Source organism: Diplotaxodon limnothrissa, linkage group LG16 (genome assembly GCF_057381915.1).
Source record: "Diplotaxodon limnothrissa isolate DT_005_m linkage group LG16, D_limnothrissa_male_GT1.1, whole genome shotgun sequence".
Classification (NCBI taxonomy): Eukaryota; Metazoa; Chordata; class Actinopteri; order Cichliformes; family Cichlidae; genus Diplotaxodon; species Diplotaxodon limnothrissa.
In genome coordinates this window covers 21274137-21418315 of record NC_140611.1, presented here as the reverse complement: position 1 = coordinate 21418315, position 144179 = coordinate 21274137, and the positions used below count along the sequence as shown (strand labels likewise).

Below are 144179 nucleotides of genomic sequence, written 5' to 3'. Positions count from 1 at the left end.
CACACACACACACACACACACACACACACACACGCACACACACACACCCGCACACGAAGAGAAAGAGAGAGAAGAGAGAGACAAACACACAGACAGATACAAACACACATAGACACACGCACACCTCTTTTATGAGCCTACAGGCCTCCTCTGCAAATTAATGGGTGGGTGAGGTGAAGTGAGTAAGTCTCCTTACTCTAGCTGCCATTTTGTGATTAAAATTGAAAAGTTACAGTGTGTTATGGTTACATTATAGTATGTCATGTTCATTTTATAGTTTGAAGAAAAACTGCCTAAGTCATAGGCATAATCTGCCTAAGTCACTTTTATTAGACAAAAGAAATGATGTTGGGTTTTGTTCTTTTTCCATACTTTTCCTCACATATACTTAAATGTTCTGTGAAAATATCAATTAAAAATATGCATGTGATATTTAGAAAATTAGTTTTTTCTTGTTTTCCGAAAACACAAAAAAATGACTTAGGCAATTATGCTATCAAGCTAACGCTATATTAAAAACACATCTTGATATTGGTCAGCACATTAATGTTTACTTATCCTATAGACACCTGTGTGAATGTCTCACTGTTTTCATTTTTATCTTGATTAGAGGTGGTAGAGCCATCGTCTCCGTCTCTGGCAGTGGAAATCTCAGCACAGCCAGCAGCACTGCAGGACGGGCAGGAGCTGATGCTGTCCTGTGACATAAACACAGAGGACGTGGAAAAAAGATTCTTCTCTGAAGCATGGCTGAATGAAAGTGTGGAGCTGGCTCTCATTGGTCCCACAGGTGTGTTCACTGTGGCGCCAGAGTACAATGTTCCTCAGAAAAATGTAGAGTTCAGAGCCGCCCGGACTGGGAACAAAGATTACCGTCTCATCTTAAAGCCTGTGAGAACTGAGGACCAGGGAGAGTATATCTGTACAGTCTGGCCTCAAGAGAGAGGCCAAGATGATACTTTTATTGAGGGAGAACCCAAAGACTCCAGCCCACAGCGGGTCAGAATTAACACATGCACATTGGGTTATTCAGGGTTTAATTCAGTGTACTTTTTACATTGTTAATTTTATCTGTTGTTATTAAGACTTACACAAAGCGTTACTTTGCTTATTTATTTTGTTTTCTGTTAGTAAAATTACTTTTTCACGAGTAACTTCTCAAACACAGCAGTACTATTTGTCTCTTGCCTCATCTCCTCACAGAAAACAGGATGACAGTCAAAATGCAGCAGGCTGTAAATGTCACCGAAGGGGGCGGGCTGCATCTCTCCTGTAAAGTGGATGGGGTTCAAGGTAAGCTCTCTGTCACCTGGCAACACAAACAAACACCAATGGCCTTGTTCACCAAGATCATCAGTATAAGTCGGGAGGGTGTTACAGAGATAGCAGAGGAGTTCATGAGTCGCAAAGTGAGGGTGATGCGTCCAGCAGCTGATCCTTGAGCTTGATGAGGTCAAAATGTCCTGTGTACCCGTGTCTGGGCAGAAACCCAATAGCAAGACTCACAGCCAGGCACAAACTACCACTGTAACAGTGATTTTTATAGGTACGATGTGTCTCTGGTAAAACAGATTCAGGCACATGAAGTTACCCATTTTGAGTTAAAACAGGATACATTTTTGCATTGTGAAGCATGCAAAGCTATTTTATAGAATCACTTAATAAACATGGAGCTGAAAATGAGCGTAAGAAGCTATAATTAATCTCATATCTTCTTGCTGCAGCTTTGTTTCAGTTGCATAGCATTGAGAGTGACTCTCAATGCTGATCATCTGATTTAACTCCTTGTAAAAAAGCATATTTCCCAAAACCCAGCAAAATATGCCACCTCTCCTGGTCATCTTCTGGGCAAAGCTGATGTCTGCACTATCTCTCTTTTTGATGTTGATGGAGTCATTTTTTATTCTGTCTCTATCCTGTGTGCAAGCTGCTTGTGTTCTGCCTATTGTTAAATTGTTTTTTTCCCTCAGTTTGGTTGTTTACAAGTCCTCCTGAATTCTCTTTTATCTCTTTTGTCTGCCAGTATAACCCAGAATAAGTCTCACTGACTGGTCTGTTATTAAAGGTCTGTTAAACTAAAGTTTTACCCTTGTGCTTATTCACAGAAAACAGTCTCTCTATTCCAAAGGAGAAAGCAGAGATAAAGCAGAGGAACAAGAAAGCAAAATTTCATCATCCCCTGCAACATCAACCAACAACCCAGCCATGAATCCAAGTTGAGGTCACATGGTTTTGGCAGAAAAAAATCAGAAACTAAACAGCGCCCCGTATTCACAGTTTACAGGAACACAACTCTACAAGACAGGTTTGGGGAGAATGTTCGCCTGAGATACGACCACCCTGACCCCAGATAATTCAGCCTCACGTTCTTGAACCTTGGTCCTGAAAATAGTGGTCTGTATTTCTGTGAGGTAGAGGAGTGGCTGCCTTTTCTGTCTCATGGGTGGAGTTGCAGTAGAAAAGTCAGTTAATTTAAATGTCAGTGTTCTCACAGAAGGTAGGCATGTCTTAAGGCAATTATCATTAATGTACCTTAATTCAATGTCATTTCTTTCAGAAAATATCAAAAGAAGATCAAGTGGAAATACCTTTCCTTGTCTTCTTCTTTGCAGGCAATGCTAATCACATCTCTGAATGCAACATGAGTACCTATAAAATAACTATTACAATTCTCATCGTCATAGTCATGGCCATATTGCTACTGATGCTCAAGATGTGCAGAAATAAAGGCTCAAAAGGAAAGAAGTCAACTCCATCTCGCTGGGGTGAATCGCTCCCTTTGAACACCAATCAAGGTGGAGACGACTGAACAGCAGAGACATTCTTTCTATGTGAAGCAATATATGCAAAAGAATTTAATAGCTTATCTTCTTTTAACTCATATTTTCCAATTAAATCACTCTTGTTTCAATTTATCTGTTCAGAGCATTTCATGGAATAGCTCTACCAGTTTACAGTGCAGCTGGGAATAATTTTAAAGAATAAAGTCATACCGTGGTAAACCAATGTGCCAAAATAAAAATGTGTTGCTCTGCAAATACTCACAGACTGCAATGTACTGTATATATTTGCCTATAAATGCTAGTGTGGATCCGAATCTCTGGACTTGCACAAAACTGAATAAATCCAATCAAAATTTTGATGCTTTTCCTCCATCTGTCTCACACTCTCCTTCTTTCTCTCCTCCCTTTTCCTGACTCTTTTTTTTTCCTTCATCAGCCCCATAAATCTTTAACACCCCATCTGTTTTAGAGACTGAAATAGAATCTACTTATTGCTTTCACTTTAGAAGAAACAACTGCAGACATCTGATTACTGTCATACTGAGGAAGGCTCTTGCGTGGTGATTGTGTACAAGTTGAGGTAAAACTTGCAGTGTTTCTCTGAAAGATGTGAGAGACTAAAAGAACACTCAGGAACTTTATGGTAGACTGTAGTTCTCTCAGCCCCAGAGAGATGATGATGTTGTGCTGCCTTTGGTCTTGAATTTTACCAGCACTTCACAGAGTGGTGGACTGGGCTCCTTGGTACAGCTTCCCTCTTAACTTTACTGTAATTTCACTCCCTTGTGTTTCCATGGCAATGCCTGTCAGTGCAAACAAAGAAACACTGGATTTGGGAGGCAAATCAATGCTTGTAACTATGCAGCAAAGACTAGCAGAGGCAAAATCACATCCAGAGCGGCAGCCATTAGAGCTCCCTCTTCATGCTCTTTGCCTTAATAAAGTCTCAAACATTTGCATATTAAACAGTCATTCCATCCATTTTTTTCTTTCATATTAGTGCTGCTGCATGCAGTGTAAAGTAAAAGCCCGGATTTACTAAAACAGTACAATCCTTCTCTTTTCTGAACTTGAACTTTTTGCCTGCATGTAGCTGAATACATTGAGCTGGTTATCGTTATTGCTGCAGTCTCGTTCCAGATCTAATTTGACATCAGATTGATGCTCTGGCCTTTGTGTGACATGAAAGCACTTGATTTATGACAATCGTGCAACCATTTTTCTATTACAACTAAATACAGGGAGAGGACCAAAGTTGCTTTGAAAGGTTTCCCACATAAATGTAAATTATAATAGCAATAGTAACAGTGATAGATAGTTATAGCAGACAGTAATAGAGATAAAACAGCAGCGGGCATACGGTGTCTGGTGCTGCGATAAATACGTCTTTTTGGGAAAAGAAATCAAAAGAGCACTACTCTTACAAAAACAACACCCCTGTGCTTACCTACATACATAAACAACGAAAAGCCAGTTGTGTACTGTGCCTGTGTAGTTTATCAATGCATGTGAATGGCACAGTGGCAAAATAAATGCTAATAAATCCCCCAAACTCTTATTTTCACTTTTACTTTGCTGATCCTTTGACCTCTTCTCTGGCGAAACATCTCCACAACGTTGTCATAAAATGTGCAACACATAATCATGATGTGCACAGAACACTAATTGCTGTGCTGAGCCCCTGACTTTTAATCTAGTGACAAAAACTGGATGCAAAATTGGATTTTTTCTTCTAGTGCCACCATCAGTTTCGAAATAATGACCTTACTAGCCTGCCTATCTGACAGATGAAGATTCCAGGTCAAAACCCCAAACCTGCAAGAAAAAACATTCACATTAATGCTAAATACAAGTGTCTTGCATTCTATTTCACTAACAGTCAGAAAGTGAAGTATTATATTCGTATTTTATCTGCTAAAACAACACAAATTTGAGTTGACATTAGATTTCCTCACCTTAACCAGGCTCCAAGTAGTTGTGTATGACGTGGTATTTCCGTAAGTGTATACACACACACACACACACACACACACACACACACACACACACAGAACAAATGATCAAAGTTAGACCTAAAACACCCTCCTGAATGAGAGGATAATGTGTCCTGGCAGAGGTAGGGATATAACATAGGGAGGAGAGAGAGACACTCAAACTGCCATCTGCACAAATTACGTAACGCCTCTCATCGACACTGAAAGTCTTCTCTGAAGCACTGCCTCCTTTCACCTCACCTCGCTGAATCTCTTTGCTTATACCCCCAACTCCACTCTACTCCCTCATGACTCCTGTCTTGCCTTTGATATTCCCTTTTCTCACAAGAAGAGGACACAGCCTGACAGCGCTGCCTTCTGTTCCCAGTCTGAACCAAAAGCTTTCTCTCTCTCTCACTTGCAGACACTTTTCCCTCCCTCTCTCTTTCTCTTTCGCTCACAGTCTTATTCGTCAGCACCAGAGGGAGCTATTGTCACCCAGAATGACAGAGATCCACAGCAGTCATCCCGTCACCATAGAAGTGAAGTGCTGGCCAGCTTGTCATTGTAGCACCCAATCTGAAAATGTAAGAATTTGAAAACTGTCAAGTACTTTCTCTCCTTTCACTTGTTGATTTGAGGTCTCTTGGTGCTGCGAGCTTTGTGTGCAAGTTTTCTGTCTGTGTATATGAGAGAATAGAAGAAAATTGTCTGCAAAGTGGCAAAAGAGCATGAAGCAGAGAGACGTATAGTCTCTATAGCTGTTTTCACACATGCACTTCAGCCCTGAACTTTTTTAGACCCTACCCAACGGACATGCATGAGTGAATGCAAAAGATTCCGTTAGAAATGGCATTGAGCAGTCTTTAACCTGTCAGCTCCCTGCTCCATTGTAAAAATTGTGAAGGTAATAGTTCTGTGTATTCATACAGACTGAGTGCTTTTTTTTTTTGCAAGCCTCCAGCATACTTTACCCTAGCAGCACCCTCGCCTAAGCCAAACGGTGAGAATGCATCTGAAGCAGAGTGTCTCACACTGTCAGCTACATGAGAAACAGGGATAGACATCTGAAAAATGACCTCTTTCTACTGACATGGTCTGGAGTTCATGTGTGAAAATCCCTTAAGAGTCTAAGGATGTAATGCCACTTCAAGCTGCACATTGTCTTCTGATACAGCATTTAGGAAAGTACTTGCTAACGGAGTGTGACTGACAGGTCTTTTCACACAAGCACACAGAGTATTATCTCATTTATCCAGGCCCACCGCTCAACACACAGATATGTGGGCACACAAACTATATACAACTCTCTAAACTGTTAAGAGCTGTCTGCTTTTTCTTGTTGAGGCCTGATTATTATCCCCAGAGACTGTGCCGGCTGGTAGAAGGAGCTGGAGAGTCCAAAATAAAAACAGCTTAAATGGTGCAATATGAAGTAATAGCCTGTTCTGCTCCCTGTCAAGGGAGCTCTCAACAAACCCAGAACTCACTTTTTTTTCTTTCTTTTTTTTTATTTCTCAGCTTTACTCTCACATACTGGAACTGCATGAATGAATACCCCAAAGCTGCTTTATCTGTGTGCCTCCTGTTATTATAGTATAACTTACCAGCGTGTGTCTGTCATGTTTGCCTGTCTACATGTATGTGCATGTGCTGTCACTAAAACCTTTAATCATGTTAGAAATAACTGAGCCTCCCCTGACAGTAGATATAAAAACAAGAACGAAAAAAAAAAAAAACACATCCAGCAAATTCAAAGTTCATTATAACTGCACCACGAAGCATTGATTCATGTGTCAAAATGAACTTGAGTTTGCTTTTTTTTTTCTTGGCAGAATTTTTATATATTTATTTTTGTTATTGCTTCCTTTGTCATGCTGTTGGTGCATGAATAAAACAATGAATCCTAACTGACCCTTGATAGAGCATTTTTGTTCTTTATCATTCCATCTCGCCTATTCTCTACAGACCACTTCACTTAATCAGACATTCCCTTCCCACTGACAAACAAGAAATAGATTTGCTTTTTGGGGGATTATATGCTACATACCCTCCAGAGCTGATAAAATGATAACGCTTGCCCTGTCGTTGTGCCTTTATAGGACTGCTGGGGCTTTCCCTCTGGTGCGAGCCTTGCAGCTACTCTTGGTTGTTATTGTGACTATCAGCATTCGTGCTAGAAAATGCACTGCTTAAAAAAACATTAAGGGACACGCAATCCTGAACACAAAGTCAGTTAAATTTCAGAGATATTCGTCTCTCCCATTAGGGAGCGTAAACCATTGTGAATCCATTTCAGCTGCTTAGGTGCAAATAAAAGTGGCGACAGGTTTACTGTAGAAGCAAGAACAAGACAACCCCTAAAAAAGGAAGTGGTTTTGCAGGTGGTAGCCACAGACCATTGTTCTCTTCCTATCCTAGCTGATTTTTCTCTTGTTTTTCTTTTTGCTGCTGTTTTTGTCGCAACTGGGAACATGAGATAGCACCTGCAGGTCACACAAGTTGCACAGGTAGACCAGTTCCTCCGGGGTGGCACATCCAGACCTGTTGTCTCAAGAGGGTTTGCTGTGTATCCTAGCACAGTCTTAGCAGGCACACCAGGACATATGCCACTACACGAGGAGAGCTGGACAAGGTCGACAATCCAGCGGCAGTATCTGCTCCTTTGTGTGAGGAGGAACAGGAGGAGCGCTGCGAAAGCCAAAAAACGTCCTCCAACAGGCTACTCATGTAGCGATACCATGGCATCTCCAGATGTTTACCACATCTGTCACATGTGTTCAATGTGAACCTGCTCTCATCTGTGAAAAGAACAAGGTGCCAGTGGCAGGCCAGCCAGTTCTGGTGTTCGCTGGCAAATGGCAATCAAGCTGCACAGTGCTGGACTGAGAGCACAGAAAGGACGTCGGGAACTCGTGCCACCATCATGGAGTCTGATTCTGATAGCTTGGCCAAAAGTATGCAAGAGAGTGATATATTTGAAGTTTTACTGGGTTAGTGAGGCTCGACTGTTCCCTTAATATTTTGGGCAGTGTACTAACAAAAGTCTGATTAAATAAGGAGACAGAAGGCCTTTACTGATGAGATGAGATGTCATCGACGGCAAAAGTTTTTTACATTTAAGATCATGGCTTAGAAAGCCAGAAGAAAAAAAAATGAATGCACAAGCAGATTTGTTACCACATTAAATTTGTCTCACCTATGATCGATCATTTAACCACGCACTATATACTGCATAGAGTCTGAGTATACATACATATATACTCCCTCAATTCTCTCCGTCACCTGCAAACTCATCATTCTGATTAATTGAGATTTTTGGCCAGATTTCTTCTTTATATTTCTTTTATTTTTTTCACAGTTCAGATTTTCTTGTGTATTTTTATTTCCTTGTGTTCTTAGTGGAGTTCTCCCGGTGTATGACCTTTTGTCTCGACGATGCACTTTGCCTGCTTCCTGCTGGAACTAGTTGTCCTACTGACTGCCTAATTTAGATCTAGGATTTTGCTCACCACTTCCTCGTCCTCCTACACTTGGGTCCTGTTCTCTACGAACCTTTACATCTTTAGAACATAGAAGCCAATCTAAAGCACCTCGAGATGACCGCTGCAAACACGTGATGCATAAATTCGACTGATTAAAAAAGTGTAAAAGGATCAGGGAAATTTAAAGAAAAGGCTCTTAGCAAATTCTAAACATTTAGCAAAAGCCAACATAATGGCACACAATTGGATTCTGACTGAAGTTATTAAATGAGAACTCTCTGTGGTGAGAAAATGGGAAAGCGGCTAAGCTGGTTCAACACTGTCTGTTTACAGTTTATCTGATTTCAATACTGACAGCAGTGCTACAGAGAAAAGGCCTCTTAGCTATAAGGGATGAGAGCCGAGAAAAATGTCAGCTGCCTCCAAAACATTCGTTCGCTGGTATCTCAGAGCGGGGCAACAAATGCAGCTATCAGGGAAGCCTATCAGCAGCGGCCTTCCAAGCTGGCACTCATCACCCTCTGGCACTCAGGCTTTCCTCATAACCACTGTCCAACAGGGTCTCGCATCCAAAATGTTTCCCTGAAAGGTAGCAAGGCGAGAAATGTCATGGTCAGTTTGACTTTGACTACATGCTCCAGCTTCAAATTTTCTTAGAGGAATGAGAATGAGATTGCTACCACCGTTTTAGGTGTTAGCTGCTAGGAAAATCTGGCACCTGTGGTGTCTGTTTGCCACCTTCTACCACAAATTATGTGTGAAACCTGTCTGCTGCTCTATGCAACTTAATATAGCTCCCTTTTACCGAATATATTTCTTTACGCCCTTCTTATTTATAATTTCAAACCCTATGTTTTTTCCTTCAGGAATACATAATTATTTTTTCACCATTATGTGAACCTACATCAAACTGAAACTCACACTTAAGAGATGCAAGAACTGTTTCCTGTACTCTCTAAATTGTCATAATAATTCAAAGAGATAAGCACAACGACAGCCACCTGAAACTTAAAAAAATAATAGAAACTTTCAGTTGCCCTTGCTGCTTATGAGCCACTCTATTCCAGTCTTTGTGGATTATTGTATTTGCCTGTGTATCCAAATTATGCAGCAAAGACTGAGATGACACAAATTGTCTCAAAGCTCAAATCAGACGGATCCATCGAGCAAACAGAGCCAATCTGATTGTATTTACTTTTTTCTTTACTTTAGTTTTGAACATTTGAGTAGCTGTGCATTGCCATCAGGACACCAACACCCCTACTGGAGTGGGATAATTGTGTGCACAAATGTCTCTGTTCTCCTCATTGGCATGTTGAATGTCTGACGATTCTGCGCTGTCTGAGCAATTTATTTACGCCATAATGACAGTTTTGACGGCTGCCTCGCCTGTGACTAAGATGGCTGTGCCAACAAGCTGATGTCTTCATTAGCAGTGGTTTAGAAGCATTACCCCCCCCACCCTCCTCCCAAGTCACCAGAAATGATGCTCTGCTGCGCCCATCAGCTCCCATCAGCCTTTCTCTGCATGTGAGGCACTCCCCCAACTGCTGTAGCACTAACTCGTGTTGCTAATTAGCTGACAAACAGTGCTGTTCCATGGAGGGGCTGGCATCTTACAACACATATTTGTATACATCAGCAACCGCATGCAAATATCCAAAATGTGCACTTACTTATGGAACTCAAGTATGCAGTGTCACATTCACATGGCAATAAAAGGTACGGCCATGTGCATTCATACATATGCACATAGATTTACTCAGTGTTTATAGGGTTTTTCCTTATTAAGTGTAAACACTATAGTTCTTTGATATTCAGTATATGCATGATCATCTCTTCTGTGATGGAGAATCTGATTACCATCCCCCATTTTAAATCACCCAGTGGCTACTATGGTAACCCACTCCTTGAGAATATTAAAGGTAAATGTGAAGAAAAAAATCATAAAGTAAATGAAACAGTTATTTATAACTGACATTTATCTTAGATTTATCTCATCTATGATTCCTGAGATTCCTTTGTTTATACCCTGGACTACTGGTCAAATAAATGGAGAAATATAAACCATTATATCTTTTAATATTTCTGTCACTGTCTCTTTCACTTGCACTGACATTTTGAGCAGCGGGTTGATGTGACAGTGAAGCATGCAGTCCTGTCAAACATTGTAAAAGTCTTAAAGAGCAGCACAGTAGAGCTTTGGGGCAGAGACATGATCTGGTCCAAGTCCACATGTCATATTTCCTAGTATATGGAACAGGATTACTCAAAGTCCTAATGGAGCTAAGAAAAGATCACATGATACCTTTATTACTTGTTTGTAATACATTCCTTCATTATCAGCTAGGTAAAAATGTGAATGTTATATTATCTCATCTATAAATTCTATAGATCTATATTTTCTCTCTTTATTGTCATTATAATCCTTCCTGATTCACACAGGGAGGAAGGTTGGCAGTGCAGGGAAAGTTTGAATCGCTTTACATCTGTAAGCAAACTGCAATTAGAGATGTAAATGTGGTTGATTTTCTTTTTGCTGCTAATTGAAAACATTACTGATTGGGATGTGGCCAAGAGTGTAGCAGCTTGACAGTTTAGCCCACAGAGAGCATTTCAGCAGCAGTTTCGACTCTCTCATTCAGGGTGAATTTCTAAACAAAGTTTAATTCCTTAGACACATGTCCTGAACAATTTAGACAAGAATAAATGTTCTCATCCTTTCTTTTCTCTTAATTGGAATTTAATATGGTGAATATGCAGACTAGTTAGTTATTTACAGCTTGCCTAAGAGGGTTTTTATTTTACCCCCCAACCTCAACGGCATGAGAGGAATGTAAAAAGAGAATGCAAGGGAATAAAAATAAGCAACTTCAAGAAGAAGCTGAGCTTTTAAAATGGGTAAACTACTCTGAATTTACTTGAAGTAAAGTAACCAAACCAGCCAATTCATACATTCTGATTCAAACCATTACTACAGCTATGAAGTGAACAACAAAGTTCTTTGGTACACTTCTGTCGGCTTTCATATTGTTTATACAAAATTCTAACACTATGAATGTCTAAATGTCACAGGAGACACTGAGACTCATCAGACCAGGCAATATTTTCCCAACTTTATGTTGTTCTATTTTACTGAGCCCGTGTGAATTTGGTTTCCAGTTCTTTACTGGGAGGAAAGACACCAGGTAGTGTCTTCCCATCTGCTTCAAGGTTAGACATATTGTTTGTTCAGAGAGGTTTTTCTGCTTTTTTCTACTGTAGAATTAACGAGTTGTTATTTGAGCTACTGTAACCTTCATTTTAGCTCAAAGCAGTCTGTCCATCATTCTCCATCAAAAATGCATTTTCACCCAGAGAACCATCGCTTACTGGATATTTTTTGTTTTTCTGACCATTCTTGGTAAACCCTAGAGAGGTTCGTGTGGGCAAATCCCAGTAGATCAGCAACTTCTGAAGCAATCAGATTAGCCTGTTTAGCACCAAAAACCATGTCATATTCAAAGTTGCTTTTGCTCAGTTTGAACTTCAGCAGGTCGTCTTGATCATGTCTACATGTCTGAATGCTCTGAGTTGCTGCCATGTGATTGGTTGATTAGATATTTACATTAATATTAATTTAAACAGGCATATCCAATGAAATGGCTAGCAATGTCAGCAGAATCAAACAAATAAATCTAAATTTAGCATACAGTTGCAACAGCAAAGAAAATTAATCTAAATGTGGTAAAGATGTGGGATAACCCAGGCACCTGAATTTATGATTTGTGTTGTTGACTGCAGGGAGAGTGCATGGATATGATCACATTTTTACTTTGCTTTAAAGCTGTGGATATATTTGATAACCTGTGTACAGTGGAAATAGCGAAATCTTGCACAGACACAGCTAACATAAACAGCTTACGCCTGGCAAATCTCAAACAGGAGATATGGCCCCATAGCATGTTTGTCATGCTTAGCCTCGCTTTTCTGGGTGAAAGTATTAAACCGACAAAGCTCATCCAAGTTTAAATCCTTGTCTAACAGCAAATGCTGTTGTTTAAATGAAGCATCTGTAGTATATTGGGGTTGTATTCGTGCTGAACAATGTGCTATAAATATACATATACAAATAAATCAACCCAGCATGAACATTAGGTTGTTCAAAACCATAATGCCAGTGGTCTTTAAACAACTTCATCCTGAGCATCTCTCCACCACAGCAGGCCCATTAGGCATCATGATGCAGTGTGCAGTAATTGGTATTTCTGTTGGTAAGCAGCTTCCTTATCCCAGAGCTCAGCCTCACGCTGTGCTGGAGACAGTCTGATATCAGAGCTGCAGAAAACACACGACTGAACCTGTACAGTGAGCAACATATCACTCCGATAAACACCTACCAGGATTTTTTTTTTAAGACTCCAATACTTTACTAACAAAATTCAATCATTCTGTCGGGAAAGAATTTGTTTATTTTCCAGCCACACTCTGCAATAATATCCATATTGAACATAACAGCAATCCCTCCCTAAAAGGTAATGGCTTTTGGATATTATGAGCATAGTTAATAAAATGACCCTAACGAAGCTAAAGGGAAGTTTAGAAATTACAATTTTTAAATGGTCCGTGTCATCAAAATTGGCTGCTCACTTTCCACGAATGGCACAAGGGTGGTCGCCCCTTTGATGTGGTAATAGGCTGTTTTGATTTCTGTGTGTCAAGCATGTTTTAAACGGTGAGAGGCATTCCCAACAGCTACTACTTCAAAATCAATTAAAACCTTTTTGCTAACAGCCCTGCCTGGTTCAAAAGGAGGAAAACTAATTCTCTCACTCTTCCCTCCCTCTCTCTCTGCCTCTTTCATACTCATACACTCAGTCATTTGAAGAATGTCGAAGAGACGAGATATACAGAGTCCTGAGGGTCCTGGATTCAGATACTTTCTTTGCTTCGTGTGTGCAGTATGCTTACAGTAAAGCATGCACGTATGAGCCATGAGCTGAACAATGCCCTGTTCTTGATTTTTTTTACATTTTATTTTTTCAGTTTTTACAAAGGTTGAGAGCCTGTTTGTAAGTTTGTTGTTGCCACAGGGATTAAGTAAATCTACGGTCATTACCTCAGACAAAAGCTGAAAGGGAAAGGGGATTTTAGTCTTAATCCACCATTGATTGTTGCAACTAATGCTTATCACTTGTGCAATCCAAGCCAAATTTTTTCAATGACAATCTGATTAATTACTCATCTGAACTTCCTGTAGCATTTGCAAGTCCTTGAACTAACATCCCCTGGAACATTTAATATGCTTACACTAATATCATGTTTTGCTCATGCTGATCTAGAATCATATTTGCTCATTTAATCCTAACCTATAATTACCTTTAACTAGTATAAACTGTCATTATTTTCTTTGAAATAACACATTTAGTGCAAAGGGCTAACAAATCGAGTTGCAAATAGAAAATGTCAAGGCGTGCAAAGTGTTTTACGTTATGTTTCATTGGATTAAGGGCCCTCGTTGCCCTTAGTGCTTACAGTAAGAAGGCTTTGAGTTTTGAGGTGTATTTGGGCAAGATCAGATTTTGAGCACAGTCAACACATTCTTGTATGAGCCTGTATGTAGCCATGCATGAGTGTTTGTGGGTCTGCACAAGATGGTTACATGTTCATATTTTTGCACCCTTTCCCTCCTCCCTGCAGAACACTATTTCACCGGGAGCAAAAATACAACATTGTGTGAATCTGTTTATGGCTGTGGAGGGACATGAAAAGCACATGTGAACGTGACTAATCGATGCTGGAGCGAGGAAAAAGGGGAGCAGGCTCAAAGGCATGATCGGGAAGGCATTTTTGCATGCAAGTGATAATATGAGATAATGCTTGCATCAAAGTTGTGTTGTGGTTTTTACAGCTGATGTACGTGTATCCCTAAACGTCTGCGCACCATGAGTCTCTCTGTGAATGTCCGTGCAGATAAATATGCAAGTGTGTTTGTTTAAGAGAGTGAAGTGCATGACTAAGCCTGAGGTAGGCAGACAGCTCATGTTTCTTCTGCTTGGCAGGCAGCACAGATAAGATCGAACTGAGCTGACCATTTAAGAAGCCCTGGGCTTTACCTCTGCCAAAAAAGAAAACACGGCCGACTCAGAAATCCTTATCTGCAAATGCTCAACTCCCGTGTGACTGGTTTGATTAAGTATCAGTTCACAGATTCAGATGAACTCAACCAAATATATATATATATATATATATATATATATATATATATATATATATATATATATATATATATATATATATATATATATATATATATATATATATATATATATATATATGGACAGATAGATACTACAGTGAGACCGTGGTACTGTCATCAGTCTACCAAGTCAGATTTCACCACTGATGATGATGTCACATTGTTTTCTGGCTGGCACAGCCATGCCCTTGCAAAATTTGTAACTTTTGTGGTTTTAGGTTCAAAGAAACTCAGGCAGAGGCTTTCCCGGATAAGTGAATGCATTACTGAAATCTGGTTACTATTAAGTTTCCCCCTGAAAAACCTGCTAGGTTAATGCTGCCATCTGGGCCCAGGGCACTCTTGCAAAATAGTTTTTGGATCTCAAGAGTTTCACTTACAAGTTAATGATTAATAAATTAGTGCTGTTTGAATTACTGCACAGTTTTGTTTTGGGCTTTCTTAAATAATATCACGACTGAATATTATTTGCCTTATCTATGGTACAAGAATGGCATAAGAATGGCCATAGTGCTAAAGGCAGGTGGTTCCAGCCTGTTGGCTGGCTGGGTGGAGTATATAGATACGTCAACTTATGATTCAAGTTGTGTGTCACCTCTTCCGTTTGTAGTCTTGTTGTCACTTACTCATTGTCCGTTGGTATGAGGGAGTGGATAATTGATGCAACCTAGTAGCTCAGTGATAAACACACTGTCACCTTAATAGCTTGACAATTTAAGTCAGTATTCATTTTGCTTTTTTGCAGAGATAATGGATTGATGCTGCTCTCATCTTTGCATGCTAAACATCAAGCTACAGGCAGCAAGCAGTTTGCGTTTCTTAATATTGCAACCAGAAGCAGGGAGAAACAGCTCAGAAAAAGTTCACTAATTAGCTAGCACATTATGGCTTGTTTGTTTGGAGGATTAAATCATCTGTTACTTACTCTGCTCAGCGTGCTGGTAGGTTGATTTTTATTACCTTTTGGATGGAGCCAGGCTTTTTTTTATTCAATGTTTATGCTAAGCTAAGCTAACTGCCTGCTGGCTTTAGTCCTCTTTCATTTCAGGAGAGAAGTGTTTGATCAAGAGCAACCTCCAGGGCTGGAAAAAAGAACCACCGCTGAAGTCCCAAAAAAACAGATTTCATCAAATGTGCACTTGAGGCTGACAAAAATCCCTATTCAGTCCATTTTATTGTAAACTGCCCAACTTTACAACAGAGATAATCATGACTAAAATCTGATATATATATATATATATATTATTTTGTATTTTTTTACAGTCTGCTATAAGATATAGCAAGCATGATTTTGTTTTATTTGTGTTGCTGGATCATTTTAATGCAATTATCAAATGCTGAAACAACAGTCCATCTGCAAAGTCTACTTCAGTAGTGAAACACTAGTATTTATACTAAGCACTAATTAGCGGGTATCTGTGTCTGAGCCACGCATCTCTCTAAAACACTTGCTAGCATTGGTTTTGATAACTTGAGCCACCTCAGGCTTAAAACGTTCATTGTTGACAAGGTTTATAGCTAGTCCTGGATTAGGTGGCCCTGAAGCGCCCTTTAATTTTGCTGCTATAGGCTTAGACTGCAGGTGGACCTCCCAGGAAGCACTGAACACTTCTCCTGTTTTCCACTCCTCAGTTATTATATGCCACTACTGAATGCCATTCAGTTTTGCTTTCTCTCTCACACAGTTTGCATTTTAACTTGTTTGTTGTCTCTCTGTGCTCCTCTGCCTTTTGTTTCTCTCCACCACCCAACCAGTTGCATTAAGGTACGGACACAGTAGAGAAAACAGTGTTTATAGACCAAAGCACAACCATATGCAATCCAATCACCTAGAAACCGAACATGGTTCAGTTGTTGTGCTGACCAGTCAGTCAACACATTTACTCCCTTACCACCAGTTTATCTTGATCACATGCAGGTTGCTGTTTTTAATTGGACATAGGTCTTTGGTGGCTGTTTCTACCGGGGAACCTCTTCCTCCACACCACAACCCCAGTGATCCAAACCTCATACTTGGATTGTTGGAGTTCCCTTTTTAATATTACCTTTCACATAGAATTAAAAAAATGTCTCGAGATTATATTGTCGCTAACTCACATTATAAAGAAAATAAAGAAATAAAGCTTAACTAATTAAAAAATTAATTAAATCACTCATCAAAATATTGTCCCTTATTGCACGTAACATACAGCATGGCAGTGGCAAATATGCTAATATGCTTTTCTCAGTGGCTACATGGGATCTTTTAAATGCAGTGGGTTTGATTCCCAGCCATTGGCCATTGTGTCTCTTAGTACTTTGATGGAGTGAAAATCTGACTGGAAAAAGAAATCACAGGCAATGATTGCCAGAATTGTTTGCACCGCCCTTATAATACAAACAGGTATTAAACATGTGGCAAAATAAAGATACTGACCTGAAAGCATGCTGTTTGAGACAGAAGTAATTGCCATTTCACACTCACCAATTATATGCCAGCTTGCTATGACATAATTAGTACTTAATGTTCCTGCTGTCAAATTAACCCCTTAAACCACTTTCATGCACAGACCCTTTATTTAACTCTGGATTATTTGAAACCAATTTGACCAATTTACCAGTTCCACTGGTAAATTGGAACGGAGATCATGGCTGACAGCGGACGAGAGTAGACGTGCATTCGTGAGCTCCCGGCGGTAGGCCCAGGAATCTACATTTATCCTAACTTGCCCTTATATAATTTTTGACCATAACAAGAGGCAAAGTAACAAAAGAAACTTCTGCATGGCAAATTATAATTTGCGACACTCAAAACGAAAGAAAACGACAAAAACTACGGGATACCAGCACGCATTGGCAGCAAGAAATATGGCGGATGGGGAGGAGGAATTGCCAATTAGCAAATTACTCAATGCTATCAAAGAAACTAAAGAGGAACTTACAAAACATATTGACAAAAAAACGGCTGATATACAAATAACCCTGACGAAAATTGAATCCTCTCTTAACACGCTTTCCGAGCAGGTTGAGGAGATGGAGGCACGAGTAAGTACAAACGAGGACGACATTAAGGAAATGCATAACCGCACCGATAAAGTGGAGAAATTGACAACTCAACTCAAGGACAAAATCGACGACTTGGAGAACCGCAGCAGAAGGTCCAACCTAAGGATACTGAACATTCCCGAGCAAGTAGAAGGCCATGACGCTGTGGGATTTTTGGAGAAATTTATACCACAAATCCTGGGGAATGACAACTTTACATCAAACATTACCCTTGAAAGAGCACACCGTGTCGGGAAGAAGTCTGATAGACCACGGCCCTTCATTGCTAAGTTTCTGAACCTCAGAGACAAAGAGAAAGTCCTTCGACTGGCTAGAAGTAAGGGAGAGACGACATATGAGAATAAGAAAATATCTTTTTCCCGGACTACAGCATAGACCTGCAACGCAGAAGAGACGAGTTCCGTGACGTGAAACAAAGGCTGCGAGAAAAGGAGATTGAATATGCTCTGATGTACCCAGCGCAACTTCGCGTCAGACATCAGGGATCGATTAAAAATTTCCCCACTCCTGCTGAAGCGCAACGCTATCTGAAAGATTTTCTGAGTGAGTAGACTAAAGTGATGTAATGTGATGTCAACAAAGCAATTTACATCCGTACTCGCAGACGAGACGTCCGCCACTGTTAAATCTGGGGATCGAGGTGAAATGAAGAAAAAAAAAAAAAGGGACTATAACATTAAGCATTGATACAGACTCTCGCCACCTCCCATCTGTCAGACGAATTGAAGATATGATTTATAGCAATCTAGTAGTTAATAGCTAACATAAATATTTGCTTATTACTCAGCTAAAATAAGTACACATTTATAAAACTATAGACTTTGTGTGCATTTATGATTTAGAAATGAATCCCTTACTGGATGAATGTGATTATATTGTGTTTAAATATTTTACTTTTTCCTTTACACAATTACGTTCTGTATCCGACTGCTAAAATTTAATACTTTGCTGTTTATATATTACCGAGAGTGGCTAGAACTTTAACTTTAACAACTGCCTGGGCCACCACCATTGTTTAGTTGAATTACCTACCTTATGTGGTTTTGTTATAGGGGTTTTATGAGGCAGGTTTTTATTTTAATGTTTTGGGGTTATGTATGGTCTCTTACAAAAAATTCTTCTTATACTTATATAATTGTTCAGATAGCTCATTGGCTTAGGTTATATCCTACCATTACACCCATGTACAGAATTTTACTATACCGAACTTAAATTAAGGGTCATATAACCTGTATATCTTGGAATATTAGAGGGATCAATTCACCTATTAAGAGAAAAAAAATGTTGACATATTTAAAGAGGCAAAATGTAGATGTCGCTTTTATCCAGGAAAGCCACCTTACAGACGCTGAACATTTAAAATTACGAAGAGATTGGGTAGGCAATGTTTTTTATTCATCATATACCTCCAAAGCAAGAGGAGTCACCCTGCTTATTAATAAACACTTGAACTTTCAACTAAACTCAGTTGAAAAGGATAAAAATGGCAGATTCCTACTTGTAAATGGTGAAATAAATAGAAATAAGATATCTTTGGTAAATATATACGGGCCCAACTATGATGACCCTTTATTCTTCAATAACTTAATAATGAAAGTGGCTACAATTGAGGGACAGTATATTGTGGGTGGAGATTTCAATATGGTCCTAAATCCCTCCTTGGACCGGTCCTCACCTAAAACAGTTTCTTTATCCAAAGCAGCAACTGCATTGAACCAAGGTATGAAGGATATAGGCGCAATTGATGTATGGCGAAACCTCCACCCAGGTCAAAGGGATTTTTCTTTTTTTTCTCCAGTACATAATACGCACTCAAGAATTGATATGTTTCTTATATCACAAAATATGATGGCAACAGTGATAGACTGCTCTTACTTAGCAGCTACTTTCTCAGACCATAATCCCATTAAACTTCTCTGGGCTACCAATATATCGCAAAATATAACCTACAGATGGAGGTTCAAGAATTATATGCTAGGAGACTCTGATTTTATTTCATACATGAACACTAATATTGAAATATTTCTAGATGCTAATTCAAATTCTTCCTCACATGCTAATATTTGGGAAGCGCTTAAAGCTTATATGAGAGGTATGGTTATGTCATATGGGGCTAATAAGGCTAAAAAGGTCAGAGAGAAGATATCTAAATTGGAGACCGACATTAAAAACTTGGAACAGGAATATATTGCCACCAAAAAGGAAGAATGTCTTAATACATTAACAAAAGCAAGGTTGCAGTATGATAATTTATGCACCAATAGAGCAGAAGCAGCTATGGCCAGAACAAGATATCACTACTATGAATTTGGAAACAAAACAAGTAAATTACTGGCCTGGCAAATTAAGAAAGAAACATCGGAGAAATTTATACGGACAATTCTAACGGAAGATGATAAACTTCTTGATGAATCAGTACTTATAAATGCAGAGTTTAAACGGTTTTATGAAGATCTGTATAAATCTGAGCAAGGGGTCGATGGTACTGTTGCAAAAAGATTCATAGATGGAATAACCCTTCCTAAATTATATAATGAGGACAAAGAACTGCTTGATGTAGATATAACGGAGATGGAGGTTCTTCGAGCCCTCAAGTGTTTACAAAATAATAAGACCCCTGGACCAGATGGATTCTCAGCTGATTACTATAAGGCCTTTTCTAACAAATTATTGACACCACTTACAAATATGATTAAAGAAGCCTTAGAAAATAAGAAATTACCGGAATCACTGGAAAATGCAACAATTACATTATTGCCAAAGCCGGGCAAGGACAAACAGAGATGTGACTCTTATAGACCACTTAGCCTTTTAAACGCAGATTATAAAATATTATCTAAAATAATTGCACATAGATTGGAAGACATTATGCCTAAGATAATAAATGCCGATCAAACAGGCTTCATTAAAAACAGACAGGGAGCAGATAATGTGCGGCGCCTGCTCCACATATTGAATGCCGCTCAAAAAAATCAAGAACCATTGCTAATAATTTCCATGGACGCTAATAAAGCATTTGACAGGATTGAACCAAACTTTCTATTTCAGACAATGGAAGCCATGGGCTTCGGAGAAAAGTTCACCCGCTATGTTAGGATACTTTTTAACGCCCCCAAAGCCAATATTATAACAAACAATGTGCTTTCTGACACCCTCTCCTTAACCAGAGGCTGTAGACAAGGCTGTCCAAGTTCTCCCTTGCTCTTTGCGATTGCGATCGAGCCACTAGCAGTGGCCATTCGTACTAATGTTGCTATATCTGGAATCAAATTCGGTACAAGTGAACATAAACTTTCTCTATATGCAGATGACCTCCTACTGTATATAACGGACCCTCTCAAGTCAATTCCCTCATTAATGAATTGTCTTAAAGAATATAGTGCAGCTTCAGGATACAAGTTAAATTATACTAAAAGTGAGATTATGTCATTAAATATACAAGATAATCGTGTTAGAGCTCTTACAGATCCACTACAGTGGTGTAACAATGGATTTAAATATTTGGGCATACAAATTGGTAAATCTGAGGATAAAATATTCAAACTAAATTATATTAAACTGTTGGAGCAAACTAAACTTAATATACAGAGATGGATGGATTTTCCATTATCCCTTATAGGGAGAATTAATGTTGTTAAAATGAACATTTTGCCTAAGTTTACCTATTTATTTCAATGTCTCCCTATAAATGTTCCAAAAAGTTTCTTCAAAGAATTAAATAAATTTATAACCTCCTTCATATGGCAAAAGAAAAACCCAAGAGTTAAACTCTCCTCATTACAGGCCCCTTATTCAAGGGGAGGACTCAACCTACCAAACTTTAGGAATTATTATCTGGCCTCCCAATATCGATCAATATTGATCTGGTTATATGCAGAGAGGAGTGAGGTTCGATGGGTTCCAATAGAACAATATGAGGTGAATCCCATATCATTAAAAGACGTCCCATTTCTAGGTACGAAAAAATGTTTATCTAAGCTCACAAATAATTCGATAATATTAAACACCTTCCGTGCCTGGCAGGAATCCCACTCACTTCTAAAAATAAATATTTCTTTTCTTAGAAGGACACCCCTATGGGGCAATCCTGATCTCTCCCATCATATTTCCGACTCCATATTGCGGGGATGGAAGGATAGAAATATTCGAACTGTTGCCGATCTATATAATAATGATACATTTATTGACTTCCAACAACTAAAGGAAAAATTTAAACTTCCAGACCAAAATTTTTTTAAATTTCTACAAATAAGAGACTGGATCAAAGAAAAAACTAAAGGAACATTCCCTGAGATTCCTAAAGAAAGTCCTTTTGAAACGCATCTTTGCACCAAACCATGGAAGTCAATAAAAGGAATAGTATCTTCAATATACACTATTATTAATGAAAAATTACCTGACTACAACAAAACGTCACTGAAAAGAAAATGGGAGGCAGATCTGGGCTATGTTTATGAAGAGGTAGAATGGAACAGGCACAGACCATGTTAATTTCTACAAATCATAGACAAATGCAATTTAATATATTCCACAGGACATATTATACACCTTACAGATTACATAAAATTGATATTAATTACTCTCCCAAATGTTTGAGATGTAAGGTGATAGATGGTGATCTTCTTCATATGCTGTGGAATTGCCCAGTAATAGAGGAGTTCTGGAGACGGACTACTGAAATAATTTCAAGGGTAATTGGGATCCAAGTCGAAATGGACCCAAAACTATGGATTTTAGGTGATATAGATTCTATAAATGTGGATTACCACAAGAAATATTTTATTTTACTTGCGAGTACTGCAGTTAAAAAATGTATTCTGACACATTGGAAATCTGAAAATTCTCCAACACTGAGATATTGGATTGAGTTAGCATCCTACTGTACACCTGAGAAGATATCGCATAGTGTAAAAGGGAAATACGGAACCTTCAAAAAAATTTGGGGACCATTTCTTTCAGTATTACCGTCTTTGGACTTGACAGAATATAGAGATGATGTAAATTCCTCTGGGTTTACCCTGAATTGATCCTTGGTTAGGCCCTTCTGATCAGAATTCTTGAATGTTGTGCTGATTCTTGTGTATAGACGGGTGTAAATATGGGCTGTTTGTATACACGAATGTGATGAAGTTGAGAGCCATACAGGGGTAAAGGGGTGGGGGGATGGTGGGAGGGGTTCACACGATATGTTTTTCTTTTTTTTCTTTTTTCTTTTTTTTTTTCTTTTTTTGTTTCCTTTGTTTTTTTTTTTGTTTTTTTTTTTTTTGTTTTAAATTTCTGTAATTACCAATACTGTTACTATTATAATTATTATTTTTTATTATTATTATTAATACGCCCGTATTTTCTGTGTTCGGTCCTCAGAGGGTGGAGGCTATGTTTGAAAGATAAAGATACTAGAGTGTGTTCCTGAGAATATATATTTTTTTTTTTTTTGGTCATAATGGCCAGTCAAGCTTTGGCTAGTTGATGATACCTACTCTGTCCCATAACTGTAAATGTCTTTTATTGTTTGTTTCTGTTTGTTTGTTGTTCGTTTTCAATTTAAAAAATGAAAATAAAAAGTAAAAAAAAAAAAAAATTAAAAAAAAAAAAATTTACCAGTGGAACTGCTGTCAAGGGTAGGCGACATAACTCTAATGCTCACCATTGTTCCATAGAGATAATTACACACAATTCCCATACCTATACCAAAGTGTTCAGCCAGTTAACACTGAGTGCTGCATCTTTATTTCTTAGATATTTTTAAGAATTATTTTATTCTTTTCATCTGTTAAAAAGGCCTCTAAAAACCTGTTAAAATATGCAACAGTAACAATTATGGTTTAGATGACCAGCAGCAGACTAATACCCTGAAGGTAGAAGTGCTGCTCTGTTAAGGCAAGGCAAGGCAAGTTTATTTGTATAGCACAATTCAACAACAAGGTGATTCAAAGTGCTTTACAGAGACATTAGAAACAAGAACAAATAAAAAGCATGATTTAAAATTGATTAAAACAAGCAAATAAACTAACTAATTAACAAACAAACAAACAAAACAGTATATAAAATCAAAACAGATAAAATCAGAACAGTAGATAAAATCAGTAGTTAAATGTAAGTTTTGAAATTTAAGCTTAAAGTGTGGATTTGGTGCTTTATTCAAATGCAGCTGAGAACAGGTGAGTCTTCAACCTGGATTTAAATAAACTGAGTGTTTCAGCTGATCTGAGGCTTTCTGGGAGTTTGTTCCAGATATAAGGAGCATAAAAGCTGAATGCAGCTTCTCCGTGTCTGGTTCTGACTCTGGGAACTGATAAAAGACCGGATCCAGATGACCTGAGGGATCTGGATGGTTCATACTGGGTCAGGAGGTCATTGATGTATTTTGGTCCTAAACCATTCAGAGCTTTATAGGCCAGCATCAGAACTTTAAAGTCTATCCTCTGACGGACAGGCAGCCAGTGTAAGGACCTCAGAGCTGGACTGATGTGGTCCACTTTTTTGGTCTTAGTGAGGACTCGAGCAGCAGAGTTCTGAATGAGCTGTAGTTGTCTGACTGATTTTTTTTAGGTAGACCTGTAAAGATGCTGTTACAGTAATCAAGCCTACTAAAGATGAATGCATGGACTAGTTTTTCCAGGTCCTGTTGAGACATCAGATCTTTTATCCTTGATATATTCTTGAGGTGATAGTAAGCTGACTTTGTTATTGTCTTAATGTGTTTTTCTAAGTTTAGGTCTGCATCCATCACTACACCCAAATTTCTCGCCTGGTTTGTGGTTTTTAGATGTATAGATTGAAGTTCTCTGGTGACCTGTAATCGTTTTTCTTTGGCGCCAAAGACTATTACCTCAGTTTTGTTTTTGTTTAGCTGGAGAAAATTGTGGCACAACCAGTCATTGATTTCCTCAATGCATTTACCAAGAGCCTGTACAGGGCCTTGGTCTCCTGGTGACACATATTAAGCACATATTAATCCCATAATTATTGTTTTAACATGTGTTAGCACCTTTTCATAAAAAGTAAAACAGTGTTAAATGCGTTCAATGCCCAATATGTTAATATTAGAATGAGTTGTTCATTGTGAGACATTCAGATATTATTAGAAATCCTAAATGTGACTGCTACTTCTCCAACAACTCTGAAGAATAACCTGCAGTGTACATACAATTTATTGCTTGGTTTATACTGAATGTAGGTAGTAAACACAATATAGAGTAAAGGTAAATGATACATGTGAATGCAGCTCTCAGGATGATCCTCAGTGTCTATAAAAATTAATAAAATTCTGCATGGAGTGCTGCTCCTTTGTTACCAGCTTGGATAATGATGTGATTCAGTAATCTGGTGCTGTATTAACTCTGCCTCCAAAAGCCTTTATTGCCCACATGCTTTCTCTTCCAGCCATGAGTCATGTCAGTTTTACATGGGTTGTGCGGTGTGAATGAGTTACCTTGCTCTGCAAAGCAAATGCTCCAGTAAATGTGACCATGACAAGCAAATAATGTTTTGTAGCCTGGAGTTGATAGATAACATCTGCCTTTGTTGCTGTTACCCAACAGCAAAAAAGAAAAAAGGAAAAGTCTGTACCTGCGAGGGATGATGATGAAACGCGTGTGTTGTTGTGTAATGTCATTGGTGTTTTGGGGCGCAAAGTCGAATGATTTCCCGAGCTCACCTTGATGCTCCTGCCTTCATGAGCTATTCCCTGAGAATATCTCGCCTGCGTGTGCGTCAGTTTGTGTGTGTGTGTGTGTGTGTATAAGAGAGAGATGGGCATGAACCAATGAATAATGCATGACATTCATCTGTGTTTGCATGTTGGGCAACACCCACATAATCAAGAAGAGAAAGAAAGACAAAGACAGACAGAGAGAAGAGAAGAGATGAATGCAACACAAATGCATGAAGCCTACTACAATTACTTTTAATGAAGATCCCAGAAAAAAAAAAAAGAGTTCTGCTGCCTGCATTGAAGAACGAGTGTGCACAGCTGTCCTTCACTGAGACACAGGAGGATTTTTTTTTTTTTATCCACACTGCTGCCAGAAACTACCGTAATTGTATTTGACTTGTTCTGCTGCTGACAATGTGTGTATGTGAACACCTGGTGTAACACTGTGTAATTTTACCTACAGACTAGTCTAACCAGGCTGGCTGAAAGCATCTACTGTGGTGTCCAAGGATTTGTTCATTTTATTCAAAAGGAACAATCATTATATATATATATATATATATATATATATATATATATATATATATATATATATATATATATATATATATGATAGATAGATAGATAGATAGATAGATAGATATATCTAGATAGATAGATAGATATATCTAGATAGATAGATAGATATATCTAGATAGATAGATAGATAGATAGATATATCTCGTCAACTAGCAGCTGGTCCATTTGTTCTGCCAGACGCTTGTGGAGTGCAGTCAGCCTCACTGGCTGCAGTATTCAGCCAGTAGGCATGAACCATGTCGAGGCCTGGTGCTGTCCAACTCTTCATACTGGAGACCCTTTCTTGGATGTCTGCCACTGTGATGGTTACTGGACCCTGTTCAGGGAGGTTGCTGTGGTCTGCCCCCAGATCCACCCGTTATGGGTTGCGTCCTTCTCCCATATGCTCTTCCAGTATTTTTCAGTATTGTTCCAGCCTTGGTGGTGCTGTTCTTATATTGTTCCCCTGCCACTGAGAGTACACCTTGGCTGGTTCTGTGGAGAACAGCTGGTTTGTTCTCTTGCCTTCTATCTGTCCGGTGTACCTCTTTAAGTGGCTGGCCAAGGCTGTGAGTCGTTGCTTGGCAGTTTCCAAGGCCTCAGGTATGGACAGCTTCCTGTATTTCTTAGGCACCTTCTTCTTCGCACCTTTCTGCAACTCCGATAGTTGGCTAACCTCCCTCTGTGCTACCTTGATCTTAGCCTCTAGCCTCCTTCTCCATGGAGGGTACTGCCCCTTGTGGCTGTTCAACTTGTAGCCAAGCATCTCACTGATCACTCATTCCAACACACGTATAAGCACCAGTACATATTATCAAGCAATCATGGCATCAAAGCAAGTGTAAAGAAGCGAGGACATAAAGTCCCACAAGTAGAATGCAGTAAGGGAGAGAAATAGTCTAAGAAAGCTGAGGGATGGAAAAGGAGACAGAGATAGCATGAGATAGAAGGCCCAAAAATTTGGTAGCTTGACAGTCATTTCATATTAATACTCTACATTAAGAGCCCCTATGATGAATAATTAATCTGCTGGAAAATGTAGTGATTTGTGCTCCTGGCAGGCTAATGCAATGTAAAATAAAGCCCCGTGAGTGAGTCTGTGGATGTACACAGAATAAATTTGATGAGTACTAAGTTTGAGCATAAGGCTGTATATTTGCAGACCTTAGCTTGGTTTAAAAAAATAAATAAGTCATGCATTACATTTGGTTTATAACACAAAGGTAAAATTACATCTTTAACTGCACCAATCACTGCGTGGTATAATAAGAGGTTATCTGACAAAGCAGTATGCAATCTTTCAAGCCAATGTGAAGTGTGGCATGAGAAATTGAGTAGTGCAGTGACTCAACCCACATTAAATCCAACATGGAAGAGTGGCACTTGAATCTAACTGTTTTGACCAAACTGGAGAGCTTATCCCCCTTTTTCCTCACTTGAACCTGGGAGCCAAATATTACAAAACACATTCTTTTTTTTCTTTTTTTTTGGCATACAAAATGCTAGAGAACACTTTCTCTGTTTATCTTCCCCTCGATCTTAACCCATCTGGATTATTTCCCCATTCCCCTCCTGCTTCGCTCATTGTCTCTGTCTCGTTCCTCTTAGGGAAGCCTCTCAAAATAATTATAAGCAGAAGTAGTTTCAAAAGTTTACTGCACATGCTTTCTGACTCCATCAGCACCCCCCCCCCCCCCCCCCCCCCCCAATTCCCATTTATGTCAAAGATCATTTAGGTAACCAGATTCAGTGTATCCTCTGTGTACCCCATATTACAGTCAGGATTCATCAGCACATCTGATTCCATGCTATAATGGGACTCCTCTTTTCATATGCAAGTTTATTATCTCAAAAAGCAGCTTTCTTCTGTAATTTAAAGCGACAACGACGTCTGCGCGCCTGCATTTCCATTTAAAGGATCCAAATGTTTGCGTGCACGTGTGTGAGCGAACTGCCTCTTTTACACTATCATCTGTGCAATACTGACGCATTCATATGTTGCAGTAGGAAAAAAATGCTCAGAGAAACCTAATAAATCATTCATATATTTTTGAGACGTTGTATGAAAATCTGAGTATGATGAAATAAGTGAACAAAACTCCCTCGTTCCCTACAATGTGCCTCTCAGCTATACAACGTAACCTTGCTGACACCACCTCAATGGATAATGCCACAGGGTACTGAAATAGTAAGTCCATATTAATAAAAGTAATAATAAGTGGGCCTGTACAAGTGTCACACAGTGCGGAACAACTGAAAGATACTAATGAGAAAGCTGTGGCTCTCAAGGCATCATCTATAAGGGCCCTGTTATGAAGTACACATAATGCAGACTTCTCTGTTTCCATGGAGACCTATTGTGATCCCTAGCACACACTATACTCAACATGCCCCTCAAGCTTTTATTCTTCTATAAGCACGTGTTCGACAGTTGTGAAAACAGGTGCAATTGGGCCAAAGGTGAACTTGTCTTTAGCGCTGACATAATGCTAGGCTCAAACAATGCTACTCTGGCTTTAGCTGCCTGTACAAAAACGTGGCCTCACTTGGCTGTGCAATAAGGGCTCTGCGGAGAACTGAGCTAATTTTAAGTGTGGAGCAAAAATGTAGATCAGGAGTAACACACATGCCCTACCTAGCCTGCTCTTTTTGGATGTGCATTAACTCAGCAGCACTAGACCTGGACAAACCTTTGGAAAAGCTGAGGCAGTAGTCCACATGCTTCATAGCGGTGTTTAATCCCATTCTCACTTACATTTTCTTGGCAGCAGCGTCTGCTAAAGCCTTTGTTTGCTCTATAAGCAGTCTAAAAGATGTATCTTTTTTCCCTCTTAATATCATGGCACACAGAGGGAGAGACAAACAGATGTATTCTTCCCATTAAACTCTTGTCTTTTAGATGTCATGTTGCGGTTTATTGACGCGCGTGTGCTCTGTAAACATCTCTCTGTCTCTGGCTGTTGTTCAGGGCCCACACCGTGTTCGTTAAGTTTCATTTGAGCTCAAATCCGAAGGCGAAAGAAGAAGAGAATCATTTTACTGCTTTCCAAAAAAACATTTTTTATGTTACATTCAGGCGGTTTCGGAACTTGCAATTCCCAGCTGATGAAGAAAATAACAGATGGGTCCACTGCAATTGCATTTTTTTTTGTACGCACATGCAAAAGGCCTACTCATTTATTTATGTGCTACACAGGAGGGAGCTTAGAGTTTTACTAAGTTAGAGCTTTTTGGGCTTTTCAATTCAATTTTTCAGAGAGCAGCTCTCTCACTTCACAGCTTCTCACCCGAGCAGTTTTATTTCACTTGTGCTATTTTCTGTCTCCCAGCAAACTCCCATTCACCCTGTCTATTTTAGATCCTGCTAATAATGGAGCAGCGTCACGAAAATCAATAAATCTGTGCTTATGTCAAAGCGATGCGTGGTTTATGTTCTCATAATCTGATTCAAAGAGGGATGGAGTTTCAACCCATGAAAGGTGAACTGCGTTTTTTTTCTCAGATATTTTTCTGCAGTTCCCAAACAGAGCGGCACCTCATTATGTTGATTGCCAGTTGTGTGTAACGCAGGTGGTGTATGGATTAGTGGGGGGGGAAGGAGAGGTACAAAATCTGTCTATAACACGCAGACTGCTTTGTAAATTATACATGAGAAGGCGACATTTGTGATCGGCGCAAAATAAACAAACACCATCAAAGAATAGCCTGATATTTTATTTTTCAAGTGATAATCATCGTGCGTTTATGCAGTAAACAGATGTTGCGCGAACAATTCGTGTCTACCTCAAAAAAGTGGTTGAACTCTACCCTGCAAATAAAAAGCTGGGAAAACTAGTAGCATAAGGGGCTTAATTGCCCTCCACTCCGATTAACCTATTCAATCTATCAACGGCCTGAACTAGAATTTCAACAAACAAATGCAAATGCGTCCTTGTCCCACTGCACCCCAGACCCACACGGCCGGGGCGTGGTTTTAGGGGTGGAGCAAGGCAACACGCTTTCAAGTTTTCAAACTGCCAAAGTGCTTGGTCAGGCAGAAAACAAGGAAATAACCTCCAGAGAGGAAAAGCAACGGGTTGGGTCGTTTCTTTCTGGGGATGAACTGCTTCATTTTTTTGAGCTCGTAAAATCTTTTAATAATCTTGTCAAGATTTAGACGCATAGTGTCTTAAATTAGCACACAATGCCCACTTGAATTGGCAGTAACAACTTCAAATCACTTATTTTGGGTTAGAGTATTGTGATCAATCTGATGTGATTTTTTTTTTATACAGAGTATAAAGCCTTGCTTGCCTCATCTGGAGCGCCCGCCCATTGGGCTTTCTGCGGAGCGATAGTGGAGAGATTGATTATAAGGTCTACGGGATTTGCCGTGGAAAAAAACAGAGCCTGCTTGGACTGCTTGCTCGTGATCCTGCGCTCCCATCAGTGAGGGGAAGGAAAATTATCCGGGACTTATTCCAGTCTGACTCCCAAAACCGTCAGCACTCCCCGCCTCCCTTCGTGTATCCAGATACGCAGGAGTCACGCCGGACTTTTAGTTTTTACTGAGGAGGCTGCGAGTGCGAATCACCTCCGCAGTCTCGGATGCGTAGTGAGCCGGTGCTGCGAGTGAGTGGGTTGGGTCGCCTAGGCGCTGGGCATACGCACACTTCATCGTCAGCGATAAAAGCAGATAGGTGAGGGTAAAGGCGAGAGGAAACGACATCGGAGGCTTTTTATTTATTTATTTTAAACAGAAGGACGTTGTAGAGAGGTGGGTCGCACATTTGGAAAGCCGCCAGCTGTGGATTTGGCTCTCAAGGAAGCTTTTTTATTCTTCTTCTTGCCTCCGGGGTTTTGTAGACCTCCTTATTTTCTGGTTCAGGACCAGCAGCTGATCACACTGTCAGACGCCACCGGCTTCTCATCTAAAAGGAGGGGATATTAAAAGTGGATCAGCGGAGCAACACACACACATACAATGGCAACCGGTGCGCTCTTTCTAGTCTGCGCGCTGCTTGGTAAGTCATCTGAAAAAAGAAGGTGAAAAAAGCTTTGAGACTGCGTTTGTTATCTGATTTTTATTTATTTATTTATTTATTTTTATCAGTGCTCAGATTTCCGAGATAAAATCGGCATCTGCTGTTTGTCTGTCACGGCACACCTGTATGAGACATGTCAATCAAACCGCTTTACAGGCAGGGGAACTGGGCTAGTAGTCATTCTGAGTCAGGTGGAAGTAGACTACTTCGGTTAAATCGCTGCAATAATAACAGATGCCCGTGAACAGCTGTGTGTGTGTGTGTGTGTGTACGCGGTGAACTAGGTTAATGTGATATTTGGTCTTTAGTTAGAGACTAAGCTTATACAGTCCTGCAGTGTTAAATGGATTGATCATATAGGCAACCAGCTGCTGTCGCCACACACACGTGTATCAATACATCCCCTATAGATGCACATAATATAGACACATCTGGATCTGTGCATAATAGATTCTGATGTCACCCAGTGCCTGCTCTGCTTTACAGTAAGTCATCATCATAAAACCCATTTGTCACTGTATGAGACCTTCCTGCAAATGCAAGTTTAGACACATTGATGACACACACACCACACACACACACTGATACAAACATTCATGCAGACATCACTGCTGACACACACATACATTTCATCCTGCCTGTGAACTGTCCCAAACAAACACCAGATGGCTTTTCTGTTCCTGGACTGGGTGGCCTGTCAGCACTGCTGAGGGGGGGCACAAAGGAGGGGGCGTGCGGGAGTGGGAGTGGAAGTCAGCCTGCTGGAGGCCCCCACTTGGCTTACCAGCCTGTGCCTTGCTTCTCATCCCCTTTCAGCACATCGTGAGTCACTTTCACTAGGATCAGACCTCTGTGCAGGTTTCCCAATTCGAATGTGAGATGCGCTGGCCTTCACACGGTCACAGTACAGATGAGATATCGGTGGTAAAAAGGGATAAGAGAGGGGTTTTCATGTTGCATAATCATGATTCAATTTGGAAGCCCTTTGAGGTGGCGAAGAAGCTTTTGGGTGCAAGGAGGGAGACAGTAAAATGTAACAACTGTCTGTGTGGCTCTTGTTGAAGTAACAGTGTTTAACATGATACTAATGCTATTATTGCCAACATTATCAGTAATGTGAACCTGACAACTGGGACGTAGTCCAAACCAAAGGCAGAAAATCACCACAACTGAAAAATTATAGACTCAGAGTAAATTATCTGGAACCAGTGTGTTAACAAAAGTGCAAATTCTCTGGCTCTGGCTCTTTAAATTGGAGTCTTTTCAGACTATTCTGATTGTTCTGTAAACAATGTCTGTGGGATTAGACTGCTAGTCAAACAAAAGCATGACATGTCTTTAGGCTTTGGTAACTTGTGATTGGTATTTTTCACTGTTAGCTGACATTATAAACCAATCCCCCTCGAGAAGACAGAAAAAAAATATTGGGGTGGCAATCAACTGGCAAGCAGTCAAGTTCAGTTATTCCAAAATAGAAGTAGTAATTTAAATCAGCATGATGGCATCAGGAACTTTTTAAATTTTTTTACTTGAATCATTTCTGTTCACAATGATTTCAAATTCTATACCTGTCCTCCAATTTTAGAGCCATCAGAGCCATGAACTAAATAACTAAATAACGTGTCTGAAGGAAAAATATGCTTATATTTCATATTAGCAGCACTGGTATTGCTATATTGATAATGCATCACTAGCATATGCACTGCCACATACTTTCATATCATTTGTCTATCTGTCATCTACTTGCATACACAAGCAGCTGTGGTAGGTTAGAGGTACTTGTCTGGCGGTGTGTGATCAGCTGTGTGATTCATTCGCAGTGTGTCAGCAAGCACATGTTTGAACTTACTTTTTTTATGTTTTAGTGCTTGTTTGTTTGTGTGTGTGTGTGTGTGTGTGTGTGTGTGTGTGTGTGTGTGTGTGTGTGTGAGTGATAAGGAAGAACATAATAAAGATGGCTGACAGCTGTGATAGATGAAGGCTGTATCAGTCATTATTAAAGACAGAGGTGCCACTTACACATTCTTTTGGCAGGCAAATCTTATATTGGCTTATTTATGCTGCTGAGTTTGCAACCAGGTACGTGTGTGTGTGTCTGTGTGTGTGTGTGTGTTTATTTGTGGCACCAGGGTATATGATATAAAGCTTATAAAAGGAGTCGCCTGAAGGAACGAATATTTATTAGCTTTACAAACAGAATGTCTTCCTTCTCTCCTTCAGCGAGCGAGAAAGATGTCATGCTTTTGGTGTAAAAGTGTGTGTGCTTTGTGCGGACATTCTTCTGTTTGTGTGAGTGTGTTTGAAACCGGGCAGCCAACTTGCTATCCAACATGTTCCAGTTTATGTAACTAAACTGGAAGTGTGATATGTGCGAGGCTGTCAAGTTTAACTGCGAAATGCCTCAGTGGTTTCCGTTTACTGGGTTGATAGAAGAGCGGCCAGTGGATGCTCAGGTTCTGATGAGCTGCCATTGGTTCTGTTGAGCTCGTCTAAGAGCAGCTTCACACTGTTTAGCGCAAAATCCTGACGCCTGTGTGTGTGTTTCACATTTTGTATCTCTGTATTTGTCGAATATCTCTTCCAACTTGCATAACAAGATCTGTTTTTACCTTGTTCTCATGACGCTTAAACGCGTTATGAATGAATTTGCATAAACCTGCATGAGACGGTTAGTTATGGGGATGGGAAGGGAGTAATACAGGTTTTTAACGTGTAGTATACCTAGTATAGCTATGTAACATCGATAAAATCAGGTCTCATATCAGGCACTACAAACTCTATACCAATGATTTATGTTTTAGCTCATCCCTTACAAACTATGAAGAAGTGGATCTATACTATAATGGTTTAAGCATTTGTGGTTTACACATTGGCCTATCAAGTGTGCTATATAGCTCAGATATGCTGGTCTAGCGGCTGCGGTGGGCCCTTAAGAGGGAGCACTTGAACGTAGCTTGCTACAAAAGATTAAACGTATAACCCTGCTGTAGCATCACAGTTTTGTGACTTTAGTGTTTTTCTATCTTTTTCTTCACCTTTTAATTTTTTTCCCCCTAACACATTGGCATGCTAATCATGTATTGTCTGCATTCATTTTTAAACACGGCCAAGTAGCTTTTCAGGTCTGACTACAGTAAATTGTCCTTACTGGAGTGTAATAATGGAGCTTCATTCACTCAACAGTCTCTTCCTTTTGGTATTAGGATTGTAAGGAAAACACATTAAAAAAAAAGCAGAAATGATATCCTTTGGGGAAAAAGGTCAGCAGAAATATGAAGTTTTAGTGGAGGAAGTAAAACTTTCAAAAGTGATGGTATGGTGGTGGTGTGTGTGGTGGCTGTTTTCTTTTTTCCTTTGAGCCATCTCCCTTCTTCTCTTATGAGGATTTTGATGCTATTTTTTGATCACTTGTTTCAAGCCTGTAGAGAAACTGAAACCATAGCCTGTTATCCAGGCTCATTACAGTGCTATTGATCGAAAAGAGAAAAGTTTTAAGTACTTGTTGTAGCATTTGATTGTCCATATGGTGCCGTGACAATTGTCGCAAATGCTTGAAAGTAGTTCTACTTTGATCTCATTTTTCATTCCAGACAAGCTCATTACAATGTTTGCATTTCTTAATGTGAACAAACTGTATAATTAACAGAGAAAGAAATTAGGAATCTTACATATGAAATTGACTCATCAAGACAATTGCACATAACTGTTATAAGTGATGTTATGATGCAGGTTTCAAGGGGACCCATTACTTTCTTTTCCAGAATCTTTGTGTCATTTTAAATCACACCTCTTCAGAGTCATCCTCCCTTTTAAGCCAACTTTATTCTTGCAAACAGAAGATTTGAACAGCAGATACACTACTGTGCAAAAGTCTCAAGACCTCAGTCATTTCTCTATATGGAGACATGAAGCCAGACTTTCGTGTAGATTTTTTAAGGTGTTCTTGAGCAATTGTTCACCAGACTTTCTGAAGGAATTTCAAAGTTTTTCTCTGGACATTGGCTGTGTTTTCACTAATTTCAGTCCAGTTATTGTGCCTGTGTTGACTTTCAAGCTTGTAAGAATTACACTCATTATTTGAAATCTTGGTCTTTTTTACTATAATAATGGGTTCCCTTTGAGGAGAAGTAAGATGCTACATCATTGCGTCATTAATATAATAATAATAATAAATAAAATTGTCAAAAACAAAAGTTGTCAGAGGAATACTTGATTTACTGGAAAAAAAGTTTCTTTTTAGTAGAAAAATTGATAAAACCACAAAATGTTTCATGTTTTTTTTTTTTCTGTTTTTAACCATCTCAACCATCTATATTAAGAGCAAAAAGAAAAGTCCTTGGATATTCATCTTTTATTCTTGATTCATTCAAATTATCCTTACAGAAGCAGTATTGTTACATTATTAATCATCATCATCAATTAATAACAATGCTTTTCATGAAAAATGGACACATTTGAAAGTAATCCTTGATCATATAAGTATATTTTCACAACACATCTTTTGCAAATGTAATCTTCTCTCATTAAACAGATTATACACATTGAATGTGATCCATTATACTCCCACGCTTTCAAGGACCATGCTAATGTCACTGATGCTGACTCAGGCATTTCAAATTTTGTTGGGATTCAAAGTTTGTCGTGCCACTCCCTGATGCACACCCCGCCTCTCCTCTGTCCCGAATAAGAACAACAGCTGAAAGCCCCCCACCCGAAAATTACGCGCATTACAGCTTGTTTGCGGTCAAACCAGTGCGTCCTCATGCTGAGCACCTTGAGTCAGCTGTTACAGCACGGGGGAATGCATTTCATGTGTGTTTAAGCCTCAGCTGACACAAGAGACAGTGCCGTCTAGACACTGAGGCAGAAAGCAATAACTCATCGGCTAGCTGTTTGCATAGCTGATCTATGTTTATGGTATGGGAATTTTTGGTGCGAGTCCCAAGATTTGTTCCTCATTATTATTATTTTTTTTCCTGCTGTTGTCGCCAGAGTCAGAGGACCAATTTCTCTCTGTTAGGGGGAATACGAGCTTGTACAGCTGTCTGATTGCAGCGCTGTTTGCTCCCCTTGTTATTTTCTGTGCCTGCTGTATTCTGTAGTTGCACGCACGCTTGTTTGCATCATAAACACCAGACCCATCTCTTTGTGTATACCCATGACAGGATGCCTTTTGTGCTATTGTTTTTTCATATCATAACATTGTTGACTCGACAGAGGGGGGGGGACTACCAAAGCAGAAACAAGACTGACAGCTTGGCTATCATCCACAAACTGTGTGATAAGTTCCCAGTAAATATTCATTAAAGTTGGGATGTATAATGACAACAGAAGCTATTCGTCGGTCAACATTATGACTGAGATGTCTCGTTAGGCATGGATCAATAGAGCTGCATGAGTGGTGTTTTGTGATTGTGCCAGTATGGAAATGTTTTGTCTTCTGGGAACTTCCTGTGTCATGTGTACCTAAAAGCAAGTCAGATACTGGCTGGTATGCATGTCCTCAGGCCAAGGAATTGTTGCCCTGTAGTAGACGCCAGTCTACTACCCATTTGCTCGCACCCAATTGTGACCAGAGTTTTCCTACAACACCATGACCTGGATGACTGAAAACCTTCACAGACCTACAACACCAGTGTTGTCTGTTGTCATTCGCCCTCCTGTCTGCATCGTCTGAGTGGTGAAAAGCTGCAATTAAACTCATGTTTCCTTCTAAGGGAACATCCAGAAAACATCAGGAAACTGAGCAAACTTCTAGTGCTCACAATACATTTAAAACAAAAGTTCCTTATATGTACCCCCACCTCCCCATGACCCACATCGGAGTTGTCTCTCTCCAACATGGGGAGATAAGTGACTGAAGACAACCAGAGTTCTTGTAGGAGACTTCCTGCCTGCCACGGCGAATGAGGAAAGTGGCTGGAGCTGGAGACAGAGAAGAGGCAGCGTCTGCTTTGTGTCTGATCTTAACTCTGCTGCGGTATCTCTGGTAAACTGTCAGGCCTTTCCTTACATCATAACTCTGCCACATTCTCATTCCCGGGCCTGTTCGCTTATTCACGCCTCAGATCCAATCTCGTGCTTTGCGATAACATCCCAACTACATCCCTTTAGCCATTGAGTTTGTAAACTGTTCTTTGGAGCTGATTTGCATACGTGCCCCTGCTTCTCCTCACTCACACGCTTAAAAGGTACTCCAGCATGCCTCCCCCTCCTTCTCCTCCTGCTTCTCCTCCTCCTCCAGTGAATAGCCCCTGACCTCCATCCCCCACTCATTTTAAACAATACTGTGCCCAGCCCACCCCTTCTTCAAAGAGCACTAATTAGAAACTGCCGTCAAGTGTGATCCAAACCAGATATTTATCTTTGGAGTTTCAGGGGAAGGTGCTAAGTTTAACAATCGCATTTAGTGGGTGTATTTACATGCACCATTCTTGCTTAGTTATAAGACCAACAAACCCCCACCCCAAATCCCTGGGGGTTTTGCCGACTCCTCCCGTTTTCTGTGTTAGGAGTCATGATGGCTGGTTGACAAGAGGATTCCACTTCACTCCTACACACACACACACACACACGTACCCACAGTACTGAGTTGCTGTCCTTCCACGCTGCTACACTCCCCTGCTCCCTGCTTGATCCTCCACCCAAGCAGATCCCACGCGGGTGGGATGCACACCAGGCGCTGTAACTATGGCGACCACTCCCCCCACCCCCATGTCCTCATCGTCTGACAGACACTCATCTCTATGCCCGCGTTTAAAGAAGCACGTGCGCATAATTAAATGTCTATATTAACGTTTCTTTGCCTTCAACATTCCCCTCGCAAAAAGCGCTTGACTCACTTTACCGCTATGTTCTGTTACGGCGCTCGCTTTTACACATAAAACCAAAGATGTGCTGGCGTGTGTATGTGTGTGTTTGTGTGTCTAATTGCTTATGCATAAATGCATGAATTTACAAGCGCATGTCTTTCATTGCCTGAGAGGCAAAATGACTGACAATGGCAGAAAAAGTCTGTTTGAAGTAGAGTAATTAATAGTTAATTAGTTTTCTTTCCAATCTGCGGCTTAATGCACAAACGTGGGAACTGATAGCAAGTTGCCAGTCATACAAAAAAACCCAAACCTAACCAGTGTACATAAAGTAGACGCAGCTGTCAGGCATAATTGTACACAAGTACAAGATGGATAATGGCCAGAGATAGCTGTGCGGTTTTTATAGCTACATTTTCTTTTGCGACAATTAACGTGAACATTCGACTCTTCTGTAAGAGTTAGTCACGACTGCATATATTGTGTACAGCTTTATTATTATTTATATATTTCCTTTAGTCTTATTTCTGGAGGAATAGCTTGGTTTGGGCGTAGCTCTGAGACCGCAATGCTTTGTCATTCAGACCGGGTGGGGGATGTGTGTGTGTGTGTGTGTGTGGGGTGGCAGGTGGGGGGTTGGGAGGAGGGAATCAGGTTGGTTATGACTGGGGGGTTGGGGAAGAGGAGGTTAGTGTGGTAGCAGGTGTCCACATAGAGTTAATGCATTTGGGGTGGGGTGTAGATGGAAGCACTAAGTGCACTGAAGGTGTGTTCGTGTGTGCACGTAGAAATGATTGGCCCAGACAGACTACCTCTGTCCTCTGTCCAGACGCCTTTGTCTTCCTCACAGTGACAAACAGTAGTTGGAATTATGGCTGTATTTGCCATGGAAAAATTGTCACTTTCAGCTATTAATGTAGACACCTCAATGTGGCACAGACGGTCCTCCTTCAAGTTCTGTTCATCAGTCTACAGTGACTGTAGCCATCTGTTACACTGTATGTGTTTACCCTGCCTTTCAGTAACCCAGATTCCATAATTCAGGAGTCGCACATTTCCAGAAAAGCATTTCAAACACCTGATGTGGACCTGTTATATTTATATAATTTCCAACGGCATATTTTTATTCTTAGACTCTGCTCGCATTATCTTTAATATTGTTGCAGCCCCTTTCCCCCTCCTTTTCAAGTTAACGGTCTTCTGATTGGCTTTCCCTTGGAACCAAGATGACCATATTAGGACGCTCTCTGTCATCATCTGTGAGCCAAGAGTAGGAAAAAATAAGGGGAACCAAACATTTAGGGAAGTTTGAAGCTTTTGGGTCACAGGGATTGCTTGTACATAGGCTGGTGTGAGTAACTGATACTTTGACCACATTAAACACCATCATCACCAGTAATTACATGTTACAGCAATTATGTCATGAGATGTGTTAAAAATCCAACTTTCTGCTCTTTTTTTTTTTTTTTTTTTTTTTGTGATATAAATCATAGAGTAAAGACACCTTGACTCATTAGCGATTCGGGAGTCACTGGTAAACAATGCTTTGGCGGGGAAAGAGTTTATGAGCATCCACTATTATACAGGTTTATGACAGAAATTAGGAAATGCCTGCATAATAGGTTCCTTTGAATTTGCTGTAGCCTTGGCTGGAGCGTGGAAGACAAAGCATTACTAGCCAGCTCTGTTTTTAATCATTATGCGCCGTTGTTAAGGAATGACCTTCACGCACACGTTTAAGGTTTTAATTAAATTTATATGTCAAGCTACTGCTCTAGCTGTGTATGTCACAGTAGTGACTGTGTGTTGATTATCCGTTCCGTATGATCTCTCCGGATAAAACAATAAAACTTAAAAGCTCTTTTTCCGACGTGGTCCAACAAGAAGGCGAAGCAGCTGAGGGTGTAGGAGGGAGGATGAAGAGGCAGCTGTTCTGTCGAGAAGGATAGATTATGATCTGCTCTGCGCTGTTGACACTACTGACGAATAATGCCAGCACCAGAAATGGAGAGGAGAAAATATGAATCAGCCCACACACTGAAAAATTACATTTCAGCTAAGCAGGCGTATCCTTAATGCTTGGTTCCATTTATAGTGTAGTGGCCACTCACACTTCGAGCATTCAGCACCATATTGACGCAGAAGTAGGAATTAGGAACCCCCCTCGGCTTCCATCCTGGTCTCACCAGCTGTTAGAGCAACAGCGCAGGTGAGGTCATGACTGCTACAGCCCAGGAGGCCCATAAATTTGAACTAGTTAGCATAGTGAGGCGCGAGGACAGCATGACCCAGGTGTGATTCAAAGCAGGAGTCCTAGTTTACACCGAGATTTGAGAATTGGATGGGAGTTACAGAAATGGAGACTATAGCATGATTGATTTGAATGCAGTGAGACTTGAATGGCATTTAAAAAAAAAAAGATCTATTGTCTTTGAATCCAGATAGAAGATTGGATCCAATGGCTATTTGTCTAGGCAATGCATAGCATAGATGTATATATATTTTTTAAATAAAGGATGTAACACATAACTTTCTGGAAAACTGCAACTTGGGCTTCTTTTATGACACGTCGGTTTGAAGGATATAACTTGTTTTTATTTGTGAGCTTTATTGGTTGTTATAACCGGACAGTCAGACTAACCTAACTGGCTGCTGCCTGCGATCTTGCTCACCACGTTTACCTCAGGTCTCCTGAAAGAGCAGGAAAGCAAATAAGTATTCATTCACACACGGACACATTTGTATTTCACGGAATGTCAAACAATCTCTCCCAAAAATTGGCTCAGTCTCACTTGTTCTCTCTCCCCCCACCCCCCGAAAAAATTTTTTATATATACGAAATAAAAATAGAACTAAATAACACTACACAAGGTACTTGCCTGTGAAGTCTTTGCGTGCAAAGTTTAGAGGGAGCATAAATGTGTACACAGAATTGAAGTGCACACTTATTCACTTACGTATATACGAAAATGTGCGAGTTAGTTTACTTCTGATCCTCTTCTTGCCCTCTGGCTTTGTTTTCTTCCATTTAACACATCTACCCCTTAGTGAATTCGGCCCTGTGTATCTGTTATTTATTATTAGTCTTTTTTAAGTCTTGCAATCATTTCCTATGTACTACTAACATCACCTCTGTCTCTTTACTTGACACATACAAAGACAAGATGGTGACATACAGTTGAACTGCTGTTCTACCAACCCCGTGGACATCCTGTACTCTGTCGTTGTCGCTGTGATTAGAAGTGTGTGGGTGTAATGGGCAGTTGTTGTAGCTGTTCGTCAGCAGTTGGATTGACCAGCCGGCCTATGTAACTGACCTCTCGTGGAAGACGTAACACTTGCTTTTTCTTTCTTCTTTTTTTTTTTTAGCCATCTCTCCCTATCACTCAGATGTTTGTTCTTTTTTTTTTTTTTTTTTTTTGCCTGTCCCGTTTGGCTCTTTTGCCATCAGAATTGTTGTCTAAAGGCAAAGAAAGATGCCCAACGGATTTACTTTACCAAACTGACCATCCCAGCCTTGCCGTAATGGTCCATTTGATTCACCTTTTATTGTTTATTTTATTTTCACTTACTGAATACAGGACAGACTTGACTGGGGGAAAGAAGGGGAGAAAGAAAGAGGGAAAGAGAAACAGCTGAGAAGAGGGACGGGGGAGAAGGGCAAAAGACAAAAACCAACAGAACGGGCAGAGAAAAAAAATGCATATATCAATCACCTGGGTCACCTGCTGAGAAAGAAAAAAGAAAGCAAGCAGAAGAGAACAAGAGTAATAGAATAAACAACATCACAATGATATATGGGAATATGACAGTAAATACTAAATGTTAAACATTATTGTGCAGCACATAAGATCAACAGAACACAGTGTGCTTTGAGGTAGGAGCCAAAAAGGGTGTAGTTTGTGGGTGTGAGCACCCGTGTGTACACCTGTGAGCATGGACGCGCTTGTTTTTTGTTTTTTAAAAGGTTCCTTCATGTAATAATCTGCTAGAGGGTGTGGGGGGGCCACAGCCCCGTCCTCCAGGGCGTGAAGCAGGTGTGGAGGAGATCAAAACTCCAGACATCCAGAGGCCCCCAGAACACAAGAGACCAAGGAAGACCAACAGAGGGGCAGCTGCGCCACTGTCCCGGAAAGAGCTGAGGAGAGTCCCAGATGAGGGCTCACTCAGCAGCCGCGGAGCAGAAGCCAGGGGGGGTTGCAGTGACGCGCCCGTGAGCTCCGCCGGCAGCCAGCTGTGCCAGAGTGACCGAGCCCCAGGCCGAGAGGCCGGGGGCACCCCACCTCCGAAGTGGCCGGAGCGAGCCCCAGGCTCCAGGCCCCGATAAGCGGCCACCAAGGAGTGAGCCGGTGTGTACCTGGACGCCCATCCCCGGACACAAAGAACCACCAACGCACCGATGTCTGAGGGGGTCCGCCACTGGCAGGGGAAGTGGTGGTAGGGGGAGATAGGCCTCCAAACCTTGGAGGGCCTGAGATGTCCCCAGAGAGGTGGCGCCTGACACCCAACCTGACATATAGACACAGACATACAGGCACACACAGATACAAACATCCATTCCCACCCTCATGCTCTCATATGCACTTACTCCACACTCAACCAACGTGGAGACAGACATAAAGAGACGTTGTACACATGATCACACTCCCCAAGCGTACTCTACAAACCGGGTCTAGGTGCCCCCGCCCCTGGAGGGGGGAACTGCACCCAGACCCAGGTGGTGTTTCCCTTTTCCCTGCGGTGGGGGGAGGCAGACCGCCCCGACTCCGCAGCAGCAGGAAGGCTCCACACTCCAGACCGCAGTCGGACGGCCAACTCCTCCTCCTAGTCCTAGCCCCCCTGCTCCAGCAGGTCGCAGAGAATGGGGGTGAGAGAAGACTCCAAACCTCCCTCCACCCGCTCATTGTAATGTTGATGCATGTGTGTTCTAAGGTGCATTTAAAACCCAGGAGGGCTTGGAGCTACCTGCCAGAGAGCAGCAGGTAAGCGCATGGTCCCTCCTGCTAGCCCTCAATGTCTACGTGTATTTAAAATTGAGAGGTGGGCAACGATGCCAGGGGTGGGGTGTACACCCTGATGGTACTTTGGACTCCGTGTATCGTGCCCACCCCCAAGATCCTATATGTATGTGTAATGAGAGTGTGAGTAATGTGAATGTCTAAGTTGTGGGATAAAATTGAGGCAGAGGCAGCCAGAAGGGGACTCAGATGTTTGTTCGACAGTGCCTTGAGGGAAAACATTTAGTTTTTCACTTAAGTACAAAAGATAAGATGCTCCCACTTAATAAATGAGGCTGTCAATATTAAAGATTCTGAAGCTGGAACAAGGGTCAGAGGTTTTTAAAAACAGCCCTGCTGCAGCGACTTCTACAATCTGACACACGCCATGATTATCGCTGCAGGAACGACACGGATGGCAAGAGGAGTAAGAGGACAAGGCCTGAATTGCAATATTCGATGCTGTCTAGAGTCTCTCCAATACGATGAGAAAACTATAGGAAATAAAGTCGGGTATTGTCATCAATCTATTGCTGGGTTTACATTTGGATGATTACATAGTGCCATGTGGAAAGCCTGACAAGCCGAATGTTAAATTTATTCTGCAGAGGCAACGTGAAGAATTTTAGTCTGTTAAATCACATTTCTTTTGCACAGACACTTTCACGTAAGAGGCATTACAAAAATACAATTCGTGCTCTTTGCGGCGCACGATATGATTTAGCATGTAAAGGTTTATTTTGTTGGACAGTTTTGAGAAAGAAGCTAGAATTTGTATTGTGATCATACCCTTACTGACTGCTAATGTGCCCCTCTTGCATTAAAAAAAAATCTCTCTTCATTGATCTTCTTTCCTTCTGTTTTGCCTCATCTTGGAATCTCTCTGTGTCTTTGGCACTCTTGCTGTCTCTGGTAATGATGTTAACAGGGTCAAATGCTTTCAGGGGCCTAGAGGGAGAAATATACAGAGTGATTTTGGAGTATGGTTAATGAGTGCAGGGAAGAGTGGACAGGAAAATATTCGTCATCGCTCTTTGGTCTTTATTTCTTTCTGTAACACAAATGGCAGCACATTATTTAGCAGCATGCCTACACACTCACTGGCCACTTTGTTAGGTACACCTGTTCAACTGCAGGTTAATACAGATATTTAAGTAGCCAATTGCATGGCAGCATTTAGGCCATGCGTTTAAACATGTGCACAACGGTAAGATGACCTGATGAAGTTCAATCTGAGCACCAGAACTGGTAAGAAAGGTGGTTTAAGCAACCTTGAATGGCATGGTTGTTAGGATCAGATGGGCTTGTTTGAGTCTGAAATTGCTGATCTAGTGGGATTTTCCTGTACCACCATCTCTAGGGCTTACAGAGAATGGTCTGAAAATGAGAAAATCTCAAGTGAGCAGCAGTTCTCTGGGTGAAAATACCTTGTTGATGCCAAAGCAAAATGGCCAGACTGCTGATATGGAGGCAACGGCAACTCAAATAACCACTTGTTAAAACCAATGTATGCAGAAGAGAATCTTTGAATACAAAAAGTGATTAACCTTGAAACAGACAGACTGCCACAGCAGAAGACTACACCAGACGCTTCACCTATCAGCTAAGAACAGGAAACTAAGGCTAGACTCACCAAAATTGGCCATTAGAAGATTGGAAAAATGTTGCCTGGTCAGATTAGTCTCGATTTCTGCTACAGCGTTCAGATGGTTGGATCAGAATTAGGCATTAAAAACATGAAAGTGTAGCTCCAGAGTGTACCCATCCTCTGAATGCTACGCCCATCAGGATATTGCATCATGTCACAAAGCTCAAACCATCTAAAACTGCTTTCTTCAACATGACAATGAGTTCACTGTACTCAAATGGCCTCCACAGTCACCAGATCTCAATCTAATTGAGCGCCTTTGGGATATTGTGGAACAGAAGATTTACATCATCAGCTCCTGAGGCAAAAGGGGGTCCAAACCCCAAGGTGTAAAATATATATTCAAAAGCTTTGTGCATTTTGTAATGTTCTGCAACCTGGAGGCAACCGTTCTTCCCCTTCCGTTCTTTTTTTCCCTCTGCTCCCCGTGTAATCCTTTGCTCTTCTTATTGCTGCCTTACTCTGGATCATTTTGAACCTCCCTTGGGCAAACTGGACACTGATGTAGAGCACTTTTTTTATATGTAGCATGTTCATATGTTTAAGTCGTGTTTCGCTGAATCATTAGACGGTCCCCTGTTCAACTTTCCTAAATAGTTTTTGCCAAAAAGCATTGAGGTGAAGTTTAAGGGCCGGCAGTATCTCAAACACTGGCTATAATCCCAGTTTAAGATTCAAACCACTGTGCGCTAAACTAAAATAGTCACAGAACTTATTTAGTTTTATGCATTGCGTATCTCCCTGTAATATTAATAATTCATGCTAAGTTGCAACCTTATTAGTCAATATTTCATGATTTCTTGTGGTGGAGTTTACCAAATGATTGAAGGTGAAGTAAACACAAGTAAACCAACTTGAAAAAGTGGCAGCTGTGAAGAAAAACAAGGAACTCACAGAGGGGAAACAGCAGTCAGTGGGGGGAGAAGCTAATCAGGGAACTGAGAGGTTCAACTGACACGTTATTAAAATTAAATAATAATAATACATAAAGTCATTGATGCAATGGTGCAGAGGGTAAAAAAATAATTTTTTGCCTTTTTGAGGCTGCTTTTTACTCCTTCAGTTATAGAGATGATTTTCTTGCAGTGAATACAGTATCACAGAATCAGTGTAATGTGATGTCATCATTATTGTGGACATATATTGTCACGCCTTGATTTCTATCGCTACTGAAGAACAACAAAAAAGTTTTCCGTCTGCATCAAGAAATGATTGGAGCTATACAGTAGGGTTGTGGTAGAGTGGAGTTCACATGTTCTCTCTGTGCCTGTGTGGGCTCTCAGTAGGTTATTTTAACTGGTGATTCTAAAGTGGCTATAGGTACGAATGTGAGCGTGAATGATTGTCTGTCTCTACGTGTTAGCCCTGTAATCAAGTAGCGACCTATCCAGGGTGTACAGCTGAAATAGGCTCCAGCCCCTATGCGACATAGAATTGGATAACAGGTTAAGAAAATGGATGGATGGATGTTTGGAGTTGTGACCACCTTCTTCCACTTTAGAAACAACCTGCTTCAAGTGAGAGAAGTAAAACTCTTAACAAAACAAACACAGAAATATAAAAACCTCTGATGTGAAACAGCCAGAGCTTTTATTCTCACTGAGAAAATCTGATAGTATCTATTCACTCCGAATAAGGCAATTGAATAAATGCATTTACAAGGAGTCTAATCTATTTTTTTTTGTATTAGAGCAGTCAAGTGTTATGAATTCACAGTAATTTAACCTCATATATTATATTAGTAAAGCAAGGCTGACGCCTCACCTTTATATCATAAACAGAGACATACTTTATTCAGTCCCACACTGGGGAAATTCACTTGTTACAGCAGCAAAAGGGAAGAACAGGTGAATTAAAGATGCAGATGGTTACTATATACAGTAAAATACACCAAGATTTTTCTTTTTGATATATACGTAAAGTACAGTGGAAGTGATAATAATATACATCATTTTTAAACAGTATTTATACTGTGTGGGTATTGTACAGCCTGACTGCGGTTGGGATGAAGGAACTACGTTAGGCTGATCCTCGTTAGGTTGCTTAAACTTTTTATGGGCGTCCCTGTGTGCACGTATAGAATATAATCTGTATTTACACATGTGGGTATGTAATTAAAAACTGAAGCAAAGTGAGAGTCATTGATGGACAGCTCTGTTCTCTACATTAGCATGTGTTTGCACCGCTGTGAAAATGCCCTCTATATTACTTACGCCCTACAGTGTTTTTTATTATACACCTTTCAAGGTGTATAATTATCATGTGTCATAGAAGAGTGATGATGTGAGGTGTAGGTATGAATGAATGCGAGTGGCCTCACTGCTGTTTCCGCTGAGAATAAGACACTGGCCACGAATGATTGGATTAGTGTTTAACCCCCCCTTCTTCTTAGCTTAATCCTCTTTGCAGCTTTCTCTCTCTCTCTCTCTCCCTCTCTCTCTCTCTGTGTGTGTGTGTGTGTGTGTGTGCGCGTGCGCGCGCATTTGCAATCATTTGCTCCCATTTGCTATATCCTCCAACCGATCAACAGGAAGGTCAGCTTGCTTGTGGTCATTCTTCATCACCTGACGTGGGACACATGTTTTTGCTTGCACCAAAGTTGTGTGGGAAGCAATGGGCCAGCTATGATGAGGTATGAGATACAGGAAAGGAATACCAGAGAAGGAAAAAGGTAGCAAAGCAGGACATCTGCGGTATGCAGAGATGGAGACGAGCGTTAATAATAGAATATCTGAGGCCTTGTTGAACAAATATGGACACTTGGAGATCAAGGCAGCGCAGCCAGAGGTGAAAAAGTTGGGAGATGGGGGGGGGGGGGCCTCAGGATTACTGTGGAAGGGTGGTGGAATAGAGCGATCAGTTGAAGGTCTGCAGGGTTTGGTTTGTCATTGTCATCCTTTCTAAACAGCCTGCAGAGCGATGGACACTTTGAAGTTTCACAGAGCTGCTTAAATCCTGCTTGAAAAGATGCAGAGAAGCGTGAGGCACAGAAAAGAGACAGGAATATCCAGAGAAAGAGAGACTGCAGGGGCAGGACGAAGGGGAGGATTGATGATTGGTGAAACATGGAGGAAGGGAGTGAGAGTAATCAGAAATGAGGAGAAGCTTGTTTCATGAGGATGACAGGAGACAAGTGAAGGAAAGCTCTTAGTGCACCAACACAGTATGAGTCGTATGGTTTGTTTTTTTTGGGGTTTTTTTCCTCCTTCTTTTTCTGGATGTATGAGTAATATGTTTCCAGCAGTTCTAGGTGAGAAGCTGCAGCGTGAGGAGCACTAATGCAGCAGTACAGACTTGGATTTGGGTAGACTGGGTGCCGCCAGATTAGCACACTGACATCACAGCAAAGAAACACTGGGGGAACCAAGGTCTGAGTCATTACTGATGGCTCCTGCTCTTACATACTACATTCCATGCTGTGGTCAGATAGATTTTGCCAGCACATTTCATTGTAGACGTTCTGTCTTGAGTGCTTAATGCTTTCTCTCTGTAGAAACATTTTTTTATATCAAGTAAAAGTCAGTTGCCAAATTTTTAACAGGTTATGATTCATTGCAGTGTGGTACAGCAGTATGTGCAGGTCCAAAAAGATGTGCAAAGCTGGCAGATAAGCAGAAAAAAGCTGACGGCACAGATTGCATACAAATTGGATAAACAAGTATGCAAGTTTATTAACGAAAATATAATAAATAATAAATGAAAACATGTTGAATTCCCTCTCTGACTGGTGTGCGCGGTTTATTAATCCATTTCTGTGGATCCTCTTCTAATTATTTTTCCTCTACCACATGACCCCCCAGGGGGGCTCCACAGAAATCTGGGGATAAATATTTTGCTTAGTGACTTTTTGTTTTTTTGAATTCCTTTCCATTTCCATGTTCAAACAAAATATGACTTTCCTAAATGGGTTGTGTGTTATTGATTGAATGTGTAAATAAAGCATTGTCGATGCGTTATGAAAAATGACTCAAGACCGCATTCGAAATGTCAATATGCTTATGACCCCCACACACACTGCTTACGAGTGCAGCATTATTAAGAGTGGAATTGGAACACTACTTTGTCATTTCAAGTCTTGTATAGTATTTCTATAATTCGCACAGGAACGTAGCAAGGCTTGGTGACCTTACCGGAAGCTACAATGAGATTCCGAACTTTTATCTTGTTTCTATAGTAACACAATAATATCACAACATAATTGTGCTGTTTGAACAATTTAACTTGAGTTTTTTTGCGTTTTGTTTTTCATTTCTCTTTGAAGAAAAGGTCAACCTATCTACAGTGGCTGCTTTCATAATTATGAGGGCGTACAATTTTGAAATCCTTGCCTTGAGGAATGATTATTTTAATCAGTTTTCACTTCAGTCTAACTGATTTCATAGAGTACTAAGGTGAGGGACTCACAATAATAGATTTGTAAAACTTGTTCATTTGTGGAAGGTGTTCAGGAATCTCAGGAAGCAAGGAAAACAAAACGACACACGAGCCCCTCATCTAGATAACGATGCTTGCTCCGACTCTATTGGAAGTATTCTCCTACAGCAAAATCATCGTAACTTTTCCTCCCGTTCATCTACGTTTTGCGGACTCTGCGAGCACGATTTGCAAAAGGGCCTTTGTTTTTCTACAAGATTGACCTTGGACAGGCAAACATGGGTGTTAATGGACCTGCGCTCACAGTGAATGAAAGGACGGGTGTAGTGCAAGTGTGAGAGAAAGTTACTATGGTAAGAGTGAGGATGTTAAAGTTAAAAAGCTGTTCTAGTGAATTATTAATGCTGAGCATTGTGCCTACAGACACAGCCTCTTACAGACTTTCTTTCTTACATGCACACACACACACACACACGCACCCACACACGAAAACACAGCTGCAATCCCCAGTTGCTTGTGCAGACAGGAAACAGCGTACTTGTCACTCTGTCTGGATTTGGGGGTATGTGTAAATGCTCTGTTGTCTCTGGCCCCAATGAGAGGGATGTTTGTAGTTGTTCCCTGAATGGCGAATGTTCTCTGTGTGTGTGTTTGATATGTGTGGTTTTGTGTGTGTGTGTGTGTGTGTGCGTGCGTGCGTGTGGGTGTATAAGGAGTTAAGGCAAACTTCACATATGCTGAACGCCTAAATATAGGCTACAAAGAGTGATAATAATCGGTCTTGACAAGGGCTTGGTTTGCTCGCAGTTTGTTGCAGTCCCCTGTGATGGTTTAGTTCACTAATTATTTTTGTTTATAATGAGAGCAGTGTGTAGCCAGGAGGGAGATGTTTTAAAGCTACCTTCTTAGCAAATGACAGGCTAGTAGAATAGCCAACAATGTTGGTACCGGATAAATCTAAATTATGAACAACATATTGGATACCAATATGTTGTTCACACGCTTGATTGAGCATTTGACCCACGCTTGACACGCATTTTACCAGCTCATGCTGACCTCCGTCCTGACTCCCAGATGGCTGCTTCTCACCACAGTGTAGTACAGCTGCGGTGGTGTCCTTGTGGGGAAGGGTTAACATGCGAGTGTGTGTGATTGCCGTGAGCGTGATTAGATTATAGCTGTGAGCTACTGTGATTTTTCTTTTTCGTTTTTCTAAGTGGTTACTGGTGTTCAGAACTCGTTCGGGTGAGTCTGTGTGCACACCTCGACCTTGGTAAGCACACCCGTGAATGCTTAGTTGCACATGTCACACTGTTTCTGTATTCCTGGGAGATGTGGGGGGCATAAACTCTGTTAATGCTAAATATTTAAAGTGCAGTTTTGTAACCTATGCTCTCTCTTTCCTCTCTCCCTGCCTTCACCCTGTCCACTCCTCCCTTGCTCCCACTACCTCTCCATCTCTAGCCGGTGTCGCTGTGGCTCAGCGAGTGGTAACGGTGCAGAGTGGGCCGCTCGTACGGACTGAAGGCTCACACGTGACCATCTGGTGCAACGTGACGGGCTACAAAGAGGGGACGGAGCAGAACTTCGAATGGTCCATGTACCTCCCTTCAGTACCAGACCGGGAGATTCGCATTGTGAGCACAGCTACGAAAAACTATGCCTATGCCGTATATTCCCAGAGGGTGACTAGTGGGGAGATCTTTGTGGAGAAGCTGAGTAGTGACTCAGCTGTGCTGCACATCACCAAAGTACAGGCCAAGGACCAAGGTCTGTTTGAGTGTTACACACCCAATACAGACGGGCGGTACCTGGGATCCTACAGTGCACGCACCAACCTCACTGGTGAGTCTCTAAGAGCACACGTGTACACACAGAAACAAGCTTATGCACACACACACACGCACTCAAACCACATCTCGGTACCACAGGTACTAAAACTGTGTGTAGCTGAGCATGAGCATGCAGCTAATGTGACATCTGTGATACGCATACAGAAACATAATTGGAAGATTTTATACTGAATTAGCATTCAGCTTAGGGAGAGGAGGTTTGTTTGCACCTTTCAAACAGAGGTTCATTAGCACTAATCTAACCTTTGCAGCAGTGCAGTTTATGTGCCACTTCACAGATATACAGTACTGTGCAGAAGTCTCGAGTCACCCCTCATTTCTTAATATTTTGCTAGGATGGGAACTACGTGCAGCGATTTGAAACATGTACACATAACATCTTGAAAGTCAGCATTTGGTATGAACTTTATTCTTCAACACAGCCTTTCTTCTAATTTCTTTAAATAATCTTCAACAATAGTTCTCAAGGCATTCTTGAGACATTCAAAGCTCTTCTTTGGCTGCCTTCTGTTTCCATTTCCTGTCAAGATGATCTCGAACTGCTTCAGTAATGTAGTGCTCTAGGGAGGCTAGCCCATCGATGAACATGATGGATGATTTCCTCCTTTGTGTTAGGTGCCTTTTTAATGCTTGAATGATTCATAGGTCAGTTTTTAGTGGCTTAACAAACAAAAAAAAAGCATTCCTGTGAAAAAGATCGGGTACAAGAACTGGATGGAAAATTGGTGAAAAGGCTGGAGAACTTTTGCTCGAGAGCACTAAAAAAATACAAGAAAGTGTTATATCTTGGGACCCAAATATAAAGACATGTGGAGTGGCTTAAGACTTTTTCACATTACTGTATATTCTACTGCTTTCTGCTAGCAGAAATTTGAAAACTTTAATTTATTAAATCAAATTAGCTAAAAAAAAAGCAACAAAAAAACATCCATTTTGGCGTAATGATATAACAGTTTGATCAGTGACTGTTAGGATAATTATAATTGTAAAAAAAAAGCACCTGCGCACACTGAAACATGCATTGAAAGACTTTCCCCTCCACTACATTGTCATGTATTTCCCACCTGTTTTGAACGGGGGGAAAACCAAGACGCATCCACACAGGTATTCCCACACCACCCATTTATCTATTGCCGTGGGCTCTTTCAGTGTACTGGCAGAATGTGAGACTGTAGCAGTCAGTAGTTTCCCCTCTCCCGCTCCTTATTTTCCGGAGTCATACACACATCCGGAGTCATACACACATCTACCCAAAAGGCAGTACTGAAGACACAGCTGTCACTCCATTCCCCCCATAACTTCATGCCTTTATTTCTCTCACGACTGACCTTCCTTTTAAGGTCAAAGCAGATTCCGATGGGATGAAAGCACAGTATCACTGCGAGCTGAGAAATGCAAATATTTGCATACTTTTTGAGTCACCATTGCAAAGGCATTGTTTGCCTAGAAGATCAATGGTTAGTTTAGCTTTCTTTTTCACCAAATAAGTTATTATTAGGACTTCAGTGGTTTGTATTTTCTAGCATGAGCAGTATGATCTGAATGTGGGGCAGGGCTCAGTTGCAGGGCACTGTGAAACAGCAGTGCTGATAGCACATAGTATTTATAGATCAGTGTGTGAGAGAGAGCTAGACAGAGTATGTGAGCGGAGGTGTTGAGGGACTGTTATCTGAGCCTCTTTCTGTGTCTCTAACCTCTTAACCCAGTTTCTAGGGTCAGGGGTACGCAGCAGGGTCTCCATTTCTTCCCCTTTCCTCTACTGTGCTTTTGAGTCCCTGTGTATTCCCCTGGCAGCTGTTTGCCTCCCTGGACCACTGTGAGCAAACAATACCTTGTTCTCCCTCCTCTCACCCTCCTATTTCTCTTCTATAGCACATTCGTCTGGCTTTCATACTGTCACGTGTCTGTTTCTATTAATCATCAACCCCGGCCCCTTTCTCTAATTTGATCTCCCTCTGATGTATTTAAAAAAACCTTTGCTGATGGTGCCTTTGAGGAATTGTGTTTCAAGGGTAGTGTCAAAGGATGATCGTAAGCAGGGAGTATTATGAAAGACATATAGGCATGTAGGAAGTGAGATAGAAAGGGAGACAGAAGGGATATGTCTGTGTGAGTGTCTGGCAGTGGGGTGGCTGGGTTAATTGTAGGGGAAGAAGGCTGCACAGTAATCTGTGCCCTGAGTACTACTGTATTAAGTCTTACTCAAGGTGATATGTTTCATCCACTGTCATCTTTCTGTACAAAGAGCAGGGAAGGGTTTTAATGTGGAACTTAACACTTGCTGCCTAAAGGGAAGTAGTTTCAGCCATGAACCTGCACATTATTCAGCACGATACTGTGACCTTTTGTTTAACATCCTGTATTGTCTATCAGATGGATACAACAACTGTGTGTTATTGACTACCTGAAATGGGATACCTGCTTCTCTTTTTATCTGAAAGGGGTTGTTTCTTTTTTTTAGGGAGGGGGTAGATAGAAAGTTTGACTTTTTTTTATCCTCCATGAAGGTAAAGCCATTAATCAGCTGAAAAGGTTTCTCTGCTTGGTCCCAAAAGACCAATATTTCACCTGTGCAAATGATAATTAGCCACCACTGCACACATTCTGGATTATATCCACTAAATTATGGAATGGCTCCAAACCACAGGAAGATCCTTAGTATGTAGGAGAAAAGGTTAGATTTGACATTTTATTATTTTCCTCTGTGCATTTGGATTGGGAAAGCAGCTTGACTTTGACAGCACAATGTTCTTTCACACCTTTGTTATTTAGAAGTCAGATTCATTTTGCTCTTTTGCGAAAAATGGTACCAGCACAACCGCATCATGGCCCTTTGGAGGAGGTGCTCTCAGTCTGGTTCCAGTTGAGCTCCAAAAGGGTTCACTTACATCATCTCGATCTAACCCAGCTCGGGCGTACATTACATATTTGAAGTAACTGCTGCATCCTTGAACATAAAGCAATCTGACTGTTGGAAAAGTTCTATAGATGTACACAAACTGTAGCATAAAATAAATGTAGATTTTCTGTTTATCCACTAATCAAAAACAGTCTTCCTGTATTTACTTTTGTTGCTTATTTCTGAGACACTTCAGGCCAGTAAGCAGACCGAGTGTACTTCTGTGGGACATTTGTTCACTTGGATTTGTCTTAGTGTGAAAGGATACGAAACCAAGAGGTTAAAGTGTGAAAACACCCTAAAAATATTTTCTTGCCTTTGTTAAACACACAAGCAGAAGTGGATTGTGATCTTGTTTTACATTTGGTTATTTAATGAATTGGTGGTACACTCATCGCAGCTACCCAACTGTGTTAAAATTGTCGATTTTTTTTTTGTTGCAGGGTTGAAAATGTGTGTGGGATGTTTTAGAATTCTGTTAGTGAAATCAAATTTAGTAGTTTCCTATTATGATTCGAGTATTTGCTCCTTTGTGTCACCAATATGAATTTACTAGAGTCATGGTTGAAACATCATCTGTCTTTCTATTCAAGCATGTTGCTTATGATTTTAACTCCTTTAAAAAAACAAAAACAATCTACCATGCTTCTCTGTTTTTACCTTAGTCTGTCTTAGCCTGAGTGTTAAACTTAAGTACATCTAAACACTTAAGGGTTTATTACAGAAGCCTAATCACAGCTGTCTGCATGCACTTCACAGTTGCTGCAGGTTCTCCCACATCTGTGATGAGGTAAACGATTTAGTTTCTCTCATCAGTTAAACAGAAGCGCTGCTCACGTTGTTATATGTTGAATGCTCGCCTGCTGCTTTAAACCTTCAGCTTTCAGTGGGCAGCTCTGATGGGAAGTCTGGACAGCAGCAGATGTAAAGCTCCACATGACTGTTTGACAGAGCAATAATTATGATTCACACCGCTTTACTAGATTAGCAAACTGGGTTGAGTGAACCACAATTTGCTATGGTCATCACAATAGAGGGTATATGTCGCATAAATGCATAACCATTTTTCCCTTTTTCCTGTTTTTTAATCATGTGCTTTTACTGTAATAATTGTTGTTGTTGTTGTTGTTGTTTATGCATGCTCCACTGTCATTGTCAAATATTACATAAGGCGTGCATTTAACCTGAGTGATGTGAAGCTTTTTAAAGTCAAAGATCACCTGGCATTTCCCTTTGTACACCTCCGTTCTCTTAAGTTGGAGGCTGACTAAGCTCAGTCTGTTTTACTTGGGTGTATGCTCTTGTGTGTGATTTTTCTTTCTTTCTATGTGTGTGTGCTTGTGCCTGTTTGACTTCCTCCTACACATCAGATTGCAGAAGAAAAGGACAACAGCCTGACATGGCCGTCACGGTTGTCCTTATCCTACGCACCAGCCTGTGTGCGAGCTTGTCCAACAACTAGCAGAACAACAAGCCCTCGCTGAGACACGCTGCTCTCCATATACCCTCACTGCCATAGAACACACAGGAGTCATTGTGCTGGCACATATACAGATTCTCGCCTCCATGTTTGGCAGAAGCCAGGACTGTAGTAACAGAGTAAAAAAGATGGGTAATCAAAGCCATGGTAAGTTCATGAACAAATGGCTTTCTGTTATTCGCCTTCTCTAAATGAGCGAAAAGAAGAACATGTCCATCTTGAGATGTGTGACATCAGAAAAAAATACATTTGGCAGCAAGCAGTTTTGAGGAAGTAAAAGTTTCAATATATGGTGTGTTGTTGTTGTTGTTTTTTTTTTTTTTTTTTTTTTTGTTAAAGAAAAATAAAATAAAATAAGAAAAAAAAGGCAGACATAAGGAAATTGGAAAAGAGGGGAATAGGGACAGAAGGAGGCAGTATTGGAAATAGGTAGTGGAGCGATGCTGAAAAGAGTGTGTGACCAATAAATGATGAGCTCTTCGTCTCACTCCGATGTGATTGGTTACGCCTCCTAGAGGCATTACCCACAATACAACTGGTGCTATAGGGGTGCGTTTTTAAATAGTCTCTGCCTGATGTGACTCCCGAGGTTAATGCAGTTACCAACCGCCATGCAACTCCTAAATGCAATTAGCCAGCACAAATTGAGGCGTCTGAGAAGGAAAGAGGAAAAAGTAAAAGACTAGAGCTGAGACCTTGGAGATTCCCATTATTCAAATACCGTTGGGCAAAAAAACCCAAAAACAAATTCATAACAAACCACAGCAAAATACCCAATTTTTCCAGAGTTTTTATTTTGGTTATTTTTATGGCTCATATTTCATTTATTTAATTTCCTTATTTTTTTCTGCTGTGTATTCTCTTACCCAGCTCATATTCTGTTCTCAGGCATAAAAATGAACATTATTAAAAAACAAATAACCAGTATTTGAAAGCAAAATGAATCACTTTATAAGTTAAACCATGACTGAACAAATATTTAAAAAAAAGACTGCCAACATTGCATCTGTGTAAGTGAGTCCATAGGATGCTGAACACTTGTATTTCCTTTTCTATCTTTGTGCGTATGTTGCAGGCTCATTTTTTATTTTCCCAGCTTAAAGATACCGGTGTGTGTTTTGATGTTTTTCCTACATTGTTGAGTTTCCTTCGAGGCTATTTTAGCGTGGTGCAAAGCACAGGTGAATGTCTGTTATCATTACAAGTCTGTTAGCCTGTTTCTATTAATCATAATTCCCCCTACACCAACCAGCCACAATAAACAGCTGATCTGTCACAGTATGGACTTCAAGACACTTCTGAAGGCGCCCTGTGATATCAAATACCAAGGCAGTAGCAGCAGATGGTCTCCTTCAGATGCATGTCTGCCATTGTACACATTCTAGGAGTGGACGGGGTCACCACGGGTACTCTGATCAGTCTTGCGCTCATTAACTGTCACTTCCAGCAGTCTGCAGTCTTCTGCATGCTTTGCAATCTTTTTCTCTCACAGCCACATTTTGCTTTTAGCAGTTTGTGATGTTGTAGCTCTTCTTCTGACCTGCTCTTTGGAGATGTTTTGACCTACGTTTCCAGCTATAACCATTTGTCCCTTTAATGTCCTTTACAATTCCTCTTTAAATATGATTAACTTTGCTTCCTGATGTTTCCCAATGACAAGTACCATTCTATTAGAACTAATAGTTAGTGAGCAGTGATCCAGGCACAGTCCAGATAATGAATTTATGCAATTATTGGTTTGCAGATTAAACCAATCTGCAAAAAAACATGTTCTGTCCATTGCAGTGCTTATAGGGTCTGAAGGGGAGCACTTCTTCCCCTTTGTTGACCCAGTAATAAAAAAAATGTGCTTATGTAGTGAAGTGATGCCCAACAAAGGTCATAATGTGTAGGGAAAGGGGAAAAGAGGAGTGTGGATTTTTCGAAGCATTGCTGAGACTGTGCACTGCTAAAAACATACGTTCCCAATGAGAGTGGCGGGATCATGCCTCTGCTGAGCTCAGCACTGTGCACGTGTCTGATTTGTGCGTTTCCCCTGCCTTTCTGTTCGCAGAGGATTCAATGCTGCCAAGCTGCACTCCTCTGCTTCACTTAATGGGATAGACAGAACAAGAAAATGTCATCTCACTATCTTTCGTACAAAGACACCCCCCCTCCCCTGTTTTCCTGTTCTCTATGCTGTCTCCCCATCTGAATCCCGCTCACTCCATCAATCTACAGAGTCAATTCCTACTCCAGACTTCAGCCCCCCCAGCCCATGTTTGTCATGCAGGTATATGGTTTTGTCAATACAGCTGTTCACTGAGCTTTATCACAGGAGAAAGCTGTAAGGGTGATTGAAGCACAAGATTGTGGAGGAAATCTGTGATTGAATAAAGGCTGATGAGGAAAAATAGGATGAAAAATATGAAGGGAGGAATTTCTTTTTCTTTTCTTTTTTTAAGGGAAGAAGGGAAGATGAAGCCCTGTGTCGAAAATAAAAAAGAGTAAAATGTTTGCCTGTTTTGGGGGAAAGGGGCGAGTAGGGGAGAGAAAGAGCAGATGAATAGACAGGGGAAGCTGTATCTCTGTGTCTCTTGGTATTGATCGGGAGCACAGGCCTGAATGTGACTGGAGCTTTTTATCTCTTTTGTCTCTCCTTGCAGTGACACCTAAATTTCTTTCCTTCCCCTCAGATTTGCCTTAACAGCCTTCTGTTTCTTTTTATAATTAGATTTCCTTTCCTTCCATTTGTGCACGCCTCTTGCACTTACACAGATCTTCTGGTCTTTGTGTGAGTCAACCAACACAGTGAAGGCATTCCTTTTGTGACCTTCAAATGGCTTTTTTTGGCGGGTTAAATTTGGTTTTCAGGCTAGTGCAAAGGTTGTCAAAGATTTGGCTAAAAAGTTAAAAGGAAAGGAGCTAGGCAATGCATTATGACTAAGTGTGTTCAGAAACAGAGAAACGTGTGTATGTGTGCGTATGCATGCACAAACTGGCTCTAAGCTGCCGACCAGGCAGGACTCCAGATGGAAAGAGATTTTATCACTGTGGCTGGCTTGCAATTTCTTGCACATCTCATCCACTTTAGCGGACGGGGTTTCCTGCTCGATAACATTACTGCCACTCTTACCCACCATACGCAGACACATTTATGCATGCACACTGGAAACGCAAACACAGCCACAGTCACACAATGTAGTGAGCTGTCAGTCAGGACAGATGTCGCACCCATAATTGAGTCTGAGAGGGATGGTGCTGTAGTGCTCCCATTGGAGCACACGCTTTCCACTGAACATCAGTGAAGAGGGCTTTAACAACCCGGTGGATCATCGTGTTAGACAATACAACCACTGAATAGAACATGTAGCACTGAGTATAATAGTGCTGCATAGGATACCTTGATTCTCTGTAGTCATGTAGGACAAGTCGGACTTTATTGTATGTACATGTGCAAACTGTGTAGTGGGTAGATAAAAATGATTCCGAAATTATATTTTCCTACCAATCTATGGCTCTTTAAAACTGGCAGTTAAGCAACTACATTTTAAATTTATCTTCAGACCTTTCCCAAAACAGTCAAGATCACATATGTCTTTCTGACACTAGGTACCGCTCTAAGATGCCTCTTAGGTCCTGCCAACTGTCTGACACTCGAGTGACTTTGAAACACTGAATAGACGCGTTCAGTTAGAAAGCAGTTTGGATATCGGACAAATTAATTGTGTACATTGCCAAAGTCACAGAAGACCAAACTAATGAGGTTGCCGATACTAACAGTTCCAACATTTTAGACTCAAATGCAAGCGGATCAAACACTGGAACCTGACTTCCATAACATTATTTTTAAAGAAGGGATCTAAAATTGGTACGGTCTAAGTAAACAGGATAACGACCCTGACTCAAAATAGTGTTAAACAAACGAATAAGAAGAGAATAGTTGTTTAAAAAATACAATCATGTTTTCTGTACACAGTTTAAAACAGCAATTTTATATTGGGAACATTATGATAGCTGGGCTCAGTTCACACCACTCTACCCTATTACAGTGAGTAAGATTTGGACCAAATCAGGTCCTGGATCTTGTAAGGGACTTGCTGTACCTGTGAAAACTACTAAGGTGCAAGATGGGCCAGCTATTGCTGTTACAAAGCTGAAAACCATCATTGCCTACAGACACATTTTGAGACATTCACTGCCTTGCAGATTTTGACTGTAACACTTACAAAAATATTAACGATGTCAGTGGTGCTCTGCATTTAGCTCATTGCCCTACACCACTGAGTTTGGCAGATGAGAAAGGATTTCGTGTGTCAACAAATTAGAAAACTATAAAATGCATGTTTGTATGCACACAAATGCATGTGCACGTGGATGCACATGCATTTGTGTGTATTAATGTTTATGTAATGGGCTCAAGATACTCCACCGTTCCTCTGGTTATTTGATTAGCTTAGCTAAGCGCTAACCCTCAGGGGCCTGCTGCCTCCTCTGCGAGATTAACGGAGCACAGCCACCGTTTGAATATGAATTCATCATAAATATGGATGTGAATGAATTTGCTAATGAGTGGTTGTATTCACGTTGTTAAAATGTGTTGGTAAAGAGTGGAACTTCTAGTGTAATATCCTCGAGCAGTCACACGGTTCTGAGTGCGTTCCAGGATGCTTCTGCTCCATTGTTTAAAGTTGGCGGTTGGTTGGAAGCCTCATTTTAAAAAAAAAAAGGGGGGGAGGGACTTTCTCACTTCAGTAACCCCTTTTAATATGGATGCACACCACCATCCAAATGTATTTACACATTATTTTATGTACAAGAGCATACACAAATACTGGCATTTACGGCCTGCCATGTGGCAGGGCATGACACTTGCACAACTGTAAAAGACATAACGTGTCCTGTGTGTGCAATGGCAGAATAGTTGCATTGTTGAGTTACTCTTTACTCCACCCATATAAATTTTTCGTGCTCTGCCAACTAATCTTTGGCAACGATCTTACCATTTGTGCAGCACAACTGGCTGTAGTAGCAAGCACAGAAGCTACACTTCACGGGACTGGGCCTCCATGCTGATGGCTCATACATAGCATCAAGCATGTGGAAGAAAGACCACGCAGGATAAGAAGCTGTAGATTATGTTAAGTATCAACTTAATCAAAAGGCTCTAACAATGTTATCTGCACAGAGCAAGTTGACAGGGATGTTGCACTACTTTAAGTTTTCATGGGTAACCTTGTTGTTTATAGTTCTGTATACTCTTAGCTGTCCTTATTGACAGGCATATGCAAAGGACGGTTAAAGGAGATGGAGACTAAATGGATACCGGTTTAAAGATTAGCATCACACCCACCTCATTAGCATACTAATCACGGCCTCGTTATTTGCAATGGGAAACAGAGATTTAGTTAAAATGTCTGATGTAGTGGATTTGAGTGTAGGATGAATGCCACGGGCTATTTTTTTAAGTGCTGGTGTAGAAGTGAAAAATAAAAGTAGAGAAGCCCGGGAGGCTTAACTCAATTTAGTGAAGCAGCACCGAGGCAAGCAAGCTCATTGCCTTCAAATTCCAACTCGGGGACAAAACACTATCTTAAATCTGCTGTACAGATTCTAACAATGTGTACACACACACACACACACACACTTGCAAGTATCTAAAAGCTTTTGTAAGTACGGACTGACGCTTCACACATGAGCAGACAGGGGCAGTCGGTTTCTTCCTCTCAGTTGACCTCAGAGCAGACGACAAACATATGCTGCCACCTGTGCCCCGGTGCCTGGGTGGCCACCTTGGGATGTGTGCGGAAAGAAGTGGGTGTGAGCGTGTGGGTGTGTTGCATGTGGGTGAGAGAGAGTGAGAGGAGCAGGGCTGGCACATGCCTAATTTCCCTCAGTGCTGGCAGCTCATACAGACAGTTGCTCCCTCATCTGCTGCCCTGCTGGATGGGTGCCTAGTGATTGAGCACTGCCCACCTCCCTTTGTCACCCATCTCCTTCAGTGATACCATTTCTGAAATGGTAACAGAGCACGTGTACAGTTGCTAAGACTTTTCACCACTAATAGACCCTGACTCTGTCTCTAGCTTGATTCAATGTGGTGATACAGGAGCCACGAAGGAGGAGCCAAGCAAAGGCTCTAGATGACTATTCCTGGACTTGTATGCCAGTATATGCTTTTTAAGCGAGAGGGAGTATGGAACTGGCCAAAAAACAAGGCTTTGTAGTCTGATTAAAAAGCACTGATATCTCTTGCAAGGCTTATACATGCACATACACACACTAGAAAACAGAAATGGTCAGATGGCTGGGGCTATAACTGGTTCTATCCTCAGGGAAGTCTTTAATTGGTCACAGTGCTTTACCATCTGGGGCTGGAGTGACGATGAAGGAAAATGGTGGGAGCTCCTGTAAGGCAGGAGTAGAAAATGCAGCTAGTGCAGGACAGGGATGGAGCCTATTAGTTTTAATACTTCCACCTCCAGTAATATTGCAATCATAATATGCTTGATGAAAGCCGCTTGTAGTGTGCAAGAGGAAAAGGTGCGTGAATAATTGCGCATGTTGTATTCCTTTGCCCGGGTGCACTCATGTGTGCCTGTAGGTAGACAGAGTATTGCGTGGCAGCATCTGTGTTTGTGTGTAGAAGTGCGCTTAACTCTGGGATGTTATTGGCCGTCAGAGCAAAAGCCTGCACATGTGCTAACAACCTTCAGGACAGTAGCAACGGATAAAAACTAACAAACCCTCACTGGGGTGGTGTCTGTTTATATTTCTCGTTTTCTGGGTGCAGAGTGTTTGCTGTAATTCATGTTATTTGAATACATGGCCAGATGGAAGATATTAAAGGAAGCGTATGACAGATGGAAAGACATATAAAGTTGGTCTTTAGCTGATGAAGAAGAGAAACATGGAGAAAGCAGGGGGGGGGGGAAGAGGAGGTTGATACCGAATCGGGAAGGGTGGGGTAGAAGGAATATTTCATGTGTTTAGGCATGATGAGTAAATCTTTGATGCTCTAAAGGATTTCAGTCAACGATAGCTTTGCACACAGCTCTTCTCAAACGCTCTTGGGAAGATTTGTCTTTCATACTCCCACCTCTCTTCAGACTACCCCTCCTCTCACGCTTTGCCTTTTAATCTCTTGCTTACTCTCCATCTTCCATACTCACTCACTCACTCAGGCTCATTTCCTGGCTGGTCCTCAGTAAGAGGTAGTGTCATATTTTGTGCGTATGTATGCGCTCGTGTGCCCGTGCGTGTTCCTGTGCATCTTAGTTAGTCTTAAATCCCCCTCTTCTGCCTTTGTGTAAACACCGTTTCATATTTGAAACACCGTGGATCCCTTTCTTATCGCAAAATTCAGCCTTTTAACTCTACGTCACCGTTCTCCCGCCACAATAACAAAGCCCACTCTTTCACTCACTGCCCGTCTTTCTTTTCTTCTCCCACTTTCTTCTTTTGTTATTCCACTCCCTCTATACCCGTGCTGTACAGCTCAAGAAAGTGAACAAATTCACATAAAGCTCATAAAAGCAAACTAGCGAGATACACCGGTGAATTTATACCAGACAAAACTGAAGAAAGAAATTAAATAAATGAGCAGAGAAAGACAATGAACACAGATGATTCCACACAGGAGCCCACATGGTACAATTAAGCAGTTAACATTAATTCATGCTCTGCGGCACGTATAATAATCCCGAGCATGCCTTCTTGGTTCTGAGGAAAAGATCTAAGTGTCTTTGAAAGAGGGTTCACTGTTGGGTTGGGGTGCTTGGATTTTTTTAAGGCCACAGTTTCAGTTCATTAAAAAGATCAAATTGAAGACATTTTTTAAAAAAAAATCTTTTTACCCCAGGCATAATCACTTGATCATTGCTGGATTGTAAGTTTAACTCCATAATTCTGATTATTATTTATATTGTTATTCATACTTTATATTGTGGTTATATTTCCAGCTCAGTTGAAAATCTTTGAGAAATCTTTTAAATACCGCAGCTTTCACCAGACTACCAGTGCTGTGTTCCTTTCTTAGACAGCGTAAAACATGGATGCAGCTTCCAGCCAGTCAAAAAAACCCAAAAAAACCCAGTCTGTAAGTGTCTTAAACCTGCAGTCTATCTGAAAGCCTTCGGGTGGAAATAGCTGTGGCTGCAAAAAGACTTCCGATGTCTATGGGAAAACAGCTTCCTGACTTGACCTCTGTAAACAATTTCCTGCTGAGTTTATTGGCCTGTTTTCTGATTCTGATTCTGTTTACTCATTCTTAGGTTATAGCAATGAAAATTGATAACAGATTTTTTTATTCTGGGCATACTGCCTTAAAAAGGTGCCTTATCTGTTATAATATTCATGCCCATATTGGCCAACAATTTAATTGATAAAAACCTACGAGCAAGCAGTTTTACAGCGAAACCCGCTCCTCCACCTCACATCTGGTTTTTCTGTGTACTGCACTGACAGAGGTTTCAGAGTGGGACTTCAGAAACCAGTGGATGATGTTTTTCTTCTACTGTCTGTGGTTCCTGTTACTTTAGAAATTGGAGCTGGGAGGGATGCTGTTTTAGTAGTCGTAGTAGTAAACTGGAGTCTTCCAGCCCTCACAGGCACTAAACTTTTCTGCAGCACATTCACAAATAGAACCTTCTTATTTCTGCCCTTATTTAGACACACACCACAGCAGTGGTATTACACATTACGAGTTCGGCAGTTTTATTGGACAACTGTTTACATTCACTGCTGCCGTCTTCAACTGCAGTGTGAATTTGGACTTTAAGATCAAGATAAAACTTCTGATTTACCACACACGCCTTCACATTGATAACTAGTATGAGCATCATTCGCACAAAGCTAATTAGTGTATCACTGCTATTTCTCAAATGCTATTTCTCAACTTTTATGTACACACATGCTGTTTAACCAACAATATTGCAAGAGGCTCATAGTTAAAAAGTGATCTATTTTAACAAAAGCAGATAACATTTGTTCCATTTTAGCCATAGCTGTTGCATAACCCTCCTCCTGATTTGTCTCTGTTAACATTCATACACTGAATTGTTGCTCTTAACTTTTTCAAGGTGTGTATGTCCTGACACCTCTATTAGTCATGTAATGGAAGCTCAACTCGAGGAGCAATGTGGAGGCAGCAGGTGGGGCAGAGGTGTAGGTAGAGGGTTATTACAAGAAGGGAAGACTACAACTCACAAGCGACCGTGGACGTTTGTACTGCAAATTCTATCAGAACCCCTGTGGTTGTTGCACAGATGGCAGGAGATTCATGCTTTTGGAAAGCAACTCATGGTATGAAGTACTCGATTTTGATATTATTTTTTTCTAAATTTTAATGTTGTGCATGATTCAGTGACCCATCACCGCTAAGTCACAGCTCTGGAGGAAATGTTTGGGCACACAGAGGGAAATACCTCAGTCACTTATCCCCATCTATGTGTGTCAGAGAGCAGCTGTTCCCTCAGGCTTGACGTTCGGTGTGTTTAGGTGAGTTTGTAAGAGAGAGAGAAAGTGGAGAGTGAGAGAGAGTGTGAGAGACCGCCCATCTTTGATGTGCCTGTCCCTTCCACCTTTAGGTATAATGAGCTGAAATAGCTGCAGGGGCTTCGCTCTGTTTCTCCATGTCTGATTTCTTTTTGCACAGTGTCATATGGAGAGGATGCCACTCATTAACTAGTTTAGAATACACAAGAATTTAAAAAAAGAATTGATAATTATGTGATGTAAAAAAAAAAAGAATAGATTAAAGTGGGATCGAGATGCCTTCCTGTTTTGAAAAAAAAAGATGAGCTGGAGGAGAAAGTCAACTAAAAAAAGAAGGAAAATAAGTGATAATTAGGTGCTGACAAGCAACTTGTCTAACAAAGGAAACTCACCAGATCGTGTGGTGGAGAGGGCATAAGGGAGTAAGGGTTTATAGTGAAGGTGTTGGTGTGTGGCTAGAATGAAACTTGAGTGAGGAGAAAAATGGGACAGAGCCCAGACATGCATGGCGGAGAGAGAGACAAAGGAATGCTTGAGAGACCCCTTTATTAAACGAAGAGGCCTTTTTCCTTTCGGTCACCGTGACCTTTGTGTTACAGCGTATGGCACACATTGACGCTCAAACACCCACCCAGAGTGATGTTCCAATAGCGGTAGAGCACCGACTCCTCACTGAAAATCTCATAACAGCATCTGTAAGATCTCTCATATCCTCTTACCCCTCTCAGCTCACCCCCCTGATTTCTATTTCATCTCTCTTCACATTTTTAGAAGATTGGATTTGGTGTGATATAATAGCGCAGTGCGGAGGCCTCTTTGATCGGTCAAGATAGTGTGAGATATTCCACTCATAGTCGATAATTTGCTTTTCAAATCAGGCACTAATTTGTTGTCTGCTTTAATAATTTTTCTAAATGAGTTTTTTTACACTACAGGGCTGCAATTTGTCAGCTGTGATAATAAACAATGGTTAATGCATTCATTACAATATATGAATTATATTATTTCTGCACACTCAGCTCAGAACATGCAATGCGTTCATCTGCAGAGGATATAATGATAGTTAACAGAAGTTTGATACATTTCTTTTTAAACAGCACTTTGATGATTCAGAAATTCTGTGCGTGCTTACAATATGAGCCCAGAGATGATGTTGATACACTTACCTGTATGTGGTTGTAAACACTATGAAAAACATCATGTTTTCTGTTTTATTGAAATTATACTTTATATATTATATTGTATTGGGAAACATATATATATATATACACATACACATACACACACACACACACACACACACACACACACACACACACACACACACGTTCATTTTATTAAAAAAAACATTTACATGTCTCTGACTTTAGGTTTATCAACTATTTGATTTACAAATGTGGTGTTCAGACTTCCTGAGAACAGGAAAGCTGCACACAGGCAGTAGGACAGTACGCTCTCCACTGAGGAGCTGTAGAAGGCCAGCAGCAACTTCCTCAGGATGTGTGGCTACCGCTGGGCCTTCTTTACCAGGGCGTTAGTGAGATCACTGGAGATGTGGGTGCCCAGGAATCTGAAGGTGAAGACAGATTCCACTTGTTCTCCATATATAAAGAGAGAAGAGTAGACCCGTCTGTGTCTCCTAAAGTCCGTTATGAGTTCTTTTGTTTTAAGGATGTTCCGCTTCAGGTTATTTTCTGAGCCTGATGAGCCCAACCACGGTGGTGTCATTGGCGTGCTTGATGATGACGTTTGTTGGGTGGGTTGGTGTACAGTCATATGTGTACAGGGTGTAAAGTAGAGGGCTGAGAAGGCAACCCTGCTGGGATCCGGTGCTGTGTGACGGCGGGGGCCAAGTCGGACTGATTGAGGCTACGTCCACACTAATGCGTTTTTGTTTGAGAACGCATCATTTTCTCTCCGCTTTGGCCTCCCGTCCACACTGAGAAGGCGTTTTCCTCAAGGAAAAACGAACGCAGCGTATTGGAAACGCTCTTGAAAACGCATATTTCGAAACTGAGCTGTCCTGTCGCAGTGTGGACGCTCAAAAACGCAGACTTTCTAAAACGATGACGCATTTTAGTCATGTGATGCAGTCATGTGACCAATTAAACATAGATAGCGGAGTGCATTATACAGCAGTTGTTTTGATTGCTCTCAATTTTGACAGCCCTAAAAAAAGATTAATATCAGTCTATACATGCTCCAGATAGCTTTTCTTCAAATTCTTTAATTCTCACTCGCTTTTGTGCATGCGCAGGAATGGAACGTAAGCGTTTTCGGTTGTTTCAATGTGAACGCACAACTCTGTGAAAACGACTGAAAACACTAGTGTGGACGCGTTTTCAAATCTATCCGGGCTAGTGTGGATGTAGCCTGAGGCCAGTTGGTCAGGAAGTCTGATCCAGGAGCAGCTAAATATGGGGGGGTCTGAATGTGGTCCAGTTTGGTGGTGATAATGTCTGGGATTATAGTGTTGAACACTGTACATCCTCATGTAGGTCTTCCTGCATCATCAGGCTGTGCTTTAATGACCTGGGTGCTTGGAGGAGTTTGTTTCCTAAGGGGGATGTAGTCAAGGATGAGGAGCAAAGAGAGACGGTCAGATTGTCCTAGATGGGGGAGGGTTGTTACTGTGTAGGCCTGCTTGATGTTGCTCTACACATGGTCCAGTGTCCTGTCCCCCTGGTAGGACACTTAACAGATTTCAAACCTACCTTATTAAAGTCCCCAGCAACAATATGGACACCCTCTAGGTGCTCTCTCTGCTGTTTACTGATAATGTCATGATCCTGGGCCATGTTGGCCCAGCATTCTTAGTTTTCGTGTGTTTTGGGTTTTGTTCTTCATTTATGCCTTGGTTTCTAGGTTGTTATGTTAAGGTTAGGGATGGGTATTGTTTAGGTTTTATCCGATACCAGTACCAAACTGGTACTTTTGAAACGGTGCTGGTGCTTAAACTGTGCTCAAACTGGTGCTCAAACCGGTGCTTAAAGAATGGAGAACAAAAAATTGGTCCAAAAACCTCTCATGTTCAGCTGTTTTTTTTTTTGTTTTTTTTTTAAAGATAACAATGTTAGCCTTTTCTGCAGCTATAGGGGATTTATGGCATCACTCTTGGCTGGAAGCAGCGCTTAATCAATGGAAAAAACAAACTTTGTCCAAAAACCTCTCATGTTTAGCTGTTTTCCACTTTTTCTTTGGTCATTTTAGCTTTTTTGGCCAGGATGAAGGGAGTACCTGCCATCAAACAAGAAGAAAGCCGCATGTAACTACAACTGTGTTTGCTAGTTCACCTTACATGCATTAATGTAATAATGCAGTTAGCCTACTCAACGTAAATTACACATGAACAACATTAAGCTACTCGCCCAGAGAAGAACAGCTGCTGCTGCCATCATCATCCGTCATCATTTCTGCTACACTGGCAGGGCTAGGGGCCAGGACTCGCCTCCTCGGGTTTTTTGCGGATGTTGCTAACTCCGGGTCAGATAACAGGCACCACACCCGCAGTAGATATGCACGATGTGAGGTCTCGCAGCAAGCTATCAAATACGACGCATTTCTCGGCTTTTAACAAAATGCTATATGTTGCCAGGTGTTTCATCAGATTTGAGGACTTACCTCCTTTGCACTGCCGGTATCCCGGTACCCATCCCTAGTTAAGATGTTTCTTATTTGATTACCCCCTGTGTACCCCTGTGTGTATTTGTGAGCCCTCGTTTCCCCATGTTTTCCCCAGCCCGTTATGTCCGTGCTCTCTCTCCTCCTGTCTGAACCTCTGTGTACTTCCTGTTTTACTTTGACAGTCTCTCGTCAGTATGCGTCATGTTGTGTTCACTCCTGCCCTGTCTCATTATGATTATCTGTGTCAGCTGTCTCCCCGTGTGCTCCCACTTCCCTCGTTAACCCTCTGTGTATTTATGTCCGCATCTCCCTCAGTTCTGTGTCGCGTTCTCCTTCATTCATGGCTGTGTGTTTCTCTGTGTATTACGTTATAGTTTCCCAGTTTAGTTTGTATGGTTTTGCTCTCCAGCAATAAAGCTGTGAATTTTGAGTTCATTCCTGCCTCCGTGACTTTGTGATTGGGTCCTCATCCAGCCTGCACACAGCCGCAATCATGACAGATAATAAGTTGCATTAGGGTGACGTAAACAGTCAGTACTGCACGTTTCTGTTTCCTTAAACCGAAACTCCCAAAATTTAGTTGAGAAGCCTGTGTGAGCTGCAGATGAGCCTGTCAGTCACAGCTGTCACAGGACACAAATCTTTAAATCTTATTAAGGTAGAAATGATTTCCAAAATCACCAGCAGAACACTTAATAGATGACCCAAATTACTTTTTTCTTTTTTTAAAAAACAATTATTGATTTAGCAGAAAAGTATCACTTTTTTTAATAGGAGACAATTGGGGAAAAGATCAAGCAGCTAGTCATTGCGCTTCCATCTTCAAGACAGGGTAGTAACAGCTTGAGCACATCCCTAATCCCTAATTCTAACCCTTACATATGGAATCCAGTCTCATTAATCCGTATGCCTGAATTTATGTTGATGCTGATGATGCAAAGGAGATCTGAAAGACTTTAAAACAGATATTTTTAGAATGACTTTTTTATAAAGGAATTTTGTTGGGTTAGGAAAGTTTGCAAAGCCCTTGTTCGTTCAGTTTTTCCCTTAAATTTGCCAACACACCTTTTGCTACTGGATGGTTTTCTAAGCTGTTGCCACCACATGACCTGAAAACCAAAAACAAACCATGCTAGTAACAGAACAGGAAATATATTTCCAGAAAACTATTAAATTAATATTTTACATGGAACAAAAACTAGTAAAACAATGTTCTTTAAAAAATTCATGGAACAAAAAAGTATAGCACAGAAACATAATAGTTTCCTTGGACAAGATGTTGTAGGCCTGTGTTGTATAACATATGAATATGCAAAAACAAAACAGAATGGGTGGAAGGAGCTTGCTCCATATCTAAGATTCAATTAGGTACAGCTCTCATCTGATCAGAAGCTTATGTTGTATTATGGATGTGCCCCCTGCTGTGGACCCAGATCCCAAAATGACAGGCTTTGACTCCTGTCTTCTTCTTCTTTCTTTTTTCCACATGCTCCCCCTCCTCTTGGATAAAAAGGGCTCTTGTGTGTCTCTTTTTCCCTTCCAGTCCTGATCCGTTCTCTGCCCTTGCTTCCTTGTTTTGTTCTGTATCGTGTCCTTACTATCAGTGCAGGCTCTTGGGGACTATATGTAGGCCTGAGTTCACCAGAGTTTGCTAGTTGTGCAGTGTTTCATGAACTTCCTTGATTATTTTTTCTAGACTCCCGAGAGAGTGCACTCGATGTGTTTTTGTTTGTTTGTTTGTTTGTTTGTTTGTTTTAAATTTTGTTTTGTTTTTGGTGCACTTGAATGGTGCATTGATACTACTTAAATATAGGCTACAAACACAATAATTTATTTATCCTGTTTTTTGTTTGCTTATTTTTTTACTTCTTGCTGTGAAATAACAAAGCATTGATGCTGATCCATGTGGTTGGCTGTATCAAGCAAAAGAGCATTGTCCCTTTGTTTGTCTTTGCTTTTTTGCTCGATTTTCTTCTTTGTCTTCATCTTGCTGTCTTTCTTTTTCCTCCCACTTTACTCTCTTATCTACTCTCTCCCATTTTCTTAGTTGAACCTCTTCATCCCTCATTCTGACTCATCGACAGCTCCACAGAAAATAACAAAGGAGTGGAGGATGTGAATGGGCAGGATGTTGGGTAATAGGAATACGAAAGACAGGTGTAGGCACAGCTTCTGTATTTAAATCTCTTTTTCCAACTTCCTGACCCGGTATGCCTGCAACACAAGCAGGCATACTGGGTCAGCAAGTGACGTCTGTTCAGCAAGGAGGTTGGACTTGCATGAAGTGGAGCGGCGGCTCGCCCACTTGCTTTGTTTTCCTCTCAGCAGTACTCTTAGTTTCAGAGAGTAATTAACAATAATTACCCTACTGGCTTTGCCAAATGGCCATTTGCTTTGCAGCAACACATGCACGCACACACATCCACTCACACACTCACTCTCTCTCTTAAAGCTTTTACCCACTGATAAGTGGTAACCATTTCAGCTGTGTCTAAATATCTCTAGTGCTACGTCTTGTAGTACACTTGTGATTGACATACAATATAGTGCCAAAGGTATGTATGATCACACTTTGTTTGCTTTTGGGGTTTGTTTGTTTCATTTATTTATTTATTTATTTATATATTTTGGTGTGTGTTTATATAATTAGTTTCATCTTAGCTGTAGTCATGCTAGGGAAAATGATGATTTTTGTCCACAGCACAACCAAAATTATTGCGACTGTGTGCAATCACCTTAGAATCTCCCTACTTTTGAAAAGGTTAATTCAAAGGTGACGACCAGATATCAGACCACGTGTAGTCAGTTGCCGTCTTCAAACCGTCTTTGTGGCAATAAGATGGCAACAGAAGAGCAATAAGACGGAGTCGGTCTACAACCAGTTTTCAAATGAATGGGGTCAAGTTGGTAATTGCATGCAATCTGTTTGTGATAATGTACTGTGATGAATTGTAAATCTGTTGCCGTCTGTTGCTAGATACATCAGATTTATAGTGGAGTCTGTGGGAACTCACACCGGCGGACTGCACAAAATCCACACATAGGGCACAACTCTGAGATTGGGCCAGTTTTGCACTAACAAAAGAATAAACTGTTGGCTTGGCAGCATGCTGCAGCTACTGCGATAGGCTGATAAAAAGGAACAGCCACACTCTTGAGTTAGAAGGTCAACCCTAATCTCACCATCATTTAAAGCAGGAACGTGTGGTCCATGATGCTGTAAAACATGTTTTGTTTGTTTACAAAATAAACAAAAAAATAATGTGCTGTGCTGCAGGAAAGCATAAAAAAATCAAACTGTTTTCTTAGAAATCTACTTTAGTGTTATACTTATTAATTCTTTAAACTGACAACACATTGTGTGTTGCATTTAGATGTTATTTCAAATTAAACACAGATGGTAAAGGCAAAATTGGTCAAATATCAGTAAGATAGGAGATTTGATTCCGGCATGTTGAAATATTTGTATTGCTGCATTTGACTCAGTGTCTGAAAAGGAAAGTGTGATGCTGGGAACATTGTGCCGAGACTAATCTAATCGCACTAACACAATCCAGCTAATAAATGCATTTTGACAGACACGTGTTATGTAAAAGCGCCTATCGAAGGAAGTAAAAGACAGACAGCGCGCGAGAGAGAGTGAGATGTTTTCACTGTGTGCTGATCTCTGTGTAGAAATATGACTAAGAGCCTAAAACACTGGAACTCGCTTGACTATCTTTAAAGAAGAAAACAGGATGTATTCTTGTTTCTGTCTTGCATTGGGATTCTCTTCCTTTCTCTCGTCAATGCTCTGTGGAGTTCAGCTCAGTTCTGATATGTTTCAATAAAACACCAATATTCCTGTGGAGCAGAACGTGCAGTTCAGCTCTAAATGCTCAGAGGTGAGCACTGAGTAAAGAATGACGGGGCACAACTCACAGCTTTGAGCTATCCAACTGTGCCAGTTACGCACTCTTTCTGATAATATCTCCCCCTCTCATTCCAAGTAAATACACACTTTTAGCAGCAACTATCACACACGCATTGGCCGCAAAATAAGACATGCTGTTTGGTGTTACATTTAGTTCAATTTACAGTAAATTGCCTGCCACAAACCTTAATAACTGACATTTGGGTGTTTCGTTATTGGATTGAGCAGACCAGTTGCGCTCATTGGCACAGACTGACTCGACTGATTGCAACATGTTGGCAGTGTGTCTGCATTCATAAATTAGATGGCAATTATCTGTTTTAGGCTGATTGTAGTCAGTCAGTCGGACTGAGACAGGTTGCCGCGCAGCGGGTGACCTGGGCAATAACCTTGTAACCAAAACCCTCAACCTCTGGGTGACCAGCTGGTCTTCTCAACTATTTGCAATCTGTAATGACAACAGTGAGTCAGGCCTTATTACTAGCCAGTAATTCAATCCTGAACGGAAACTGTTCATTAGAACCACAGTTTGATCTTCCAGCTACACTTAAGGCATTGGGATTAGGAGCACAACACTGATGATGATGATGTGGGTGGGACAAGTACTACCGCTTCACTTTCCCACCCAGATTTTATCATGCAAACATGTTTCTGTAACGTTTATGACTCTGTACAATGCCTCAAAGAAAAGCTGAAGATGTCGCACACTGGCACCCATGATTTAAAAATGATATCTTTGTGCGTGTTTGCAGGAGTTATTTTATTTGCTGAATAGAAAGCAGGCCTGCTTTTGTGAGGACTGAAGATTTTTCTGTATCTTCCAGCATGGAGTGCTGAATGGTTGGATCTTTGCAATCCACAACAACTCTAATATATAGGGAAAAAGAACAACAACAACAAATGCACAACACTGCTGTTTGATTTGCCGTTGGTGCTTTCTTTCGGTGAGATATCTTTTCTGGTCCTGTTACTTCCAAACCCATCCTAAAATGTAAAGATCAGGCTTAATAAATTATCATCTATTTTTCCATGTGTCATCTTTGTGAAATCCTTTTCCCCATGGTGGTGTGTCCCCATGTCACCCCCCACTTCTATCTCTATGTGACTGGACTTAAAAGGCTAGCTTGGGGGATGACAACCGTCACTCACATCAGAGAGCTGAAAGAGTAGGAAAAGATCTGGAATGGAGGGAGATGAAAGTAAAAATTGCAGATAAGGTAAAGCAGGAAGAGCGTAGTTTTAAAGATTTATCGAGGATTGACAGCTTCGCTGCCAGTCAAAAAAGAAAAAGGATAAGAAATGCAAACCATCCACACATGAAAACCTTCATCTCAAAATGTAAGATTACCTGATTCACTGGTGAAAAATGCATTTTTTGGAAATCCAGTCTCCGTCAATGTTTTGCAGAGGGTGGGGGGTATCTGAAATCCTTCACAAACCACTGAAATGTTTATTCATCCTATGATAATAAAGGCTGATTTGCAGGGAACACATGCAGAGTGTTTTGCAGCTGAGAAATGACTGAATGTGATTTTTGATGTTTTGATGTTAATAATGAATTGAAATGAGTCACTCTCATCAATGTCAGCCTTGTATCTCTGGTAGTTTTACCGGGGTTAAAAGAGAAATTCTTAAAGTTTATGAATATCTGAAAAGATATTTTCTTATTTATAATATTTATAAACATTTAAATTTCAAATTTTAGTATGTGAGTGTTACATGTGTTTGTATTAATCCTATTTGAAACACAGCAGCTCATGAGTCACATTTCTATATCAAGCCACTCCTGAACTAGAGATAACATCAGAAGCATCTTATCCAGGCTAAGGAGAAATAGAACTGGACTGTTGCTCAGTGGTCAAAGTCCTCTTAGATGAAAGTAAATTTAGCATTTCTTTTACAAATCTAGGTCCCAAAGTCTGGTGAAAGCAGGGAGAGGCACAGTATACCGTCTGTTTGAAGTTCAGTGTGAAGTCTCTCCACAATCTGTAATGATTTGAGGTCACCTGCAGATGTTGGTCCAAAGTCGATGCACCATCTACCTGGAAATTTTAGAGCACATCATACTTCCATCTCCTGACAAACTTCATGGAGATGGCAATTTCCTTTTTCCAGCAGGACCTAGCACTTCCCCACAGTGCCAGAACTGCTACCAAATCTTTTGCTGACCATGTTATTACTTTTACTATTACTGTGCTTGATTGGGGTAGCCCACTTGCCTGACCCCATGTGAATCTATGGAGCGCTGCCAACACCTAAAACTGCAGAAGAGTTGAAGGCTGCAAAGCAGCCTGGGAAACCTCAACGGTGCCACTCTCCTTTGATGCCAAAATTGGTGGATGTGGTTCAGGAGGTAGAACAGGTTCCACTAATCGGTAGGTTAGTAGGCTGGCTGCTCCAGTCTGCATGCTAAAGTATCCTTGGGCGAGATGCTGAACCCCGAGTTGCTCCCAATACATTGGGTTTGAATGTGTGTGTCAATGTTAGATAGAAAGCTAGAAAACACTTAGACACAGAAAAAGTGCTTGCATGAATGTTGTGTAAAGTACATTGAGTTTAAAAGTGCTATATAAGAACCAGTCCATTTACCAAGCAATTTATGGTAGAAAATCCCCGATCAAGTACTGGAGTATATAAATGATAGGGGTGGACAACATAATCAAAATTATACCACAGCAGTTCAGGGAAACTTGTAATAGTGATATTTGTAGAGATACAGGGGGAAAAAGCTTGTTTTATTGGTGATTGCAGTTTACCGGCATAGGCTTGTGTAAGTGCAAAGAAAATTATGTGCATTTTACTGCCATTGACAACACACTGCCTATTTCGAAGTGTGAAACTATTGCCACAAGGTGCCGGTAGCAGGTCGCTGTACAATATTGTCACATAATAAATTTGAAATTAAAAAGTGTTTTCTAACGTGGCTTTTTGTGCAATGCAACCACATCTGCAATTTCCATCCATCCATAACTATCGAGTGCTCCAGAAATACTCGTCATTTGTTTAATTTCAGGGTCGCACATCACCTGCTGCTAGTATCTTTTGCTTGGGTGCCTTCATAGCCTAGTTGTATTCGGCAGTGTATTTTTGCTTTCAGTTTGCTGTTTCCACATTCAGGAACAGTTTTCCTGTTTGTATGAAAGTTTGTTCAAAGTTTTGTGCTTTGCTGGAGGTTGTTGAAGTTCATTCTCAGACATGGCTGGATTTTTGTTGGTGCTGTGCACGCAAGGGAACATTGATATTGTTGATATCATGAAGAAAACGCGTTCTTTTTTTTTTCTTTATCACACAAAACATCATGCTGGTATTATCATGGACAATGTGACATGGTAATTTTTGTTATTATTAAGTCTTTTCTTTCTTTTTTAAGGAAACATTTGAATAATTTCTGGTGATATAGTAGTGTGTATTTGTATGTATATGTATATTAATGTGTATTTTATTTCATTTTTTAAGAAATACTGTTATTTATCCCAAAAGCTGAGACTGTACTATTTTATTGTTGGCAAAACATTTTAAAAAATCAATAAAATAAAGACAATATCACAAAACTAAACTAGACACCCTTAAATGAACTGCAGTGCCTGTGTTCATTGTGATGAAAATACTTTGCCTGGTCCAAAAGTGTGGGTATTGATGTTATAACAGCTCAGACAACAACTGAGGCCTTTAACTTCTGAAGTGAAAAGAAGTCAATATTTTTCTTCAATAAAACGAGTTATTTGCCCAAGCGCTGGGCTTCGGCTACCACAAATTCTGCTTCTGAGCTGTGTGATCTTCAAGAAAAAAACACAGAATGTCCTTAGATTCATTTCTAAAGGCTCTTGTAATGTTTGCAGTTAAGGACCGAACAGGTAAAATAAGTCCTCAGAAGTGTGTGTGCATGTGTGCATGCACGTTTTTCTATTTATTTTTTTTGTTTTGTTTTTTGCATGTATGCCAGAGAATGCCATCTCACGCTGTTCCTAATCCTTTGCAGATTGAGGTCAGTGGTACTATTGGATGATCCCGGTGTACAACTTCAGCCCGACTGCTGGAAAGGCTGAGATTGGCTGATGTTATCTGATTTGTTCTGTCCTCCCGACATATCTGGTGTAGGGCTCCGATTGGCTCAGATGCCTTGAGATGAGGTCAAAAATATTAAATATGCCCACAATAAACGGGCCATCCGACAGGAGGAAGCAGCTAACTGCTTTCACCGTCCATTAGTGTGTCTACAGAAAGAATGCAAGTCGATTTCAGGATTGTGTTGGTGGGTGCGGTTGTTATAGTAACTAATGACTGTTCTCACAGGCCCTCAGCACCATGTGGGAGAGTTGCTATGGCAATGCCAGGTTGTAGCGTAGGTGTGTTGTGTGTGAGGTTGCTGTTCACTCATTGTTGACAGGAGTGTCAGAGTGAGAGGACTTTGCTACAACCAGTGTTTGAAGTGCAGAACTTTTGTGTATTGAAAACACCACAGAGCAAAGAAGAGATATTATATATTATTAATATTATTAGATATTATTAATATTACAGGAGTAACTTGCACTGGATTATGAAACTGATGTCCAAATTAACTAACCAACTCCAAAATGTATAATCAGCTACTAATTTATATTTTAATTTCATCTTTGAGAATCCATCATTCAAACAACACAAATTTTAGAAGAGTCCCATAAGATCACACCAGAGTGATTCTGCGGAAGTTCATAACTGATAATATTTAACAATTATTTCCCAGCAGTTACCATCATTACCACTAATTGCTCTGTTTCTGAAACTGTTACAAATAAAGTATTTGAATATAAACACTAATCCAGGCTCAGTAAGATTCCCATGTCAGTTATTGTATTATTGCAAGAAACAAACAAATACATCAGCAGGATAGCTTTATTCCTGCCCAAGGCTCCCATTTGCATCCCTTGCTGCTAGGTGGTTTTTCGAGCACTCAATATGACCTCTAGTGAACTTCCAAATTACCTTGAATCAGACCTTGTCTGTGTTTTTGTAAGACACAAAAATGCAGAAACTGTTTATTCTCGTCTGGACATTTTATACATCTTTACTTAATCCATTTTCAGGAGGCAGTGTCTTATCAGATTGTGGCCCATCTGATTACTTTCCGTATTTTTGTGCCATTACTATCTCATTGTTTTCTTTTTCTTTGAGTGCTTTGTTAAACTCTGGATAACCATATATTGAGTCTCTCTCAAAATCCTCTTTGGTTCTATGCACTTTTGTCCCTCTGATATCTCTTTCTTTTTTAAAAGCAAATGACAGACATCACCACAGTGGCCTCTACTTGCATACATTCAAAATAATGCAAGAGTAAAGCTTTTCTTTCCCACGCATCTACACTTAGACGCAGCAAGTTACTGCGCAGAGGCAGACTCAAACATGCTGAATTGTAATCTTCACAGTGACATTCCCTTAGGAGCGTGAATAGCCAAACACAATGCACTTCAATTTTCTGGCTTTTAAGAAGTGGTCACAGTCCCTGCATGGCAAAGCGCAGAATCCTCTGTGTGAATTATTTACCCAATTAAATTTTGTCCAGTAACCTTTATTTCTAGCATGATCCGCCCCCACCCCCTATGACTGACCTTATTGCCTTTTGGTGTTTTTGCTCGTCTGTAATGGATTTAGTTTTGGAAGCTCAGATCTAATGCTGTCTCTATTTCAGTCTATACATAAAGTTTTGCTCTGGTACCTATCTAAAAATACCTCTTTAGCTATTTCAGGTTCCCTTTTAAAGGCTATACATGTTTATTTCTGTCGGTGTGTAGAGTCACTCCATCTTCCTTTCTGAAATTATCACATTTTGATGTATCTTCTGCTTCCTTGCACCCCCCCCCCCCCTCTCTCTGATCTCTTCTGTTCTCAACCATCTGGCTTGGATCCCATCCTTTTTATTCTCAGTTGTATTGTAGATAGAAGGGGTTGGGCTGAATTTATTACAGTAAATTTCGGTCTTGCTGTTTTGTATATTTACTATGCGTGATCCAAATGTTCCAAAAGTTTAGTGAGACACTGTAAGATGACATTTTATTATGTTTTCTGTAGCCAGCCATATGGGATATAATCGGTCTGAAAGAAGTGCCAGAGGGGTCTCTGGAGGATTCTGTCTGTGTGAGATGGAGAAAATACCATCACCACACAGTAACATGTGAAAGTCATATATGGAAGAGGAAATGGAGGGCAGTCACCTCAGGGAAAAAAGCAAGGCTGCATTTACACCTTTTCTCACAGTGCATAAAATTAATAGCTAACAGTGGAATGGACTTTATCACATGTATAATAGCTGAAAACCCCCCAAAATGCTTTTTTGGGTGTATTTGGTTTTCCTTTTTAATCAGCTTTCTATTCTTTAAGGTCTTTTTTTTTTCACAGAGGTAAAGGGTTCATATATTATTTAAGGAAGCAGATGATGCTATTCTAAAACTGAGTAATTACAGAATAATTACCATTATACACGCTAAGTAATAATTGCCCCTGTTCTTCTATTTGTTTTTCAGTTATTGCTGACTCTTTGACAGTAACAGCTCCGGCCCAGACTTTGTCCAAAGTGGAAGGCGACACGCTACAGCTTACCTGCGAGGTGTCTCGGACCACAGTGCAGCACACTCACTTGTCAGTAGGCTGGTACTTAAGGTCCCCAGAGGACCCAACCGCCCCGCCTCAGGAGTTAGTCACATTGTCAAGAGACTTCGTTTTGCGCTCTGGGGGGCCGTATCGGCAGAGAATGGCAGCGGGGGACCTCAGGCTGGATAAAACTGGCGCTACAGCCTACAGGCTGACCATTCACAAGCTGCAGCCAGTCGACCAGGGGCTGCTCTACTGCCAGGCTGCTGAGTGGATTCAGGACCCAGATGGAAGCTGGTTTGCTATGACCCGCAAGCAGAGCGACAAGACTCAGCTCCGTATTCAGCCCACTGGTGAGTGAATTGTAAATGGACTGCTTTAAAAAAAAAAAATTACCTTTGCATACACAGTGCAACTATCATTCAGCTCTCTCACTGAACCATTTATCAGTGGATAAAGCTGCCGTCCAACAAGACCGTTATACTTCTTCTCCATTAGCTTCTACTCGGCTCAACTCTACTCTGTTTCAGTCATTTTCCATTACAAGTGAGTACCACCGCAACGTTGGTGGGCTCGACACAGGTCGTTTGGAACCCCAGCCAAGTGGATATTAAAAAAGGTACCTGTTACCAGGTACTATCATCCAATGGAACACCCTAAAACAGAGGTGAGCCTGGCAGAGTTGGTACTAGTGGAACAGAGGCTTTAGAAACACCGACATGAGGAACTGGGGTTTGAACCACTAACCTTGTGAACCCTAATTCCCTTTCTCTCTGCGCCTCAGAGATAGGCCAAAGGGATCGTATTCTGTGGGAAAGAAAAGGAGGGGTGGTGGGCAGGGTATAGATATTGGTTAGTGTCAGTCCCCTCTGTCCTCTTGAGTGGCACACACTCATGCATGTGGGCCGGGTTTCACTGATTGCTGATCAGTATCTCCGGCTAAGCTCAGCAGATTCCCTACTTTTGTATTTGTGTCTGTTTGATGGGCAACATTACAAGCACATCCAAGAAAAATGTAACCAGCTCCAAATAGCGTGGGTGTTTGACACAGGAGACCTATGGCTTCCACATAAGCAGCTTCCCCAGCAACATGTGGCCCATGGTTCAGAAGGCAGAATGTGTTTTTCAGCCACTTCCTGCCAACAGTTTGTCCGGTGTTGATTGGGCTAGAATGCATTGCTATGAGAGAGACAGCTTTCTTTTAATGCTTCTGCCAAATGTAAAGGAAGAGACCTATGGAAAGCGGAAAGCATTATGGGAGTTTCCATCTTAGGGAGGTACTGCGGGGGTAGCAATAACAAGGTTTGCGTGATGTGCAAGTGTGTGGAAACAAAGAATGTGTTGAGTGGGCTCATATGATAATTATTTAATAGGCAGCCAACCTCTAGACCAAAAAGATGAGAAAAAAAGGCAGCTTAATATCTCATTACATGTCCTTATAGCTTCTCACCCGACTCGAGCCCATCACATTCATTGTCCTGCGTTCCACATACATAAAGTATCCCTTTGTATGCTTCCAAGAAAGGGCCAAAGAGATGGGTGATAAACTGCTTTGACATTAGCTCAGTTACCAAGAAAGCACGCAGTGGCGAATGTCTCATGCCAGTAAATCACTTCAAAGAGGAGTCATTTTGCTTTTCTCCATTAAGCATCAGATCCGCTCTGGACCAATGCGACTTGATGGTGCCCCAGATAGTCGTGCGTGGATGAGAAGGAGAGTGAGAACTCCGATGTAAAGCAGGTTTGTCAGATGAGCTCCTGCTACTTTAGTGAGGAGACAAAGGGCACAAAGAGCTCATCTCTAAACATCCTTTGTTACTCTCTGTCTTCCCTATAATCTATAATGGATGCAGGGTTGTTGCGTGACAAAGAGAATAAAGCAGTTGCGTTGTGCGAGCTATGAATGTAACTGCTCAAACTTCAGTGTAATGCGTAAATTCATTTTGGTTTTCTTTCCACGTGCTTATTGCATGACGAAGGAGCCACTTGCACGCCTTAAGGCTGAACTGGTGTATGTGACGTTCCACCTGTCCAAGTGCATATTTGACAGAGAGCCAGGGAAATTTAGAAAGGAGAGGGAGCAGCTTCTCCATTAGACTCCTATTATAAAAGATGGAGTGGATCTCAAGACAGCCCCATCACTAGCTAATTACCCACTGCCGGCATCAGAGAGATGAGCAACAGACAGAATCTTAATGTACCTTTCACTCCCCCCCCCCTTTTTTTTTCCCACCATACCTATCTTTTTTGGTCTTTCCACTCATCTCCTCCCTTGTTCCCTTCTTTCACATACCCTCTTATTTTTCTGCAAACATTGCTCATCACTGCAGGTTTTTTTCCTTCCTCCTCTCCTCCTCACTTTGGCTGCTTGTGCTTAGCATTTACTTCTTTTTTTTTTTTCTTTTTTTTTAAATTACACCCCAACATGAATATGTGTTGGCTCTTTAAGATGATCTTCTACCAGATCTATACTGTATTAAATTAAAAAAAATAATCCCAGTAATGAATGCTTAGAGTTTCCTAATATGTATTTAATAATATATTTGGAATTTGTTGCCAGCAACACATGGCAGAAGGCAGATTTATACACATTTATGTTTTGTATGTGTCAACAATATTCTCTTACCTCTCATCATAATTATCTCTGCGTAACTAGCTCCATACTAGGGGCAGGCTTTGACCTTTTCCACACGATTCACTTTAAAGTCTTTGTAATTACTGCTTGGGGCTACCAACTCACTGAGATGTTTTGCAGCTGTCTCCGATACGTACAGAACTCAGGATCTGAACATTAATATAACAAACAGACACAAATGCAATTGCACATGCAGAGACAACAAGCATGATTTGGCCAGGTAGGGGGCCCTACCAGTGTTTATTCTGCTCTGTGGTTTTAGATCATGCAGGAAAGCAAAAGCGTGCCTGACTGTTTCAAACAGCTAACGAGAATTTTAATTAGAAGTGGGTTTTTTTTCCTAATTGCAGAGGTGAAAACTAGAGAGGAGAGAGCAGGCCTGTCTGTTATGCCACTATCCCACCGAGTGACCTCAACCATCTCTAATTTATATTCTTTTTCTCTGCACGAGCTGATGCCATGTTATTGCCCCATGGCTTTCCTGAATACATCAAACCCCACCTCTACCACCCACTGCTCAGTCTTCTTAACCCCTTTCTCTTGGGTAATGCATGTTCAGCTTACCAAGAAAATGAAGCAGCACTGTGCGCTTCGGTTTCGAGCAGCTTTAATTGAAATCTCCGTGCATTTATTAGCCTTTAACCTTGTTGTTTTCATTTGTTTTCCTTTCTTTCAGACCGGGATTTCAGCATCCAGGTGAGCACGGAGCGACGGTCCTTCACGGCCGGTGAGCCGCTGGAGCTTCGCTGCACCATTGAGGCGCAGAATGTCCCCGAGCGTTTCTTCTCGGTGTCGTGGGTCTTCAGCAGCTCACCGGTGGCCGTGGTGGGCCCCAGTGCCGTGCCTAATCTGGGCCCCGATTATGTCGCCCGGGAGGCCGCCGGTCAAATGACTGTGCGCAAAGAGAGCGTCAACGTGCACCTGCTCAAGCTGCAGCACTTGCGCCCTGAAGATGCCGGCAAGTATATCTGCCGCGTAACAGAGCGGGAGAAGACGCCCACGGGTGACTTCATCGACCGCAGCAAGAGATCCCGCAATGTCCAGATCACAGTCCAGGCACTGAGTGAGTAATAATCTGTTCACTGAAGCCAGTTGTGTGGCCGTCCTGTCCTTAGTTGTCAAGTTCACTAAGAATGATGACATTTTGATAATGGCTGTTTTATCTTCACTTAGTCCACATGTAATATCGTGCTGTGATCCTCTGCTGCGTTTCTCTGCCACCCCACCCCCGTGTCCTGTCCTTCTAAGGGTGGCTATAACGGATAGCTGCAGAGGTTCTATTGTTAGCTGTGAGTAAGAGGGAATGGGATAATGCTACTCTTATTCCTGATTTATTTTCTGTTTGAGTGGATTGCTAAGGATTGGTAATGCAGCATTATGGTCCTTCCCATTTCCTTGGCTTAGTGGGGGAGATGGGGAGGGTGGGTAACACTATAGTAGGATAATGGAGAGCAGAAGAGTCCTGAGTGAAGGAGGCTGAGCTAACAGCCATGAAATGAAAGTGTGGAGAAAGAAAAGAAGCAGAGAATGGCATCTAGCTCTCCAGGGCCCTCTAAGTGGCTCCCTACGCTAAATTAATGTGTTCTGCTGGGGCAAACCTCCTCAGCTGGGTTAAGCAGGGCTAGCCAATGGGGTGATGTCAGCCTTGCAGCTGATTGATACAAATATACAGTTAAACCTTTAAAACCTTGTTCCTAAATCACTTCTGGTGTTTTTTCTTCTACACACTCATAGCATCTGTGTCTGATGCTGCCTTCCCTTGTCTCTCTGTGCTACCATGCCTCTGAGGACTAGAACAGTGCATGGAGCCAGCCAACTGATACCAGCATAATAAAACATAATGGCCACAAAGTAGTATCTCTGCTCAAGCAGCCGATGCTACCTTATTCTGACCGTTCTGCAGCCCCTGTTAAATCACCCCAAAACAATGGCCCAGAGCCTGCAGCAGTCTCTTGGGAATATCTCTGTATGGAAGGTTTGTTTTTCCAACAAAAGGCCCTAATGCCATATAAAGGATGTTTATAGGGTTTACACAAGATAATGGGCATGGTTATTGGTGGAGAACTTTCATGAAACACAGCAGTAGTGTTCGGGGAGCGTGTGTGTCGTATGCAGACTTTCCTTATGCCTCCTTTCTCTTACATTCAGGCACAGACACAAAGTTTGAAGATGTGCTTCATCACTTTAATTTGTGGAATTGGGGGGGGGAAGCTGTTAATGGGTTGCGACAGGGGTTTATAGTTGATGATTTAGCGGCAGGCAGAGGTTACAGCGAAGGAAAAACAGGGGTAAACACTCATGACAAATGAATGTTGATGGATGGAGTTTACCTTTGCACTGAGAGAGGGAGGGAGAGCTCACTTGCCAGACTGAATCTCTATCATAAAGATGGAAGGGACAGGTGATAAGGTAGGGAAAGAGAGTTGGGGCTCTTTGGGATTGGAGAGAAAAATGCATTCTGTTCAGCACAAAGGAGAAGGAGCCGGTGGGTAAAAATTGAAAAAATTAAATAACAGGGAAAGGAACGTTGACTAGACCAAGAGATTTTTAAGGGTAGGCAGGCAGATATATCTACATGTTACAGTCTATTCTTAGCTGTGTAAGAAAACTATGAGCTGTTCAAATGAAAGACAAAAGTAAAGGATGAAGCATTTTCCCTTTTTTAATGTGAATCTGATAGAAATAAGAATTGAATTCATTTCATATTCACAGAGGACTCATGCTTATTAGGAGGGCCGGTGAGCTGAGAGGGAGGCAGCAGAGCTTGGCCTAAGGGAAGGAAAAAAAATGTGAGAATTCTTAAGCCGCACCCCCCACGAGACAGCAGCACTAGCTCCGCAGAGGGGAGGAGAGCTTATGGGTCAACCAGAGCTCCGTGATGTTTGATGGATGCTGAAGTGATAGGAGTCTAGATAAAGCAGAAAAACAGAGCAGAAGAGTCAGTAAAGACTTTTATCCTTCTCCTCTGAAGTGCCACTGAGCCCTGTGATCTGAACCTTCTTTCCTGTGCGTATTAAGGACTTGGTGAACAAGCTTCACAAGGTTCAGGAAGAGAATCTCAACCCACACACACACACAAAACTTATCAGTGTGTCTACTGTGGCTGTCACTCTGATGTGCCTGGGGCCAGTTACAAAACTGCACTATCTTACCCTGACACATGCTTCCATACACACTCATAAGCATGCAAACAGACGCACACAGCACTTTTACAGTGTTGCACTCCAGGGAAAAGCTCAGCAATTTGATTTATTGCCCATGGCCACCTCTGCTCTCTGAATTGTTTGACACAGACAGAGTTATTCTAGCTATCTCTTGGATTCAGTTTGAGAAGGAGTTACGCTTTTGGATGAGTTCCTGTGTCCTAAAATCCGTATCAAATATAGTATCTAGATCCGATCACTTTTCCTTTTTTTTTTCTCTTGTTTTCTTTTTGGGGGGCTTTTTGTGTATTTCATCTTTAATTGATATCGTGGACATTTTGCCCTAATCGACACTTACACGTCATTATTTTCCATCATCTAGTTTTCTATGAGCACGGTGACTGTGCTGGTGCAGTCATAGCATTGATCTGTGTTTTATAAGCAGCCAATATTTTATCAGGATTGGGAACTAAACATAAATTATACAGTAATTTTCATACAAGGAAAAATATAGCAGACAGAAACCACAGGCTACGTTCCCACTAAAAACAATGACCAGCCCCAGTCTGTTTTTTTCAGTATGGAACTGGTTCCAGGTTTGGACCCAGCGCTGCACTAGTGGAAAAAAGATGAAAATGTTTTGAAAAACCTCTACTTTACACAAGTGTAGAGATTGCAGTAAAATTCTGGCATGGGAGTAAAATCTATGGAGAGAAATATGCCTAAAAATGCATATGCTGTGATCCACAAGTGTAACGATTTACAAATGTGTACAGTAATTTATGAAGACTCACAAATGTGTGGTTCAATCCTTGCACAAATGTGAAGTAAAACTATTTAATTTTATTTACATTTATTTATTTATATTAATTTTTCCAGAATGAAGACTGATCATTTACACACAATTTTTTAAGTTTGGTTTCACAGCTCTGATCATTTTCTCTTTCAAAAAGCTTTCTGTGCATTTAAAAGTCTAAAAATAAAAATAAAAATATTGGGGAAATCCGTTTTTTAAATCTACAAATATAAGTCTTGGTTTTGGTATCAGTCTTAAAAATCTTATCAGTTGGTATGTAAGTAAGTAAGGTTTACTATATAGCACTTTTCAAGAACAAAACTCACAAAGTGCTTTACAAAACAGAAGTATGTATACACCAAGTTGGTTTGATTGCACTGGAATGGCTGGCGCATTAGCGTGTCAATTGAAACTAGTGCCAGCTACCCCTCACACGTCTTGATTTGATATACTTGTTAGCTTCATGATCAACCAGTCTTTTCCAGTCGAAATTAAAAACAAAACAAAACAAAACAAAAAAAAGATCAAAAGGGCCCGGCGGCTTTCAAGAGAAGTGGGAGGCAGTGTAACTGATCGCTAACATGAAAGGGTAAACCTCTTTGTCTTGTGTGCGGAGCCGATGTGACCATAATTGAAGAATATAGCACAAGATGACACTATGAAACAAAACGCCAGGACAAACAGCAGAATCTTCAGAAGGCAGAAGAGATGAAAAGAAGTTTGGTGTCATGGCAGACTGTGTTCACAGAAGCAACATTTCAAAGAGAGGCTGTTGTTAAAGCCAGTTTTATTGTGGCAGAAGCAATGGCCAAATCAGCCTGGTGACAAAGTGAGGAGGAATTTTTAAAGTGGTGCATATTTAAAGTGTGCAATCCCAGACAAAAAGTAAGCATTTTAAGTACTCGGAATACTGTTACCGATTGTCTTTGTGAGGTTGCCACCAATCTGCAAAAACAGCTGATGGAAAAAGGAGAAGACTTCGCTGCAAATTCCCTTCCTGTGACATGGTTGATACTGCCCAGCTCTCGATCTTCACGCGTCGAGCTGACTCCAGGGGAACTGTTGGGAATTAAATCAATGCAATGGCACAACTAAGGGAAAAGACATATTTGAAGAAGTAATCGAAGTGCGTAACTTAAATGAAGCTGCTTTGGGGGAGCGCCAAAGGAATGACAACAGATGGACCGCCTGCGATATGTGGTGAAAAGAGTGGCTTAGTGGACAGCTGTGTGGGAGAAGACGCACTGGTGAAGTCACAGTTTATAACTGCCTTATACACCAGTAAGTGTTGTGTGGTAAAACCCTGAAAGTGGAACATGGAATTAGCCCGGTAACACCAACATTTATCATTACATGAACCAACGGTTTAAGAGATGATGTCTGGACATGAAGGCATGCCCTATCACACAGAAGCGTCATGGTTAAATGAAGGGAAAGTGCTGGAAAGATGTTTCAAGTTGAGTTTATGGAAAGCAAAGGGAAAGATGCCAAAGAGCTCGTGGATGAAAAATGGCTCTGTGAGTTTGAATTTTGGTGCGAAATACCAGTTCACTGTGGTAGGGGCAGCTTCAGGGGTAGGGCCATGTGATGATGAAACATGCAAGAGCTTTTAAAGCCAATCTGGCCCTGTGGGAAACACAGATGTTAGAAGGAAACCCGAGTCACTTGCTGTCAATCGATGATGGAGCAGATCTGTAGCGCTGCATTGCCCGTTGCACTTTTTGTTGAAAAACTGAGCAAACACAACTGCGCTCTCAGAGCGAGTTTTCTGACTTTGAAGCCCAGAAAATCAAGTTTGAACTTCTCAGCAATCCATTTGCAGTTGACTGTGAAAGAGCACCTATAAGCACACACACACACACTCACACAAGCTGCTCCAATGCTCTGCATGTTTGGCAGCACTTAACTGCATTTGGCAACTTTCTCTGTAATAAAGACGAACACCAAACAGGAGTCTCGTTACTTGTGCACACGTTCAATCCATCCTGAAAATATTCACAGCACAGAACCTGAACCAAACACTAAACTTGCAGTTTGAAGAGAAAAACAACGACCAGGCATCTGGCTTAAGCTGTTTTGCATCACAGCAAAGTGTGGTTAAATATATATGCTTCTTTTTTTTCTTTTTTTTATCTTTCAACAGATTGATCATTAAAATGTTGTTTCGTTTGTTGGTGTTAATGAAATCAGAATAATTTTAGATTTCCATCATGGACAAAACAGTTTTAATAGTCTGCAAGAAAACATTTTTACTGGAAATGACTCAGAAAAAAAGTGCATATTGAGAAAAATACATCAAAAATAAATTCTACTGATACATTCTTTCATTTTTTTTCTCCTTTTCTCGTTTGTTTGTTAGACATAAGTGTTCTTAATTCTAAGCTATTGTAGGAGAGTTAGAGTTTGTATTTCTGTATGAATAATTCACCATAATAGAAATAATTATAATAAAAAAAATCACTTTAAGTCTGTTTTCTTCAATAAAATATTTACCATGATTTGGACGTAGCCCCTCTATGACTGACCTTGACAGTCCTTGTTGTTCAAAGGCCACTCATGAGTTAAAGGATGCTGATCAGCCACAACAATAGTACCACTGATCAGTGAAGTTAATGACATTCTGCTTTGTAATAAGATGAACAAACTTTGAGCCTTAACATTAATGGCCTCAATATGAAGCACCTTTAGCAACACAGTGGGGGAGCTACACAACATTAAGTAGGCAGATAAACTGTTGTGACTCGATGTATTAGAGCCCACTTGGAATTTGACCTGACAAACAGACTCTGATGAAAAGGCTGAAGAAAACTTTTCTCTGGTCTGATGTAACAGAAGTGCAGCTCTTTCGTCAGAATGGCCCTGTGACAGCCCACAGTTTAAAAAACCACAGTTAGAGACCTGAAGATGTCACATTTTAAGTCTGTTAAGACATGAACTTATTGAAAAACACTGCGAGCCATGCTGGATAGACTTTTGCAGAGTTCTGAATTTAGTAATCCATCCATCGCATCCATTTTATTTTGCTTATTGGGGGCAGGTCACAGGGGCAGCAGCCCAAGCAGAGAAGCGCAGACTTCTTCTCCCCAGCCTCCCCCTCCAGCTTATTAGTATTATTATTTATGTAAATGGGCGTGTGGATATTTTCTCAGTCAGCTTTCTCTCTGCATCACAACCAACTCACTGTCTATCTCTGTATTTTCTCTTCCCACTCAGAGAGCAACATCACAGTGTTCTTGTCCAGTAACTCCTCAGTGGTCCTAGAGGGTGACGTGATCCAGCTGACCTGCACAGTCCACGCTACCACGGGCCCCGTGTCTGTTGTCTGGCAGTGGACAGACAGCAAAACAGCTTCACTGACCAAGGAAGTGGCTTCCATTGATCGGGACGGCACAATATGGCATAGCCCCAGCTACAGAGAGCGTGCCAGTTATGGGGAGATACGCGTGGAGAAGGTGCGAGCTGACACATTCTCTCTTTCCATACACAACGCCTTACCTGGGGACAGGGGCCTGTACCGCTGCTCAGCCACTGAGTGGCTTCACACCGGCTCTGAATCTGAGCTAAACTGGGAGAAGAGTGAAGAAAGATCCGACACCAAGATGGTCAATGTCACAACTGTCGGTGAGCAATGTCATCCTAATCTGATCTGTATTCTAATATCTACAAGTCAGTGAGGCATGTAAATGCCCTGACAATTCCAGCATGTCTGTACACAGAATCAAAGGGACACACATGGGTTTTGTGATTTGCTAAAGACTGACAAATGGCTCAGGAAAAACATGGAGTCCACATGGTAGAATAAAGCATGTTTTATTCATGTACTGCTTAGGGGCTAGAGCTATTATGACACACACTCTCACACCACCTGCCTCATGTCAAGAGCAGTGCTTCCATGACACCCATGATAGACCCACACGTGCGCACACACACACTTGGATTAGCCAGAATTATTAGAATGGAAATGCAGTGGAAATGTGTTTCACAGTCTGTGGGTCTCCTCTGTCATTGCTGACTTAAGCTGAACATCCTCAGTACAGGCGGAGGAAGCCACTGGAGCAGAGCAGTGAGGCGCTGGCAGGGCAGGAGCACCGGGTGCAGCATGCACACACACATAGACACACAACTAACGGATTAGCTCCCTACAGCAGCAGACAGTGGTGCTGCAGAGAGGAGATGTCAGTTTTTAAGTGGCCATTTCTTAAGTTTGGGCAACAACAGAAACATTTGTTTGAGGAACAAGGGACATATTATGCAAATCCGAAAAAAGGAAGTCCAAAGATGTTCATCTTTCTTCAGTTGCACTTCTCGACAACCCTCTTCTCCTCCATGCTTGGCTTTCTAAATAGGCATGATAGCATGACGGTCAATACGTGTGTTATGTCTGATTTGTTTTGGCCTGTGTTTTTCCTCACTTTAGCTTCCAAAAGCATGTTTATTGGACCTAAACCTACCATGTGAATGGAGCATTTGATTTAAAAAGAAAAAGAAAATCTTACACTTCTGTTCCTGAGCTTAAAAGGCCAATAGTAGCATTTTCCGATTGAGACAAGGGGTATATCATTGGACATATACTGGACATTCAAAACTTGCATCAAAAGCAGGGTTTGTCCCACCCAGCCTCCGACAACAACAAACACAGGATTGATTACTGCTTGTAAAAGCAGTGACTGACAGTGTGGTGGGTGAAATTTCATGCGGCCACTGTGCCCATACCGTATTCTATATCATCCTTATTCACAATTCCCTTTGCTTCCTGACAAGACCTACTGAGAATAGCAAGTGGATGTCCTCTGGGACTTATTTAGTTGACTGGCATTAGGGGCCCTTATGGTGTTTCAGGTGGCACACATAAGCAGACAAATGACAGTGGAGGGTACATATTCACACACACGGTGTTCCAAACAATCAAGCACACTTTGTACGGTAATGGAAAGAAACACAATGTTTATTCACACACAAAAAGAGAGTTGTATGGGGAAAAAAATGGATCAGCGTGAAATCCTCTTTTCTGTCACTGAGGCAGACAGACTGTGAGGGGAAAATGGAAGAGGGTTGCCAGGCGATGAGAGATGGAGTGAGAGGGGAGAGTTATTGTCTGTTAGAGAATTATGGCCCCAGGCAGCTGTCCCAGCTGTAGCCAAGTCTGGACAGAAAGCCATTGATTACATCCTGAAGGACGCTGAGGATGATGACTGTCAGAGGACAGGAGAGGGTGAGGGACGGAGAGAAAGCAACGATGCTGTCGACAAGAACATAATGGAGAATGCGCAAAGTCTCAAGGAAACGAATTATCCGATCTGGCAAAAGTCAGACTTCATCAACATGTTTTCATTCCACCTCACGCTTTTTTTTGTTGTTGTTGGTGTTGTATCTGTGTATGACCATCTTTCTCATTTTCAAGTGCAATCAGTCACATTCAATGAGTGCCCTGAAATAGGTGCAGCAGGGCCAGAGAGAAAAGGGATTGTTTTTTTTTTATTATTATTATTGTTTATTTGTTTCACCCAGCCTATCTCTTTTCTCTCTCCCTCTCTGATCACTCTTGTTTTCCAGTGTAGGTGTCTGTTGGCAGTAATATAAGGAGTTGGGAGATTGTTTTTAGCTTAATGAGGATAGTTTAGACTTGGCAAGCAGTTGAGCGTAGATCGAACATCGGCGCTTAGAGGAAATCTCCCCCCTGGGTTTTCTTTGTTGCATCACCGTTAATTTTGAGGCGCTCTCTCACAGTCAAGCTTACAAATTCACACTCACGCGCACACACAGCTGTCTTTTGACACCTGTAATGATGCTGGAGAATACTTGGAGACTGAGAAATGCTTTACCTGTGAACTCTTAGATAAGTATGGTCTTATTCAGCAGTGGACTTTCTTCCTCCTGGTACCTATGCTGAAACAAAAACTCTTTCCAGAATGTGATTACTTTTTAAACTTTATTATGTAAAGATTTATCATTAGTCAGATAAAAAGCCCATTTGACTGTGTGCCAGCCTAACTTTCTTTCCCCTCTTCTTCCATCATCTAGAGTCCTCCTTCTCGGTGTCGGCCTCATCGCGCACACCATCCATAACCTTCGGAGACTCCTTTGATCTCCTGTGCCTGGTCAAGCCCCGCCATAACCCACGCGTCCCCACTTCCGTCACCTGGCACTTTAAGCCAGCTGGAACAGAAATTGATGGCGAGGCTGAAGGAGAGTTCAAAGAACTGGTGACTTTCACGCGCGAAGGCACGCTGCAGTGGGGGGAGCAACTGCTGGGATTGGGCACCCGCACCACCGTGGACCGCTCCCACTCCCACACCAATTTCTGGCTGTCTGTGACCCGGGCCGGGCGCCGTGAGGCGGGCAAATATCGTTGCACTGCAGTCCTGTGGAGGAGGAACTACGACAACAGCTGGAGCAGAGTGGCCAATCGCACTTCCAACCCACTTGGCATCAGTGTCCTACAGCCAGGTAAAGCTGCAAGACTGTGTTGCCAGGTTGACACACATCTAATTGGAGTGGACACAGACCAGCACACAAACGGGGATAAACACAGATTCAAACATACAGTCACACACAGACTTATATACTTTCAAATAGGGTGAAGGCACCAGAGCTTAGAGGATTTCTACCTGCTCTAATTGCTCTTAGTCTGTGGTTTAGCCACTAATTGGAGTTTCTGTGGATGTCCTTGTGTGTGTGTGTGTGTGTGTGTGTGTGTGTGTGTGTGTGTGTGTGTGTGTGTGTGTGTGACTGAGTATGCAGGGCAGGGTGGAGCCTCCTAATGGAGCGCAGTGAATGGATTGCTAAATATCCCACAGGAAGAGAAAACTGAGTGAAGGAGGGAGGAGAGAAAGTAGCAAAGGACAGAGACGGAGCGAGAGAGAAAGTGTGATAAAGGGAGTGAGCGATCTGTCCTTGAACCCTTTTCCTCAGCGGAGGCATTAAACTGTCTATTCCGCCCTCATTGGCCTTCTGTGCTTCACAGGCACATTCACATGCACGCACAGAACCCATTCAGACACAGCCCAATTAGTGGCCGAATGCAAACAAAAAATCCCCACAAAGAAGCACAAACCCGCTTTGCCCAATTTAGCCCAGTCTGATGTACCTTAACAGTACGATACTTCATTTATTCAGGTGAATTTACCCCTGGAAAAAAGCTCATCCTGCTGATAAAATAACCCACTATTTTCGTAGGATTTAAAGCAGTCCAACTAAGCGTTGTTGTACCTGCTGTACAACAGGGGATCCGATTTGTTGGATTTAGCAGGAAGAATGTCAGCGAGATGTGTGGGTGGGATGACAAGTAGGCTTTCAAGTGTTAAAATAATATCAGCAATCATTGAAGTGAAATACAAAGATTTGGTCTGCAGTGTTCTACATGTGACCGTGAACAATGCGTGCCTGCAGGCACCTGTTCAGGTGGGGATAAGTGAGATGCTGTATTGAGTTCAGAGGCACTTTGTGATGATCAACAGCACTTTTCAAGTCGGCCAGATGAATGTCGTTGCACGTATAGTATGAATAGTCTTTCATTCCGTGGTGCTGTTAATTCAGATGCTGTTGCAGAAAGTCATACTGCAACAGATGAAACTTTCTTTAGCAAAGCATCTTATGGTGAATGTCAATTTGGTCGTTTTGACCAAGTGTCCCACGCCCAGTAGAATTTCAGCAAAATCATATTTTCATCAGTACATCTTCTTGTCAGTCAGTACAATACACTGACTCAGCTTTCGTACTTGATCCAAGGTCAAGATGACCCAGCTGAACATCACCTCTCTTCCTGCTCTCAAACTCAACTCAGACTTAATGTCTCTCCCGCTGCGGTCCTCAGTGTAACCCACACATGCACCTCCAGATGAGTGCAGATGGGACTAAAACATGTAAGAAAGAAATACGAGCAATAAGAGTTCAGTTTTATTATCTAGAATGGAGCAATACATAATGCAAACATGTATTAAACAAACCTATAGAAGCACTACAGTGCAGAGACGGTGCTTTACTTGCGTGACTGATTCTGCTCTGACCTTAACCGCTCATGCAGACCGCGCTGCATCTCCGGCCCCTTCAAAAAGTATTTGGAAATCAACTTATCATCCTGAATGCTCATTTACCTCCTGCCCGTGCGCAGTTTACTTTGTTTATCCATAACCAGAAAAATGTAAAAGGACACAAACACACAGAGACAGACATTTCATAGCAATCAGGGGTCTCCTCCTTCCACTCTCTTTTCCAGCAGTGTCTGTCTCTAAGACAAAGTGATCGGTTAGCTTGGTAATACCATTAGTTACCATGACGATGTGATCAGTTATCGACTTCAATCCAATCAGTAACCGTAACGATGCAGTCATTCTGTGCATGAGGGCACTGTCACACAGGGGAGGGCGAGCGACTGATTTCCTTTATCTCATTGGTTGCCAAAGCTTATTTCAGTCATGGTCATGCCGTGTTCGTGTCCACTGCCTCTTATGGGGTTTTCTATCTTCTTCTTCTTCTACATTTCTTTTTTTGGTTGTGACCTGCATTTAGGCCGATGATTCATTTGTCAAAATGTAGGACGTCTCTTTCTGCCTCACGCCTCTCCTCACCATCTGTTTTTCCTCACTGTTTCCCTAAATGTTAACCACTCCTGGCTAAATGAGCGGCTGGCATTTACTGTTCCTCTCCCACAGAAGTGGGATAAAGGAGAGTGTGTGTAATGAGGTGTGAGCAAACACAGCATCTGACCAGATACATAATTGAGAGACTTTAAACCATGCTTCCAGAGGTACTTTTTCAATATGTATGAGCTGCTTTGGCAGCGTACATACATACTGCATATGGGCATGCCGCACACCTTATGGTCAGCTTCTGCAAGCTTTCATGTTAATATCTGACAGGTTGACCAGCTTGTTAAAAATGTACTGTTAAGAAACCTTGAAATGTGGCTACTTTGACCTTTGACCTACTTTGATGTACCACTACATTCAAATAATAATAATAATAATAACATATATATATATATATATATATATATATATATATATATATATATATATATATATATATATATATATATATTTTTTTTAGTGGCTTACCAATGTATAAAGAATCACCCAACAGAAAAACAGTTTCTCTCAGCTTTCTGATGGTCTGTTATACCGCTATGTTTAATTCAGAAGAAAGGTACATGTGTGCCAAGCATAGGGAGGTTTGTATATGTGAAATGGCGCTCTTCATTAAAATATCGCTGAACTTCAAAAGCAGGGACTTAAAACTTGTTTGCCCTTGATCAACAGAAGAAAATAAAAATGTTGGAAGTCGATGAAAGCCGGACCAAACCCTCTGAGGAGTAGGCTGGTCAGCGTTATACACCGTCAAACTAGTGGGGTGTCTGTAGCCCAGTCCAAGCCTACATTTTCCAGATTTCATTAACAGTACGATGCCTGTCCCATGAGTCATATCAGACAAGTTCACCACCATATCTGCACACGCATACAGTTATTATGTTCATTGTGAGAGGCAACTCTGTGCAGCAGTTTGGCTTGAATTATCCACCATAGCCTACATGGAGAAAACCATCGCTCACATAGGAGCACAACCATCATCATCCTATACAAGAGCACAGTGTCTATGTGTGCGTGTGTACACACATTTGGAGGGGGGTTGTCTCCCTGAGCAAAAGTGTAATTATCTTATGATGGAACATGATTCCGTATTAGATCCCACAGCAGAGTATAGTCGCCAACAAACAGAAATAACATAAACACGCCGTGGCTATACAGCTTCACGTACAGTGGTAGTGATATTAGATTTCACCTGATTGAGTTTTCTCTTTGTATCTTTCTGAAACGCAATAATGGCAAACACATGTTCAGCATGGCAGATCACCGGGGAAGCCTCAGTCTCTCTAACACAATCTAATATCATCTACTCATAACGCAGACTACACACACACACACACACTCGTACGCAGAAAACACAAAACTAATTATGCTGAATCTTCCCTAATGGAACGAGAATTTAGATTAATGATAATTTGGGGAGATCAATACATTTTTCTCATCACTGTAGTGTGTGCGTGTGCACTTCTGTGTGCGCGCGTGCGTGCGTGTCTGGTATGAGGAGCGGGATATTAAGGCCGCCTGGTTATTGGCTGAGTTAGAATGATGATGGTGATGATGGGGTGGGGTGTCCCACTTAGAGTTTCTCCTCATCTAATCTCCCACACATGCGTTTCCCTGGCTACCTTTCGCTCACATGATCAAACATCGCAGTGCAGGAATGGATTCCTTTTTTATTTTTGCTTGTTCCTAGCCTCCTCTCTTGTTTTGCTCCCTTGTGGTTGCGCTTTGAGTTAGAGAATATATTCCTCATACCGTCATGTCCCGCCTTGTGGGCCAGCAGTTGGAGATGCCGCGTGCGCCCTCCTTTCATGCCACTGAAGTAGTTGCCTCCCAGGCTTTTATTGATAATGCTGCCTTCACTGCAGTGACTGGAGATTGCTGCGTATCAGGGAATAGATGGGAGCTGTCTGTCTTAGGGCCTGGCCTGTCACCCTCATGTCTTCCTTTTCTTTCTATATTGTGTTCTCACTCTTCCCATAAGTATCTAATGTCCTCTTTCCCCTTTACTCTCACTTAGCTGCATGTTTCCCTGCAAACGCCCCCAGCTTCTGCCTCAGTCTTGTGATTTTCAGTATTTTATAATTCCCTTCTTCCCTCCTCCTCATAATTCTTCAGATAGCTTCTTCATCATTGTTAGTATCTCCTGTATAATAAGGATATGGAAGCTCTGCTTGTTTTTTGCACAATAGAGGCTTTACCACAGTGTCATTGCTGGTGACAGGGTTCTAAATCTTTTTTGTGCCCCTTTCTTTTTTTTCCCTTTTTTTTTTTTTTTGTTGGCCTGCGATGGATGTAGTTTGGGATTGCCACAAGCTCACCTGAGGCAGAGCTCTGTGTACGGGGCTGCTGCATCCATTTCTGAAACACATCACCTGCCTCATCAAATGTGTTCTTTGCATATGCAAATGTTCAACGTGCAGTCATGGGCCGTTTGTCTGCACACACGCGCATAAACGCGCAAGGTCGTGATGTGTGATAAATTAAGAGACTTTGAGGGGTGTGGTGAAACGGAAAATAATTTCCCAAAAAGGTTTTTTGATTAATCACGTCTGTTTCAGACATTCAAGGTCAGGTTCCCTCCGATCGTGTCTTCTTCTTTTTCACGCGAGCGAATCCTCACGTTCTCTCTCGTGCACTCACAACGGCACATTTTTCTGTCAAACCCAATCCAATCTCCGGCTCGTTTCCTTGTTCGGCCCTATCTGCCGACACAATGAGATTCTCTGTGTTGTGTCTCTCCATCTCTCATAAGCACCCGTGTGTGTATATGTGTGTGTGTGTGTGTCCTGCTGCTGATGTAATTGAAGTCGTAACTCAGAGCTAGATACAGTGCTGCTGCTCCCCATGTAAATCAGCAGCTAATAGTAGGAGCGAGCAGAAAACGGCCCTGCAGTGCTGCCTCCTGAATACACACCCGCTCTCGCCCTCCTCCATCCTGCACTAACAGAATGGCCACTGTTCTGTGGTTTAATGTGCATAATGTGTTTTATGCTCATCGGCAGACCCCTTTCAAACACACACACAGGCAAGCATGAAGACACATGGCTCAGTCTGATACATCTTGTGCTCTCCCCTTTGTGCAAAGTTTTTCTGGGTCATTAATGTCCCGAACGTTGCCCTGACCCCAAGAGGATGCACACCTCTTGTGCATCCTGTTCCTGCTCTCCAGCCTGCTTACAACAGTCAGTCTTTCAGACAGGCTGGCAGGAAATAGGAAATGAATTTGGTTTGACATTGTGTTTTACAACTAGCTATGAATATATATTGCATGGGTTTGCCCTGTATGCGGATGTGTTCAAGGCTGTCCTTATGTGCAGATATCCCTATAATAGGCCCAGTCTTAATGAAATTATTCAAGGGGAGTTGTGGAGTAGAATTGAGAAGTGGTGCTATCCCTTTGACACAATGGGATCATAGATACATCATGGTCGTTAGCATAGACATTAGCCTCCTAGTTCAGAAGAGAAGCCAATTGTCAGTCGGGTGAAGCCTCTCCCTCGTTGTTTCTGACACTCTTATCTATGCCCCCGCTCACAGAGGTCCAGACAAGCTGGCATCTGTAGCATTGTATGTTGTGTGTAAAGTGGCAGGGGTTGGCAAGTAGCATCAGGCCAAAGCGTGCTGTCCTGCAGAGGATTGGGGTGTGTCTAAAGCCTTCAGTCCTGACATGCTTGGTGTCCTGGCTGTGGATAAGCCCCAGGCTGTGCTAAGGCTAATGCTAAAGGCGGAGCAGGCAGCCATTAAGACTATAAGTCCTCTGGAGTGGAGCTGAAGAGGCTGCCTGCTGCTTTTCAAAATCCCCCCAGGAGCATGTTCTCACTTTCTGTCTTTTACATCTCTCTCATCTTTTCCAGGCTCTCTTCCTCCCTCTGCACCCTCACTTTCACTTGTCTTGTGAATATCTGTTCAGCTGATGATTTATCCCTTAACTTTTCCATTTTTCTCTCATCCTGTCTTCTTTAAGAAAAAAATCTCATCCCTCTCTATGTTCGCCTTTTTTTTTTTTGCTTTTATTCATTTCTCTTGTGTGTGGCTCTTTCTCCCTGTCTCTTGCCCACTTTTTCTCCCTTTAAAGTGGAGGCATTATATTGTGGCCTAGTAGAAAGCTTGTCAGCTCAGTGGTCATTAAGTAATCATTAGACTATTTAAAAAAAAAAAGAAGCCAAAGTCTTAGGCAGAGACCCAGCAGCACCTCTGGCGTTCACACTTCATTTACTGTATGCCTCATTAAAATTAATGTATCTACAGGTTAGTCTGTTGAATATTCATGCAAGCATCAGGTGATTAGAGAGACTGGCATAAATGACTGTAGGGCAAAGAGGTTATGACTGATCAATACAAAGACTGTGATGAAGGCACACGACGAGAGGGTTGAATCAGATTTTTTTTTAACCTGAAACTCAATGTATTAAAAGACTTCACCTAAAGCGGCGACAGCACAAAACACACACGCAAGAAGAAAAAAAAAAAGGAAAATGAACTGCAATTTTCTCCCTTGACAAAGAAAAAAGGATAACTTTTTTTCTTTGATTTACCATCTCTAGCTGTATTCTCCTCTTCTGAGCGCTTGGCCGGGCAGTTTTGTAGATCCTTTGAAGTTATCCTAAAATTTTGTTATGAGCGTGTGCTTGTGTGAGCTGTGGTTGGTATGCTCTGATGTGCCACAGTAGCATCCTTAGCTGTACACTTCTCCTCCCCCTGGACTCAAACTTGTTTTCATCTGCTATGCTTCATAAACAACAATTGTGCAGTGCTGCTTTTGGGATTTGCAGTGCACTTTGCTATCTCCCCCCCCCCCCCCCCCCCCCCCTTTTTTTTTTTTTTTTTGCATCAAAACTGGGCTGTTGTTTGTAGCCTTTATGTACTTGCCTCCACTGATGACTAAATGGAATAAAGACAGTTTTGTCTCAACTCTGCACTTTCCTGTAGCTATTAAACCAGACAATATCCGCACACATGGAGAAGGGATGAGATGAGGGTTCAGTGAGCCAATTAGTGTGACTCCACTGTGTGGATTTGTGTGTACTGTAATGACTGTACATGCCCAGCAAACTGCTGAAACACAGTATTTCCAGTAGAGCCGAGACAATTGTGGACTGAGCCGTGCTCTGTCTCTCATTACATCTCCATTTCATCAAGTAAAATTCATTTCAGGCTTTCTGTGGAGCAAAAATCAGACTTTTTGATTAAACGTTATTCAGTCCTGGATGCTGATGTAAGGTTTAACTGAGTTGTGTGTTTTTTGTTTTTGTTTTTTTATTTGAGGATGAGCTCACTGACATTCTTAAATATATCCTGGCCACCCTTGTTGATCATGAAGAAAGCGTTGCCCTGGAAACGGCAGGTGAACAGTGCAAGATGCTGTCAACGTTAATGCTCAAGGTTAAATGAAAAATTGTTATGTTTATTCCGTGAGTTTAAAGAAGAGAATTCAAGTGTTACTACATAAAGAATTCCGTGCGTTGCTGTTCACACCCGACTAACAACTTGACTGGCACGTGAACTAATGCGGAGCAGTGAGAACAAGTGTTTCCAATTACGGATTTGTCTTACTTCGTGGATGAACCCTTGAGGCTTATTGAAGAAACGCTGTAGCCAAAAACGTGTGATGACAGTTAAAAAAGGTATCGACAGCCTTGCTGACACACAAGAATGCAGAACTACTCTTGCTGTTTAGGGAATGCACATAGATGATAAGCATCCTTGTTAACAATCAACGCTTGAACTGTCTCCCTGTGCTGGTTTTCTTCCCACAACATAATGAATCTTCCCCCATCAGTGCTGCACATAAAAAAGCACTGCACACTGTACGCACATCATCCTGAATTTTTAGCTCGTCTGCTGCTTGCGTCAGCACATGCACTCTTGGTAGGAATGGCTATAGTGTAGCTGACAGAAGGAACTTCGCTCTCTGTGGGAATGGACACGTGTCAGGATTTGACAGGCTGATCTGTGAAGTCGCTTTCACAGCATGAGGATTCTGCAGGGAGCGGAGACTTTTAAGATGTTTTGGCATATGAAAAGATGCATTTTCTTTCCTTTAATTTTTCTTTCTGCTTCTGTGCTCATTGTTCTCAGATTTTCTTTTTCTTCTACTTCTTTTTCTTTTTGTTTTTTTTGTCCCTTCAGTGTATGCTTGACTGAGCAATAATAACTTGTAATAGCTCATGATGCTACTTAATAGCTCTCAAATAATTAGCCTATTTTAGATTTTTAAACGGCATATCTGTAAACACTGATGTACGAAAAAAGGCTTTCAGCCCCCAGTTTTTCTCCTGGCTGCCGATTCAAACTTCAGAATGGAAATGGCAGAGAATCGCTTTGTCCTGTGCCAATCCAATCCTGCATGGTTCCACTTCAGGAGGTTCGGAAGTAATTCTCCTGAAAAAAAAAGAAAAAGAAAAAAGGATTGCCAGGATTCCACAGGGCTCTACCGCAATTCCGGATAGGGACATTGTCGGGCTTCCTCCCAAGTCTAGTGGGTACAGAGGTAAAGGGGCAATGATGATGACTAATTTAAGATGCTAGCTTTACTCTTACGCAACATGGTGGTCTCACAATGTCTTGTAGACAGGCGTCTTTTGAATGCAGCTAAACACACGCATACTGAATGTACGCGGAAGCTTTGAAATATTACAAACGGCTCTCATTTTAGCATGCGTGCCAATCTGTGGATAAGGATGAGCCTCTCTAGGCAGATGGCTATGACCCTAGGCAGTCAATCATTCAGTCAGTCATAGCAAAGCCTAGCGTGAGCTAGAAGGGTGCATGAATTTGGGGATACAGAAGGTTGTTTTACAAAGGAGAAACATAAAAAGGAATTGGGAAGCTTTAAAAGGAGGTCAGATATAGTTCAAGTTATCAAACAGGAAACAAAATGTACATGACAACTCATTAACATCGAATTAATACAAATGCACTGCATATTGCACATCATATCTGTTTTTATTTACAGTTTTGGGGTTTTTTTTACAGATATGCCTGACTCTCAAAGCATCAATACCCAAATTTTCCTTTGAAAATAAATTTTTCAATAAAATCTTTCTTTTAACTTTGGGGGGAAATGTCAAACTGTGCTTCCATCTCAAAATATAAAAACGGTTCGGAAATGGTCGGATGGAGGACAAGTGGAAAAAGAATATGGCTGTCATCCAGCATTTTATGCCAGCTTTAGGTACTCGACAGTTTTTGATGTTCAGTGGAACAGATGCATTGCAGCATTGCCAAAACTGTAGGTTTGAGATCTATGGTGCTATTTGTGATCTCAAGTATATGATATCTAAGTATCAATTTTGGGGGTTTTTTGTGTCTGTTTAATCTTTATGTTATTAATTACAATAAAAACTGCATCTATAGATGCATTACAACAGGCAGTTTTTTAAAACTGCTGTTTTAATCCATCCAGAAATCACCCATGTCCTTTAGATAATGCTAGCTGATACCTCAAAATGTGTTTTACACTCATTCTGGTGTGAAGAAAGATGGCATTTCCTCAAGATGCATGTCTATAGCTGCTCACATGTTTCCCTGCACACGAGTTCTACCAGTCAAATTGTTGTTGTGCAGGCAAGATGGTTAAAACTAGTTATAGAGGTGGTGTGCCAATTCCACTGGGAAAAACCGCTAAAAAATAAACTATAAATGCAAAACTATGCAGACCTGTTTGGCTTAATGTATGAATATTTGATTGCTTGTAAGTACCGCTGTTGTTATGATTGTTGAAGACAGATCTTCACTGCATTATAACAAGTATTTTCACGTCTCATGTAAATTACAGAAGCTCTTACATCATGAAAAAATGTGCTTTTCACGACAGGAACGGAGAATTATGAGGTGCAGGTGGACATAAGATGTATGAAAACACACAATTTCTGTCCTTGTGTTTTCATACATTCTATGACAAGGATGTTTATGTCTACACGCATTTTTGTGGTTTTCTACATACTTTGCTCAACTAATCCCTCTCCCCCCAGGCATTTGACAGTGGGACTCTGGTTGCGGTCACACCTGATGTACCTGCAACTAATCCTATCACACAACCAATGTCACTGTAACCAATCCTGTCACAGCACTCAGGGCAGCCTCAGTTCCTTCCTGACATCCCAGTCACACCTCGCTGTCGTCTCCTTCCTCTCCTATCTGCTCTCTTCCCTCCTTGCTTGACTTTATAAATGGATTCCTACTTCGTTTACTTTCTGGCAGACTGACAAGACGCCCCCCCCCCCCCCCCCCCCCCCCAACTGCTTTTGTCTTATATCTTACTTAATAACGTAGCCCTACTTTGCAATCCACCCCACTACCATTCACCCTTGTCTCTTCTCCTGTTCTGCATCTTATCATACATTTTTACTTTGATACCAGCAGACCTCCCATCCCTGCAGCTTTGGTTTTCTTGACATTTCCCTCTCCTTCCTGTTCCCTTCTTTCTCTCTTTCTTCATCAACCGCTGCACCCACCCACACATCACTATCTTTTCCTCCCCTGGTGCCACCAGAAATAAACCTAGCAACATGTCGTCTGTCACAAAACAGAAATTGCATTGTGTACCTGTCACCAGCGCTCACATTTTCCTATACCCATAGAAATGACTGTCTGCTCCTTTTCCTTTTCTCCCTTTTCCCCCATCTCCCTTCATTCCTTGCAGAGAGTAAGCTGAGAGTGCAAAAGAACAACCAGTCTCAGGTGTACCTGGAAGACAGCCGTGTCAGGATCAATTGCTCCATCACCTCCCAGACCAACCAGGACTCCCAGCATACCGTGATGTGGTACGTGAGACGAGCGACCGGGTCGGAGGCTGACGAGCTGCTGCTGAGGATCGAACGCTCCGGGGCCTTCGAATATGGCGCCTACGCAGATGAGGAGAGACTGAGACGGCGTGTGCAGGCTGAGAGGTTGTCACCCCGTCTGTATGTGCTGACGCTGAACAGGGCTGAAAGCAGCGATTCTGGCACGTACTACTGCTTGGTGGAGGAGTGGCTGAGTGACCCAGATGGAGTCTGGTATCGACTCTCCCGGGATTCCTCGGGGTTCACGCAGGTTCTGGTCAGAAAACCAGGTGAGCAAGCAGTGCTTTTCCCTTTAACCAAATCCATGTTTATTCCCACTGCAGCGAGGTAGCAGCTGCCACTTAAGCCCTACATTTTGTGATCCTTTAAACCACTTAACTCAATCCTTCCTCCAACTTGCTTTCCTCCCTCTATGACATGCTATGTCTCACTCCAATGACCTTACACCTGCCCCAGCCAGAGCTCAGGTGGAAAAAGATGGATTGAAGTCATGCCAGCTGATGGAAAACCCTAATCCTCTTGTCCAGAATTCAAAAACTTGAGCTTAAAGCTATGATGTTCCAACTGCCACCTACACTCTGACATCCCACCTCATTACAGTTATTTTAGGAACTCTCCAACTTGTATCTTTTTCCTCTCCCTAACTTGACTAACTTCCTCTCCCTTTTCTCATTTACCTAAACCCTCCTACTCTTCATATACAAAGAGATTCTTTGTCTAACCCCATAAATGCCAATAATAACTGAACAGTCCTGCTGAAGGTGACTTTTCAGGCACTTGGGGAGCAGTATTCATCTGCCAGGTGTGCTGTTTACAATGCAGAATTTATATCATTGATCAGGCATCTGTCCAACTAGAATGTGAGGATGAAAACACCTGGTGATTAGCCCGTAGAGTAAGAAGTGCTTACAGTACTATGTTTTTAAGTTGAATCTGGTCTACCAGTGCATAGCTGAAGCACTCAGCTACTCACGCAAATGAAAATATTTTGAAATATGCGCATCGTATACAAGGCTTGTTTTGGGGAGACTAACTCGTCCCTTTCATGCTTCAGAGAGTTAACACAATATATGTGGAAACTCATCATGCAACATGGACTGTAACTTTTATTATTCATGACCCTATAGATTTCAACTTTTATGGACATGTAAACATCTTCATAAGCTAAATATAAAATGCGGTATAAACTTCGTAGATGTTCATTAAGGTGTTAAAACATTCACCCAGGAAGTCATCCAAAAATCTGCCTGTCGAGAAAAAAGATGAGGGGAGACGTGTGCCAGAACTCTCCTTTTTTTCCCCCTGCTTTCCTGCTGTGCTTTCTGCTTCTCATTATGCTTTAACAAGGAGACCGTTCCAAACTGTGTGTGAGATGAGTCCAGGCATGCCAAGTCTGTACTGTCATTTTTTTTAAAACTGCAGTGGAACTGGGTCATAGTATCACCCCTGAAGGACTGTAGTATAACCGCACACCAGACACAGTAGCCTTGGGGTAGGATCCAACCCTGCTGGGAAGCTGAAAGACTAGTGATAGCTCTGGGCAGCGCTCTGAGATTTATTTATTTTTTCCTTTTTGTTTGTGCATTTGGGAAGTTTAGTGTCCCATTTTCAGAATCATTTGCTGTTTTGTAGTATTAATTTCTTTGGACTTGTTCAAATTAGAGCAATGACTGGCATTTATTTTGATTCATTTAAAAAGAACATCTCTTCATGATTTTATCAGTAAAACACTGAAATACAGCTACCGAATGCCAAACTGACAGCAAAGAAAAAAGAAAATCATCATCACAGAAGCGTTTTTTGTATGGGGAAATAATAATATAATATTAATATGCTGCTATTCTGAAGATCTTCAGAATAGCAGCATGGTAACCTACTAATTAACTGATTTGTTTGTTTTGTATTTGAACTTGAACTAAGCTGAAATTATTAGAAATTTCTTGGAGAGCTTCAGGGTCTTCAATTTCTGTTTATTTTCCGGACCCCTGCAGAGGTTCGCTTGCAGGTTGAAGAACTGGAGTCAAACATGACTGTGGAAGAGTCCGGTCCAATCCGACTAGGCTGCAGCATTCCCTCACAGTCATCCCGAAACTCCCGCTTCTCCGTGTCCTGGTATGTAGAGCGCCCTAAAAACGACAACAATGAGGATCAGCCAGGGGAAGAAGAAGGAGACCGGGAGTGCGTGTTCTCCATTGGACATGATGCCGTTTTTGGAAATGGAAACTGCAGCCCCATAGAGGAACCCGGGCCAAATTCTCGCTTGCAGTTTGAGAGGATGGCCTCTGATCAGTACAGCCTGACCATTCAAGGGGCCCGGCCAACAGACGGGGGCCGATACTACTGCCACGTTGAAGAGTGGCTGCTCAACCCCCGCAACGTATGGTACCGCCTGGCCACCAACAATTCTGGGTACACTATTGTCAATGTATTACAACAAGGTAAGCTCGTAAAAGACAGAATCTTTTGATCTGTCGTGACACTGAAGATTGCATAAAGCTATACTTTTATCAATGGCTGCCTTCTAACAGCATACTGGTAATTTATTACCAATTAGCTACTGCTTATTTGGAAATCTAGGCTTATCGTATGTATTGTCACACTGTGCAGTCCTAATATCTCCTAATATGTGTTTTGGTGCAGGCAAACGGAAACTAATAATAAGCAAGTTATGCAGCTCTTAGTTACTTTTTTTTTCTCGTAATTTCTATCTTGTGGGATCTGGCTTCCTCAGTTGCAATTAACAAGTAAAAATGAGAGCCAGACATGGCCGCTTACTGTTTAGCACTGAAGCTGAGTCATTTACAGTGTCAAAAGCTGTGCTGGTATTTAAAGCAGTAAAATAAATCAAATTACAAGGCTCAATAAATAAGAGAAGATGATTTAGAAGTGCAAAAAGTGCAAGCTGTAAGAGACCTGCACTCTGTATTTATCAGTACTCAGCTATGTTTATTATTAACCCTCTGAAGTCTGACTCACATTGTCCTGTTCGTTGGTTCCCCTGGTTTCATTGTGTAAAAATGCTTGCGTAATCTCATTTCTAACGAGTACAATCTGGTTATATACATCTTTTATTCAGTAAATTCTAGCCTATTCAAATGTGCTGCAGTGACGCCAGGTGAACTTCTAAAAGTTTATGACTACAGACAGAAAAGAGAAAAACTCTGAATGTTCTCTATTTACAGTCATTAAGGTCATTTTGTTTTTCTCCATTACAGAGGGCCACATCATTTTCCTTACTTCCAGATATATACACGCTGATCAAAAAGGCACTGAGCTTATCTAGGAAAAATCTAAGTTCCTTCTGTTTTTGCCAAAACTTGGTAAAACTATTTTTAAAAGCCGGAAATCCTGTTAATTATTGTTTTACACAAATTCTGAGAGGTGTAGTTTTCAATTTCTTTTCCCCCCCACTTATTCTCACATAACCACATATTCATTCATGTGACATCATAGCAGCTTACATATGCTGATACAGCAGCTTCTCAGGTGGAAGAAAGAAATATAATATGTATGTATATATATCAGTAAATGGTGATATTTTGACACATAAATGAGAAACTTTTGAAAGAATAAAACAACTAACGTGTTTATTTTCTGCCAACAGTGTCCACCGTCCAGTCAGTGGTGTGCTCCAATAGCTCCCTCTTCTACTTTGTCTTTTTTTATCCCTTCCCCATTTTTGGCATCCTCCTCATCGCCCTGCTGCTAGTCCGCTACAAGAGCCGCAACAACAGCAAGAGCCAAGAAGGCAAGAACGGTGCTCCCTTACTGTGGATTAAAGAACCTCACCTCAGTTACTCTCCCACCTGCCTGGACCCGCCAGCTCTCAGCCTGCACCCCGGCTCGGTCGACTAAGCAAGGGTCCTGCCCGACTGCCTCGCTTAAATCGTGGATTTAGCCTACACTATGCCAGGGAGCAGATCTGGACTCCACCTTCAGACCTTACTGTCGTTCACTGCTGTGTTGAATTAGTCAATCAGTTGATCAGTTTGAAAATTCACACCCTGGTGGCTGTCTGTTTTATGTTAAAAAAGTGTGTGTGTGTGTGTGTGTGTGTGTGGATGAGGTTGTGTCTAGTGTGTAAGCACAATTAACTGTGCACGTGCAAAGTATGGGAAAGGAAGTATCATGAGGCTCTCTCATTTTCTTTTTGTTTTGTCTTTTTTTTTGTGAATCTTAATTTCTTAGTTGCATCTTTATTACTCTGAATATTCGTCTATTTTTCAAAAGAGTGCGGGGAGGGAAAAAAACTGTGCACATGAGATCACGGGCCAATTTAGGAAGAACATTTAAGAGAAGGAACTCTATAATCAACTCTGGCATTAAGAGTATGCCAAAAAAAAAGTCTCAGCACTGATCCAGGAGCAGCTACAGCCTTGCCCACTATGCTGGTTGCCATAGTGATGCTTTGCGCCCACTGACTTCGTAGCTGCCGACTTGGTTGCCAGGCTGCATAGAGACAAAGGCTAGGACACACAAGTCTGTGTCCTAAGTGAGGATGTGTGTATGTGTGTTGGCCCACCTGCCTTCACAATGAGTTTAGCTTGGCAGACAGAAACAGGTCCTGGTGTTAAACACTGCCAGACACTCTGGCCTTAGTGGGAGACTGTCCCACTCTTCTTCTCCCAGAAAAGAAACTGCAAGCGAAAGAGTGGGAGATGGGGAAATTATGGAAAATAAATGAACAGCTCCCTCCTGCTGAGGATATATGTACTTTAACACAAGTGATTTTTTCTCAGTGCCAAGTCCTCCTTATTTCCTCAACAGCTACTCTTTGAAATTTTAAAGAGGGTTGGGGGGGGGGGGGGGTTCAAAGGCAGATTGTAAATACGTCTTCTTACCTCCTGCTGTGGATTTATGGGACTTGTTGGCAAAAACAAAAGAAAAAAATGTACTTATGTTGAATCAGTTGAGTTGTCCTGGTTGAATTTCCACATTCTTGATTGAAATTGAATTCTTGCACATTTCTTTGAATTCCCCCGTACGACCACGAAGTCCTACATCTTTAAAAGATATCAGATGCATATTTTTTTTAAGGGATTTGTATAGCGCCACACTGAAGATTAAAAATGTGTAGATGTATCATAAACCACTAAACACATTATCTGCACATCAGAAGACCAGTTTATGATGACAAATGTTTGACTTTTGTGATTATTCTAAGGTTGTTGTTTTTTTTCTATTTATTGTTTTATACTGTTTTGCATAGCTTTGTAAGATTTTCTTTTTTGCTTTGAATTTCAAAAAAGAAAAAAACTGCTTCTGCTTGTGTTGCCAGGCAACCGCACCAAGCACATATGTCAATAGCCTGTGTGTTGACAATGTGGTAGAAGTAGAAATGCTAGATTTGTCCTGCGCATTTCATACCAGGTTGTCAAGTTCGGTCAGTGTCAAAACACTGTATATCTATAACTATAATGAAATTTACTGTGGCTTTAAATATACAATAGTTGACCAGGCAAGTCACAAAAATAGATTCACGTAAATGCTTATTCAATTTTTTTTTTTTTTTTTGCTTGAGTCGCATTTATTTAGTGAAGTGTGATGTAACACCTTAGGTAGGATGTTTGGTCAAAGACAGCGGAACTGTTTAACATGTCTTCTAATCAAGGATTCTGGCTGAAGGCATCCGCTTCAGCTCCCCTGACGCAAGGGAGAAGGGTTGAAAACCTCTGTTGCCTTCTCTGGAGTGCCAGGGGAGGTGTGAAATCCTCTATCCAATGTGGGCCTAACCCCCATTCACTGCCAGACTGGACATGAGAACTCTTGAGAAACGTGACATTATTGTCGTCTCAGTCGTGTCAACGTGTATATTGCATGACAATATTGCAGGAGGAAATTTGATGTTTTGTAAACTTCGAACTCTGTGAATTGTGTTCGTGTGACAGAGCCCAGCCCCTCCCCCGCCCCCGCCCCACCCCAAACTTCCTGACCCAAGAGTGAATACGAAGCCCCGGCCCCAGTCATCATTTACGATATCTGACTGCCAATTCTACATGCCCTTTGAGCCTGTGAAATAGATCATTTCAAGAATGGGTGTTGTGGAGACTGTGTTTGATATTTATTGCTCCTATTCGTCTTTTTAATGCTTTGCTTTTATGCAGCATTTCATTAAACATATTTATGTCAAGAAAAAAAACAACAAAAAAGAAGCTACAAGTATGTTTCCTATACTGTGACACGAGCTACACAGCTTCCTAGTTTTTTTTTATTTTCTCCAAATGATCCTTTTCAAGTAGACAATACCATTTTAATCTGAGTGAGGCTGGGAGTTAGAAATGTGATGCATGTGCAGCAAATACAGCTACAACTAACCTGATCAGTGTCATAACAGAACCTGGAGCATCAACTAGCCATCCATCTGTTATTATGCATATGCCAACATGATTGGATAAACACATTTTTGCGGATCATATCCTATCCCGGGTCAGGTGCAAGGTGCTCGGGGGAGAAAAAAGTGCCACACAGTGGAAACGAGACAAGTAGTACCAGCTCAAAGGCCAGCAATATAATGAGGCAACATTTTGATTTTTGAAACTAAGCTAATTCTACATGCATAAAACTGGCCTGTTTTGTATACATAGCAAATGACTTCCCCTTTTTTGCATTATGATTTCTCAATGGTCCTAATTTTCTAAGTGTTCTCTCACATGCGCTTGCCTAACAAAGACCTCGGTAGTCAAAATATTGCCTTATTATTTTTGTGTTTGTTTACAACTACATCTCTTGACAAGATTAAAAAAAAAAAAACTCACAACAGGAAGGAAGTCAGTGACATAAATAACTGGTGTGGTTTGACAAAAATGGTTTCCACTTCTTATGGGCTTGCGCTATCGTCAGCGCTAAATCGAAAGCTGGGAAGGAAAAAAACAAAAAGTCTACATGAACTCATTTGTTGGTTGAGTGATTGCCTTTTATGAATCTCAGACATTTCCAGGGATGCTGGATGGGTAAATGGTGCCCACAGAACAGCTGCTTCGGCTTTAATGTGTAAATCCCACAATCTGAGACTTAATTCATGCAACATTAATTGTATCTTTCTAGACTTTAGCCAGGAAGTGGAGGATGCGGTTGTGGTTTTTCATGTCACATTGCTCACTACCATCAATAGCGCTGTACACTCAGTCTCTAGTGTTTCTGTGGTAATAATATCACCCATACCTCCCAAGATCTCTCCACACATTCTGACAGTCTTGTAGCTGTGTTTTGAGGGCTGCATGTTCTGGCTGTGTGCTGGTTCCGGATTTAGGTGTAAAACAGTGTGTGTTGATGTGTTCAGTTGAACCAGTGATGCTTTATTTTCACTGATGTATTTTTATATGACCATGGTTAATTTATTTTTCCTTATGTTATTCTATCGAATAGTTACCATTGTGACCATTGAAGAGACACTTAGCTATTGTCAGTTTATTGCAATAAAAATACATTGATTGCCTCTTCCTGTTTTGCTTCCAACCATATACATTTTGCAGAGTTTGGAGATGCGTCATTAAACCGATATATCTATCAGTTCTTTTCACAACAGTCACAACTTGCTGAGCTGCTTTCTACACCCTTGCAAAACATCTACATTTTCTTTAAATGATACTAGCACTATAGGAGGCATGGTTTTTGTTCAGTTAGTGTAAGATTTTTGTCCTTTGCTGGGCAACAGTTACTGTATTCTGTACGTTCTGTGTTCATTTTATGAATGTTTATTTATTCATTTGAGTTTGTGCATAAAAGGAATTTAATCATCATGTTAAAGTATGTATGTAGATCGATATGTTTTTGGACCCTTTTTTTTTTTTTTGTAGGTTCACCTCTGTATACCATTACAGTGAATTTTAACCAAACATTCAATTAATGTGATTGAAGTGCAGACTTTCAGCTTTATATCAATTGATTTATCAAACGCACAGCATTAACAGCCAGTTTTATACAAAGTCCTCGATTGTCAGATGCTCAAAAGAAAGTGAACAATTGACAATCGTTTTTAAATTATAATATATACAAGGTATGAGGTCCAACAAGATGTAAATATAAGTGGAGGATGAGGAAAAAAACAAATCTAACACTGTTGTCAAAATCTACAGTCAAGAGATGCTTTGCTGAATGGAAATACAGATTTTACAACAATGTGCAAACCACTGACTAAAAGATTAACTTGTACCAGAATGATGAGAAGAGAAAAGGGTGGAGGAGACAAACTGCTCATAGTCTGAATCCACATTATCTCAAACATGGTGGAAGCAATGTGATGGCCTGGGCATGTATGACTGCCAATACCAGTGAAAGTGATGGGATTAACTCTGAAGTTTACAGCTCTTTGCTCATATTCAGCTGCAAAGCTGATTTAAAAAGTGCTTCACAGTCTAAAGGGATAATGACCTAAAGCATGCTGCATAACAACCCAAGAGTTTATGTGATGTTCTTCAATGGCCAAATCAGTCACCTGATCTAAACCCATCAGAGGATGACTTTCAGTTACTGAAGACAGAACTAAAGGCAGAAAGATGAGCAGCTATCCAAAAGTGGATGCAGTAAAGATCTAGCAAAGCATCTTTGCTAGATCAAACAAAGGACCAAACATGGCATTGGGTGATGTCCATGGGTTCTAGGCTTCAAAAGGATTGAATACTTTTGTTAAACCTCTTGAATTAAAGCTGAAACTCGGCACTCCAATCACATTTATAGTAAAAACATGTTGCGGTGGTGTACAGAGAAAAAAATTACAAAACTTGTATCATAACTGTAAGGTGGATCTTGGAGATCCTCACGCAAATTAACCAGCAACTTAAAAAAAAACAAACACTTCTGCAGTTACATAACTCCAACACAGGTGGAATTTCTCAATCTTTTACCATCACTCCATCAAACACTGCAGCAGTAAACTGTCTCCAGTCAGTCTATGCCATTTGTTTTTCTCCCAAATTCATATTTACCTGTTATAATGCAAAGGAATACCCAGTGATGCCAAGAACAAATTCTGAAATTATCTCCATAAAGCATGGCCACAGAAAAAGAAAGGGTGAGGGAAAGAAATTGTGGTTTGGTTTTCATCTGGTTTTGTTATTCATGCAGATTCTCAACTTGCCTGAAAGGGAGGCCACCGTTAAAGATCTGTTGATGTAGATAGCTAGCACACACTGTTAACACATTGTTGGTTGTTGGGTGTTTTTTTGTGTGTGTGTTTTTTTTCTGGCAAACTGTGTCGCAACCTCACAGGATGCAAAACACCAATTGTCCCCCTTTGAGCACTATTTCCCTGTCCCAGTTCCTTCAAGATTTCTGTGCTGTCTGTCTCCACTTTCTCAAGCATTCCCTCTATGAGGAAAGATGTGTTTTGCATACAAGTTACCAATAATCACAAATCCATAGTTCTTGCAGAGAATCTAGACACCTAAGGGCACACTTGGGCAGACAGTACTTAACGATCCAGAGCAGCAGGGCAGTAGTCGGGCAAATATATTATGATTTATTACCAATAGAAGAGAGAAAGTGCTGGAGAAAATGCAAAGAAAGGACATTTTCTCTTCTGCTTGCACTATGGTGAGCTTGGATGCATAACAAACAAGGACGGGGATAAAAATGTTTGAAGATGGATACAGATCATGTGTGAATTTCTGCAGGGAATATTCGCCTGTGTGCAAAAACATGTTAGCTTAATCACGGAGCTTAGTATCTGCTACAGACAGGTTGTTTGGTTCTTAGAGAAGAGACATAAGGGAGGCAGAGCTACAAAATTAACACCCTGTAAAGGGTGATTGGTAGATGAGGACTGTGTACAGCTTGTTGCACTCACTGTTGTATGATACCACATTGCTTTGTGTAGTATGACTCACTCGGTGATGTAAGGCTGAATCAGAAAGAACGGGCATGAAATGTTAATCTGCACATTTACTTCTTGAGACATTAGCGTGGATGATGGACAAGAGGCGGTAAAAGTAGAAAACAGTTGTGCCACCTGTACTCTTGAAAATTGCACTGTAATTTGCTATTGATGCCTCAGCAGCAGTCTTTAATCTGTGATCTGTATAAAAGCTGCTTGAGAAAAGAATCAATAGCTCCATTCAAAACGTGTTTGTAAAGGTTGTCCGTTGGGGGGGGGGAAAGGTCAAGAGATTATCATGGACACTTACAGGCAAATGATGTACTGCAGAAGACACCTCTACTGACAAACCAACAACAAAAACCCTGATGGCCCCATATCATTCATTATAGATATAAAACATTCAAACACACACTGAAATATTCTCATCTTATTCATAATTGATACACACAAAATGAGTGTACTTCCACTGGTTCGGCTAAGATGAAGTAAACTGGTGCTAAGGTTGCTGCAACATTCGCTTGGGACCCCAGCATTTAGTCTCTCAATTCTCAGAGGAAGCCGGGAGATTCAGATGCAGACCTAATTAAGATGAGCTTTTAAAGCTTGATGGATCTAATTGCCTTGCAAAATATTTGGTTTTTGTGAAGAAAAAAAATGAAGAAAGTCCACTTAATCTCTTGAGCTTTTCAAAGCACACAGGACTTTTGACTATGAGAAGGTTTGTTTGCTAGATGTATTTTAGAACGAAGCTTTAGTGAGCGGGAAGAGCAGGGGTGAAGGTAGCGCTGAGAGAGTTTTTAAAAAGACTAATGCTACCCATTTTATGATGCTGGAAGTACAGCGGTGGTAACATACAACAAAAATAAAGGTGAAGCTTTGCTATATACACATTTAGTGTCGCATTTACACCATGAAAAGCGCCTAAATCAAGTGCGCTGAGGTTGGCGGGAGCATGTATTGCACAAATTTGATCAGCTTTAAAATCATTTCGTTTAAAATAAAAACTGTGTCAGCCAGAGGAGGCTGCTAAATAGAGGCAGAGGAGATTTCTCCTCGTCTGTTTTCTAGAGGCATGAAGGAGATCAAAACATGAAAGAGTAATTGCTTGAAATAAACTATTACCCAAATTTCAGTATAATTTATAGATTTTTCCTGCTCTTTAGACATAATCCATTGCAATTTTGATTAAAATGTTTGTTTTAACCCCTGCAAGGAAGGCAGGAGGGGAAACGACAGCCTGCATTGTATGCATGAGTGTGTGTACATTGAATATACAAAGGTACTGGACCACACCTCTTAATCGTTGATGTTTTTAGTCCTGTTGCCATGGGGGTATATAATAAACCAGGCCAGGCAGTTCGGCTTTACAACAGTTGTGAAAGAATGTGTAGCTCTAAAGATCTCATGTAAGTTCAGTGGCTGTAGTTGTAGTAAAATGGCATCATTGCAATAAGGTCTATATATTTTCCTAGATATCTCGCAATCAACTGTTAAGTGGTTTTATTGCAAAGTGAAAGTGTTCAGGAACCACAGCAATCCAGTCAGGATGTGGCAGATAAAGCTGACATCATGCTGAGGGGCATAGTCTATAAAAGTCGCCAACACTCCGCTTACTCAATAACTGCAGAACTCCAGACCTCCAGGCATTAATATCAGCACAGAAATTGTGCCCTAGAGCTTCATGGCATGGATTTCCATAGCCAAGCAGCTCCTGTAGATGTAATGTGTAGGTGTCTCAGCACTTTTCTGCATATACTGTAAGTATGCAAGAAGGAGCTTGTGTTGTCCTTCTGAAGGGAGATCCTGCATTAATTTAATGCATGCCAAGACATGCACAACAGTGCACCACCAGAAAACATCCTCCCTAACCAATCAACAGCCACAATACATTATTGATATGACAGTATGTTACTGATTCTCTGTACTACACTCTGTGAGTGCAATGAATGTTTGTAGAGACATAGAAGCAAAATACATTTAGAATTATAGAGTCATGATTTCTGACTTGCAAACAAATTTTGCTTGCAAATTAGAAATTTCAGTGGAGTCATTTCCTTTTTCATTTTTATTCCTCTCTTCTTCTTTTTTTTTTTTTTAGTGTTAGCTTGCAACTTGCATTAACCAACTGAGCAGTTAGCTTGTTGTAGCAGAGCTGATGCATTTTTGGCATAATGTACTGTGTGCTATGTCATCATTTGCTGGCTTCTACTGTCACAGCTGAAACTGTTATGGAGGGGCTTTAGAAAACAGCCCAAAATTTTCATGTGACCCTTTTGGACAGTGCATATAAAAAGATGGACATACACCGCCATTTTTAAACTGAATGTGATGAGTAAGAGGTAGACTGACTGAATAAGAGAAGGACAATGCAAGCTAATGGGGTCATTTAATGTAGAACTGAGCAATATGTTATATTTCACAAGCTAAAAAAAAAAGAAGAAGTTATTATTAAAATGTTTTCTGAGGTTATAGATCAATTTAGCCAACCAAGCACAAGACTCGCCTCCTACTGGACATTTGGAAAAATGCATTGCAGACTCAGACGCTACATATACAGATGGCAACACATCAAGCATTCCCATCAAGAACTCAATAAATAACAGTTGTAATGAAATCTAAAAGACTTAATCTAACTTAATCTTTTGTTGAATGTTAAAATGCAGAAATAGAGTAAGTTCCCAGCTAGTGTAAAATAGCATGATAAGTTTGTTTTCCTCCTCTCCAGTTTTCACCAGTCCCCACTAATGTTAACATCAGGGAAGTGCAAAAATCTGTGAAATTGTCATTTAGGTCTCTAGGGTTTGTTCTCTAGGGTCTAATTATAATATTTCATGGCAGTCTATCTCGTAGTACCCTGAGACCAGGCAGCTAAGACCATAGGCCTTACATATAGTTATAAAAAAAAGAGCTATATGCAAGCTAATTGTCACCTTCCAGAAAATGCATTATTTCACACATCAGTAGGCCCTATAGCAGGAGCTGAGAGGCAACGAGGGCAACCCATACCTCCATTACTATCCATTATATCCATTATACATTAACAGTATATTCTACAAAGTAGCCCACCTTGCTGAGAGCTGAAGCAAAAAAGATCTTTTGTAAATTTATCTTAGGCAAGATGTTTTTAATTGTTAATATAATGATGCACATTCAATCAGATGAGCCCTTTATGCATAAGTAAAGTTGGTAAACAGCAAGCTAATCAGTGATGTGCATCTTGTTCTCCTGTGGGATGCCAAGTAATTATGAATGAGCAGGAGCGGGCAAAGCGAGTTCACTAATGTGCCTTTAGTGCTGAAGAAGACTGGAGGAGCAGAAAGATATAATTCTGCTATACAATAATCCCAGAAAAGGAGGAAAGAGTGAAGAGGCAAAGATGGTGCTGCGGGGAATAGATGGAACAAAATAAATGGCAGCAGAGAGAAGAGTAGGAGAGGAAAATACAGAAACATAAAAAACATATTCCCCTGTGACAAGCTAGCTACTTCAAACGGCATCTTTGGATGAGCCAGTTGAGTATTTGACAGCATGTAGTAGGCTTTCCTATCTTAACCACAAATAACAGTACCTCTGGATGTTGTTGTCATGGCTGACTTTGATCTATAAGTTAAGGGCCAGTATGTGAGGTGTGTGCATATGTCCCTCTTTGAGCATCCTCTAACCCCCGCGAACCGGTTCTGTCCTTGTTCCCACTGCTGCTGCCGACATTTCTCTCTCTCTGCTTTTAAAACTTTGTAACAAATCAACAAATGGCATTTAGATAGTGTGGAGAGTGAAACAGCAACTGTCAATTAACTAATAATGACACTACGACATGGCTTAAGTAGTGTGGAGCATGTGTAGGTGCTGCCGACTCACTCACATTGAATTGTCTCTCATTTCCAAGTGGCAGCAACACAGGCATACAAAACGGCTGTCATCCTCTATTAGAACAGAAATCGGTCACAGTAGATTCACCCAATAATGCGCAAACACACATATAATACACAAACTCAACTGTAACACACTCGCACAGTATGCAAACCTCTATATACACGTGTGCATCGACCCTGTAAGCAAAGATGATGACATTATCTGCCGTTATCTGTGATTTTAAAATAAAAATACAGATTTTTAGGCATCAATATTTCAGCAGCTCTGTGAATTGCCTCCAAGACATATGCTGCATTATTAAAAGTGAGCTGCTTGCAGTTTGAAGTATGTCATGGGTGATTCTCATTGACAGGAGGGATTCTTTCAGCAGATAAAGAGATTAGAGAAACCACAGATATATCTCTGGTCTTTCTGGGTGTGCGGGAAAAACAAGGTTCTGGTTCTGGTGATTCAACAAATACAATGCTACGTATCGATTCCTGGAAACACATCCTGCTCGTAAACTTGCATTTCTCCTTGTTCAAACAAATCAGACACTGGCACCACTGCGAGACAGTAATCAATTGAAAAATAACAGCCCCCTTTTTTCAGTGTAATGATTGAAACTGACAGAGCAATAAAAGTCTTTGAAAAGCAGTCAAAGGTTAAAGCAGTGTTGTCAATATGCAGAGAGACAGACGGCTCCTCTTATTCACAGCAATCACTCTGTGTCCAATTATCTGCTGAATTTGTAGCGTTGCTGTTCACACTAGTAAGCCTGAACACACCATAGATTACAGCGCAGAGTTTTTAATCTGGAGGCTTGTAAAATATTTGTTCGTGTTTACAAATGAATAAATATACCCCTGACTATTTAATCAAAAAGGTTTTTGTCCAAACTCGCCATCTTGTGTACAAATGGGAGAGGGGGGAAAAAAAAATCAGTGGAAGCCAGTCACGCAGCTTGGATCATGTACTCTAGATTTTCTCTGTGAAGGAGCCATTAATCTCCTTCCACGTGAGTTAAAAGAGCTGTGGAAAATATACCCAGTGACAAGCAGAAGTCTAACACTGAAAACCTGAGTGAGGATTAATAAAAACAGACTTAATATCAATAGTAGAAGAGATCGAGCAGGCTGCTGCAGTGAAATGTAAGATTTAATTGTCGACATATAACACAAGGTTTTATGACAAATTCAAATTTTGTAAATGTATTGCACTAACAAAGAATAATAACTAAATTGCCCGAGGAAACAAACTGCTCCGGAGTCTGGTGGTACAGCATTGGATCCCTCCTCGTTTTGCCAGATGGCAGCAGGGTAAACAGGCTGTGGTGGGTAATTTTTTTTTTTAGTATCCTTTGAGCTGTATGCAGATACCTCACTGTTAACAGTGAGGCTCAACAGATGGATGCTGGTGAAAATCAAAGCATTTTGTGATGCTTCTAGTTAAGTTGCTCTCCACTGCTCCTGAGTAAAAGTTAACAAGAACTTGACATGAAAATTCAGTTTTCTTAAGAAGTACAGTCACTCCTCAGCGTCCTTATCCAGGCAGGTGTGTGCCGGCAGTGACAGGTTCTCTGTGATACTCATTCCCGAGAACTGAAATATGTTCACCTGCTGTTCATCAGCTCCACTAATGTAAAATGGGGTTTGAATTCAAGATTATTGCTGCAAGATTAATGTTTAAGGAGCACCTTACAGTTCTGTCTCATTGAGGCACCACCACCCAGTACGGCTTTCTATTGTTATAGTTTGTCTACTTTGAGGCCGGACGTGTTGTGCATTGAAAAAAAGATGTTCCGGCAACACACCACAACTACTTTGGTTGTAGTGTGCTGTTAAATGTAGACTTCTAATCTGAATGAGTCTAGCCATTCATTCTCCTCCAACCTCTGACACAAACACACCCAGATAACTGCTGCTCACTGGATATTTTTGGACCCTGAAAACCCTAGAGTTGGTTGTGTGGGAAAATTCCAGTAGATCGGCAGTTTCTGGGAAAAAAAAAAAAAAAAAAAAATCAGACCAGCCACTCTAACACCAGCCACCACACCGTGTTCAAAGTCACTTAAATCACTCTTCTTCACCGATTCTAGTTCTTTATGCCTAAATGCTTGAGTTAATACAATGTAATTGGCTAACTAGGCATTTATGTTGTTAAGCAGTGTACCCAATGATATAAGTACATAATGTATAATACACATTTATGGTCAAACTGCAAACACCACACACTTCCTTTCACTTTTAACTTTTTTAATCTGCAAAATCAAATTTCATGGTTTGATTGAATGGTGTACAATACTTCTACTCAGTATAACAGTAAATAGCTTGTGATTTCAACAACAATGAACGAGTCAAAATTGGATTTTGTGATGTATGAACCATGATATCTGGGCCATTTTATTTCTGTGATTCATAGGGAGAACACAGTGTAAATCAAAACAATACTCAGGAATGTTTACAGAGTTTCTCAGAGTAGCATTGGCTCCAGTCCTGAAATAGATGTTCCTATGCTGAGGTGAGACTCGTTTTGAGTTAACTATTCAGGAGACTGTGGCAAAAAGGATGAAGTTCAAGTTTTAGGAGGCACGACGCAAGTTCACTCCATCAAAGTGATTTGGATTTGGCTGTCAACACACACCCTCCACTGAAGCCCCCTGTTCAGACTTGGACCCTCAACCTCTAACCCAGAAATGTCCATATTGATTCCTTTCTGCTGGCTGCTGTGGTGGTGTTGCTGGGACAGGTAGGTAGAGTGTCGCTGTGAGGACCATAAATAGAACATCTCAGCGGTCCAGCGAGCGTTTCTGGATTGCTTCGGCCACCACGGTGCGCAGGAGGGCGATGACAGAACGAGGGTCATCACTGCCAATCACAGCACTGCCTGACACAATCATGTTAGCCCCTGCCTAGAGCAAATGGGAGCAAACAAAATGTAAGAAAACCTAAAAGCATATACATTTTGATTTTAGACGGTTATTTGATTAGCCTGTCGTGTATGCGTCGTTTACCTCTGCACACTTGTGAATAGAGTCAGGACCGACCCCTCCGTCTACTTCAATATCTAATGATGGGAACTGACTCCGCAGCCAGCTTACCTGGGTCACACATACACAGAAAAGAACTCAAAATGTGCCAAATACAATTTTCACAGATTAGTAGGAGAGCAAAGGCACACAATAATGCCGGTTTAATCACATGCACCCCCCTTCAACAAGACTGCAGGCCAAACAAAACCACTATATTGTGGTAAATATCTGCTTCAATAATGACTGAATAATCTTTTCAGAACTGTCAACAACCAACAGTCTGCACAAATCATACAGAGTGTGCCTTGGATCAGTGTTTTGCTTTTTACACCAAATTTTCACCCACACAAGAGGTCCTCCTCAAAATGGAACACACAGATTCATCTGAAAAGCATCTGTACGTGATCACTACAAAGGCCCGGCAGCACTCATACACCACATACTTCACATATACCTGAACCCATTGCACTGCTTTTTTCTAAGTGTGCAATGCAATATTTTGTATCAGCCTGCTGTGGGCTATGCTTGTGGAAAACCAGCATTGCCCACAGCAGGCTGGCTACAAAGAATAGTCATGGTAAAATACACTAGCAGTTCTAAGTGTTTACATACCAGGACATTTAAAAAAAAAAAAAAAAAGATCTGATCCTTGCTTATAATTATTTTAATACAAGCTCAGGTGAGCAATATTACACTGCATATTATACTGTGTCATTATTCATTTAATAAAAAACAAAGCCAAAATTTAGAAGCAGCGTGTGACAATGATTCAGTAGTTTTTAGAAGCACCTCTAGCAGCAATAACTTGAAGTTGACTGCATGATTTTATCATCTCTTACAGTGTTGAAGGACTTTTGGCCCATTTTTCTTTACAATGTTGCTTCAATTTCTTGAGGTTTGTGGGTAATTTATGTGCAGCTCTTTTAAAGAGCCCACTGCAGCATTTCAATCAGTATGAAGTCTGGACTTTGACTAGGCCATTGGAACACCTTGATTATTTTCTTTTTTCAGCCATTCTGTTGCAGATTTGCTATTGTGTTTCGGATTATTGTCCTGTTACATGACCCAGTTTGGGCCAAGCTGTAACTGTCAGATAGATGCCGTCACATTTGACTAGAATACTTTGATATACAGAGAAGTTCATAGTCGACTCAGTGGCTGCAAAACAAGTCCAAATTATCACCCCTCTGTCACAGTGCTGATAGTCAGTATGAGCTGTTTGTGCTGATATGCGTTTGGCTTTCACCAAATGTGGCTCTGTGCACTTTGGCCAGACATCTCCACATTCGTCTCATCTGTCAAAAGGACACTGGTCCAGAAGTCTTGTGGTTTGCTCAGATGCAACTTTGCAAAGATGAGCTGGGCTGTCATGTTCTCTCTAGAGAGAAGAGGCTTTCTCCTGGCAACCCGTTCAAACAACCCATTCTTGTTCAATCTTCTAATTTTACTGTCATGAACTTTCTCACAGAGGCCTGTAGAGTCTGAGATGTAGCTTTTGGGATTTTTGCAATTTCTTTGAGGATTGCACCCAATAACCTTGGGATAAATCTGCTGGGACATCAACTAATGGAAAATTGACAAGTGCCTTCAATGTTTGCCTTCTATGAGCAAACTTTCTCCCTGTAGAATAACAGACTTCAAATTGTTTGGAAATGACCTTATAACCCTTCCCAGATTGATGGATAGCAATAATCGTTTCTGTAAGATCATGCTGTTATCCTTCCTCCTAGAGAATTAACACACACCTGAATCCTCCAGACCAACAAATTAACAAAACGTCCACTTTTACTTTTTGATTGTTTTATCATTTCACACTTACTGATGGTCAGTTAATGAAGTGTGTTTAATTAGCCGCTCCTGGCTGCTACGTACCCTCTTAATTCATGTGGAAGCACTATGAGTGCATGCTTTCTTTTTACCATGATTATACAGTCTCCTGTGCAGTCTTTAATGCTATGACCATTTACTATGCATTTTTATTTGGATAATTTTAGGTGTAGTGTACAGAGAAACGCACATTGATTTTTTAATGCATATTCCTTTAATTTCCTTTCTTAAACTTCTCAAATAAGACAAACAATGACCTCACACCTCATATGCTAATGAAGAGTATAGAAACTGCACTGTGCTAAATTGTAAATTCAGTAAGTATGATAAATCCAATTTGTTCTGTTGTGGTTATGTGTAATACTCTTTTTTTTTTTTTTTTCAGAAAGGTCATTCTTCCATCTTTGCTTAGTCCTTACCTTGGGCATCATGTCTTCCATAAACTTTTGTCCCCCAAAACCAGGTTCAACAGTCATTACCAGAGCCATGTCGATCTGGTTAGCCCAGGGAGCCAGCTCTTCAACAGTAGTACCAGGCTTAATAGCCAAACCCACCTGTAATACAAGTGAGCGAGGGTCACTTTAACACTCACATGTTTATAACAAATGCCGGGGTTTTATAATTCCCTATCACTACAATTATACAATTACACTATAATTATGCAGATGTCTTTATCGTCAAGGCAGTGAATAAGTAAAGCAAGTCTGTCTCTTCTTTTGGGGTCTTTTCCTCACCTTCATGCCACTCTCTCTAATCTCTTTAATGAGGTTTCCAGGGTTGGTGGTGGCCTCTAAGTGGAAGGTGTACTGATTGGCTCCTGCTGCGGCCATAGGCTTGACCCATTGCTCAGGCCGAGACACCATCATGTGCATATCTGCAACATTCACACTGTCCCAATACTGTGCGGCACAACAATACAATAACAGTGATTGTTTTATCATTAAGTCTCACCAAAGAACGGGTCTTGGCCTACTGACTTCCTCAAACACTCCACCATGGGATGGCCAAACGTGATGTTGGGTACAAAGTGCCTTAAAGAGGAAACAAAGAGAAACTTTTAGATTGCAACTGTTGTGCTCTTCATCTTGCATAAAAAGCTTACACTGACGTCTTGCGTAAGTGTGGAGAAAGCTAAAAATGTCAAAACTACCACGGAGAAGTATAAGGCAATAACACTTTAAAGACAGTCTTGTAATAGTTTAGCACCCAAAAGGTTTTAGCCTTCCATTTAAACCAGTTACAAAAATATCGCCTGCCCGGCTTAACTTTTGACAAGCTAGGTTAGCTTGTTGATGTTAGCCAACTTTGGCTCTCAAGTACTGAGCTTGAAATTGGCTTGCTAGCAGCTAGCACAACAGGTAAACTATATGCTAACCAACTGACCCATCCATGACGTCCAGATGCAGGTAATCCGCCCCACACTCCATCATCCTCACACACTCGCTGCCCAAACAGGACAGGTCGCTGCTAAGGATGGACGGACCGATCTTCGCACTGTAAGCCATGCTGCTAATGCTGTATTTCTCTGCGTGCAGCCTGACACCTAACAGGACAAGCTCGCCGTACCGTAAAGCTCAACTTCCGCTGATGACTTTCAAAATAAAATCCAAGAACGGAGAGCGAAACGTCTGGCGTCGTGTCGTGGAGAAATATGTAGCTAGGCAGCATAGACAAGCTTCGAAGATATTTAGGACATCATGCAAGTCTGTGTTTTATGCTAAGAAGAAGTTAGATAAACGTGTGACTGTCTTTAAGACATATGTCTTTTCATTTGTGATATTCTTCCCGTCGATATATATCTTCAAAGTATGTATTATTGCATTTTTATGCTTAAACAAGCTAAAGGCAACTATCCAATTTTAATAAAGTACTAAAATTATGAATGAATAAAGACGTATTTTTTAACATCTTAACTTTTTTCAAAAACTTTCCTGTTTTGCTCTAAGTGTCAGTGGGTAGTTTGATAACTTTCTCTCACGTTTTGTTGTCATACTTCCGCCTTCAGGTTAAGACAATGTGTGCATTTGGACACTAGATGGCGCAGAGCTCATAGCAACGAGCTCCTACATCTATTAGTGGTTTTTATCTGAACAGCAGAAGGCTGATCGGGAAAAAGAAAGATCACAAAGCCTCTTAAAAAAAGAAGAAGAAAAAAATGGTTGAAAAACAAAACAAAACTATAATAGTTATTTCCCCCACAATGTAATAAGTAGGTGCAACAATTTCTAGCAAATCTTTTTTTCTTTTTTTTTTGGGGGGGGGGGGGGTTGGTATAGTTTTAGAACAAGGCAAATCCATTTCCTGAGACATCACAACAGATAATTATGCAAACACAAAATAGTAAATGGGCTGCACTTAGATAGCTCTGTTCTACTCGATTTGCACACTCAAATTGCTTTCTGACTGCAAGCCTCATTCACTCATTCCTCACACATATGCAATACAAACACTTTTTCTATGCCTAAGTGCTTTGCCTAACATTCACACAGACTCGCATAGATGCATTGGTGGCAACTCGAGGTTCAGTATCTCGCCTAAGGATACTTAAACACGCAGACTAGGGGAGCCAAGGATCAAACCAACGGCCTTCCAATTAGTAGATGGCCTACTCTACCTCCCGATCTGCAGCTGCCTCAGTCGCTTTAAGTAATTGGATGCTGCTGTAAAAAGTAATTGGATGCAGTAAATAGTGTAAAAAGGCCTGAAATTGTTAAGTTGTTTGTAACCTTTCTGAATTCTAATTGTTTAGCATGCTCTCTGCTCCTGTCTTTTTCTCTGCAATTGACCATTGCTTTATGGTTGAATCTCTCTTAGATTTAACAAGTTTATTCTTATGACCTCTCTCTGTCATAAATATATGTTAGCGTGACTCAATCGCTAGTTTGAAGGCATTAATATAAGTCTGTCTGTGAAGAAAAGTTTGATTGAGTATTACTGAAAAAGGCTGGCTTCCAAGTAAATGAAACAATCCCCCCCCCCCCCCCCCCCCAAAAAAAAACAAAAAACAAAAAACAAAAAAAACCCAAATACATGTATGTCTCCTAAAAACCTGACACCTGCATAGAAAACTTAAGTCTCCAATAATGTGTTTACATGTTACATCACATTTGGTATGCCCCCATTCATGGTTAGTTGGCACAAGTTGGTATAGAAGCTTAAATGAGTTATAATTCATCTCAGTTAACTTTTAGCTCCCTATTGTGTGATTTGTTTGTCGCTTTCACCGTTCTGGATGCAGTCCCCTAAAATAGTTTGAATATTTTTCCAGATGACGGAATAAGCTGCTGTGATTTATAACGAGCAGAAAGCTGAGCTGAGCCTCTCTGCAGCACTCTGGAAGCCACAAGAGTTGCGCTGTTATACCCAGATAGGCTCAACAGAATTTGACATTTAGGAGTTCTGGCCAAGTTTTTGCATTACCACTGCAGTAATGGAAATACTAGAGGCATGGCTTATCCTGATTGACATGCGGTCATGATACACACAGATTCTAAGAAGGGCTCAGGCAGGATACGTTTGTGCCGCAGAGAAGCTGGGGGCCTCAAGAAACTGAAGAAGGCATCACAAAAGTGAAGCTTTGAGGTTTGAAAACCATATAATGGGCTGGTGCAGTTGTTGAAAGAGGTGTTTTATTGGTCGGCTCATACAACAGTCCTTCACAGTTTTTCTCTGTGCAAAGTGTCTCACTCTCTCGAGCCGTTCTGATGAGAGAGGTGATTCACTGCAGCTCGTTAAGTGATTTAGAAAAAATTTAAATTTAGGAGTGCTTGAAAAGTCTCTTTCTACTTGGGTCACACTCAAGGTCAAACCACTGCCGGCAAGCCCAGTTGATGAATTTGTGTTTTAGGTTGAAGAGGCAGTCATTCTTTTTCCTGCAGCTGACCAAAACACAAAATGAAAGAAAAGCATTCTTACTTTTAAACAGCTTTAACACCATGCACATACTTTCAGCCAACCATAAGCCTCTGTTTACTGGGGACACACACCTTTTTATGGTTAAGAGGAGGAGGGACTGCTGAGGAATGTGACTTGCAGTCATTTGTCGGATGTTTTCAAGCTGTACTTGTTCATTCTTGACGTATTCTTAAAAACAAAACAAAAAAAATTGAAAAATCAGCTTTGTATCAGCCGCATAATGTCACATATTATCACATGCATATCAGTGATTATGCACTACATATAATGCAATTTCTCAATAAGTATTTTGAGAAATAATATTATTTTCCCAACACATACAATGTTCATGTTGTCATATTGTCAAGTTTTTAAGATACATTGTAGTCATCTACAAAGCATGAATGAAGCCATGAGCCATGTTTGTTTGCTTATAATACCACGCCATCTCATCTTACCTACTTAACACTAAAGTGAGAGGGTGGACCTCTCCACACACTTCAACGCACAATTTATTTCAGAGTCTATTTGGATGACTGAAAATCCTCAAATGCCCGTCTGTAGCCTCCTCTATATTTTCTACTTCTTCATGGTGAGTGATCTCAACGAGCTAGTGGATGAAAGTTCCCTTGTTATATGCGTTCCTGCATCTCACTTGCCTGTGAAGACTGTTAAAAAATGTCTTTTCAGCAGCACATCAGGACAATTAGGAGCTGATGTGGATAAAAGCTGAAGACTAATCAATTCCATTCCCTGGTCTAGTGAGTCAGTGTGTGTCCGTCATATTTATAGTTGCCATTTTAAGAAATTTCATGGTTGGACAGTTACAGGAATTAATGTTCTTTGTTTTTCCCAGTAAACTTGCCTCACATCGGCATTCAAGGTGTCAACACTTTTTCAGTAAGTTGGCATGCGGCTTCATTGGCAGCAGTAATAACGATACGTCCCTGCAGATTAGGACTCTGGTGTTGAGGTTGCTAATTAACTGGCACCCAGCAGTGTGTGTTCCCGAGCATGTCTGAACGTGTTTAAAGAGCTTAACAGTCTTCTGAGGTAAATCATGTACCAGAATTAATTATATACAGTAGCAAATCAGAGGCAACCTCAGCTAATGCCATCATACTGGTAACACAACATAATAGAGACAGCCTATCCTATAACAATTAATCATCTGCAGGAGGGATGGTGTGTTCATAAAAGAAAAAAAAGTCCCTCTGTTTGTGTTTTAAGTACTCTTCCAGATATCGTATGCACATGCACATTCAGCAGCACATATGCATGTTTACGCATAAGCTGGGTTTGTGACCCTTAACCCTCCACAATTAAAACCAGGAACACAAATGGTGACCATGCTGCTCAGTGTTTTATCGTTTTTCCTGTTCTGTTGTTGATTATTAAGAACTTGGTGCAACTCCAAACCTTTTATGTATCATCTTGATTGTAACCTTCCTCCTTCTTCTCGCTAGGAGTTGAACTCTAAAAGCCTGAACAAACAAACAGGAATTACCCTTTTTGTGATGGTCAGAAGGACAGTGTGGAACATATCTTTTTAGCCTCTCCCTTCCTTGGCTTTATGTCATCGTGGTCGGGGTCCATAAGTGGAAAGGGAAGGGTGGGGTGGGCGCTACCTCCCTCGGCTAGGTTAATGCTCCTGATCAACTTTGTTTCCTTCTTTTGTGTATGTATCTTAAGTTTAGACACGTTACAAGGATGCTATATGTGACATGTGGGCAAAGGTACATTAGAAAAACAGTATATCAGACAAAAACAGCTTGAGTAATTCTAACAAGCTTCAAAGTCAATATTTGGTAAGACCACCTTCATTCTGCAACACAGCCTGAGCTCTCTTAGGCAGGTTTCTTCTCATTTCTTTTTTTTTTTATTTGCCTGTCCCGTTTGGTTCTTTTGCCATCAGAATTATGGATGAGGAAAAGAAAAGGGAGAAAGGAAGAGGGGGAAAAAACAGCGGAGAAGAGGGACAGGGATAAAGGGCAAAAAAACAAAAACCAACTACTGTAAATAAGCAGACAAAAAAATACATATATCAATCACCTGGATCACCTGTTGAGAAAGAAAAAAGAAAACAAGCAGAAGAAAAAGAGAGCAATACAATAAACAACATCACAATGATATATGGGAATATAACAGTAAATACTAAATATTAAACATTACTGTGCAGCACGTAATATCGACAGTGCACAGTGTGCTTTGAGGTAGGAGCCAAAAAGGGTGTAGTTTGTGTGTGTGAGCACCCGTGTGTACACCTGTGAGCATGGACGCGCTTGTTTTTAAAAGGTTCCTTCATGTAATGATCTGCTAGAGGGTGTGGGGGGGCCACAGCCCCGTCCTCCAGGGCATGAAGCAGGTATGGAGGAGATCAAAACTCCAGACATCCAGAGGCCCCCAGAACACAAGAGACCAAGGAAGACCAACAGAGGGGCAGCTGCACCACTATCCCAGAAAGAGCTGAGGAGAGTCCCAGATGAGGGGTCGCTCAGCAGCCGCTGAGCAGAAGCCAGGGGGGGTTGCAGTGACGTGCCCGTGAGCTCCGCCGGCAGCCAGCTGTGCCAGAGTGACCGAGCCCCAGGCCGAGAGGCAGAGGGCACCCCACCCTCGAAGTCTTCTCATTTCTTTAAGCTGTCTTCAGGAATAGTTCTCCTTTCAAAGCTCTTGTCTTGATGTATTCTGAGTCAACCAGGTAAGGAAATCCCAAAAAGTTCATTCTGTTCATCTGGACATAGCATTTCATCACCCATCCAAGTGATAAATCAACTTTTTGGATCTTTTGTTCTATTTTCTGTCAAGATGATCTCACACTGCTTCAGTAATTTTGAAGTCTGTGCTCTGGGGACGCCTATCCATGGCTGGCGGTGTTCCATTGTGTGTTTTTCTGTCCAGGTATGCTCTTATTGCATCAGTGCAGTGTGTTTGGGATCGTTGTAATGCTGAAAAGCAAAACTGTTACTAATCAGATGATTTCCAGTTGGTATTAAGTGGTGGAAATGCTGATGGTATTCTTCTGCATTCAAAATTTCATCCATTTTGACAAGAGCCCCAAAATGACTGGCTGAAAATCACAGCAGTGATTTTGCAGACGGCTGTAGACACTCACTGTCATACATGTCTTCTCACATCCTGTTATATAATAACAAAGATTCAAACAAAAGGATTAATCACTACATAAGACCTGTTGCCACAGATTCTCAGTCCAGTTGTTGTGCATTTTGGCATACCTCAGCCTTTTCTCCCTTTTTCCTTTCAGTAAGACTGACTTCTTGACAGCCACCCTTCCACTGAGACCATTTTAAACTATGTCTTTGGCCTTCAAATTATGTGTTTGTGCAACAGGCTATTGTAACAAAGTGCCTAAAGATACAATTTAAAATTGGCTCTTTGCTAATAATAAGTCTGTTATTGTAGACATAACACTGGTTCCCTTGAGTTTGGTGCCTTTTTATGCTTGAATGATTCATAGGTCAGTGTTAAGTGGCTTAACAAACAAAAACATTCATTTGAAAATGGTCAGGTACAAAGACCGGACTGAAAATAGTGAAAAAGCAGCCAATATTAGAAGCTCAAGACCACTTTAAAAATGACCAAAAAGTCTGGCTCCTTGGGGAAAAAAAAGAAAAACAGAAATGAGGGGTGTGCACAGGATTTTATTTAAACAGCATCACCCGGCATACGTCATGGTTTGTATTCTTTGACATGACCTTGGCATGTGTGCCCTGACCACAGCACACTTCCTAGCACTAGTGGCAAGCATAAAACAGTAATTGCCTGTGAAAACCCCCTCTAGGGAGAAATGCAATCTTCCATGAGTCGTAATTTAGTGCTTCATGCTGGACTTGTCACTTCAAAAGACCAGAAGTGGGAGCATATTTTTTAAAAAATAATAGCATGGGGTTATAGGAGAATAAAAACACATTTATAAAGAATTTTTTTGGTGATTTAATATCAGTAGCCCACAGAGAGGTTAATCTAAGCAAAGATCACCCCCTGACTTCATAAAAAAATGTAATCCACCTGATTTAATCTTTCATATTTGAAGTCTGGATGCAACAAAACACTGCCAAGTTTAATATTTTCCCTCAGTGTGTGCCTGCAGAGTGCAGGGGTTTGGTTTATGAAAACTGTAAATCCACTTCTAATAAAAATGCTTTCCAAGATCAGTCCTATACTATATGAGCATTCCTTTCTTCTTCTAAAAAGGTACACGGTCCTGAATTTAGTGTGCCAACTTGTCCTCCAGTTCTTCATAAAGCAACTTGTTTTTGTATCCATATTCTGCCTAAACTGTGAATTGTGACTATTTTCTCCTCTGTTGAAAACAGATTAAATGTTAAAAGGAACATCAGCTGCTAAGCATGACTCAGCTGTGGAGAAAACTCTTTGGCACTGAGCGTCCATTTCCTTTGGACAAAATAAGCTTATTGCGAAAAATATTTGAGAACCATCACTATCGCATGATTTAAGTGGGAGGATGGATTCTGACCCCATCTGGTGCCTTGAACAGCTGCTGGACCCACTGTGGAGCGTGCTAAAGAGCCAAGCAGTTTAGACAAATTCGCCCAAATCCTTTTTTCTCAGCGAGGAGCAATTTAGGGATTTCAACTGCAGCACAGGGAAAGGTAAGAAAAAAGAGTGAATATATATATATATATGCAGTTATGTGTGTGTGTACAAGTTCAACCACTTGTTCACATCTTACGTGGACGCAGACGCTAACTGTCTGTGACATTTTCTCTTCCTGTCGTTCAGGTCAAATGCTCTCCTGACAGGATTTTGACTAGGATGGCTCTCCAGGGAGGAGAGCAGTAAGTGAACTATGTCAAACTGCCTAAAACAATCATTTGTGAATTTTACTACTTTAGTGGTGGAAAAAAGAGCAAAAAATATAAAAAAGTTTTTAAACCAAAAAGGAAGCGGAGTAAATTTTAAGACTTCAAGATTTTATTTTGTAATATTTGGGAACAATTTATACATTAAAAAAATATAACACATTAAAACATAGTGTGGATCTGAAGTGGTTTGAACTGGGCCTAGAAATCAGTATAATTACCTCAACATAAAACTATAAAAACTATGACTAATATAACCAACTATAACCACTGTCTCCACTGCCAACTCTTAGGCAAGCTTTCTTGTGAATTCTCTCCGTAGTCTTTGGGGAAAGTTCTCCAGCCTTCTTGATGGACATTCCAAAACTCATCTTTGGATGTTGGCTGCTGTTCAAGCTGTTTTGAGAACATTTCGATCCGGGCTCTAGGGAGGCCGATCCATGACTGATAATGTTTCATTGTGTGCTTTTTCTACCCAGATGTGCTTTTACTACCCTGGCAGTGTGTCTGTAATGCTGTAAATTAAGCTGTTGCCAATCAGAGTCTTTCCAGATGGTATATCATGGTGGATCAAAATCTGATGATACTTTTCTTGGTTCCAAATTCCATTAATTTTGACAATTTCCATCATGTTTTACAGATGGCTGTAGACGCTCGTTGTGGCACCGGTCTCCTGCTCCTCCTCCAAACATAGTGACAATGATTTGAACAGAAAATTTCACATTTGAATTGATCTCTCGGTAAGACCTGTTGCCACTGATTTTCAGTTCAGTTCTTGTGTAGTTTGGCATACCTCAGCCTTTTTTCCTTCCTTCTCTTTTTTAAGACAGCATCTTGACAGCCACTGGAGATGGGTCAGTTGAAGGGCCAGATACATCTTTCAGGTCCTGTTTCAGGTTTTTGCTGGATTTTTTTTTCTTTTTCTGAAAGTCATGGCTTTCACAAAGTAACTATCTACTGTAGTTACTTTTTTTTAGACCTGACTTCTTGGGTCTTTTTTTTACTTTACTTGTCCAGTTTCTTAAAATTGTTGAAGGATACATCATGCCAAGTGCAGCTAACAGCTCTTTGGAAATCACCTTGTTGGTGGAAAAATGCTATTTTATAGCAATGTGTTATCTTTGGCATTTTTCATAGATTCAACTAAAGAAATGAGAACAAATTATATGCTTTTATGAAAGACTGTTTGTAACAAAGATATAATTTAAAGTTGTCTGTTATGTGTAGACAACACTGGTTCATCCTTTGAATTAGGTGCCTGTTTTTTTTTCTTGCATGATTCATAGGTTAGTGAAAACATTCCTTTAAATCCTAAAGGTACAAACACTGGACTGAAAATGAGTGTTGCAGCCAGTGTTGGACACCTATTGCTCAAGACCACTTTTTAAAAAAATGGCAAGAGCATCTGGTTATAAAGAAGAGTTGGTTCAAAGGCTTTTCCACAGTACTGTACATAAGCAAAAATAAACGTATCCATATGCAGAAGCCAGAAAACTAAAGGTAAAATCCAATAAGCCTCTCAAAGTCACCAACTTAAGTAGGTGATAATATATTTATCTCTTCTAATATTAGTGTACTTTTTACTTATGACTCATCTAACACTGATAATTTCACTTAATGTCAGGATCTTTCTGATGTACCTAATGCTCATCCCTTTCAGTCACTGACACTTAATGCCAGGTTGCAAAGGAAAACATTCAAGCCTTTCTCTTCAGATTCACCACAGTTTATTAATCCTATCTTTAGTCAGTTAATCTCATTGAGATCAATACCTCTTTTGTATGAAAGATCATATTTAACAGTCACACAGGGCAAAGAACAGACAGATCCTTTCTCAAATCCTTAGGTCTTAATGTTTCATAGAGCAAGTAAGTAAACGTAATGAAACCCTACCGCTGTCTCTCTCTGTACATTCAGCTGAGAGGGAAAGTCCAAAGTAATTACACGAAATGTATGATAATAAGTCTCCAGATACACTTCATCAACAATGATCCTTGTCAGTGTAACAACATGGATTTCTGAGTCTTCAGCTTGGATTGTAACAGCCAAGCACCATTATCAGGGGAAATTGCTTTACGTTCCATTAGAAAAGAAGAGGGCTATGTGAATGGCTCTATGGACTCTCACACACACACATACACATCCTGACAGAGTGTTGTCCCACTGTCCAATTAACCTCACACAGGGAACGGACGGAAGTGAGAGCAGGAGCGTGATGGGTCAGGACCTCCTGTAGGCACACAGACCTTTAAGAGCACTTCACTGACGTTTCCACAATCCCTGTGTTTTCATTCAGCCTCTAGATATCCTTTCAGACATTTTTTCCCCTTCTTTTATTCATTTTTTTCCTGCTGCTGGTTGGCAGCATAAAAGGCTAATATTGACTTTACTGACATATCTTTGTTTGGCATGGGAACGCTTGAGGCTTTGGCTGCTGCTGGCCTCTTTGAGTGGCTTACCAGAGAGGCCTGGCAGAAAGCCAGCATGTATAGCAGCTAATAATGGACTCTGCTACACTGGTCTGCTCATCACATGAGAGAAAAGTGAGGAGAAAGAAACAGCTATATTTGAACAGGACAGGAAACTGTAATTTGGATTATTGCATGTGCTCAGCACTGCGATAAAAGTGAATAATGTTGTACACATTGCTATCCATAAAAGCCAAATAATAAAAATATATATATATATATATGTTTAAAAGCATTTGGCTTCCTAAAGGCTGCTCCGAGCAAACACTAGAGAACAGCTTCTTAGGGGAAAGTGCTTTATCTTCTTATTCTGCCAGGAAACATGCCACGACACTGAGAAAGTAGAAAAATATGTCTTGAAATTGAAGAGCAAGGATCAACGGGCACTATTCCAACAGGTTTCATGAGCAGCTTCATCAACAGAAACGGAGGCACGAAAGGGAGTTCCACAAATCCACATGAGCCTTGACAAATAGTTTTTTTTCACTAATGCAGAAACTATCTGAGAGACAAATAGAAACACAGGCAGTTTTGAAGAAGATCCACCCAGCAATGAAATTCAACAATGTAACAAATCAAGGCTGTTTTTCAGGCTGTGACTGGGTGTTCCCTCTCTGTGTTATATAAAGTCTACCACTGGAAAATGAAAGCTGTTCATTGGGTTCATCAGAGTGGTTTTTCCTTGAGTTAAATAACCAGTCCTGTGGGTAACTGTTTAATTAACTTATTTTTATCGCAGAAACATGAATCATTACAGTTTGCCTTCCAAACCAATAAACTGCAAGTTTTAAATTGGGATTCTGTGGAAATTGACTATAATATTGTTCAAAAATACTGTCAGAAATGTCAGTGGATTTCAAATAAACAGTGCACTTTGGTTTTCTTGCTGAGCACCGAGGCGATGAACACAAAGGACCGACAAAGCACCAAAGCTGTAGCTGCCTGCTGCTAATGACTGGCTGCGGTTTTCCTTTGATTTGGCTCCAGCTGAGCTGCTGCAGGTTATGAAGGTCATAAATATCAAGCTGCAGCCACGGGGCAAATAGCCCGTGGACATGAGGAAACGGCTAGCTCATCTTTGTCTGGAGGCAAAATCCCATCCATTGAGCAAAAGATGTGAAAATATTCTTTCAATCTATAATTTATAAGCTGCTAAATATAAAAACAGTGTATAAGAGGCCCTGCTTCAAAACGGAGAGCTGGTTAGACATCTAAAAAGGCAACGTGAAAGAGATTCAAAGGTTAAAATTCATGCCTTAGGATGCGTTGTAGCTTTGAAAACTGTTGTTTGAGGCCCTCATCAAAGTTGCATGCTTACGTGTCCTTTAGCAAGATACTGAGCTCCAGAAATGTGTGACAGGAAAAGAACCATATTTGTATAAATCCTTGTGTGGGTCAAATGTATAATGTACTGTAAATGCAGGCTGTTTACCTAAAAGAAAAAAAGTAAGTGCAACAGAAAATGCAGCACTAATACTGTATTCAGTCCTCATTTGAACTTGGACAACTAGATTCCTCATGGAATTAATTTGATCCAAACAAATACTCGTTTGTTTTGGGAAAATGTTTGTTTGCTCGCTTATGGGGATAGCGTAGCATTTTAATTTGCTTTCTTGTTGTATGTTAACATAATCAAAGATGCGATAAGAGACCACACACGTTCTGTGGTAGTTTCCTAAAGACTTGTTGGCTGTAAACAAACAACAGATTTATTCAAATTTAACTCTTTACTGTTCCTACATTTAGTGTCCTTTGCTGTTCAGTAACAAATCGGAACAAACAGAAACGGCAGCAGTAACAACCACAGGGCTGTCGGGAACAACCTGAGTTTATCTTGCACCCTATCTGCAGTTGTCTTGACAGTCGAGTGAATTTTAGTTGTGCATTCCTGTGGTATTAAGGCACTCACGGATCCCTGGCAGGAATTTCCCTCAGCCTTCTCTTCTGTTTTTTTCTGCTGTGTCCCTGCCCTGCCTGTGGAGGTGAGAGAAAGTTCATCCACGTAAAATCTGAAATCTGAAAGAGCATCTTTAATTTTCATATCCAGTGTTCCACTTCCTGGGTGTGTATGTATGAAATGCTGTATGTATGCGAGTGCGTGTGCGTGTGTGTGTGTGTGTGTGTGTGTGTGTGTGTGTGTGTGTGTGTGTTTAACAAAACCATAAAGAAACAGGATAACTGTTCTATGGTATTGACCAACGGGAGTATTGGTTTACTTCCAGACAAAGGATACAAGAAACCTGTGAATAACATTTTCATAAAACACCAGAAAAACAAGAGTTGATTCATGTCATCGCCTTGGCAGCACCTCTGTGTTCTACAGTGGATTCTTTTGTTATTTTTCTACCAAAGATGAGCTCGCCATCAGGGGCCAATTTTCAGCTTTCTGTCCAGAGCTGTCTTCAAGCCATGTTCCCCAGATGATTTATGGGTAAATGTAGACTACAATCAACATCACCTTGACTCTGTAAAGATGTGTGAAATTTTCCATGATGGGCTGATATTTTCAGAAACGGCAAAGATCAGGGAAATGGAGACACGGGTGCGACGATTGGTTTCCTGCTGCGTCCTTCCTGAGATGAGGTGGTAGGCTATCAAGTCCAGATGTTTTTCCAGGTTACAGTGGACACTGTGATACATTCCCTCTGTGCATGACATCTTTCCTTCCATGTGTAGTGCAGCTGCAAACTTCATGGAAATGACGAATTAAATGACTTCACTCGTAAAAGCCTTTTGTTATCGGCTAATGCTAGCGCTGGTTTAGCATGTTTGGGAGCTCAATTTGACATTAAATGAGATGCTAGTTTTGGTTTAAAATGAAATGTAGCTTCTTCTGCCAAAACTGAACAGCAGCTAACTCCTCTGAATTCGTTTTAGTGCAAACAAATGCTAAACTAGAAGAATGGGCAGCCACCTGTAACTCAAACCTGCCACATTCCTACTGTTATAGCTGCCGTCAAGCTTTTGAGGAAGGTACTGCCCACTGTTGCCTCTCATGCATAACAACAGAAAAGAATTGAGTCACACTTCCTGAAGCTTTTACACATCAGATGTGTAAAATTTGCACCAATGACCGGGTGATTTTCCTGGACGACTTTTCTGATGCGAATAAACAGATCTTACCAATCAGCCCACTGCATTTTGCACCAAGTGCAGCTCAAACCACCAGAAATACCCACAAACAGTAAAATAGTACTATTTTATTCTAGACACAGAGCTGGTCACTGCTTAAGGTCAGTTGGCTCTCTGGATTTAAGTGTTTTCAGTCGTATGACCACGAGTGTGTATAATATCCAAGGAGTCTGCCTTTACAAAAGGGCCATTTAAAAGGACACTGAATTTAATCATGGTGCTGTAATGTAAAGTCAAGAGAGCAGGGTCACGAGTGCTGGGGCGCATAGTGCGTAAACCTGCCGAACCTCCTCTCGCACTGACATTAGCACAAAATGTAGTTGGCCCAGTACTTTTTTTTTACCGGATGAAAATCATCATTATCTTTGCAACATGCACAGAGGGACAAGGTGTTTATGGAAAAAAACAGTCTGGAAACTGAGCATTCACTACTTTTCAAGCACAGTAAACAGCTGTTAAAGATGGACGCTTGACGAAATCCAAAACAGAGCTGAATGTGTGTTGACATGTTCACCATATCAAAGGCATCACGCATATGTGAAGTCTTCTGTGAGGCCTTCACATATGCGAGCAGTGTTATGACTCTCTTTGGTCTACAGTGTCTTTCGACTTCTTAAATGTTGACATAATCAGGCTCCAGAGGCTGATTAGGGTTATTTGCGCACTTCTGCTTCTGGTTTATAAGTCAGCAGTATGTCCCAGCAGAGCCACTGCACTGTGACACTTACTTTCATCACCACAGCATTCAGCGTGCTTAGAGCAGCAGTCGTCACTGTCACAGTTATTTGATTCGTTCTTGTGCGTCACAGCATTCAGCACTCCTGGTACGCATTCCCCACATGGAAAAGAAATAGCAAAAAAGAAGAAAAGAATTAAAAACATTAAACTAATAATAACTTTGCCATTAATTCTGAATATTTATGTTCTATTTCCAAGTCTTCATAAGCCTTGGGTTGTATGTGTCACTATATGATTAACTAAACAGGGGCTCCTTTCACATTTTTCTCATACAACATTATGTTTACTTGATTCATACTTAATTCATTCTAATCACGTTGCATGAGAAAAATGCAAAAGAGGTCACATTCACATTAACCCATAGTTTTTTTTCTAGTTTTTTTTTCCATATGGTTCTGTTCAGAGGTTTGAGTTTTCATCAGGCAGCATGTGGCAGCTATGCCAAGACTCAGCTGACTAACTAAGAGTGAAAGAAATCAGCGACAGTTTATGTGAAGTCTCTCACAACTTCTGGAAATAACAGCACAGACAGGACCTTAAAACACAATGATATTAGAGGGAAGTATTGGGTGCTTCCCTTTCTTTTCTCCAGAACTCATTCATTATTTATTGCATGAATTCAACAAGATACTGGAAACATTCCTCAAAGACTCTGGTCCTTACTGACACTATAACATCAAACAGCTGCTGCTGATTTTTCAGCTGCACATCCATGACGCAAAACTTCACATTGCGGTTAGAAATGGGTGCACATGGTCAGCTGTTGGACGTGTTGTGCGTTCAGAGATGCTCTTCCCTAGTATATTGAGTGGTTATTTAAGTTATTGTTGCCTTCCTATCAGCTTGTAGCAGTCTGTCCAATCTCCACTGATCTCTGGCATCAACATGGCATTTTTGCTTAGAGAATGGCTGCTCACTGGATATTTTCTCTTTTTCGGACCATTCTCTGTAAACCCTAGAGATGGTGGGAAAGTCCCAGCAGATCAGCACTTTGTGAAATACAAGCCTGTCTGGCACCAACAACCGTGTCACATTCAAAGTCACTTAATTCACCTTTCGTCCCCATTCTGATGTTCACTTTGAATTTCAGCTGGTTGTCTTGACAGTGTCTACATGCCTAAATGCTCTGAGTTGCTGCCATGTGATTGGCTGATTAAATATTTACATAAATGAGCAGTTGTACCTAACAAAGTGGCCAGTCAGAGTATATAAAGCTGTTTCATTAACCTAAGACCATGCACCCTGCCAAGAACCATGTCATGAGAACACGGCCATAACAAGTCAACTTGTGAATTAAAGATAAAGTTGTTGTGTGGAATCACAAATCTGTAATTTGACAGAGCTATTCACTTCAATATCTTCAAGCTGACGTAAAACTGAGCCTGTTACTGTGAGAAAATGTAAACTGTGCCGCCATGTGTTTTCACCTGCTACGTGACATGCATACACATATTTCCAGACAAGCACGCATGGGTGCCTGCACCGTTACACCCTCAAATGTCCAGACACACATATACTCAGGCACATCTGTAAAACCCACAAGTCCTGATTAATGAGTGTAGAATTTAAAAAAATGGGTCTAAGCCTTTGTGTTTCTGTTTCTATTACCAGGCCACCTACTCAGCACTATTTATACAGTGTGCTGCTAACATAATCCGCATAGCGGGAGAAGAAAGAGTCTGGAGAGAATGGGTTGAATGTAACGGAAAAATGTATGAAGATTTAATTAAGAGGAAATCATTACATGGGTTAGAGGAAAGGGAGGGAGCTGAACTATTTTTAAAGCCGGGAACCTGTATGTGACTGTAAGTGACCTGTGTTTTATGTTTGTTTGTATTTGGGCGCCCCGGCTGGGCTGGATCGGCTTAGCTGCTTGTGTGCCTCATCCATGGAGTCCCAGTGGGAGGCCCAAGTTGATGGATGATGCCTGGAAGCTCAGAAACTCCAGTGTGTTCACAGAAGAGCTGTATGAGCAACTGCTAGACAGTTACAGGTGTTTACATACTTTAGAGTTTACATGCATGTGTACATGAGTTTGGGTGTACATGTTTATTGATGGCTGTTGTGCTTTAGGTGTTATTCTAACATTACTGATTAGACAGGCATGTGAAGGAAAGCTGTTTAATACTGTAGCAGAAAGCAGTGAAACACACACCTACACAGCCTCCTCCCTTAAATGTGTTTGTTCAACCCCCCCTCACCTCCTATAGAGTTACAAACCATATACCAAGTGTAAGGCCAGGATGGGAAGCTCAGTTTGGGTTGCAGTCTTTAGCCATGACATTTCAACCTCAGCGAAAATGTTCATCCATCAACCTACAGCATAGACAGGTATACGGTTACATACCTTGTACATTGTTTGAAATGTATGACAAAATGTGATTCCCACAAATGCATCTCTATTTGGAAGATTGGTTTGTTTGTTTTTTGGTGTTTTTTGTCATTTCCGTCTTCATGTTCTTGAATGAAAACTGATTGGTAACTTTTTGACTGTAAACCCCGATGATACTAAAAAATGTCCAAAGCTGTGCAGCTCTGTGAGATTGTGCTTCAAAATAGATAAAACTAACTACTGTTTTCTAACAAACTCAGAAGCTAGAAGCTAGTAGATAAAATATCCACTTTTTCTCCAAGTGTTAAGTGTTGGCACCAGTGTCAGAGATTAGGGGGAAGTACAATTAAGGACAAGACAAGAATGAAAGAGTTAAGTACAAACATGAAGTGCATTTTCTTCTTAACTCATTCACTGCCAGCCATTGGCAGTGAATGAGTTAAACCCATTGACTCATTCACTGCCATTGACGGCTATAGACGTCAATGGCAGTGAATGAGTTAATAGCAGGCAAACGTGTGGCAAATACTAAACTTTCATGAGCAAGTTAAATTACGAGACTTCTAAGTCTACTGAGAGATATAAAAGCCTAACCCAGCTGTCTTAGGGCAAGAGATAGGGTACACCAACCAAGGGTGTCCAACTCCAGTCCTCAAGAGCTACTATCCTGCATCTTTTAGATGCATCCCTACTCCAACACAGCTGAATTAAAGGGTTGGATTACCTCTTCAGCATGCCATCAAGTTTGGCAAAGGCCAATTTGATGGCAATTTTTCATTTGATTCAGGTGTGTCGGAACAAGGACGCATCTAAAAGCTGCAGGACAGTAGCTCTCAAATACTGGAGTTGGACACCCCTGCCCTAGACAGATATGCAGTCTGTGAGAGGCCTAACAACATAGAGACATTTGCACTCACAAACCAATTAAGAATCACAACTTAATCTAACCTCACTTCCTTGGACTGTGGGAGAAAGCCAGAATAAGTAGAGCAAACACTAGAGGAACACTCTGGCCTGATGGTGGAATTGAACTCAGGACCTTCTTGGTGTGAGGCAGCAGTGCGAGCCACTGCACAACTGCTCATGTAGAACAAGGACTTCCCATGTAGAATAAATAGGTACATAAAACAGGATTTAAAACATAAGCACTGTAATGCATAAGTAATAAAATAAGATTAAAATACAGTTCATAAATACAAACTATATGGTAATTACCTTTAAAGGATATTTTCTTTTTTTAGTGCATGGACATTTCATTCTGAAACGATTTAGTGAACCATCCGTTTATAAAGATGACCAGCCTCAGATGTACTCAGACAAATAACATGTCTCACTGTTTCCACATTACAAAGAAATGCTGCAATAGTGAATCAAAGAACATGTCATCACCCCACAGTCTGAAAAATAAATGTGTAACCGTGTCTATAGGAAGGCTGTAAAACTGAAACATTCAGACGTCTGGCTCTGATGAAATGAACAATTCTTACTCTTTCTTTACCCCCCTTTCTAATTTTCAGTGAGCCTGTTGTGGCCCTCAGGCTGTGTGTTTAACATCCGTGGCCTAGATGATGTCTTTGAGGAACAACCCCAACACGTGTTAGCGTGATACATTTTCCGTTTAGCACTAAAAAAGTACAGCTGAAGTTATGGAGAATGTCATTAGTTAGTCACAAACTTGCATTTCAGCAACAGACATAAAGAGAAGAGTGAAAGAGGCTGAAAATTAAACTTCCCTGATATAAATTATAGTCATTTTCATGCTTTCATTGCCAGACATGAAACTGAGGGGGTTTCCACTAAAATGAGCAAATTTTAAAATCTTTCTCCACCTCATTGCTGTCATACGTATGGCATTTCTTGGCTCCCAGCACCAAATCATGACTGTTTGATGCTTTGTGTTATTAAAGTAATATAATTAGATCATAGAGCAAATGATCACACAGAAAGCAGCAGGGTTGTTTTCTCTGTGTCTTCGTGTTAAATAAATCTTCATTGTCTACCAGCCTTGCCTTATCTTTTAGCTGAACTTGAATTTGTTGGACAGCTCTCCTATCAGTTTAGAAACATTATTGCAAGATAAACTCGGTGAAAGGTTCCTGCTGTTTTCTGCCTCCTGAACAGGGAATCGGGCTGATTTACCACATCTATGCCACAGCTTCATGCTCTTGATGTTAGAGACTGGAGCTCCTTATGGGTTTCTCCTACAGCTCTCCCTTTCAAAGTTCCTTTTGGAACAATACAATAGCTGCAGCTGTGACAACAATGGCGACTTGAAGGAAATAAAACCAGCAACTGATACACAGAGCAACTCATGACCAGTGCAGGGGGTAAAAGGGGGCAGAGGGTGAAAAAAAGCTTCTGAAAATCTCCGGCTCATATCTGAATGCCAAGAGGGAAATACAATCCACTGCGTGTTTTCATTTGGTCAATTGTGTGGGTGAATGCTGAAATTTAGTGTCACGCAGGGTGTGTCAGTGCTCAGTTTCCCCACCTTAAACCACCCTCACTCCCACCCGGAAACTACAACTTCCTTTCCCATTCATCTCAGTCTAATTTTGTTTTATTTCTCAGGAGCCATTTTACAAACTCATTTGTTAAGCTACATAAAAGCATCTCGAGCCCCGTGAAACCAAGCTTAGGAAAACAGTGGCGAGGAAACTCTCCTTTTCAGACAAAGAGACGGATTAAAGAAACAGCCGTCACTTATTGTAGGTATTGAGGTTATTGTACTGGGGCCAGCTGCAGCAACCCTCTACCACAATGAGACGCAGACGTTTCACAGTCAGAACCTGGGCTGGAACCTGCATGGAAACAGCCAAAGGTAGCTGACTGTGTTTTTTGTGGTTGACTACTCATTATGAATTCCTTCTTTTCGCGGCAGGGTACACGACATAAATCACAGGTTGCTCGAGCTAGAGGGAACTTACAAGCAAAACAACATAATGGAGAAAGAGTTGAGTGAGTTCCAGGGAGGCAGTGGAGGTTTCACTCCTGCGGGGGCAGTAAGTGGGGTGTTATGGAGGATGACGAGTACCTCTCATTTCAGCCAAGACGCTCCAAGGTGGCTGTTGAGTGACACGCAGACATTCGTATTCACCTCAGGGTGTAAATTTTGTGCATGTGTGTGTGTGTCAGTGATGGTTTGAGAAACTCCCTGAAAACTGATACCATGCAGAGTCGATCTGTCTTGCTATCCAGACAAGAAGAAAAAGGGAGCAGATAGGGAAGGAGATGGAGATGTTTTTCTTTCTTTTTCAGTGACAGACAGGCATAAACACATCATCAGTGACAGGACGCGCTGAACTAACATGCGATGTAAAATGACATGTTAGATAGTTAATGGGTAAAGACTGAGAAATAACATTTCCAGGGAACATAATCCCGGCAAAACTTCGATAAAGCACATAGACCATAATTCCTTGTAGACTGCTGGCAGGACCTTTCGTTTCAAGTCTTTGTTCTTGTTGTGTTAACTGAAACTGTCAACACCTTTTACAAATACAAAGCTTTTTTTCTGCTAAAACAATACTATATACAGTATAACAGGTACAGGGAATGAACACATGCACTTATTAATTCATGCAATCATCTTCATCCCGCCCCTTGTGATTTTTTAGAAGATGAGCCACTTGGGAATATTGCTTTACATGCACTTCCTATAAGAATTCAGGTGTTCTAATGACATTTAATAATTCCCAGAGAAAACTGGGATAAGCTGAATAACATGTTTGGTAACGCGCACGCTGTTGCACGGTGCACGCTGTGTAGTTTTGTAGTCTGTGGTGAACCGAGGTGGGGCGGGGGTTGTTCAAATAATACATTTCACCTTGGGTTAGAATGCGGTAATGAGAATATCAGAATGCAGGCGTACTGAAATGCTATTGTGTGCTGAATTAATGTGTGACTGGCAGCTATAGTTTGGGGGATTTCCAGATTTTCACCAAGCTCCAATTTTGTAAGGAAGACCTTACGTAGACCTCGGTTTTATATACTTTGCAAAGCCAAAATAAGCTATTATTCCGATGGATGTGGCGTGCCTCACAAAGAAACAAAGGCAGAAAGAGGAGGCAGCAGCGAGTTTATGAAGCTTATTAAACTGAGTTGTAGTGCAGTGATGTTATGTGGGCTCGACTGGGACGCCCTGCTTTTGTCTGAAAAAATAACAGGCGTGTTTATTCAGTGGCATGCCAGAGTCTGACCCCAGACAGGAACCAAAGGAGGACGTTTGCCTGCTCAAACATCATCACAGACAAAACATCACACGCAGCCAAAAGTTTGCCATGTGTGTGTTTTTGTCACTTCAGAGGGGCACACAAATCCTGCTTTAGATTCTCGCCACCTCTGTTAACACACCCTGTCAGTTGAGGTAAAGGTATGTCATCTCGGCTCCCTCTCTGGGACCAAAAATAAGCTTTCATTATCTGTAGTCAGTCTCAAAGTGTTGCTGGTAAGTCATTCATTATCCATTCAGGAAAGACGGGGTGATTAGACAGCGTGAAACACTATAATAAACATGGAAACTGTCTTCTAAAGCAAGATCTGTGAGTGTCGGGTGTTAGCCTGAATTCTTTGTGTTCTGCCTTTTATTCTGTGCATATTATCAGCACAGCTGAGACAGAAAACATTTAATATGATATGATAAGAAGGCAGGTGATTTAAATAAACATTTCAGTAACATACTTTCAGAAGACGCTATAATCACCCTTCTCTCCAAACATATTACTGGGTGCTCTTAAGATATATGACAGCAAAGTGCTTTGTATCGATGTGTGTGCCTCCATAAGCCAAAAAGCAGCTGCCTTCAGTTCTCTGGCACTTCTCAGAAGTTTTATTATCGGCTCTGACACGAGCGTGCTGCTGAGAAGATCGAGTGGAGGATGAACCTAAAGCTGCACATCAGGCTGAGCGCATAAAGTCGACAGGAGGATGAATGAATTAGGTGATGTCTAAACACCGGATCCGTAGCTCGGGCACGAAGGGTGGTATAAATCAGCCCCCCAAAAGATCAAGCCTTCACAGCCATGTGTGCTCTGCCTATACAATTACATTTGAGAATCTGGAAAAGATTAGAGCTTTCACACTAACAATAAGCCACAGGATAGTTTATGAGGGGTTGGAGTGGTAGGTAACAGGAGAGAACATCACATCCCATTATTCAAGGTTCATGTGAGGCTTATTTTGGAGCACTCTAATCTGTGTCTAATCTGTGTTTGCTCCATAAATTCAAGTTGCAGCCAAGCCGTATGGCACTCTGAGTCCTCCATATTTTTTACATTTTAAAGGAAATCAATCAGTTTTTCTGTGACTAAAAGGAAACCAAGGACAGCATACTCTTCAGGAGAACTTTTAAGCGCCTTTCAGCTCTTTTTTTTTTTTTTGTTTAACTTCATAAACTTTAGAGGTATAAATATCAAATGCAGCTTTTTCAACAAGAAACTTTCTAAAATCCAGCTGTAGACAGTCAAGCAACTATTCGGATGTAGTGGAGAAGCAGGGTATTTACCTCAAGGGTTGTAGGACCCAAAACATTTTTTTCTATCATCTTTGCATAAATGCTAACGATTGCTCTCTTAAAACTTTAATTAGTGTCTAAAAGGTCTCCACTCTCATGGTGCTAATGTATTGCACCAATACATATATTTATATATATATATATATATATTTATAGATGGTGGGAGGGCCACAAGCCTGTGCACCTGGATAAAGTGGAGGCCTGTGTACAGAAGGGCATCTGTTGTAAAATCTTTGCCAAATCAAGCATGCAGATCATCAGTATTTCTTTTATAAGTCCCAGTTAACTCTGGATAAACTCTTTTATAGCCCAGTGCATCAGCACTGAAAGTGCTGATTCATTTGCATTATTTGTATTTATATATTTATTTATTTTATTTATTGTATTTATTT

General features: G+C 41.0%; 2 protein-coding genes across 2 annotated transcripts; one reads left to right on the top strand and one right to left on the bottom strand.

The window, feature by feature from the left end:
• Positions 1-30563: 30563 nt before the first annotated feature.
• igsf3 (immunoglobulin superfamily, member 3) lies at positions 30564-106226 on the top strand. The gene is made up of 9 exons (XM_085374518.1): positions 30564-30742; positions 50059-50439; positions 78335-78754; positions 81713-82099; positions 88189-88596; positions 90997-91422; positions 102205-102615; positions 104338-104784; positions 105951-106226. Exons 1-9 carry the CDS (start codon positions 30703-30705, stop codon positions 106199-106201), a joined length of 3171 nt encoding a protein of 1056 aa, XP_085230644.1. The 5' UTR covers positions 30564-30702; the 3' UTR covers positions 106202-106226.
• A 12072-nt stretch (positions 106227-118298) lies between these two features.
• Positions 118299-122405, bottom strand: rpe (ribulose-5-phosphate-3-epimerase). Its single transcript, XM_085374568.1, has 6 exons — positions 122254-122405; positions 121822-121901; positions 121605-121744; positions 121290-121424; positions 119026-119112; positions 118299-118923 (listed from the first exon to the last, which is right to left on the bottom strand). Exons 1-6 carry the CDS (start codon positions 122373-122375, stop codon positions 118801-118803), a joined length of 687 nt encoding a protein of 228 aa, XP_085230694.1. The 5' UTR covers positions 122376-122405; the 3' UTR covers positions 118299-118800.
• Between the last annotated feature and the right edge of the window lie 21774 nt (positions 122406-144179).

Coding starts and splice junctions, on each gene's coding strand:
- igsf3 (XM_085374518.1), top strand. CDS start 30,703: ATGGCAACCGGTGCGCTCTTTCTAGTCTGCGCGCTGCTTG. Junction 50,440..78,334: donor TGCACGCACCAACCTCACTG/GTGAGTCTCTAA, acceptor TTTGTTTTTCAG/TTATTGCTGACTCTTTGACA. Junction 102,616..104,337: donor GGTTCTGGTCAGAAAACCAG/GTGAGCAAGCAG, acceptor GGACCCCTGCAG/AGGTTCGCTTGCAGGTTGAA.
- rpe (XM_085374568.1), bottom strand. CDS start 122,375: ATGGCTTACAGTGCGAAGATCGGTCCGTCCATCCTTAGCAGCGACCTG. Junction 119,113..121,289: donor TGGAAGACATGATGCCCAAG/GTAAGGACTAAG, acceptor TGTGTGACCCAG/GTAAGCTGGCTGCGGAGTCA. Junction 118,924..119,025: donor CTATTCACAAGTGTGCAGAG/GTAAACGACGCA, acceptor CATTTGCTCTAG/GCAGGGGCTAACATGATTGT.